This window comes from Panthera uncia, chromosome C2 (genome assembly GCF_023721935.1).
Source record: "Panthera uncia isolate 11264 chromosome C2, Puncia_PCG_1.0, whole genome shotgun sequence".
Classification (NCBI taxonomy): domain Eukaryota; kingdom Metazoa; phylum Chordata; class Mammalia; order Carnivora; family Felidae; genus Panthera; species Panthera uncia.
This window is the reverse complement of record NC_064810.1, coordinates 141,477,896-141,622,074: the sequence shown is the minus strand read 5'-3', so window position 1 is coordinate 141,622,074 and position 144,179 is coordinate 141,477,896. Positions and strand designations below refer to the sequence as shown.

Below are 144,179 nucleotides of genomic sequence, written 5' to 3'. Positions count from 1 at the left end.
CCTCAAGGATTTCCTTTCTTCTCTGCCTCTTGTTCCTTCACTAGAGGGACACACACCAGCGAAGCAACATGTGACATGTTGATATTGTCGCAGACAACAAATCCCCACAGAACTCAGGAACTGTGCCATCAATGAGCGGGTTTCTTTGAACCCCAAAATGGCCTAAAAGCTGACAGCAGAAGAAACATTGGACACGTGGCCGTCCCACACTCAGGCTGTCGCTCTCTGAGCTGAGAGCCTTTGTTGCCGCAGCAGGCAGGTAACATGGGCACGTTTCTGAGTGCAATGAGACCGGGAGGAGACAGTGGTGAAAGCAAGGAGTCCCCAGGGATTAAAACCCACCCGTCGGCCGACTTTCCCTGAGCCTTGCTCCCCAGACACCCGCCTCTCTGAGTTGCCTGAAGCTGTTGACAACACAGACACCAGGATTCCGTCCTTCACCTCAAGACCTTCCAGTGGTGAAAACTGAACCCTCCCTGATGCATAAGACTCCAAAATGAGCTCCAGTTCCTGTCTTTAGCTCAAACATAAAGAAATAAGAAGGGGATGACTAATGGGCAATTATGGTTGTCTTGGCTACAACTCTAACTTTTGGCAGATATATTAATTTTTCGGTACCTCTGTGTGTTTAATACTTGTTTAAATAGTACATAAAAATACCCAAAGGTGTCAGGATTATCGGCCTCACCATAGGCCTTTTTCTTTCTTGACGATTCTTCCGTGACTGCATTCTCACTCCCTGGTCCAGATTACCTGCCACAGCTGGGGTAGAGGAGAGCGTGGTCCCGTGGTCCCGTCTCTCACCATTTTCCATGCATTGCTACATTCTGAATGTGATGCCTAGGGGCCTCCCAGCTAACTGGATGTGTAAATAAAAGAGTTTTAAATCACTTCAAGGTGTCATTCAAATTTTCATCCTCGCTAACAGGGAGGAAATTCACCACACCCACCCTGGGGCCATTTTCCCATCTCTTTTCCTGCTGACACGCAAGTAATGTGCTAGACAAAGGCACAGCAAGTCCCATATTAGCATCTTTTAGGACTAACTCCCCAGTCCTTCCTCCAATCTTAACAAGATCACTTTTCTCACTCGTGAATGGAAAAAAAAAGAAATACAAAAGAGACCTAAAAACGTCGTTTTCATTATCAGACTTTTTTTTTCATATCCTCTCTTTTTCTTATTTATCCACACCTGAAACCCCTAGTAATCATAATGAACTTGGAATGATATTTAGTGAGATACAAAAAAAACGAAAAAAGAAATATAGGCCACCTTCAAAGGGTATGACTTTGTAACTTAGTACTCCTTATCCATTATATAATTAGAAAATTATTCCCTGCATTGTTGTTGCAAGCACAGGGGCTCTGTGATGATATCAGACTGGGGCTCTCAGCAAGACTCCTCTGCCTGTGGGTTCTGACAAGTGTCATTACAGTAATCCCTACAGTGAGAAGACAATCATTAGTAAATGGCAAAGAAGAGGTGTCAATGGTGCTTCAGCCACAGGTTCAACTACCCACTAATAAAGGCTTTGACCTTGGATAATAGAAAAGCCATCTCTTGGAACCACTTTACCAGCGACTGTTTTCTATAACAGCCAAGGACAAATACCAAGATTCAGTGGAACAACCTAAGTAAAAATAGCAACACCACTAGACAAAATTTTTGAATGAGATCTTCCTCCAGGCCGCCTCTACATACAACAGTGTAAGTAGTTCAAAGGCAATTAGTAAGTAAGTAATTCACCAAGAACCTAAACCAAACCTTAGGAACCTGTAAAATCTCCATCCTTGTCAAAGGATTGGTATCTCAAAGGGATTTCTGTCAACGATGGCTAGGGCAGGCCTGGAGAGGTGAAGTCACAGTCTGTGAGATGGTTACCCAATAAAACTTTCTGCAATGATAGAAAGTTGCCCAACAGGACGCCTTTAGACTTAGAACTTCTGAGCACCTAAAGTGTGGCTGGTACAAATGAAGAAGTGAATTTGTAATTTTACTTCCTTGTAATTCCATTTAACTCTAAATAGCCGTATGTGTCTACTGACTAGCATATTAGATAATGCAGGTTTGGAAACTGAGGAGGGGAGTGCTGAGGACTGAGCGTCCTGTGCAGGCAAGTGAGGAAGTACTGCCAGGAAAGCTGTAAGCCCAGGGCAGGCAGAGCCCCCTCCAACTGATTGTCAAAGAAAGTCTGCTTCCGAGGTTGAGGCTGAATTCATTAGGAAAGTGTGCTCTGGTGAACGAGAGATGTGGCACAAGAACACAGAAAGGGGAGTTGGTGGCACGTGTGTTGTGATTTCACAAAGCCAGTATGGGGAGAACACACCTGCTAGAAGAAGTAGAGAGAAGCAGAGCAGGTGACCAGGTTCTGAGGCCATTAGACAGACAGCAAATCTAGAAAACAGACTGGTTTGTAGTTATTTCTTTACCGCCCTAAGTGGATGCTAACCAGAAACATGGTTAGGCAGGGACTGTAAATATGCGCCTGTAGCCAGACAGCCGGGGGGCCACTGGTGTCATATTATTTATTTAGCTATTTATTTATGATCTGTCATATTTATTTAGTTTAGTTACTCGCTTAGTGTCTGTCTCTCCCAGCAGAATGTGTGCTGCATCAGAACATGGACCATTCTGGGCTAGAAACTAGGCATTAAATAAAAGATTGTCAGAAGGAGTTGTCAAAAATATATTTGCAGGTCCCCTACATGCAATGTACCGTGTTAGGCTTGGAGAAAGAGCCGTGAAAAAGACAAACCTGGTCCGTGTCCTCATGGCTTATATTCAATAGCTAATTATACAATTAAGAATGTATGATCCCATATTGACAGGGATCTCACACACGGTTGACAGGGGAAGGTGCAAACAGGGAAAAACTTCTTTGAAGTGTTGAACTGAACTTTGAAGGCTGAATTGGGACTAACTGGGTGAGAGGGAAGTGAAGGGGGCGGGGGAGAGAGTATTCCAGGCAAAGTAAATTGCTTCGGCAAAGGCTCTGGGTAGGACAGGGTGAACTCCAGACACTTAAATAAATGAAAACAAAAACACCAATATTACTGTCATCCAAAGAGCAAGCAAGGCAGAGTGGCAGGAGAGCTGACTGTCAGGGTCATTTGGTGATGTTCCCAAAGTACTGCAGCCAAAACTCAGCCCCTTGGACCTCTCAGGAGCCTGAACCCACCCAACATTACCTGAGGGCATCCTTCCCAGGAATGACCACATGGTCCTGTGGACCCTAGATTCAATCACCTTTAACTCTAATGAAATAATCTTGTTCAATTTCTTAAATAGGGTCACAGAAAACCACGTGGGGGGGGGCTCATTTATCTGACAAAATCGAAGAGACTTATGCACACACACTCAGAGTTTTCTAAGAGCTTATAAAACACTCTGCTCATGTACTACTGAATTTGTTTCCAATCTAGACAGTCCTTAGAAAGAGAAAAATACTATCCCCATTTCACTGTTGACAACCCTAAGTCTCAAAGAAAATGTGACTTGTCCAAGAGTTCAGTTAGAAAGGGCACAACCAGGATTCAAAGTCATAGCACCCAAGACCCATGATGATCTTCCCTACATGGGCGGCTTCCTTCCAACTGAGAGTCCCAGGGAAAATACTGAATCTGATCCTTAGTGACGCCAACTCCACCAACCATGCAATTTTTTTGACTCTTTTTAAGTTTTTAAATTCCAGTTAACATACTGTAATATTAATTTCAGGTGTAGCATATATAGTGATTCAACACTTCCAAAACATCTGGTGCTCATCACAATAAGGGCATCCCTGAATCCCTATCACCTATTTAACATTCCCCCACCCACTCCTACCTCCTCTGGTAACCATCAGTGTGTTCTCTATAGCTAAGAATTGTTTCTTGGTTTGCCTCTCTTTTTTTCCCTTTGCTCATTTGTTTAGTTTCTTAAATTCCACATATGAGCGAAATCATATGGCATCTGTCTTTCCCTGATTGACTTATTCCACTTAGCATAATACTGTCTGGCTCTATCCATGTCGTTGCAAATGGTGAAGATTTCATTCTTTTTCATGGCTGATGTGTGTGTGTGTGTGTGTGTGTGTGTGTGTGTGTGTGTACACACATATATACGAAATTACCACTTCTTTATCAACTCATCATTCAGCGGACACTTGGGTGGTTTCCATAATTTGTCTATTGTAGGTAATGCTACTATAAACATTAGGATGCATGTATTCCTTTCAATGAGTATTTTTTGTATTCCTTGGGTAAATACCTAGTTGTACAATTGTAGAATTGTAGTTCTTTTTAACAGTCTCCATGCTGTTTTCCAGAGCAGCTGTACCAGTTTGCATTCTGACCAACAGTGCAATAGGGTTCCCCTATCTCCACATTCTCACCAACACCTGTTGTGTCTTGTGTTTTCGATTTGGGCCATTTGCAGGTATAAGACGATATCTCGCTGTAGTTCTGATTTGCATTTCCCTCATGATAACTGATGTTGAGCATCTTTTCATGTGTCTATTAGCTATCTATGTCTTCTTTGGAAAAATGTCTATTCATGTTTTCTGCTCATTTTGTAATTGGATTATTCACTTTTGGGGTGTTGAGTTTTATACATTTTCTATATATTTTGGATCCTAACCTTTATGGAATATGTCATTTGCAAATATCTTCTCCCATTCTACAGGCTGCCTTTTAGACTTGTTGATTTGTTTCCTTTGCTGTGCACAAGCTTTTTATTTTGATGTAGTACCAGTAGTTTATTTTTGCTTTTGGTTCCCTTGCCTCAGGAGGCATATCTAGAAACAATTTGCTATGGCCAACGTCAAAGAAGTTACTGCTTGTGTTCTCCTCTAGAAGTTTCCAACCATGCATTTTTAAAAACAATTTTTATTGAGGTTTTTGTCCTGCTGGTGAAGCCCCCCCCCCCCAAAGAGCCTCTTCTTCTCTAGCAGGGAGACCTTCTCAGCAACTTCCTAAAACACACTTACTTCAGAGTGGGAGGCCATAAAGAGCTGCTTTGGAAAGTTCTATAGCCACTTATTCAGAAAAGTTATGACATCCGTCCAATTCAAATGCAGAGTCTTGTTTTCAACTATTTTTTAAGTCAATCTGGAGAACCTGGAATCATTCACGGGGCCTCATTAGTTCTGAAATAGAATGAGTCATTTTCAGACTTCATGGATTGAATGCCCCAAAGCACTTTCAACAGTGACAGCTCTCATATCCCGAGAGTGTGCAATGGTCCACCAACTCATACATGTGTCCTGTAATCAGAGTGACCAAGTGTCCTGGGAGCGAATGCGTGGTCACTCTCCAGGCAATTCAATCCTCATAACACTCAGATGTGGTAATAACTAGGGACTTACCAATCACCTTAACCGATAAGAGGATTCAAACCAGTGTTCATGTGGTTTGCCCCAAGTCCTCAGAGCTTGCAGGGTCAAAACTGGGGTCTGAGCGGGGATCTGACTCCCAGAGGTTAGTCCTACCCTAGCCCTGTGGGTAACCACAGCACCACAATTTAGCTGAGTGAGATGGACATCTTTGGGTACTAAAATGTAAATGCATACCTCAAACCTTCTACTTCTCTGGAGAATTCTCACCTTTCTACCTTATGAAGTGGATAGGGTTTTTTCAGGACTGAAATAAAACTGGGAGCACTCTTTTTGCCTTAAGCTCAATGTCCTGATTTGCATGTCAATGCCAGCAGTGTTATTTCACCTAAGGGCTGCTTTTAAAACACCCAGAGCAGAGAAAGCAGTCTGGGCTGGGAACCTAACCAGTAAATTGTGGAGAACAGGCCTGGAGTCACATCTGATGAAGTGGAAAGAGAAAGAGTCCGCCAGACTTAAATTTAAATTCTTCCTCTGCCATATACTAGCTGTGTGACCTCAGGACTAATAATAGTTATTTAACAGGATTACCGTGGAGCATAAAATGAGATCACCCAATGTGAATCTACCTCACTCCATGACTGGCACATGAAAAACACCCCATAAATGTTAGTTCGCCAAAAACCCCCAAGAAAGGAAACTCAAAATTTCCTTTCTTTGTAATCTCCTCAAACTTCCACCAGGGTTTCTGAACTCTAAACCTATGTGACAATAATAGGCTGTATCAATAATAAGAATACAACCAACCCAATTTTTTTTAAAACCCGTCAAAAATTTGAACAGACTTTTCCCCAAAGAAAAATACAGATGGATGGCAACAGGCACATAAGATGTTCAACATCACTTGTCATTAGGGAAGCACAAATTAAGGCCACAGCAAAGTATCATTACGTACCTACTAGAATGACTAAAATTAAAAATGTTGACAATACCAAGTGTTGACAATGTTAGGGAGCAACTGGAATTCTCAGGCACTGACAGCAGGAATGCACGCTGGATCGGTACATTTGCTATATTTGAAAACACGCTGGCAGCTTCTTATAAAACTGAATACACTTATCCTACAATCCAGCAGTCCCATTCCTAGGAGTTTGCCCAAGACAAATGAAAATGTATGTCCACAAAAAACTGTTTCTTAATAAAAGCCCGAAATCTGTAAACAACCCAAATATCCATCAACAGGTGAATGGATACACAATGTGTGGTGTTTCTACACAATGAAATGCTAGGCAGTGAGAAAAAGGAACCTACTGGTACAAAGGTCAAAGCGAGTGACTACCAAATACACTTTGTTAAGCAAAAGAAGTCTGGTGCAAAAGACTGTAGAATATTGGACTTTATGTATTTGAAATTTTGGAAAAGGCTAGGGTGGAGTGAGGGAACTGTCTGCAGGGGGACACAACAGAAGTCTCTGGAGGTGATGGAAAGGTTCCACATCCTGTTTGAAGTAGCCTTTACACAAGTATTCACAACTGTCAAAACTCACTGAACTGTACACTCAGAAAGGGTGAGTTTTGGGGCTCCTGGGTGGCTCGGTTGGTTAAGCGTCCGACTTCGGCTCAGGTCATGGTCTCACGGTTCATGGGTTCGAGCCCCGCGTCCGGCTCTGTGCTGACAGCTCAGAGCCTGGAGCCTGCTTCGGATTCTGTGTCCCCCTCTCTGCCCTCCCCCACCATGCTCTGTCTCTCCCTGTGTCTTAAAAATGAATAAATGTTACAAAAAAACAAAAGTTTTTTTAAAGGGTGAGTTTTACTACCTGCAAATTATGCCAGGAAATCTTACTTTTAAAAGCAAATAGATTGTAAAATACAAGGGGTCTAACCCGGGAAGGAGGATGCAATCCTGGGAAACGGATGGAGGACGAAGCATGGGAGGATGGACAGGGTCAACTCTGCCACTGGTTTTGCGAATGGGGCTTGACTTGAACTTTTGGTTATCGGGAGAGCAAACCAAGAATAGGGGATTCGTTTATTAGCTAGTATCTCCATATTGCCCGGTCTCATTTCATCTGGCTACTTCCAGTGCCTGTTAGACAGGTCAACACTTTGCTGCAAAAAAGTGTGTGAAGTGGCCCCACTTGTAAAGAATTTCCTTATGTTCTCATCTCTCTGATGGTCCTCATGTCCTACAGCATCATGATCTGTGCATAAGTGTGCTTCCTCCAAGACACTGTGGGTTTCTCTTTCAATTCTGTAATCCCAGCATCTAGGAGGTGTATAACGAGTGTTGACTGACACATCCAGGCACCATTCGATGTAAACTGCTATTTACTGAGGGCCCACTCACTAAGTGCCAGGCATGGTGCTGGAAGAGAGTGTGAGCAGGAATGAACAGCTCACCCCCAACATCAGCCATCCAAAAATGAGGAAAATGGTGCCTCCTCCTATAGGACTCCCTCTGTAGGAGGTCACGTCCAATGTAAAAACAGAAATATCCTGACATGTAGATTCCAAAGTCAAAGAAAATGCATTAGGGCTCGGAGCAGGAAACCAACTTGCTTTAATTTAGGGGCAGACACAAAAAATGTTAATGTATTTCATTCTAATGGACATGAGTTCCATGGAAGATCCATATTTTAAAACATCAGAGCCCCATCACATTCATCCTGAGATTATCTGTTCAGCAGATGTGAAATGTGTCACTAATTTCATTTTATAAGTGGGGAAACTAACCTATACACAAGCAATAGAATACCTAATTTTCCTCTGTATTCTCTGTTTTCAAATGGTAGGAAATAAATGCTAAAAAAAAAAAAATTCCAAGTTCTTGTGTATTTTTCTGCCTCTGTATCTGCCCATCTGGTTCTCATCTCTTCTCTTTGCCTCCATTTCTCTTTTTTCTTTTCTCTCCCTCCCTTAATACCTCCCCCTCTGTCCCCCTCTCCTCCCACTGCCTTCTTGTCCTCTCCAGGAGGGGAGTTATACCAGGTGTTTTGCCCCTGATATCCAGTCTCCCTGCGCTGGCAACAGCACCTTGATTCCCCACCCCCACCCCACCCTGAACTGTACCCCTTCCAAAGAATACAAACCGCAAGAACATGCAATGTAATGCCCACTACTTCCCTGACCAAGACGCAGCTACCTGGTCCAAGCAAGGTCAATTAGATAACCTTGCCATGGACTCTGGCTCTTGAGCAGAGTGACAGAAAGGCAAAAAGATGACTGGAATTTATTCCTCTTGTGTCAGTGCCCTTGAGAAACCGTTCATCACCTTCTACTACATAGATCTTCTGAGATTCCCTGGCTTTAGTGTTTCTCAAAACCAGGTGTATCATTTCTCCTTTGATTCTGCGATTACCTTACAACCTTACAATAAAATGTATTTTTGCTCAAATTAAAGTCAGTTTCTGTTGCTTGCAAACAGAGAGGCCTAAAAAATACAACTTTTTAGCTCAATCATTTTTTTAAGTCTTAAAATTTGCCACCTACTTCTCCTAAGAAGCCATAAATGTGTAAAAGCAGGGCAATTCATTTGCTTTATTATTGTCTTATTATTTATTAATTACTTATTTTTATTATTTTATTTTATTATTGCGTGTACCCCTGGGGCTTGGACTGGGATGTGGGGGCCTTCTATCCAGGTCCTCCCTCGCTTTCCTGATAAGTGAGGAGAGGTCCACTGACAAGTCAAGATTAAGGATAATTCTCTCCTAACCTCCTGCCCACCAGAAAAGGACCTCAAGGCTCCCCAGGGTAAAATCAGGTTAATGAGCACCAACTTGTTTTGATTCCAAAATAGTATACCTGTATCATTTCCAGCCCCACAACCCTCTACGAAACTGAAAATTCTAGTTGAACTTGGAGCCCCAACTCATTCTCCTTTTCAGAACCCTGGATCACAATACGAACAATAATAACAATAATAATCACAATAATAATCACAATTACCAAGCAGTCAGTACCTATGAAGCACTGAATTACAAACTGTATACAGCTTATCTCATTCAAGCCATACAAAATTAATTATGCCTATTTTACAGATGAACATACTGAGATTTGGAAAGGTCAGGATCTCACTGAGGTCAAGAGCAATAAAAAAGCCAAGAGCAAATGCAGGTCTTTCTGATTTCTCTCTTAATCAGAGAGCCAACACACTTGATCACAATGACATCCTTCCTAACGTGGGCAAGTTTCCGCTTCTGTGCTGGAAATCAGAGTTCACCCGGCTAATACAACACAAAAATGAAAGGGCTTCCATTATTTTTCACGCCAGAAACAAACACCCAAGGGGTTAGGCATCAAAGTGAACTGTCTTGATTTTATCAATTGCCTTTTCTCCTCTACTTGCCACTTGAGACTATGCTGTCCTCTGTGTACTGACAAACCCTATCTTACCTGGCACAGGAATGTTTTTCAGGATAAAATAAAAAAAGAAGACTCTCACTCCCCATAAGTTAACAGCACTCAAGAGCTTTGCCAAAGGTGTAACTCCCATAGGGCTCACTGCCTCAGAATGCACAGCTCGGGGGACCTCAACCTTTGTATTTTGCAAGCTGCTCCAGCCCACCAGAAGAAAAGGGAGGATAGTTAACCCCAATTAAACCTGGCTCTTAAATACTCTCTCAAACACCTTTCAGGTGTAAAGAAAATATTAAAAGGATAAAATGAAGAACATCAATATGCTGGCACGTTCACTCAACAAAAGTTGACTGGACAAGTTTAGCTTAAGTACTGTATCAATGTTAATTTCTTCATTGGGATACACAGAGCATGATTAAGAAGGAGGTTAACGTGAGGGGAAGCTGGGTAAGAGGTATATGGGAACTCTCTGTCTTATGTTTACAACTCTCCTATAAATCTGGTTATTTCAAAATTAAAGGCTTTAAAAAATGGGGCGCCTGGGTGGCTCAGTCGGTTGAGCATCTGACTTCGGCTCAGGTTATGACCTCGCGGTTCATGAGTTCGAGCCCCGCATCCAGCTCTGTGCTGACAGCTCAGAACCTGGAGCCTGCTTCAGATTCTGTCTGTCTGTCTGTCTGTCTGTCTCTCTCTCTCTGTCCCCTCCTCCACTCACACTCTGTCTCTCTCTCAAAAATAAATAAACATCACATCCTCTGTAAGACTGATGATTTAGACAGCATCACTGATGAAATGCAGTTGAAATGAGAATCTTGAGTCATGCTCATCAATGAAGTATCATTGGTGGCAGCAGCACAGAGTCTCTCTAGTCCAAAACCACAAGAATAAACATATTCTGCAAACCAAAGCTTTAATGAGAACTTAACAAAAAAGAGCGCTTGATCATGATACCTCGCATCTGGGCCATAAATATATGCTTCACGGTAAATGGTATGCGTGTCTGTGTGAGAGAACGGCGGGAAGACGAGGGGAGAAAAGCTGAGAATACATGAATGAGATGAAGCTAAAGCAGACAAGAAAGAATCATTTACATCACTCATCTGGGATCAGGCGAAGAATTCACACATCTGTACCAGTAACTACATAACACAAATGGAGTGAGTTACTAGGTGCTGGTCCTCAACACAAGGAACTTTTTCTTTTTTTAACTTTTCCAAAGAAAGTTTCAGAAATTCCTATCCAAGAGCCACTCGGCATAAGCAAAGCACTTCAGAGGGGTCTTAAAAGGCACATTTCTTAATGGGATATCTTAGGCCTACAGAGAACTCTGCAAGAAACTTTTGGGGATGATCAGATCCAGGGTCGGGAACTCTTTCGAGGATGGGAAGGTCTCTTACTCAAGGGCATGACCATTTCATCTTCATCTGCAAGACCAGAAAAAAAGAGGTTTGTACAGTTTACAGAAACTCTATTCTGACACGACGACTAAGTGCTTGAGATAACAGGTGAGAAAATACCTCACTAGGTCCCCAAAAGGGAGAGACCACATTGTCTTTGGATGTCATTGCAAGAAAAGGAAACTGTTTTGTAAAGGTTTAACATAAACCTGCGTGAAAGCACAGAGGAGAAATAAATGGTCGATTTAGGGTCTACTCCAATTCATGGAATCAAAGCATACATAGCATGCAGCTGCTTTAAAACATTTCTCCAAAGAGTAGTTGGTAGAGAGGGATCAGGCATTGTTATTCTAGGAACAGAGAGTGCCAGTCACATCATGAAACTCTGGTGTAAAAAATCCTTTGACTGATGCAGTTTTCTAACCTTTCCTCCTATTTCAGAGACTTTCTGAGGATGTATAAGCATAAACTCGCAATTCAGGAGACAAGCTGATCTGGCACTAAGCTCTGATTTCTTCTCCAATAAGACAACTGGGGTAAATTCATGAGAAAGTAAATCATGGCCCCAAATCAGAAACTGAAAAAAAGAAAAAAAATGCCATTACTCCCTGGACACTTCATTTGAGGGAGAGAGGAGTCATATCCACTGACATTCTATTTACAGTACCCTTGCTTAGAGGAGGATTTAAGATAAAGTAGAGTATTCAAAATTCATATTTTATCACTTTCACAAGTGAAAAAAACCACAATAGTTCACCGCATTATATTTGTACGTTACTGTGTTTAAATCCTATCACGCGAATATCCCCGCTTCACCCCAAGCAGCTTGGTAAAACCACATTCCATTTTATCCCACTTTGTCTTCCATTTATATTTTAGTAGAATAACTTGGTCAGACATCCAAAGGCCCTCCCACTAATGAAACCAGGATTTGCTAAGAAAAATCAGTTGATAACTTGCCTTAGCATCCATCAAAGACAAAAAGAGTTATTAAAGTCTGAAACACCTCAAACTCAGAAGAACCAGTGGGAGAGCGCCAGAGGCAAACGAAGGGTTAAAACAGCTGATTTCTGGCTTAAGAGGATGCAACACAATTTTTTTAAGGCAAACACCTGGAGGGAAAAAAGTAGTATCTTGTTTCCACCTCAAGAAATTGCAGACAAACCTAAAGCAAATCACATCAGTGGAATACTCAATTAACTGAACATGCTAATTAACGATATGTAATCAACCTGCTTTCAGGCCTGTCTTCACCTGCTGTAATTCTGTAGTGCGTTGCCTTCCTTATTCCTCACAAACGGTAGAACATTAGACAGTCTGCATGGTGCATCAAAGGGAAACAAATAAGCACAGATTTTTGCTGATGGCAGGAATTTCTCATGCTCAGGGCATATGAACCAACAATACGGAAACGGCAGCACCGGCTGTGTATTTTAATTATTCCCCACACCTATTCTGCAAAAGAGACTTTAAGTTTGACTCGATAATACAATGCTCGGTTATGGTTATTTCATAAAACTGAGCGCACACAGTCATTTAAAGTAGTAAATATGCAGTCATGACAGAATTAAATATTCATGAAATCAAGAGCCACTGGAAAGCAGAGGATAGTGGACTATTAAAATTCATCATAGTTTTTACAATGTAAATGCTGTATGCATTCGTAAGGCACTCCAATTGGGTCTGGTGTGCGCCCAGATTCCAAGTTCCACGGTCGACTGCCATTTAAATTACAATACTGATTTGGGCAGATAAACAACAATGTCAATCCTTACCTCAGTTTCAAAATGCAAGGCAATCTGGAACATTTGCAAATACCAACTTGTTAAGTGAGCTTGTCTCCAAATACAGAACAGCAACACTCCACATGATCCCAGTGTGTTTCGGGTATTTGTTTAATCCACTAGTACCTTCGGAAAGGTCCAACAGAAACCAAGGTAATCTTGTAGGAGGAGCACTCACGGAAGCACTCAACGCATGCAATTCTCTTCTAACCAGCCCAAGTAGCTATTTTGTTGTAGCTTCCTTAAGTGATGCAAAGTAAGAAAGTATTCGGACAGACCCTTCTTTGGTTCCACTATTCTCATTTGTTGCACCAACTCTTCCCCAACATTAGCAGGCAGTTTCCAAATGTATTCACAACCACACGTGTACGCTTGACACAGATACAACTAAACAACACTAGCTTCCATTGCACAAAACAGAACTCCAAGCGTGAATGGAAAAATAGGCTCAGAGACAAAGCTGTAATAAATACACTCCAATCATATTACCAGAGCGTTGTTTTCTATGCCGTTTCCTTCACTTTCCGATTTTCTCCAGAAGAAACATCAGCACCAGAGAATGATGGCATCTGAGCCATTTCTTACTGGAATCCAATTACTTGAAGAACTCCCCGGGCCACAGTAAGAAGTAGCTATCCCCTGGTCTACAATGACACAGCAGGGCTGCAAAAGATTTCCAGGGCTCCTCTGCTGCCAGGCACCTGGTCCCGGCCCTCCTAGCGAGGAGGGGGCCCGCGGAGGAGGAGGGCCTCGACTTTAGAGCTGGGTTAGGCAGTGCTCTCCATTCTGCAAAGGAGCCAAACTTTGCTCCCATTGTTGCCATCTTAAGCTTGATGTCACCTCCCTCCAAGGAGTCTCAGAAGCCACTTGGCAGCTCCTGAAGACACGCTTCCCCTTGACCTACATCATCTCAAGAAGCCTTGGTCAGACTGTGTGGGCAACCAGAGGTCTCCCCACACGGCTCTCCCCGAGTGCCCTGCTCTACCCCGGGCATCACACCGCAAGTACCAGAAGACTTTTCCCTGCACACACCTCTGAATACGGAAACCAGGACAGGCTCCGGCACACGCCTTCCAGTTCGGAAAGTCACTCTCTCCCGCCGACTCCCCTCGATCTCACGCCTTCCCCACCTCTGCAACCCCCACCGCCACACAAACGAGGGAAGGGGTGGGGGGAGCGGAGGGGTTAAAGTGACAGCCACTACGAGAGATCCTCGGTTTTGTCCAAAAGGTGTCACAGCTCCAACACTGTGGACCTACCTTGCTCTCTCCTTTCTCGCTGTTGGGTCTCGCCTCGGGATCGTCGCTGTCCTCCACGCCAGCACTCTCGCCGGGCACTTCATCCTGAGCCAGCTGCTGCTGCTGCTGCTGCTGCTGCTGTTGCTGCGGCGGCTGCGGCGGGGGCTGGGGCTGGGGCTGGGGCGGCTGTGGCGGCGCCTGGCAGGCTCCGCCAGCCCCCTGGGAGCGGGGGATGGGCTCCGGGCGCGGAGAAACTCCCTCAACATCCATCTCCATCTTCCCATTCACTGGAGGGCAAGACAAAAGCGGAGCGGGGACTTGGCAGCGGCGCCCGGCGGCTCCTCAGCTGCCCGTGGCACGCATGGCTCGCCGAGGAGGGGCCGCCTCCCGCGCGCCCTCCCTCCTGCCGCCCTTCGCCCGCGCTCCCCGCGGCTCCGCTCGCCCGCTCGGCTCCGGCGCTGGCGGCGTCTGGGCCGGGGCGCGCGGGGCGCGGGGGGCCGCGTGTCCTTGGAGCGGTGGCCTTCGGGCGCCCCCGGCAGCCCCGCTAAGCAGAGCGCATCCCGGCGGCGGCGGTGGCGGCGGCGGCGGCGGCGACGCCTCCCAGCCGCGCGCCCAGCCCCGGGGCCGCCCGGGGACTTGCTCTCCAGTCGGGCCTCCAGATTCGCGGTGCTTTGCAGCCTCTCCTGGGGCCCCTCGGCGTCTCCCCTCCCCTCCAACCTTCGGAACAAAGTTACTGGAAGAACGGCCGGGCGAAACGGAAGGAATGGGGACGGCCAGGTGCGCGCGAGCCCTACCATCCCCGCCCGCCGACCAAGCGCCGACCCCTCACCTTTGCCCTCGCCCCGGCGCCGAGGAGCCAAGGCAAGGAGGGGTTTCCGACCTGCGCCAGGTGGTGGCGGCGAGGACTGGCAGGAGGCGAGCACGCGGAGGGCCGGGGGCCGGCGCGCCCACCCCCAAGGCCCGGCGACCCCCACCTCCACGCCGGCCCGCTCTCCCCCGCCCCGCCCCGCCCCCCGCGCCGCGCCGCGCGCGTCTCCGGGGTCAGCCCTCCGGAGCGTGCGTGAGTGTGTCCCCGGGCTCCCGCGCCTCGGTCGGCTCCGCCGCCGCCGGCCCCGCGCCGCACAGCTCAGCGCCGGAGAACTGGAGTGAAGAAGCGGAGCCGGCGGCCGGCTCCGGGCAGGAGATCGACCTACCCTCGCCTCCGACCCGATCGCGGGCAGGAACCGGGAAGGGGTGGGGCCCCGCGTGGACGGCGAGGACGCGAGGCTCGCAGCGCGCCCGAGTTGGGCGTAAAGGTCGGCCAGAGAGGGTCGATGGGGGAGGCTGAGGGCGAAGCGAGAAGTCGCTGCCAGGCATTGACTGCAGTGTGTCCCGGGGTGGGCGCCAACTGGGCGCCGCCGCTCCCAAGTGGCGAGCCCTCCGGTGCTGGAAGGGCGTCCTCCGCAGGGCAGGTCTCCAGGAGGTTCGGGTGGCGGTGACCCCAGGCCGGGCGGCGAGCTGCGTCTGCAAATATAGACAGATAGAGGTGACAAGGGTAGACTTGGAATTTCTTAAATCGGGGCTCGCCGACAGTCAGGTGATCAGCATGACTTCTAAATTTAACGCCGCTTGGTCCTGGGGAGTAGCTTACAACTTCACGGGAACTGCTCCTGCAACTCTGCGCTTCCAGGAGGGGACCCTCCAGCAGCTGTGGAGAGAAATAGCAGGTTATTAAGAACCTGTTTAATATTAAATAGAGCCCATTGTTCTGGGCTTTGAGTTCCATAATGCCCCCAAATGGATCAGCAGATAAATGAACTATTCATGCATTTCTTAGCAGCGGGTGGCTTCCCCCCCGCCCCATAACATATAATGCATCGCAGGTAACGCTTACCTAATGAAACTAGAAAATTGCATTGTTCGTGACTGCTTTGCACTAACTTAAAGACTTTTCCATATCAAGACACACTGTCTCAATACATGCAGTTACACAAGGACACGTCATTAGGTCCTATCCTTCAATGCAATCTCTTAATCTCTGACTCTGCCTGTAAATGTGACCGAAATTAATTGCCACTTTAATTTAATCGGTGTAGACAGCCAATCTGGATATTGCAACGCGAGCATGCTTTTGGAAAGAAAAAGTTTGGGGACTGACTTACTGATTTGCTTTTCTTCAGAGTTTCTGAAAACTGGATTTCAAGCTCATTTTCGAATTTGGGAACTTGTGAAAAATAAAATGAGCCTGCATTGGTATGAAATCCACTGTACTTCTAAAGGACATATGACCCTTTAGGCAGTAATATATCAGCCAAAAATCTAGAGAGCTATGTGCCTCCAAAGAAGTCCGTACTCTCCATCTCCTCCCCAGAATATTGTTATAAATCAATTCTTCTAGTATTTTTACAACGGTAAATTAGATGATCTGTGTAAAGTCCTTAGCAGAGTGCCTTAGTGCACAGTGAGCACTCCACAATCATTACCTGTTATGCTGAAAATAGTAAGGTGATAGAAATTCACCGTGACACTCATCTGAGGACCTTGATTTAGGAAGAAGAAATCGTCAGTTTAATCTGTTTATATAAATTATTCTCAAAGGTATTTGGTATCTTCAAAGAATGAAGTCCCTTCTGAAGGCAGGAAGAAAGTCGGTGTGGTGTTCTGTGCAATAAAGTTTTGAATTTGTCAGATTTTCCTTCCAGTGTAGAAGTAAAAAGTACGTGTCAGGCCCAACAGGATCTGGAAGAGCCGACCAGTAAGTTATTATGCTTACATGCTTGTCACTTTCGAATGTATTTGTGAACTTCTTTCAAGGCTTAAATGAAGATTAAATCAAAATAAAGATACAATACTTCCACTAAATCTGTTCTAAATTTAGGTATGTGCTTGCAAAGAGTCCCACTGTTAAATGCAAATATTTTTCTTTCTCTGCCCTTCTATTTTTTGGGGGGACACATATTTTTTTTTGCATCTGTCATAAGTAAATATGGGCTCAGAAAATATATTACATTTCAAAACTGTTGATTGCACCTAATTATGCATGTAAATTGCTACTTCAAGCATGCAGACAGCTTGCAACATTTTGAAAATTTTGCCCTAGTAGTCATCTGAGGTATTTGTGGTACTATTTTGCTTTTGCCTTAAATGACTTCCTTCCCGATTAGCTTCCCGATAGTGATGGACCTATGAATAATTTTGACCTTTTGATGTCTCTCTTTTAGATGATTCAAATTAGCAAATCAGGACTGCCAACAAAATCACCCCTCTTACTGTTTATACCAGACCATTTGATGTTTTGAGGCATTGAAATGAGAGTTTACAAAAAGGTGTCCTGAAAGAACCATCTAATCGTCTGCTACTCAAAATGTGATCAGTGGCCCTGCAGCATCTCAACACCGGTATTGTTAGAAGTACAGTCTCAGGCCCCACCCCAGATCTGCTACATCATAGTCTGCATTTTGACAAGATCCCCACGGGATTCCTACCACATGCAATTGGAGAAGCTGTAATACATCACATAGTTGGCCCTTCTACATTATAATTCTCTTTGGCACTGTTCTCCTAAAATACTACTGGAAGAGACTTATTAGGAAAACACAATCATAGAAACTTTTTTTTTTTTTTTTTTTTTTTTTTTTTGTCAAAACATTTTTGTCCCTTCCTGCCCTCCCCTCCCAGGATCTTAGTGCTGCATAATGAGAAGATACACAAATTAAGAATGTAACAATGTTGTGTACTGGTAAGTGGATTAGAAGTATATAATTTTCTCACATCAGAAAACGCTAACCTGGGGTGCCTGGGTTGCTTAGTCTGTTAAGTGTCTGACTTCTGGTCAGGTCATGATCTCGCGATTCACGAGTTCAAGGCCTGCATCAGGCTCTGTGCTGACAGCTTGGAGCCTGGGGCCTGCTTTGGATTCTGTGTCTCCCTCTCTGCCCCTCCACCACTCATGCTCGCTCTCGCTCGCTCTCTCAAAAATAAACATTAAAAAAAATTTTTTAAAAACAACACTAACCTAAAAAGGGAATAGCATTTTATCTTGAATGACAAATTTTATGCAAACATGTAAAATTAGTTCCTTAAAAGCTTTGGTTATTTTTGACCTTCTGTTTGAGATTTGAAAGTCCACAGTTTCCCCTCCTCTGACAGGATTATTGATTTCCTTCTGTTACAGTGGAAGCGGAAACCACCACGTTTGAGCCTATAAAATGATCATTTAATAAAGCTTCAGTAATTTGGTATAACGGTAGACTAAATTATATGCCCCAGTATTTTTTAGGAACTAAAAGAACTTGTTACTTTAAAGAATTTCTTTAAAGAACATACATGTGGATCAATAAATTATTACTTTAAAAGGTTATCCAATACAGTAGTTCTCAGCTTTAAGGTACATGGTATCACCTGGGGAAAGCTGTGGAAAATGCAGGTTATGACTCAGCAGGACAGGATTTGGGCCAGAGAATCTGCATTTCTACAGACTTCCAGGTAAAGCCAATGCTTCAGGTCCTCAAATCTGACGGACTTGCTTTATCACCATCAATGGTTGTTAAATTTCAATCACTTGGAGAATCATCACTTGGGGATTTTTTAAATCTGTGATGCCCAGGCTACACACACACACACACACACACACCAGACAAATTCGACCTGAATCTTTGGGGGTGAGAGCTAGGCACCAGTAGTTTTTAAACCTACCCAGGTAATTATGATAGCTAGCCAAGACTGGAAATCAGTGCTATAAATCCGTGATTCTCCAAGCGCAATCCTCATACCAGCCGCAGCCAGATATAAATGCCCACTCTCTAGCCCCACCCCAGACCTACTCAGTATCTACACTTTAAGATCCCCGGGTGATAGGTTGCACATTTAAAGTTGAGATCCACAGCAGCAACCTGATCCCAACTCCTTTATTTGTCTCTTGGCTCTTTACGGATCTACACCCGTTGCAAGAAGTTTGTAGAACCCTTACAGATAAAGTTCCAACTGAGAGGAGGAATCCACAAGCATCCTGGCTCTGCTTTAATAACTTCTGTGATTAGCGGCACTGTCCAGTAGAACTTTTGTGAAGTGATGGAAATGTTTTGTATCTGGGCTCTTCGGTAAGTAGCCGCCAGCCACATGTGGCTAATCGAGCATATGAATTATGGATGGCTAAGACAGGGAAACTTTTCATTTTAATTTTATTTAATTTTAATTGATTTAAATGTAAATAGCGTCGTGCGGTTATTGGCTCCCCTGTTGAACAGAGCAGCTCTGGAGTAAGCATCCTTCCTGTTGCTCAACCCTTGTTCAAACTCCCAGGTTGAACACAGGCCCCCTCCTGCTCAGTTTTTGTATGTATTAATCCCCAGTGAGTACATCAGGAGGAAAAACATCTGCCTTGCCACCTCATTTACATAATAGGTAACATTATGCTTACTATTTTGAATGAGGGGAGTTTAACTTGAATTAAATGCCACCAAAAGTTGTCAAAACCTTTTTCATAGTATTTATAACTACGTAGCTTTAATTTTACAGCCTTTTCAAACACCAGCATACATGGGGTGCAATTGGAGCTGCCTTAAGAAAAAGAGACAAAAGAGTGCAAATAGATTCTGGGTAGAAGACCCATGAAGACACCCTTTCCCCCAGCATCTTATTGGTGCATAGTGGAAAGCTGCATAAATTAAGACTGGATCTCTGTTGGAAATAAATATAAGACTTGAAGATTCCTCTCGAAATGGAAGATGAGATACAAAACAAAGGAGGGGTCAAGGAGCTTAGGTGCCAGAAGATAGCAAATGAAATTCAAAGTAGAAATGTACTCAACAGTTACCCTGAATGTAAGTACCTAAGCTGTGGAATGGGACAGGACAGGAGGGCAGGGGTGAGGGGAGGGGGAGGGAGGAGAATATGAAATCAAAATGCTCAGGTTCTAAAGACCAGCACCAGCAGCCTGAGTGTTCCCTTCTCCGGGATGAAAATAACAAGCAGCAAACACCATCACGTTAGTGCTGCCTGGCGCTCCCTACGTCATGCCCCTGCAGCCTTCCCCACAAAACCCCCTGAGGAGCAGATGATCAGGAAAGAGATTATTCGGGGGACATCACTTTAACTGACACATCTCAGAATAGAAAAGCAAATCCCTACTTGAGAGGGAAGAGGACAGTGTTAAAGTCAGCCCTTGCCTTTGAAAAGGTCATGTGTCATTTCCAAGCTGAATTGGCCACAACCTATTTCATAAAAGGAGGCTAACACTAGGAAAAATATTTCATCATCGCCGTATTCATATTTCATCAGGGTCTCTGCCTTGCCCGGCTGCTGATTTGGTACTGTGTGACACAAGATTATGCCCACAAAGAAATGTGTAGCTAAGGGCAACAGCCTCACTTCTGAGGACGGTCACTTCATAGCAACTGAAACCAATAAATAGACTGCCCTTGTTGTCCTCAGAAAAGAAACTCCAAGGGACTTCAGACAATATGATTTCAGGAGGTTGGCCGCCAACTCAGAGGCCATTCGGAACTCGTTTTGACTCTCACACAGGCATCTTCAGATCCCCTCAACCAGACTCCTTTCCTTCAGAAAGTGAGGGCAAGTTCTTTAAAAGTCCACATCAGTCTACCTCAGAAGGGAGGGGGCAGAGTAACCATGAAAGAAAAAGAAAATGTTTACTCCCTTGCCCCTGATGGGCTACAAAGGCCAAACCCAGTTCTACGTTTGTACCACTTTGCTGATATCCCACGCCTAACAACGCAGCTGATTAAAGCCAACAACCTCTAACCATTGTTCTAGGCATCATTTGGAGGATTCCCCTACCCTTTGCTTATTCAAACGCACCCATGTTTCTTGGCTAAAGTTATAGGTGTAGTTTACAGATACAGGATTTCCAAGGATTCTGAACTTTCGTTTCTGGGTCACCTGAAAATATTCCAGAACATTGCAGTTTTAAGGGCAGTGCCATATCTGCTCTGGCAATATTGGAGCAGCTCTGCAAAGTGTGAGCGCCTGTGTGGCTTCCTACATCTAAGATAGAATGCCGGCTATGCTGAGTTCGTTCTAGACTCGACTGGTGCCAAAAGGTCACCTTTGTTACCGATAAAGAGCAGCTTGGAGTACGTAGCTTGCATCTGTAGGCAAATGGTCTTCCTATTTTTGAACTCCCGGATCAGGCAGACAGATCCACTCAGTCGCAGCCTTCTGGGGCTATTGCAAGCTTTCTTTGCATGCACCCTGCAGGCCGCTAGCTCCCAGAAGGTACAAGGAAGAGAGGCCTGTAAGCTCAGTTCATTTTTCCCAAATTCATTGGGCGGTTAAGACACCTAAGACAGAGACTAAAAGAGGACACACCAGGAGCGTCCTGGATTCCCTACATATGGAAAGAAACATCAAAAGTAGGGAAGAAGTGGTAAGCCCTCCCAAACAAATTCTGCGTCAATATTAGTCCCAAGTCCCAGGTTCCAACCCTCCTCACGGCATGGTGCCTCCTGTGGTGGGTGGGAATTCTGGGAGCCCACCCTGAACAGCTCCATTTCCTCCCATCGATCATATCCACTCATCGATCCCGTGTGGTCACCAGGCGATGACCAGCTCTACCAATCACACTCCCCTCAATTGTAGAACTGATTTGTTGGGTCTTAGATGTGGTTGGTCAGAATTAACATTCCTCGTACAAAACTGTCAAGAATTAAACTCCTGACCTGGCTCTCATTAGCATCATGCTAGAATCAACTGAGCAAACCAGACATTTTATAGAGGTGTAAAGCTTGCAGAGGTGGTGCTCTAGCAAGTGCCTTTTATCTTACAAGAGCCTAATAAATATTACATTTTCATGATGTGTCTTTTTAAACCATATATTATCTTTCATTCCCTTGTATAGTATATTTTAGAAGACCCGCCTCATGCAGTGCCTTGCACATGGTGGGACTAAATAAATGTTTGAGAATGAATATTAAAGACCTTTTATGCGAAGGCTTAGAAACGACTTTACATCTCATCTGGGAAAATTTAGTCTTCAAGAAAGTAAAACAAGAATAGGCCATTTGGAAAGTAGGTTTCCATCATGGACTTACTGTGGTCACGTGTTTCAAATTCACTGAATTACCACAGGAAAGTAAATAACCATTAACTTTGCAGTACGTTGTCTCAGCCTTCATTTCCTTTTTTATTAATTGAGGGACCTATCCTTCCTTTCAGCTCCAAGATCTGAGATAACAAGAGTAGATATTTTCTGACCAGTTAAGAGCACACAGAGAGCATCCAATAATCAAGTGAGAGTGGGAAACCCTCTGGCGTTTGTAACAATATGTTCTCATTTTCATCTATTAAATAGCAGATCTCCTATTTCTAGATATGGCCATTGGTCTCCCGGTCATTATGTCCTTATTTGCACACCGTGTTTTTCATTTTGGAAGCAGCGTAGAAGCAACACGTACAACTATAGTAAAAATTAGGCAAGACATTTTGGAAAGCCAAGAATCTAAACGTAAGCAGGAAACAGGAAACAAGCCACAGAGACAGCCATAAATATAATAAATGAGCTCCTAGGGAAAACCAACAGAGTGTGGTGATGAGTTCTAAGATTCACCTGAATGTATTTCTAGAGAAAAGGACCACTCTAGTGGGGAAATTGAAATTTGAATGGGTGTTATATGCCTTTTTCATAGAATAGTATTCTCGGGTTCTTTAAGAATATCATGTACATGCTTAGAAATTAAGGTGCAAGTGACTACCAACTTTTGCTTCCTCTTACTACTTCCTCGGCATGCAGGCTTCCAGGCTGTGCTCTGTCGACACGGCTGTGTTATGTGTCACTAGTCACCTCCCCACTGCTGAAATCAGTACCTTTCCAGCTGTTGATCTCAGCTGGCCTTCGGTCTCATATTTCACCCCAACCTTCTCAAAAAGCTACTGAGCCTCGATTGCCTCCTCACCCTCTGACTATTCCCTACTGTCTCTTTAACTTTTCTTTTCCTATCTGTTTCCAAATGACCTGTTCTACTCCACGAATACTCTTTCTTCACAGAACTTCAGCTTGCTCATCCCGGGGAACAGTGCTCACCGTCACCAGAGAGATGAAGCCCAACAATAGACGTTTACCTACGGCATCTCTTTAATGATCTTAACAGCTCTCTGGGGCAGCCATTACTAATCCTATCTGTTGCACAAAGAAACAGAGGTTCTGCCCATCTGGGTAACGTGCCTAAAGCCACAACCCTGGTGGTAGCAGAAGCAGAGATTTTAACGCAGGCATGGCTGACTCAAATTGCACGATCCTTTCACCACCGAAAGGTCAGCTGCGGGTGTGTAATGTACCTCCCCAGAACCCAAGGCCTGAAACAATCATCATCGTCTATGTGGCACACACATCTACAGTACAGATAGAGCTCGGTGGATATAGCATGCCTCTGCTCCGTGGGGCCCCAGCCGGGGCAGCTTAGCTGGGGTTGGAGGCTCCACTCACGGGGCTGGCAGGCTGGTGCTGGCCGTTGTCTGGGAGCTCAGGGCCTCCGTTCCCTCCACCTGGGCCTCACCAATGGCCACTTGGGCTTCTTCACAGCATGGTGGCTGTGAAGCTTTCCAAAAGCAAAGAACCTAATACAGGGAGGCAGAAGTGCAAGGCATTTTTATGACTTAGTCGCATAGTGTCATTTCTGCTATGCCATCCGTTGAGGCAAACACAGAGTCCATGTTCAAGGGGAGGTAACGTAGACTCCACCTCTCAATGGGGAAATAGGAAGGTACCAGAAGAGGATGGAGGCCAGGAGGAAACACTGTCGCAGCCATCTCTGGACAAAACAAGCTGCCACAGCGTGGTTCCTCTACTATAAAGATGACTTTCAATTCTTTTTTTTTTTTTTAATTTTTTTTTTTTAACGTTTATTTATTTTGGGGACGGAGAGAGACAGAGCATGAACGGGGGAGGGGCAGAGAGAGAGGGAGATACAGAATTGGAAGCAGGCTCCAGGCTCTGAGCCATCAGCCCAGAGCCCGACGCGGGGCTCGAACTCACGGATCGCGAGATCATGACCTGAGCTGAAGTCGGACGCTCAACCGACTGAGCCACCCAGGCGCCCCTATGACTCTCAATTCTTTACCTCCAAGTCCTGACATCTCTTCTGAAGCCAGCTCCACAGTTCTGATTGTCTATTCAAATTTTTCAAAAGCCTAATTCACTTTATTGAAGTCAAGCCTCGCTTGATTCTTCATACTTACATGATCAGCACCATCGACCCAGTCACCATCGCTGAACGGCTCACCTGCGGCTTTTACTCCTCCTGTTCCCGTGGCCCCACACCCATTTCTTCTAACCTGTCGGCTCTCTGTCATCAGGTAGCGGATTTATTCTTGCAAAAACATTTATCGAGTACCTACGATGTAACTGGTCCTGCATTGGTTGTTGTTAATTATTAGTGATACAGATACAATAGAACACACACGCAAAAATATGTATGAATAATATGTATACACATACACATATATGTCCACATATCTTCTGTCTTTGCTCTCAAGCAATGTATAGGTATTTGCAGAAATAGACAAATCAACAAAAAAATGTACAATTTACGATTGTTATCAGCATTATATTCCAAGTACACTGCCGGGTGTAGAAGTTGCAAGGAAATGGAACTCAATCCCACATTTGGGAGAGTGAAGGAAGAAGGCAGTGCATTTAAAGGGATAGTAGGAGTTTTATGCCATCAGCACTCACACATTACAGACATATATATGTGTCTGTGCGTATATATATACATATATATGTGTGCATATATATATATATATATATACACACACAATCTGTGTCATGTGTTTGTGAATGTTCATAGTTATATATTTATAAATTTTATAAATATATTTTAATATTTATTGCACAGAATGACATTTAGCTCAGGATGAGTTTCAGTTGGTCTGCCACAAGACAGTCTCTGAAGCAATGAATGATGCCCAAAGCCGAACCTCTGTTCAAATATATTTCTCCATAGACTCTTTTTGAATGTGTCTAACCTGTAGAAGGTAAATTAATTTAATTGGGATTAACCAGTATCACCGAGCATTGTAATGTTTGAAAGTCAATGTAGAGAGATTTTTTAAAGTCTTTACAGGAATTGGAGAGCTTTTTAAATGGCAAAGAAAGAAATCTTGCATGACCCCATGTGCTGGTGTTTTGCCAGCTTGCTCTCAAACCTGTTCCTCACTGCATTAGTTGCGTCTCCTGCTCTGCTCTGTGTCACGGGGAACTACACTTCTGGGCTCCCTTGCTAACTTGTCTCTGGTTGGTTTAAGTCCATGGGATGCACAGGTAGAAAACCAGAGGGTGCAAGGAGGGGAGACACTGGGGTATTTCGTCCATCTGTCTGCCTTGCCTGTGTCCAGCAACAGCCCAGCCGCCTGGTTGGGTACTAGTACCCTCTGTGGCTCCCATTCCCACTGTATAACCCCAGATTCTGGGATTAGGTAACACATCCTCCTTCCCCATGGGCTTCCAGCTCTAGGGATGGGACCAACCTCTTGCTCTGGCTAGCCTCTGGTGCCCTCAACATCCCCTGGCTGCCATATGTGACCAATTCCAGCACAATCCCTTCCATGTGAAAGAGTAGAATGGCATCTGGGTTGCTGATTGGACCTCAACTGATACATCCAGCTAGCTCAGTTTTTAAAGTTATTCTTAATTATTATATAATACTTCTAACCTGAAATTTACCATCATAATCGTATTGAGATGTGTAGTTCCGTGACACTAATACGTGTATGTTCCACAGCCATCACCAACCATCCATCTCCAGAACTCTGCTCATTTGCAAAACTGAAACTCTGTACCCATGAAACAACTCCTCATTCTCCCCACCCGTAGCCCCTGGCAACCACCATTCAACTGTCTATGAATCTGACTGCTCTAGGTACCTCGTGTTAAGTAGAATTATACAGTATTTGTCCTTTTATGCCTAGTTTATCTCACTTAACGTCCTCAAGGTTCATCCATGTTGCAGCATGTGTCAAATTTCCTTCCGTTTTAAGAATAAATAATATTCCATTGTATGTATGTACCAGATTTTGTTTATCCATTCATCTGCTGATGGGGCCTTAGCCATTGGGAATAATGCTGCTAGGGACATGGGTCCCTGATTTGAGTCCCTGATTTCAGTTCTTCTGGGCATATGCGTGGAACTGAAATTCTAGATCATACGGTAATTCTATTTTTAATTCTTTAAAGAACTACCAGCTTCTTTTCTCTGGTGGCTGCCCATATACATCCTCACCAACCACACAGGAGTGTTCTAATTTATCCATATCCTTGCCCACCCTTTGTATTTTCTGTCTTTTTGATAATAGTCACCCTAATGGGTATGCAGTGGTACCTCACGGTGGTTCTTAGCTCATTTTAATACCAGAACAGTTGGCTTTGGGTAGCAAAAATCATCGACTCAATCTCATCTTCTGGTCATTGGTAAGTAATAAGCAGGATTTCTGGCAGTAAGTTTATCGCTGCTCTATATTTTTGTGACGAGTTTAAGTGAGAGCCTTACCAGTGCCCAACAGTGGGGGCCCCGTGAAGATTTCTGAGTAAGACGGCACTTCTGTTCAAATCCCACCTCAGTTACTCTATGACCTTGGACAACTCAGCACACCTCTCTCTGATCTCAGTTTTTTCGTCATTACCTTGCAACTAATAACCTCTGTCTTGCACAGACAGAAGAATTATATTTTCTCTGCATATTTACTTATATTCCAGATTCTTAGTTTTAAATATTTGATGCTTCATATCTTGCTAGCTTGTTTATATAGTTAAAACCTCATATGCTTTTGTTGACACAGTATCAATAAAAAGAACTGAGAATGTGCACATGTTGCTTTCCCTGGTAGCTAAGCTTAAGAGAGGGGATTAATTAAAAGTACAAGTCCCTGATGTCTGATCATATCATTTCAAATCCTAACTCCACCACCAGTAAAGGTATGACTTTGGAAAGCTACCTAAATTATTAAATGTCTCTGGGCCTCAGCTTCCCAATCTGTAAAATAGGTATAATAATAGTTCCTATACCTTTGGGTCATGGGGTTAAGTTATAACATTACCTCAAGCTCTTATTTATCACACTTATTAATACACATTAAGGATTATTATTAGATTCCATTTCAACTGCAAATTTTATTTTTTTTATTTTTTTTTTAACATTTATTTATTTTTGAGACAGAGAGAGAGAGAGAGCATGAACAGGGGAGGGTCAGAGAAAGAGGGAGACACAGAATCTGAAACAGGCTCCAGGTTCTGAGCTGTCAGCACAGAGCCCAACGTGGGGCTCGAACCCACGGACCGTGAGATCATGACCTGAGCCGAAGTCGGACGCTTAACCGACTGAGCCACCCAGGCGCCCCTCAACTGCAAATTTTAAATGTTAGTGGATCCACTCTTGAAATACCCCTTCACTGAAACTTTTACATTTCACAGAGGAGATTCTAGTCGGGATACATTAGGACACATTGATCAAGAATGCTGCTGTCTGCATTTGCAGCCCTCACCTACCTTTCCCAGACTCTTGGGTGCGTAGGAACTTTGTATCAATCTAGGTACCCTTCTATATAGGTGGGACAAGCTCTGGGGCCCTGGTATTCTCTCTGTATGCCTAAATGGTAGAACTCATGGCATTGTGCTTTTTGTATAGTACAGTCTACATTTTTAATCAGCAAAACAAGGCCAACCATGGTCTTCTGAGGACAGCATTTTTGCTCAACCATAGTCCAAACTTCTCAGGACTATGTATAATGAGCGTGACTCATTGACTTCTTCCCTAAATGAAAATGCAAAGCACAATATCAACCTCATTCACTCATCCATTCATTTCGCAAACCTTTCTCAAGGACCTGTGCCAGGCACTAAGAAAAATATCAAGACACAGCTTTAGCCCTCCGGGAGATCTGGAGACTGACAATTAGCACAAGGTGCATCTAACTTACTCTGAGAGGTCTGGGAGGAGGCGATGGCTGGGCTGAATCTGGAAGGACGGGGAAATGTTAACAAGGAAGAATAAAAGGGAGGGAGCGTGCTGTTCCAGGTATCAAGAACAACAGGTACAGAAGCATGGAGGATGAGAGTAATGTGACACATTATGGGAACCTCAAGTGTGTGCAAGAGTTGCATCAGGTTGATGCAAAAGTTGGCTGGATCCAGATCATGAAGGCATTTCTGTGTCCTGGTAAGAAGTTCAGACATGAGACCATGCACACTACGGGGGAATGATTGTGGTATTTTAAGCTGGAAATAAGAAAACGGAGGGGATTTCTATGACAACTCTATGGACAAGAGTAAGACTAGAGGTCAAGGAAACCAAATAGGACACTACAGCAGTAACAGAAGCAAGAAGTAAGATTTCTAACAAGTCAGTGGACATAGAAAGAAGAGAAAGCACTGCATTCTAAACTGGAATCAGAAAGATAATCAACGAGACTGGGTAAGTCATTACATGTACCTGTTGCTTCTAAATGAAGAGTTCTAAGATTATTGAGCAAACCATAAATATCCTCTGACCACATGGGAGTACATCCAACAAGGTTTCAAAAAATGGTCAAAGTGAGAGCAAAATCTATGTGCCACGTAGCTGTCAGATTTCAACCAAAGCTGACCTATTTTAGCATCAGCTACACACCAGAATATCGGAGGCCAACAAGTTCTGTGGAATGATTGTTTAGGAGAAAAGAGGAAAAGCCCATACCTTCAAGATGGCGTGCATTTTTGCTTCTGCGTTTACAGTGTTACTCGTTCTGAAGGTTCACTTGAGTGTTTAGACATGAAACTAAGGATAGGCTTTTCTGTGTTAAACCTCAAAAATCCAAAGAGTCTATTTTCTAGTGTCTTTAAGCAACTCCCCAATTAACCATATCCAACCATTAAGAATCTGTTGATTCTATTTTTAAAGATGTGAGTGGATATGTTCCTCCACATCCTTGAGTAACCCAATCCACTTCTTAAGCCTCTTCCCAGGAAGAAAAGCTTCCTCATAACGACTGTAACTCTCTCATATGGCCCGGTGAAACTCTCTCCTCTCATGCTATTTGGAGAGCACTGGAGAATACCTGTTGTACCAAAGGCATTGCATTTGACTGCATCTTATAAGTGGAAATGACTTCTCCCTCAGAGATCAATACAAGGTGAAAGACACTAAATATAATTTGCTGAAAATTACACCTTTCAGGTTCCAGAGCTAATCACTCACCATTTATAAATACATGACTTTTGGCTTACAGTGGAAGGAATAACAACCCTGAACACCAATTCCAGAACTGGCCTTATCTTCAACATTTTCTTCCCTCAGAGTTTGCATATATATTTAGAACAAGGCAACCATTTTGGAGCATACAATTGAAAGACTCACTATTACAAGATAAAATTATCATATGTTGTATGGTAAATTCCTATGTCTAAGAAAGTCTTAGTCAACTAGATAACTGACTCCTTCCATTGGTCAAGCACTGGCCACATTTTGAGGAGGTCGGGCCATGCATGTTAGATGACTGGAATCCAGAGTTGGAATCCAATGAAACAGAAAAGGGGATTAGGAGTGAAATGTGGGTTCAATTCAAGGCTGCCACCAGAAAGGAAGTACAAGCTATCTGTTTCAGTAAAGATGGGTACATGGAAACTTGGTTTCACTACTGTTCTCTTCGATCTGTCTCTCTCTCTGCTGTATAATCTTTGTCCTCTGGCCAGCTCCACACTTATTTGGCTAAATTACATCGCACGCCCTCCCATGAACTAATCACCATGGCCAACATAATATGATAATTTAATTGATGTAAGCCAATCATGTCCTGTCCCTGAATCTGTGTGTGCGTGTATGTGTGTGTAGGGGGCGTGGTCAATGCCACGAAACCATATGTCTGCCACAACAGAAAAGGGATGGGGCAGATGCCAGCAAGGCGTTGGTGCCCACTGAACAGCCTGCTGAATCAGTTATCAATGAGAGCAGGGGGATAAAGCCGGAGAAAAAGGAAGCAAAAGAACTTGAGAACAAAACAGTCACAGCACAGCACCAGACTCAATTCCCTAGGCAAAAGACAACCTCGCACTGAAGCAAATGGCCTCAAATGGTAGGTTGATTATATTCTTCCTGCTGTAGTGGGTAACCAACAATAACTCCTAAGGAGGATTAAAGCCAAGTCTTACATTCATGGCAGTCACTTCCTGATTTTAATTATTAAGAAAAGAACAATGATGGTTATAATGCCAGATAGCTCATTGCAGTAAATCACTGGTCTAGAATAGAAAAAGAAGCATTCACTCTTTCAGGCAACTAATGGACTATTTAGTAAATGTCTGCTCTTAAGGACAAAGTAGAACTCTGAAACGCTAAACACTTCATTAAATAAAACAACTTGTTTCCTAAGAACTGCAGTACGTGCTGTGACAAGATGTTCTAGGACTGACTGAGTCTTTCGATAGGAACAAGGAGTTTACATGCCAATGTTGAAAAGGGAAGGGAGAAGGGTCACAGCCTCCAGGCAAGTGCATTTTACAATTACCAAAATCTGAGTGCAAATGCCACTTGTTTTATTTTATTTTATTTATACCAAGAAATTCTGCCTAAGAATAAATCAATTAGTAAATATCTTGTGCAGTACTTGCAAGTGGTAAGTACTCAATAAATGTTCATTGAATTAAAGTATTTATTGAGTGCCTCGTAAGGACTGTGACAGGCTCTGATGGTAGTTTAGAAGACACTGTGCATATCCCTGGGAACTCACTCTTCCGAACTACATGGATAGCTTCTTATCACAAGCATCTGAGGCTCTGCTTGAGGGAGACACGGAGTCATTACATGGGGTGGGCTGGGGGTACTGGGCAGTTACTGGGCCTGAGAGCAGCTCTCGGCCAAGGCCAGATAGCGATGGGTGAACAAATACCCAGCTTCTTGGCCGCTCGGGTGAGACCGCTCTGAGGCATGTTCTATGCTGGTGTCTCAGAGGTCTTGAGCAGGAATGAGTCCCAGTTGCCTACAGCACTCACCTTCTCATTAGTATACATTTAATTGGCTACCTTCCCTCCCTTTTCTTGTTTTCCCACTCCTTGCCAATGCTTCTGGGGATCACCTTCTAAATAAAACACCCCCTTTTCCTTGCAACCTTGTCTCATGATCAGCTTCTGGAGGAACACAGCCTATGGCAGCAGTCTTCCTAATATCCATTCTCCCTTTTTCCCTGGCTATCAGAACCCTAATATTTTGAGGAGAGGCAGTAAGCCCATCCCCCAGAAATAGATTATCTGGGGGATATGCCAAACAGGGCAATCCCATTTTCTGTTTTCCTAGCCAATGTTGTAACTACAAGAGGGTAGCATGATCAATTTAGGCAGTGAGAAATAAGCAAAAATCTACTGGAAATTTTCTGGAGAAGCTGTTGTTCTCTTGATAACAAGTTACAGATGCAACTTCCCACTTCCTGCCTTGAATGCAATCGTGGGGCCATTTGACATCTGCTCCAGCAAAGAGATCCATAGCAAAGATTTTGCTGGCCCCCAACATCACTGACCCACTGAACCGACAGGAGCAATGCCCATTTCTGAGACCTCTTGTTATGGGAGAAATTATAACCTTATATGTTTAAGTCATTGTCATTCAGTTTTCTGTTACATGCAGCCAAAAGCAATCCTAACAAATACTAACATCTAGCACTATGTTAACGGTTGAAAGATCAAGAAGGCACAACCCGTATCTCTTTCACTGAGGAGTAAAAACTACGTTACAAGATCATTAGAACCACTTTTATAAACTCTAAGAGGACTGATATCATATTTGGCTCAAGCACCTGTTGAACAATTAGTTGGCACAGATTCAAGCACTGTGGCATATTTGAGCTAGAGGGTCCTCTAGATCCCTTCCAATTTCAAGTTTCTGTCATTTCATCCTCTTACCACAGAGAAGGAAAAAATGAGAGTAATATTCCCAGAGAGGTCCACCGAAGAACAGAAGAAAGAAACGGACCCTGAAAGGTGGAAACGATGTGAATAAAGTGAAATAAAGAGCACCGCAATCAGAGCAAGGGCTTGGAAATATATGCTGTAGAAATAATGCTTACAACTTGAAAGTCTCATAGTAGGAAGCCCTAAACTCGGACAGCCCCCCCAATGAAAGGGAAATGCAGCAACTCTGATGAATTCCATTATAGACCTAGATGCAGCCTTGTTCGCTATTTCAGAAGAGCAGGTTTCTAAAGAGTATCTGCTATGACTGGATCCAGAGGCTCTTGCTTTTAAACCCTCTTAGGAATCTCAACATCAGCTCAATGGATAATGACAAAAGTGTTAACTTGTGTTACACCACTCTCCGAAGATGAGACCAGGATGTCATCAGGTGTGGCATTAAATGCCAGCAGAAAAGAAAGTGGAAGAGACTGCTGTGGTGGAATTCAATGACATTGAACCCTGGAGAGAGGCCTGTTGTCATTGCTTGGCATTTACGGCATCTGTAATTTATTAGCTATTCCTGAGCAAAAGCCCTGTGCACTAGAGTCTTTTTTTTTCTTTAATAAAGGAAGTGAAAGAGGGTCAGAGAATAAGTTCAAGGTAACCAAGAATCTTTTCAGCAGTAAGATAAACGAATGTTACCATGAGTCTGAAAGACAGAGTTCTGTAGTGGGAAGAAATACATGGTCCTTGCTAATTCTAACCAGAACCACTGACTTTGTATTACAGTGATAACTAAAATCACTATTGTCTACATTTTACAAAGTGCTGTCACATATGCTACCTTATTCATGCTTCACAAAACCCCAGGAGGTAGAGAAATCAAATATTAAATCCCTGTTTTACAGAGGAGGAAACTGAGGCTCCAGAGGTTGAGCAATCGAGGTCACCTTGCCGGGAAGGAGCTGGAATTCAAGCCTTCAAACGCAAACTCCCATTCTCTGTTCATTCCTCCACACTGCCATGTAACTCTCAGCTACATGAACCTGAGGGCCAATTCTGGTTAGTCTTGGAGTGCCCAAGATTCAGGCCAACACACGGATACATAACTTCTTACAATCTACAAAAGTAATTAATTCACTTACTCATTGAACAATTATTTCTTAAATGCTGACCATGCACCAAGCACCATGCTATGTGCTGTGGATCCTTAGGAAAGAAAAAGTCCTAGGGTGCCTGGGTGGCTCAGTCAGTTAAGCATCTGACTTCAGCCCGGTCATGATCTTGTGGTCTGTGGGCTTGAGTCCCGCATCGGGCTCTGTGCTGACAGCTCAGAGCCTGGAACCTGCTTCAGATTCTGTGTCTCCTTTTCTCTCTGCCCCTCCCCTGCTTGCACTCTGTCTCTCTCTCTCTCAAAAACAAATATTAGAAAAAATTAATTAAAATTAAAAAAGGAAAGAAAAGGTCCTTACAATTCCTTTCAAAGACCCTAAGCATCTTTAAATTACTGTCCTCATACGAAGCCAGAATGCCTTTCCTGGAGACAGATTTTTCAGCTGGCCCTGGTAATGGTGGCAAGACCTGCCTTGGTTTGCTAACTTGGATCATCATGAACACAGTGCTCTATAGAGTGAATAAAAAAGAGTGAAGAAAGAGGTCCAGGGACCCAGAAGAAAAGGATATACGTCAGAAGCTCTACAATAGCACCGTCCAATAGACCTTTCTGGGGTGATGGAAATGTTCCGTATTTGTGCCGTCCAATTTGGTAGCCACTCGAAATGTGGCTAGTGTGACTGAGGGCACAAATTTTTAACACTAATTTTAATGAATTCAAAACCACACGTATCAAGTGGCTATCATATTGGACAGCACAGCTCTAGAAACTAATCCGATAGCTGAGACACTGGAACATGTGTGGCATCGCAGGGTAGAGACAGCCATAGCTTCTGTTTATACAGAGTTGGAAATACAATTCCTTTCCCAAACACCTCATGGAGAGAGAAGTACCTTTCCTTGGAAAACTAGCTTGGTAAGCTAATTGGGGTCACAGAGAGGCTGTGAGAACACGGTTCTTGCACTAGTATGTGGTTTCTGAATCTTAGCATTTTTGACATTTTCCCCTGGACAAATGTTAGTTAGGGATAGGACCTTTCCTGTGCCTTGCGGGATGTTTAGCAGCAGCCCTGGCCTTTACCCAGCAGGTGCCAGTATCAGACGCGGTCGGGGCAACCATATATGTCCCCAGACATGGCCAAATGCCCCCTTGATGCTCCTGGTTGAGAACCACTACAATAGTCCAAGAAACAAGGCCAAGGCCAAGCTGGTCTGCAGGGCAAAATAAGAATAAGTAGGGTTTACTCTTGGGAAAGAGGAGGAGAAAACAGACCTGAGGATGAGAAGTGCAGAGAAAAAGGGGAACAGCCTGGAAGAGGCAAGCATTTTGGGTACATCAGGTAAAGAACCAGGGAGAGTTCCCAGTGTCAGCAGAAGAAAGTCAAGAATAAGAATAAGAAGTCTGGCTCTTCAACGTGGACTTGTTTTCAAAGCTACCACAGAAAATCCTCCTTCATATCCTCCTACACCTGTCGGTACAATTTACTACACTTTACAAATGTTTCTGTGGGTGGGTTTTTGTTGAAATTGAGAAAAAAAGCTAAGATGCATGCTTGCATTAAATTATAGACCTAAAGCAGGTACCTGGGCAGATGGGTGATGATGAGGAGGAGGAGGAGGAGGAGGAGGAGGACGAAAGTAAAGCCTGGATTCACTGGACCCTTTTTATGAAGCAGTCCAAGCACACCTTAGGACTCCATCAGGGAAGCGGAACCGCCATGACTATCGCGCAATAAAAAAAAAAAAATGTGTTAAAGCAATGAGACCTTACAGCACTGTGGGGAGGACTGGAGAAGTATGGGTCTGGAAAGGGGACATCAAAGGACCAGAGGAATGTCAGTAACAGGCACCATGGCACAGGCGGACGAGTGGAACTAGCAAGCACATCCCCCAGTGGGGCTGGGATCGCAATGGGGGTCAAGTATGTGGTGGCAGGCCTGTAGTCAGTGGCCTGTAGTCTGGGAATGGTATGTGGAGTAGGGAAAGGTGAGCATGCTGGAGTCCACTGCACGTTTGGGTCTATCTCTCACCACTGCTGTCTCCCTGACGGCTTTTATCTCTGCAATACAACTTTAGTTACAATCCTGTAATCAAATACCAAAAAAATCAACTGAAAGATACACATTTATATAAGTAGATATTCATTCAATATTATTCATGAGTGGGGCACCTAGGTGGCTCATTCGGTTGAATGTCTGACTCTTGATTTTGGCTCAGGTCATAATCCTAGGGTAGTGGGATCAAGCCCTGCAACAGGCTCCGCGCTAGGCATGGAGCCTGCTTGAGATTCTCCTTCCCTCTGCCTCTTTCTCTTTCTCTCCCTTTGCACCTCTTCTGCTCCCACATGCTCTCTTTCTCTCAAGAAAATTTAATTAAAAACATATTATTCATGAGCATAAAAACATGTTCCCTATTAAAAACCATGAAAAGAATAGAAAGTTATAGTATGGCCATCAAAATTATGTTGTGTTTAAGACTAATGATATGAGGGAAAGATTATCCTATAATCTTAAATGGAAAAGCATATGTGATGTGTATGTGTATACAATGATACAATTTTTATAAAATTATTCACACCCACCTAGAAAAATGGCCAGAAGGGAATATACCCACATCCAAGTGGGGGATGATGGATACTTTTTATTTTCCTTTTCCTAGGTTATATTTTCCTCTCAGTGATTATGTAACAATAATTTTAAATTGTTTGGTCTGCTGCATACATTCTTTTCCATAGGCTTTTTTGTTTGGCCGCTAATGTGTTCACTTTGCTTTATTACAGAAGATACCACAATAAAAATTCCTCACCAAAAAACCCACTTTCTAAGAAACCAACTATCTAAGAAACTCTATTATCATTAAGGGAGTGAGGGGAAAAAATTTTAAATTCTTGCTCATAAACGTCTCAAATGAGTCAAGGGAGCTCTAGAGGTCACAGCTGGTCCCTGTTGTTGCCCTCTGTAATTCGGGAAGAGGGGCCAGGTCAGTTCCCCCTCTGGAGTGCCGGTGCTCAGAGAGTCGAACTCAGGTAGGAAACATTACTGCCTTCTCTCCCCCTCTCCCCTGCCCTCCTTGCCCTACCCTTACATGCGAGACTGAGTTTTCTGAGCCAGTCTTCAGTTTCTGGAGCATTAAACAGCAGAGGCCCTTCACCTGCTATTGGGGTCATGTCTGCGTTGGCTTGGCACACTGCATTTTTAGGAAATAAAGGATGGTGAAATACTTCTGGCCAGTCTTTCACTCTTTCTCTCTCTCCTGGTGTCCTAAAACTCCATCTCATTTCACCAAAAAGGAATTCCTTATGATTCTGTAAGTCTGAGGCCCATTATGCCAGTGGTCATGGTAGAGAAGTTAGGTGTGGAGCAGGCAGACACAGGGCATCGCTGGTTCCACACGGGGAGGTTCATTGGAGGTTTGGTTCCACACTGGTTCATTGGAAACACTGACATGTGGAAGGTGCCCAGGAATGGGGAAAAGAAGAGCGGGAGATTTATGCAGTCAAACAGAGAAGCTTAGAGCCCTGGCCTCCCCTCCTTGCCCACTGACCCATGCGTGATAGGTAAGCATGAGGAAGCTGTGTGAAAGTGTTATGGGCGATCTCCCCTGTAGAAGTGTGATTCCGTTGACCTGGAAATACGATTTCCTATACGTTCTAGTTCTCCAGCAATGAGATCCTCATCTGGTTGCAGGGTCTCTGCACGATGCCAGCTCAGTTTCTCCCTGGGTGACTTGGAATACACATTTGGCACAACTGGCTCAATCATTTCATCCTCTTGCCAGCAGGTTCCAATCATGGCAACCCAATAAATCTTCTGGCCATCTCCATTAATCCCCAAAACGACCGGATAATCCAATTGGCTGCAGTGCTGCTTAGTCACAATGCACATCAGACCATCTGGTGACTCCGTCTCCTCCAAGGGTAGCCCACAAGGACCATCTGCTTCAATGCTCTGTACGTTCGGCTGAAGGAGGCAGAGGTTGAGGCTGACCACACACCAAACAAGTCATTCCCTCCTGCCTTTACACCAACCGAAGAAATCCTGAAATGCACTCGAATTTAGCAGCTCCCGTCCTGCAGAACCTGCTTTGCATTCTCAGTGAACACATCGTGATATTCAGAATGCAAATTAAACTTTATGGGTGTCATAACCTTGGCCATTTATTGCAGCAGATTCCGTAATTGCCTGATGCTGCTAATACAGCCAAGACTACGTTGGCGTTGTTTTTTTTTTAAACTTTTGCAGATAGAGCCGCCATGTTGATTAAGCAATCCTGGTGCTTCTTTGCACTATTTCTTAGGTTGAGGTATTAGCTAAGATCCTTTTGCATATAAGTAGCCAGAGTCAGTCTCAGCTAGAGATGGGCAGTAAAATTGACAACAAAATATATTAGTATGCTCAAGTCCAAGTAGCACTTATGAAATAAGTACAGTTAACATTCTAAAGGAAAATAGGTTTGCACAAAAATACAAGGAGAGTTAGGGGAAAAAAAAGTCAGTTTAAGACCAACTGGTGGTTGGGGTGCTGGGGTGGCTCGATTGGTTAGGCATCCGATTCTTGGTTTTGGTTCACGTCATGATCTCACAGTTCATGAGTTCGAGCCCCACATCAGGCTTGGTGTGGAGCCTGCTTGGGATTCCCTCTCTCCCTCTCTCTCTCTCTGCCCCTCTCTTGCTCACTTTCTCTGTCTCTCTCTCAAAAACAAATAAATAAACTTAAATTTTTTTTAAAGACAAACTGGTGGCTATAAATAATACCAGATGGTAAAAGTTGGTTCTTTGAATAATTTGAACCACAAGGCATCTACAGTTTGCACTAATTTGGAAGAAAAATCACCCAGCATTAGAATTATCACCAAAGAAGAATTAAGAAAGCCAGGGGTATTATGACTTAGGTGACACTTGTGTGTCAATCAGAAAAAGGTCTCCATTCCTCTAGACCGGTAAAGCTAGCCCTGTCCAGGCATATTCCATTGTCATCTTGAGCCCTGGGGGAGTCATCACCAAATAAAATGTCCCAGGACAACAAATCACTCCTTCTATTTTAATGACACAGTGATACAAGGAGGTGCCTGATTTGGGAATGGAAATACACAGTGTTACTGGAAGGTCCTGGGGGATGGACTTCCCCGAGGAAGGTCGCAGGCAGTGACTTGGATGGAGTTAAAGGAGGAGTTTGAGGATTTGACTAAAAACTGAACTCCATGTGTTTTGGGATGTTCTGGATTACAGGAGAACTGTTCGTCCTTCCCTGTCCCAGGGACTGCCAGTATAAATAAATCAGAGTTTGGTTCATGGTCTTTTGCCTCTTCCACCCGATGCCATGGATATGACAACTGGCTCTTAAGCCAGGACCACAGTGGGGCTCATTCCTTCGGCAGTGCTAAGGGGCAGCGGTCTCAGATGTGCTTCCTCCTTGTTACTCATGAGGCAGGGAAAAGAAGTGAACGTATTGAATAGATGTGGGAGGCTAAGCAATCAATACAACCAAGATGCCCCCAGAGCAGCATAGAGGACTGCATCAAAGGCCCCAGTGCTCACCTCTCCCTGTGGCATGAGCACTGGTCATTCCTCTCCCTGAAGACGCAGAGTCAATCCCCCTGCCTTTGTGACTGTGCTCAGCCACGTAAGTTGTTTTGGACAAATAGAATGAGATGGAAATCACAGTGTGCAAATTCCAAGCCTGCTCTTCAGAAAACCTTGCATGTTTCTGCTTGTTCTCTTGTGCTCCTGCTATGAGAAGAACATGCCTCAGCTAGGTCTCTGCCCCGTGAGTGGGTGACAGACATGGAATAGAGTTGTCCCAGTTAAAATCAGAGCCCCCAGCCAGTCCCATGGTGCATGACAGACAACTACTAAATGTGTGCATTATACTAATAAATGCTTGTTGGTGTGAGCCACAGAACTTTGGGGATATTTGCTACATAGCTAGAGCTAACTGATGTCACAGGAATTAGGCAGAGGCTGAGTCCCAGCATTCAAGTTGATAGACCTTTTCTACAAACACTTTCCCTTAACCAGCAGCAACTCCTCCTTTCTGCTTCTGTTTCCAGTTCTAAACTCCTGAGAGGGACAAATAGCTGGGGAGGATGGAGTACAACCTCAGGGAAGATAGTTTTCTTTGTGTTCAGGGGCCAGAAAACCTTTCCAAAATGTCTGCCACCGTGGGGCCATCTTCCCAGGCCAAACACTGTGAGTGTTTCCTTCAACCTGTATCTCCATGCACTGCAGACTGTTAAACATCTCACCCCATTCCAGATCCAAAGTCAGCAATCAAGAAGAGTAAATGGTAATAAGAACAAAGCACTATCGGGGCACCTGGGTGGCTCAGTCGGTTAAGCATCCGACTTCAGCTCAGGTCATAATCTCACGGTTCACGAGTTCTAACCCATGTCGGGCTCTGTGCTGACAGCTCAGAGCCTGGAGCCTGCTTCAGAATCTGTGTCTCCCTCTCTATCTGTCTCCCCCCCCCCCTCCCCCGCCACTTCAGGCTCTGTCTCTCAAAAATGAATAAAGTTTTTTTTTAATGAATAAAGTTTAAAAAAGCATTTAAAAGGTTGTTTCCCTGGACAAGCTGGGACTGGTCCTTTGTACCCCGAAAGGTAGCTGTTCTGTGTCCTTTGGATGCTCCACATGGCTTATGGAGACTTGAGCTTGTCACAGGCTTCATTTGAAAGCCTTATCATAGCCTTTAAAATCCAAGTAAACTACTTTCATAAGGTCCTGTGAAATAGGGATGCCATTTTTGTTTACTCTTTTCAAGAATTTAATAGCTAGAATGATTTTCCCTTCCAGAAAAGGTTGTGTTTACCTGTTTATTTTTTTCCCACATTGTAGTATGAGGTCTTGAAATAATATCTGAAAAACATCTTTTCTGGAGCTGAGGGGTAAAACTCACTATTCTATCATTTTGGGGACCACCTGATTCTCTTTTCAGAATACAGAATTAATTTTGGTCTCTTGGCCACTTTAAATAACCACATTTTCTTTTTTCTAAGGGTTTTTTAAAATGTTTATTTAATTTTGAGAGAGAGAGAGAGAGAGAATGAGAGGGGGAGAGGCAGAGAGGGGGGACAGAGTACCCAAAGCAGGCTCTGCACTGACAGCAGAGAGCCCAATGTGGGGCTCCAAGCTCACACAATATGAAATCATGATCTGAGCCACAGTCAGATTCTTAACCAACTGAGCCACCCAGGTGCCCCCCCCATTTTCTTTTTTTATGAGAATAAATGAGTATTTCCCACTTCGATTTCCCTGCATTCACATTTTAACTTTGTTTGTCTTAATAGATTTGAGACCAAAAGAAATTTTGACTGTTCATTTAAAAAAAATTAAGGACTTAACATTAAAAAAAAAACCAAATAATTGAAAAATGGACACAAAAAAGTGCACCATAAAAAAAGATGCATGATAAATGGAGGTTTCTTCATATCAGATTTTCATTTATTCTACTACAAACTGGAAAGCAAATACTTAGACTTACCTAACTTAAGCCATTCAGCCAGTAACTCTTGAAAAGCTGTGCTACTTTTCTCACAATGTCTTCTCTGTAACCCACCTCCTGTTTTGGGGACATATAGCAACTCTTCTAAAAACATATGAACTGGGGCGCCTGGGTGGCTCAGAAGGCTAGATGTAGACTTCAGCTCAGGTCATGATGTCACAGTTTGTGAGTTGGAGCCACATGTAGGGCTCAGCCCTGACAGCTCAGAGCCTGGAGCCTGCTTCAGATTCTGTGTCTCCCTCTCTCTCTCTCTGCCCCTCCCCTGCTTGTGTTCTCTCTCTCCCTTTCTCTCAGAAATAAATAAATAAACATTTGAAAAACCATGAATAAATATGCTATAAGGAGTGATAATGCAACTTTGTCATTAAAATCTTTTTTAATGTTTATTTTTGAGACAGAGACAGAGACAGAGAGACAGAGCAAGAGCGGGGAAGGGACAGAGAGAGAGGAGACACAGAATCCAAAGCAGGCTCCAGGCTCTGAGCAGTCAGCACAGAGCCCAATGGGGCTTGAACCCACAAACCATGAGATCATGACCTGAACCAAAGTCAGATGCTTAACCAACAGCCATCCAGGCACCCTATCAACTTGATCATTTTAGACAAAGACATGCCAACCAATTTGCTAAACAGTTTCAGCTCATAAAATATCATATGAAACAAATCTGAATTGTACACTGTGCGTAGATGAACCCAGGGTTTAGTTCTGTTCATATGCTAAGGGACAATGAAGAGGTGGCCTCATCTACAACTCTGCAATCTGTTGTGCAAGTATGCAATTTTGCATGTTTGGAAACACTCACATGTTCAGCCTTTACTTGGCTCCAAAGGTGTTTTTCTGTTTTGCAATTGTATTTATTTTTAAAGACTTTATTTTTAAGTAATCTCTACACCCAGGGTGGGGCTCGGACTTACAATCCCGAGATCAAGAGTCGCATGCTCTACCAACTGAGCCAGCCAGGTGCCTCTATAAATTTATTTTTAAGTTTAATTTGACTTCAAGATAACCATGAGTTCCTAAAAGCTTGAAAACTCAGTGAAAGCCAGGGCACAGAAAGAACACATGTTCCAAAAATAACTTCCTCATCGCATTCCTCCACCAAAATGAGTGGGAAAAGGCACCGATGTGCCATTTTAACCCAGGGACAGGCCCAGCAGTCACTGGGAAAGCTCATCAATAGATGACAAGTCAGCAGTGTTGGCACTTACGTTTTAGGCAACGGTTAGCCATGGACACCAATGAACTCTGCAAATGGCTGCAGAGCATGAAATTCAAACATGCACTTACGAAGCAGATAGGGCTGGGCACAGCTGTCCCGCATCTCTCTAGCCTCAGGCATTAGTATGGCTGGTAGTCACCATGACTTCAAAGAGTAAGAGAAGAAATGTAGATTGGTCAAATCACATACACTGGGCTATGGAGCAAGACAGTATGTGTCGTGTGGAAGGCCACAGTTCCGGAGCCTGGCTGAATCGGAACCCCTGCTTGGCTACCAGACTGGGCAAGTTACAGAAGGTTTTTGTGTGTCAGTTTTCTCATCTGTAGAACAGGAACAGTAGCAGTGCCCATCTCACTGAGTGGCTATGAGGATTAAATGTGTTATTTCAAGCCTCTGCACAGACCACGGTGCCAGGAACATAATAAGCATCGAGTGAAGTCAACTACCATCATTCACGTAAAGGAAAGTGGAGTGTCAAAGCAAATACACACCAAGTCTGATTTTTAAACTCTCGATAATTAAGGCCTTCAAAATGCCATTTACACCCATCACAAATTTTCTTTCTCTTGAAAAAAACATTCAATTGAAAAAAAAAAAACAAAAACACAAACTCAAGGGCGCCTGGGTAGCTCAGTCGGTTAAGCTCTCCATTTCAGTTCAGGTCACGATCTCATTGTTCATGAGTTTGAGCCCTACGTCGGGCTCTGAAATGAAAGTGTGGAGCCTGCTTGGGATTCTCTCTCTCTCCCTCTCTCTCTGCTCCTCCCCTACTCATGCTCTCTATAAATTAAAAATAAATTAATTAAAATAAATAAAATTAATTAATTAAAATAAATAAATTTTTTAAGAACTCACTTAGCTTTTCGTGATTCTCCACCATAAACTTCCCATGGTTGTTACTCTGAAATAAAACAGAATGTGTGTCAGACTAGTAGATGCTGTCTGCGTGTCTCCTATCACCTTGTTACCATCAGCCTGATCATCTCAGTCCATTCTAATGTGCACAGCAGGCCAGAGGCCTGGGGAATTACCATCCTTCAGAAGAAGCCCTTAACCAGTGGGAACGGGTGTATAAATACCCCGGGTTCCTCACCCCCTGGGTGGGATAGCTCTGAGGCATGTGCCCTATGCTGGCTCCCAGGGTTCCCCAGCAGGACTGAGCTCCAGTTGCCCGTGGGGGTAGCTTGCTGACAACACAGCTTCAGTGACCTCTTACCTTCCCTGTGTCACTTCCCCACCTTCCTACTATACTGTTTTGTCTGGCACAAATGATCTGTGTTGGCTATCCCAAATAAACCACTTGAGCCCAAGTCTTATCTGATTCTGGGGGAAACTCCAACTAAGACAGCCAGCAATACAAACACACAATCCACAAAAATGTGTTTTAAAACATATTTGTCCTGAAATAAAAAAAAAATTACTGGGGCACCTGGGTGGCTCAGTCAGCTGAGCACCAGACTCTTGATTTTGGCTCAGGTCATAATCTCATGGTTCATTAGATCAAGTCCCACGTTGGGCTCTGCGCTGAGTGTGGAGCCTGCTTAAGATTTTCTCTCTCTCTCTCCCTCTCCCTCTCTCTCTCTCTCTCTCTCTCTCCCCCTCTTCCCCTTTCCCCCGCATGCATGCACTCAATTTCTCTCTTTTTCTCAAAAAACAATATATATATTAACACACACCAAGCAAATTTCTCAAGAAATTCCAACTTATTTGTAGAATTTGTTTTGAGTCTTAGATATTTAATGGTTTCTGAAGAACTTTTTATTTCTTTTAAAAACCTTTGGCTCACAAATGCTATCACACAGTGAACATTTCTTTTCTTTATTTCAATCTCATTTGAGACTGAGAGAACAGCTTTGACCTTGTTTAGAGTCACTTGAACTCTGTGGGCTCCAAGCTAACTTTTTCTCTCACACCCCAAGCTCCATTTACTGCCAACAAAACATGACTTTCTGGTTCAAATAAAAATACCTTTGAAAAGCCTTATAAAAAGGTTCATAAGATGTGTTGGTGTTTCAAATGGATCTGAGGTGTATAAATGAATCAGGAACACACATTAAGTTTCCTTTGAAATATAGTTTCCAAAAGAAAGGAGTCCTTGGGAGAAAATATTTATGAGGATTTACTGCTTTGTTTTGTTTGTTTGCTTGTTGTTTTACTTAAAACAGTTACAGGAGTGCTGAAAATTTCTCTTCAGTAAAATTACCCTTGAATTATCTTTAAATTTCTTTTTTTAATGCTTATTTTTGAAAGAGAGACACAGTGTGAGCAGGGGATGGGCAGAGAGACAGAGAGAGGGAGACACAGAATCCGAAGCAGGCTCCAGGCTCTGAGCCGTCAGCACAGAGCCCAATGCAGGGCTCGAACCCACAGACCGTGAGATCATGACCTGAGCTGAAGTCAGACTCTCAACTGACTGAACCACCCAGGCGCCCCTGCTTTGAATTATCTTTAAATTGTTAGAGACAACCATTTCTCTGGAGAATAAATATTTAAAGTTCTTGCTACTTACAGAACCAAATTCTTGAGTTTCTGTCAATCCAAAAAAATTGTTTTAATGTTCTTAAATCAAATGTCTTTAAGGATTATGCATTTAACACAAACAGATTTCAGCATATGTTTACATTTATGCCAAATTTATAAGGTCACTGGTATTACAGTTCATAAAAAAATCATTTGAAAGAAAGATTGAACTTTCTTTACATTTAAAATTCATTTGCTTGCTTTCCATTGAAGTTAATGATTTTGGTAAATCATTATCATATTCAAGGGTCTCTATATTTTAAACACTTCATATTAATTAAATATGCACCAAAGAGAGATTTTTAAAAAATTTGTTTTTAATGTTTATTTATTTTTGAGAGAGAGACAGAGTGTGAGCAGGGGAGGGGCAGAGAGAGAGGGAGACAGAGAATCTGAAGCAGGCTCCAGGCTCTGAGCTGTCAGCACAGAGCCCATTGTGGGGCTCGAACCCACGAACCGTGAGATCACGATGTGAGACGAATTTGGACTTTTAACCGAGCCACCCAGGCACCCCACAGAGAGATTTTGTTAAAAATTCCTTTGCCTATGCACAACTAGGCTAATAAAAAAATTCTGTAGAGATTTAAAGAACTCGCTTTCATAACCTATGAGATACAGTAAACACATTTAGAACTGAGAAAAAATTCATTATAAATGATACTACATATGCCTGGTCCTCAAGTATTTTAAATTAATTTGCTTTGATAAAAATGTACAGCAGTAGGTTTCTGGGTAAAGTATTTATTAAGTGCATTGCCTTTTGGTTATTTGTAATATTTTGCCTCGTAATTTGAATAGCCTCTTATTTAAGAAGAAAAACACGTACAGTAATTTTTTTTCAGTACTAATCTTTTTTCTTTAAATAACATACTGTTATTCCTTCCCACAAACAAATCCTAGTCTTTAAATAGTTGTCTTTTCTCCTTTCTAGTTATATCTCAGTGGCAATCTCTCTATTCTCTTCCCCCTGCACGCGCGTGCGCACACACACACACACACACACACACACGTGCACATGCTCCAGTATTTCTGTCTTTGCATCTATTTCTGTGTCTCTTTCTGGCTTCCTTTCTGATTCTTTCCCTCTACCCTACTCCCTGCCTTCCCCTATGTCTCCCTCTCTATGAAATCTACTCTTCAGAATTAAAACACAAATGAAATAATTCATTAATTTGCCAAGATTATGTTTATAAAACAGAGCAAGCAAGAAAGAAAATCAGTCACCTTTGTATCAAGAGAACAGCAATTGCTGCCATAGGAGAACGTGCAGGAGCTCTTGTTTACGTGATAATTTAAAATGTTAAATGTGAGTTTAAGTTCTGCATTATGCCTCTCAGAGGGGTGTTTACCTATTAAAGATAAACTTGTTTATCTGAGGTGAAATGCAAGATTAAAAAATTCAGATGTCTATGAAATACAAACACAATTTCATTTATTTATGATCACGAACATGCTGTAATCAAAGCAGAACTCATTATTCAGTGATCATTCGATTCATTGTGACATGTGTTTCCTCCAGCAAGAGAGGGAAAGGAGGTGAAACTTGCAGCATAGAATGACAGAACATTTAGGAAACAGAGTTTTATTTGTTCTTCTGTTGGGAGAGCTAATTACTCATCGATTTGAGACCTAATGTCTTGATGAACATATATTGATTGAGCCTGATTATTTCCTGCAATGTCAGAAACATTCACACATATTTGTGTTACTACCAAAGCTATGTAATTTATTGGTGGGCACTAATGGCTTTAATGAAGTCAGAAAGCTTCAAGTGCAGAAGTAATGAAAGGAAGATTGCAATCAGTGAATTGTCTAATTCTTCATTCTGGCTACAAATATTAGCCTATTTTGACTCATTAGCTGTGTTCCTGTTTATATCATGATTCATTTACATAAAAAGGTCTGTTTAAATTACACCAGTATCTGGTGCCCTGTTCAAATTCAGAAAACCAAGGGAAAGTGGGGTCCGAGCCCCGAGACAGATTTAAATGTGTAGTTGGACTGGTGAGAAATACAACAAGCTAACTAGTGAAATCTGCAACAAATGGCGGCCTCAGCCTTGGCCGTGTTGGCCCTGTTGAATGTGCCACATTCTTCCAGTCTCATGGCCTTTGAACTGGCCATTTCCTCTGTCTGGGATGCTCCTTCACAGGTACATGCACAGTTCTCTGCTCAAATGTCTTGACAGACATTTGATATGACATTTGATATCAGACATCATGCCTTCCTGACACCCAATATCAAATATATAAAGTAGCATGCCCATCTTTTATTGTTGTTCTGAGCTTCATATCTTCACTGACCTGGTCCATATTTATATTTTCAATTATTATATGCCTTATCCACTAGCATTTACTTAGTTCTTTTTTGTTTACTGCTTTCCTAGAAGAGTGTCTGGTAGGCATTAAATATTTGTTGATTTGACTAGAAGGTAATTGTGAAGTATTAACATCATTTATTTTGGCTAATATCTCAATATCATGCAGGTTACTATGAGAAATGAAAGATATGATTCTTTTTTTAAAGATGCTTATAATCTATTTGTTGGTAAAAGCCTGTCACACATTATATTAGTTATCCGTTGCTGTGTAACAAATTACCCCAGAACATTAGTAACTTCAAACAATGAACATTTATTATCACACACAGTTTCTGTGCATCAGGAATTGAGGAGTGCTTAGCTGGGTGTTTCTGGCTCAGAGTGTCTCATGATACTGGCCTGGGCTGTAGTCATCTGAAGGCTTGACTGGTGCCGGAGCATCACTTCCAGAAGAGCTTAGTCAGGTGGCTGTCAAGTTAGTGCTAATGTTGGCAGAAGGCTTCAGTTCCACCACGTGGACCTCTTTTAAGGCTGCTTGAGTGTCCTCATGACGTGCAGTTGACTACTTCTGGATGAGTGATCCAAAAAGAGAATAAAGTGGAAGCCACAATGTCTTTTATGACCCAGCCTTGGAGGTCAGAGTCTGTCATGTTTGAGATATTTTGATGGTTACACAGGCGAACCCTGTTCAGTGTGGAAGGAGCCAAACAAGAGTGTGAACACCAGGTGAGAATCGTCTTAGAGACTGGCTACCACACATGAAATAAATAATGGCATATAAATGCCCATGTGTAATTAAGTGCTACATGGTAAAAACATTCAAGGTTCAATTAATTTTGAGAATCTAGACTTATATAATTAGAAAGGCTAAGTTGGATGGCAAATTTAACCCTCATTTGGGCAAGGGTGTTTAAACATTTATAAACAATATTTATTAAGGCCTTGTTTTCTGTGCTAGGACCACAGATTATGAATAAAGCCCAGACCCTGGGAAGGGAGTACTCATAGTCCATTGTGTGGAAGGTCATAATTTTGGAGCAATAATCATTTTGAATGAATTTAAATACATTTTGCAGGGCAAGAATTATCATCCAAAACCAGTTTTTCTCTGGGCACTAAAAATAAAAATTACAGATACACAAAAGCACATATGTGGATGGAAAATAAAAGTCTTCATGTTCTCATTATAAGCAATTTCAATTCAATACAAGAAAGGTGGGTTTTAGGAATCATCACCTAAGTTATCTAACATCAAAAACTCATCAATCGTGATTATAATACACCAGCAGAAGCCATGTGACTACCTTAATAGAAGTATTCAGTGAAAACTGGTCTATTCTCTCAAGCACCTCTATTTCCCTACTCCTCCCAAATTGGAATGTAACTTCCTAGATTTTTAATTGTATCAGCTGACCAAAACGTTTTCCAGACCAATGACTCTGCCCTAGTATTTGTCACAACAATGATTGACCAAAAGGACATCTAATGTCTAAATCAAGTGACCATTGTTTCTTTTCACATTTGCCCATTACCTGGTTTATTATTCTTATCTCAGTCACTTTTCAGCCTGAGTCTATGGCCTATGTTAATGCTAGTCTTCAGCCTTCTCTAAGGAATTAGAAAAAAAAAAAAAAAAAAAAAAAAAAAACCTACCATCTCATAGTCATTTAGTCGATGTTCTTTAAGACAGAGATTAACCCAACGCACTGTTTTAAGTAACATAAAATTCAAGTAGAAACCAAACCCCAGTCTAGCAGAGAAATAGACACACACCTCTGGTGGAAGATAATAGATGATAGCCACAAAAAGCCTTGCAACTGTGTAGACACTCTGACTTATTAATTCCTCTTCTAGAAAAGAGTTGAAAGAAAAGTAAGGTACACAAAGATAAAATGATAAGGATGTTCATGACAGAGTGGTTTACAATTGTATAATTAAAAATCTGGAGGGGCACCTGGATGGCTCAGTCAGTTAAGCGTCCGACTTTGGCTCAAGTCATGATCTTGAGGTTTGTGACTTTGAGCCCCATGTCGGGCTCTGTGCTGACTCTCAGAGCCTGGAGCCTGCTTCGGATTCTGCATCTCCCTCTCTCCCTGCACCTCCCCCACTCATGCTCATTCTCTCTCTCTCTCAAAATAATAAACATTTAAAAAAAATTTTAATTAGAAAAAAAAAGAAAAGAAAATGTGAAAACAAATTAAACATCCATCAAGAGAGTATTTTGTTGTATGGATAAAAATACAATGCAATCCTTAAAAATCATGTTGTAGAACAATATCTCATGGCATGGGACTACATTCACAATATATGGTTAAGAGAAAAAGGCTATGGAAATAACTATGTGGTTGTTGCTCCTTGTGCATTTAAGAGTACATATTTATTTGGAAATAAGATTGTAAGAAATTTTTAAATGTCACCAGTGATTTATCTGTAGTTGGTGGAATTGCAGGTGATTTGGATTTTCTTATTGGAATTTTCTCTTACTCTTGTTCCTCTGCTATCTCCAGGACAACATGCCTGGGCTAGTGTGTTGCAAGATGACAGGTGGTGCATAAAGCAGAGCTGAGTTGCCCCATTTCCCCATCTAAGACTGTTAGCTGGTCCTCGATAGGTAGGTGAGCCCACCTAGTATGAGCCACAGAAGAACCACACCTGAGTAGACCCACAGCTGCCCACAGACAGAGAAGTGAGATCACCTGAAAGTAGCCAAATTGGCTGAACTTTTCAGGCTCCCAAGCTAGGAGACATGCTTTGTTGTTTGCCATTGGCATTTTGTGGTCACCTGCTACCCTGCATCACTGTCGCGATAGATAACGGATAGAGCTATAGCTTGTCAGCGTTTGGGGAACTGGAATCAAAAAGCAACAACCACCTGAGATTCAGTCCAAAGGTGCTTGAGTATAGAGCTTGTTAGAAAACACTTTTGAACAGGCTAGACCGGCAGAAAGTTCAACATCAATCTAAAAATAGAACTGCTGTTCTCACATGTACAAGGCACTATGCTATGGTCTGGGTGGGTCACAAGTGGAAGGACATGTAGCCCCTACCTCCTGGAGCTCACAACCGCAGTAAGTGGGAATTTCCGGACCCAGATGCCGCTCTCAGAGAGTTAGCAGCAATTGTATTAGTACACTACAGCACCAAAGAGCTTCAATTTGCTGAAGTTGGTTAAAAATGCATTAGCTCTTCTCCAACATGATTCTGAAAGCACAGTAAAATCAAAAAGTCTGTTCAGCTGCCCGATGAACTTGAAGTAATGAGGTCTATAAGCTGACTTGAACAGAAGAAAATGATATTAAGCTTTCATGGAAGACAAATGAAAGTATCTACCTGTAACCTTGCTGACAGCCAGAGACCCTTTGCCATTTAAAACTCTGCTACTGTGGTGCATTATTCCCAGGCAGCTGAGAGTTTAATAAGACTTCGCAGAGACACCTAACCTTCCGGTCCCCGGCTGCCTGCTGGCAACCCTAAGGCACTCACTGTGGAAGCTGACAATCCGGGCTAACATCAGGGCACGGATTTCCTCAGACACAGGGGCACAGGTTGGCATAGCAATGTCTGCCTGCTGCCCCTCCGTGCATGCAAATTGCACAATGGTCTGGTTCCAAGCCGGTCATGGTGCCCAGCACCCTTGGGTGTTTGATCTTGGAGACTGTGGTGGTCACCGCTCTTCATCATTGCACTAACCTGGCTCCCCTGCTGAATGAAGAGCTGCCATTTAGTGTGATATACAAGGCTTTCCTTGAGCAAAGCCCAACCTGCCTGGTCCAGCCTTAACTCCCAATATTCTTCGTATCACACCCTCCACCCCCTGCACTCTAGTTACTCGGCTTAGGTATTTGCTGTTCCTGCTTTTCCCACCTTTGTGCTTTGTTCAGACTGTGACTTTCATCGTCTCCAGCCAGCCCACTCTTCCACCTTCCAATTCTGGCTTTGCTTCACAGGTCTCTCCCCAACTAGACTGTAAAAATAGTAGTGATACTTACATAAAATGCAATGTGCCAGGAACTTTGCTAGGCACCTTGCCCATCTTAACTCATTTTATTCTGTTCAACAACTCTAGGAGATGAGTGTTATTACTATTATTATCATCACCATCATCCCAATTCTCAGATGAAGAAAGTGAGGCTAAAGCAAACTGCTCAAGGTCAGAATCAACTCCACAGGTTTGGAGATCATGTGTGTCTTGTTCACTGTTGTATTACTAGCGCTTCGCATGAAACCTGGCCCATAGTATTGAGTGAAGGAACGAATAAAATGCCACCATGAAGCTGTGTCTGCAGTCAGAATTAATCTCCCTCTCCTCTCCTTTCACAGGTCTACTCCAGTACTTAACACGTAAGTACCTAACACATAACCTCGTAAGGTTGGACCCCCATTTCCAAATAATCTGCACTTTCACACTTCTCTGTACATCCACACCCTAACCCTCCTTTGCTTGGAAGAAGTCAGGCTTTCATAGATCAGGTAGTTTCCAGCTCTGGTGTTGCCTGAGAGCAGCTGCTGCTGAGAGATGAAATTAGGAGTCCATGGGGGAGGTGGAAGAAAGACCGTCGGCGGTAGTTGGAGGCTGTGTGGCCAGTCCTCTACCCTGAAGAAGCACAAGGCTGCTCCCCTCTGCAGTGAAAGGGCTCCAAGAGCTTGCTGGCACATTTAGAACTCCTATCCAAGAGGAGTGTCCCTTGCCAACCTCCCCTTCTGTGCCTCCCACACTTTGGCTTCATCACCGTAGCAGGGGAAGTTATGGAGGTCACGGAGGAACAGGGGGCGATGGATTGCAGCCAGGAGACTCAACAGGAAGTGGAGAGCATAAATGGTGGTGATCCCATAGAGGACCTGGGGTCTGATCCAACTGTATTGGTAAAAGCACTGAGTCCCCTTAGGTCAAGACCTTATGGGGTTTAAAGATCAGGTGTCACTGTCATTGGCCCTCTCCGCAATTCAAGAGGAACCAAAGCAGGGCTTGAGTGGGGAGCCCTAGTTCTGGCTTAACTCCCTCCATGAATAGCTGTTGGCAGCTGAGGGCTAAAGCTGTCTGTAGACGTCAGACTCCGTAGGGTGGTTTCTCACTTCTGGCAGGGGGCACCTGAGACTGAAGGAATTGTATTAAAGGATTTTGTAATTATTGACTCTCAGCTATCTAGAAAGAGAACTCCCTTCTGCTTTTAGACATCCCATCTTCAAATGCATTTTCTGCTTTGTGGACCACCTATATTTATTTACATTCTTCCATCACTAGATCGTAGGCTCCAGAAGAGAGGAGCATGACCATATTCATATTTCTCTTCTGCCTGCTCCTTTCCCTCTGCAAACTGCAAGAGGCTTGTTGTACAAAATTTTAAATCTATGTAATTTAATTGTATGTCATAATAAGCAAGTGTCATTGCCAAAACAGACTAACTCTGGCCATATATTTTGGTGAGCTTTCTGGCTTTCAAAAGGTCTTTGGAGCCAGGGCCTAAATTCCAACTTGCTGGAGGAGGGCATGCTGAAATACAACCCGTGCTCCCTGTGAAAGGCATCCATACGTTTATTGGAAAGCATCTAAAATGCCACAGAATCTGCCACTACTCATCAATACTGAGACTCCCCCCACCCCTTTTCTTTTTTAACGGAATGAAGAAAACAAGGTGACTTAAAGCCATAGGTAAAATTCAACAGTGAGGGGCGCCTGGGTGGCTCAGTCGATTAAGGGTCCGACTTCAGCTCAGGTCATGATCTTGCCCTGAGTTCCTGAGTTTAAGCCCTGTGTCGGGCTCTGTGCTGACAGCTCAGAGCCTGGAGCCTGCTTCGGATTCTGTGTCTCCCTCACTCTCTGCCCCTCCCCTGCTCACGCTCTGTCTCTCTCTCCTTCAAAAATAAATAAACATTAAAAAAAGTTAAATTTAACAGTAAGATAGATGTCCCTTAAAAGACAGACATTGCTGTTAACACACCCATCAGAGAGAGGGTCACATGCCGCCAGTGATGGTTTCCAAAACTTAATTTTAAAAAAGAGAAAAAAAAATTCTGATATTGATGACGGTAGATGGAGAGATACAAGAGTAAGACAAGTGATCATTTCAAATGCATAATTACATTTTATCTCAGTAATAATTAATTGCAGTGTACTTAAGCACATACTCAGTTTCCTTCAGAAAGAATATATAGAAGATAAAGTTGATTTACAGAGCATTTTCACATAAAATATCTCATTTATTTCTCACAACAATGCTTTTGTTTAGATAGTTCCATCCTCATTTTACATAGGAGGAAACTAGATGATCATTCCACCACCCACCTAGTAACCAGATCATTAAACAATATAGACAGTTATAAAGGGAATGGGATCTGAACAAACAGAAATGTACTCAAATTCTGGCCTTTCCATTTATTGGTCATGTGACTTAGGCAAGTTGGTAAAATCTGAACCCAAAACTAGATTTAGCAACTTAAAATCCTTTGATACAATACCAAAAGGGTAAGGAAGACTTGGAAGACTTGAGGAACAGAAAGGGGATGGAAATATATGCACACTTTTTTTTTTCTTTTTTGGCCAAATGAGACATTTCACCATTATGGGCCTATCTACCTTTTGTAATTATTATAGAGTCTAAAAATACTTAAAAAAGAAGTGACCCACGCTTATGAACCCTTAGTGATATTTTGGTGGTGCTGGTATCCTATTAACTTATAATATCTCTATATATGCTGCCTCCGTGATAAAGCAACCTGAGGCTGGGCAGGGAATGGGCTAAGCCCCATCAGTTGAAGAGCCCATCTGGGCCTGATCCAAAACAAAAAAGCTGGAAGGGTCACTGGGCAGGCGTTTGGCTAGCACGCTGGGTCCAGCCCAGGAGACAGGGCTATTTTGATAGAAGCTCCACCCTAAGGAGAAAACAACCCATGGGTCAGATACAGCTGGAAAGCTGCCACCACACCCGACCTGTGAAACTGTTGCTGGAACCAAGAAATCAAGTGTATCAGTTAACTACTGCTACAAAAATGCTGTGTAACAAACAACCCCAAAACTCAGTAGCTAAAAACAATAATACTGTATTCTATTCTGGACCTGCAGATCACCTGGGGCAGCTCTGCTGCATTCTGCAAGTCTCTGGGTCTAGGTCTTCTCCCAGGACTTTCATCCTCCCTGAATTAGAGGGCTTGTCGCAGCATGTTCTTTTCAAGACAATGGCAGAGGTACAAGAGGTAAAGAAGAAACACCAAAAGCTTCTTAAGGCCTTGACTATGAATTGGCCCCATCACTTCAGCTCTATTTCATTGATCAAAGCAGGAGGCCAAGTGCAAAGTCACAAGGCCCGGTAGTAGTACACTCTGTCTGTGATAGATCCATGATAATTATACAATGCAGGGAGATACAAAGAACTTGGATCAGGAACTCAATCAATGACTGTCCACCTGCTCGGCTACATTATTCACATCTCTCCAATATGAAAACAGCCCATCCCCATCAAAGGACACCACAAGTCTCACCCAATCATGCATCAGGCTCAACATTTAGGACTTCATGATTTACATCTGGTCCAGATATGAATTGGACCTATAAACTGAGAAGACAAATCACAGGCCCCATCCCCTTTCCACACCCACACAATATGCATTGGTATAACAGAGACAGGAAAATCACAGTAAACACCTCATTCAAAATGAAGAAACTTGTTCCTTAGTGATTCTGAAATCCTTCTAGGCAAATTAGCCAAGTTTCCCTGCCAAACGAGTAGGATATGTTTCTTCATCAGACCTTGGTCCTGCTCCCAGGGGAAGGGAAGGTGAGCTGGGGGTGGGGTGGAGTCTGGTAGTGTAGGAGGAAGATCTTTGGTCCATTGTTCTCTACAGCTCCTAGCTCTGTCCTCTGAGACCTCCTTTTCCACCATCTTCCTCATTTGCTTCTGAAGAGGACACTGAGACTTCTACTTCTTTTGGGTGGCTAAGTTTTCCTAGCCTAGTTCCTACATAGAAAACTGGGGGCTCAGGGGTCTTTTTTCCCCCTCTCAAACAGTTTCAGTCTCATTTAGTTCAGGCTATTAGTACTTAAGGTGGTGTCAGTTTTTCTACAACTTAGTGGGTTTTCTATGTATTTGATTCTAGTCCATTCTATGTGTCAAAACCACAGTTATTTTCAAGACAGGCTTTTCTCTCCAGATTTAATTACTAGCACTTTGGGCATGTCAGGTGGCTGCACTACTATACCTTTAAGCTTTGCAGGAGGTTTAAAAGTCATTTTGTAATAGTTTGTAATGTTATTAGCCACACCCCTGATTGGGTCCTTACCCTGAGGCCATGTTTTCCTGCAAGCCCCCTAGATTTGGTCTTTGTCTCTCTTGCTGTGATTCAACAACCAACCCCTGGACTTGATCACTGTCCCCAGGCTACATTTTAATTTGAGAATCTTTTTCTGGTTGGAGAGGCTGAAGATTAAAAAATAGTTTTATTTTTTAACCCAGCGACTTCTGGGCTGCTTGCAAACTGTGTTTTATTTTGTTTGGTTCTGAGCATACCTCCTTTCTCATAGTACTTTCCTATATGCATTTAAAAGAAAACAACTCATTCTTTCAGAATTTTTCTTGGAAACAAGTTTCTCCTCTCTCCCCTACCCTTTCATTTGCTGCTCACTACTCTGCATGCCTATACCATGCAACCACTCAGTGGGTGGGAAAATCCTAATATTTAGATTTGCGTACATAGAATATCCCACTTGGACCTTAACGTCAAATTTGTCTTTACTAAACAACTCTTTCAGAATTCTACTAAGTGACAGCAAGAGTTGGCTCAGCCCTAAAAAAGAACTCAGAATTTTTTAATTGCACTATGTTTAGACCTCTTCTTGGAACCATACAGAGGAAGAAATAATAGAGCAGGATTTGGATATTTCTATTTTGGATTTTCAAAATCTTACCTTTGTCCCTTGGAATGTCCACAGATGCAAATTCTACTGGTCTGGAAGTATCTGGAACAGAACTATACCAATTCTTAACCCCAATAAGTGGTGGAGTTATGGAATGCCAGCTATTTGGTAGAGGCATTAGGTTATAGAATGGTTTCGTTCCATGAAAAGCAATACACAGTTTACTTCAGTTTTCATGAATAAAAGTTTCCTCCAAAAAGAGCTAACTGCCAATTTTTTCCACAAAGCCTCTAGATAGTTTATGATAGTGTCAGGTCTGTTAGTGGACATATTAACTATCTGTGACTCATCACCCTCCACTGCAGAGCCAGGAAATTCAAGGCTGTAGACACTATAGACTTTTGCAAGTGCAAGGGTGCACTCCTCTCTTTATCCCACTGGTGGCAACAAGTCAAAATACGTAGCCTGTCTCCACTAAAGATAGAGCTAAGCTTCTTACCACTGGAAATACCTGCATAAATTCAGCTTCTGCATGAGGCAAATGGACCAGGACTTCCTAGAATATAGGGCAACAGAGTTGGCTTTGGTGCTTAACTTTCCACAGTCTGTAGATCTAAGTGGGGACTCAGCTTCTGGTGGACCCAGCCCTTCCATAGGTTCATGGAGGCTACAGACTAGCTGGTCAATTCACTGCAAAGAGGATTAGTCAGCCACTCCTCAAACTAGACAAAGAGGAGGTCTTATTCCAACCCAAAGGCTCAGGCAGAAGGTCCTAACATACTGCTTTATAGCTCCCATATCAAACTTGGTATAACTAGTGTGCTTAGAATTTAATCTCCCTTGATGAGCAGATACAATTTCCTTATAATGTCCTCCTCTGGGCCTAGCAGGAGGCCCTAGCTATAGAGGCAGGGTACTGTCCACCTCCAGGCCTGCCCTGGGAGTCAGCATAGTCAGAGAAGTCTTTGGCCCCAGTCCCCCAGAAGCAGGTGTATCACCTCAGGTTCTGCTGAAAGAAGCACATTTAGGCTTTAGGCTTCAGGCCTAGGATAACCAGGCAGAGGCAGTCAGAAGAGAAATGCTTTTGAGACAACAATCATGGTCATGACTTGCATAGTTTTCTGTGTTAAGATTGCTCTATGCTTTTTATGTCTATTCATACATTTCCTTTCAAAGCAACTTCTACTCTATAGATGGAAAAAAGCCCTGGCTCAGAGAAGTTAAGTAACTTGCCTCAGGTCTCCCAATGAGTCGGCGGCGGCACCAGGACGTGAAGGCAGGCATCGTGTTTCCATAGTCCCACTGCTATGCCCTGGTGTATGTTGAGCGGCCTGCCCTGAACATGGGGTCTTTACCAGCAGGTAGGGTTTGCCAGCCAGGCAGGATTCTCAGCCTTGAGGACAGAGATGTTAGTTGACTGCTCCTTCATCCGTTTTCCTGAGCACATTCTATCTGGAAATTTGAAAGGCTATATTCTCACATGGACAGAGGCTCCCCTCTGTCCTCTTCTTGGAAAAGGCCTTTTCCCTAAGAGCCTCTTCTTGGAAGGAGATTGAAGTTTCCTCTGCAGACAGAGCCAACCCAAATGTTTGTCCTCAGGACCAATTTGAACTGCCCAAGTGCACAAAGACTTCAGTGGAAATTCCGGACTTCTGCAGCTTAGAACATGGCAGAGATGAATTCAGTCTGGAAATTTCAGTGTCTTACCCATGGACTCTAACTTGGAAGAGCACTGGCTATTCCACCAACAGGAATTAGCTGCAAGTGATCTAATTAGTCTACCACCTGGGGGCTTAGATCAAACACTCGAATTGTGGGTCAAGTCTTTCAAATACAATTGTAGTCATTTTATTGTTGATTCTAAGAAGTAACAGGAAAATGGGATCGATTACTTCTTGAGACATTTTGTAGGCTGTGAATATAACATCATAGCGGCGAGAGAAAGAGGCGAAGTTTTTCTGAAAGGCTATGGAGTAAATTCTGTTAGAAGAAAAAGAGGAAGCCTTAGTTTCCACTGTTTGATACCATTTAGAAGTAAATATGATGCAGTGAGAGAGTAGTCATAGTCACTCTGGCTCATGGCGTGGTTCTGAAAGGCAGGCTCTGTCAAAGCACGAAGAGTTTCGAACCTTTGCTGAACTCACACAGTTTGGCCCCAAACGTGGTATCTGCCCCACACTTCTAATCTGCACCTATTCTGACCTTCAGTGAACAGCACTGTGAATACAAGAACCCTGAAGTCGACCCCACCTCCCCCCTACTGTCGCATGCCTATTTCCATTCTCAAAATCCTAATAATCCACTCATTGATGTTAATGCAGCTGGAAACCGTTCTGCTCTCTCCATATAGCACCACCATATTCAGGTTCTCCTAGTCCTGCAACTGGATTTCCCAAGCAGCCTCCTAACAAGGAGCCCCGTCTCCAGTGCTCTCTTGCTCACCCCATTCTTTGTGTTGCTGCTGGTGTGATCTTTCTGAAATGTAAAAGGGACTCCACGGTCTGAAACTCTTCACTTGGCCCCTACAGGTACAAGTCCCTTAGCCTGTGTGCACAGTGCTACGCATCTGCTGTGGCTACCTTCACACCAGCATGTGGTTACTCCAGCTAATTCAACTAGCAATAGGTCCAAGATGCTGAATTGCTTTCTCTTCTCTCCTCAAGCTTTGTTTTCGGTTTCGATGTGCTTGGAATGCCCTTTCCCTGATCCCATACTCCCCCAAGAGAGACATGGAGAGCGAGCGAGAGTGGGTACTAGAGATGGATGTGCGTTAGAACACTTATGTGGAAGGACACCCACTGAAACTGCTCATGGGAATCCCTATGGAATGGGGTTTCAGGGAGGCGTTAAGGGAGTGCTATTGTAGGATGCACTTTTTGCTTTCCTATAACGCTGAGAATTTTTTTATTGTGAGTATGCCTAACTTAATCTTATATTTTTCACCATGGTTTCCATCCTCACCTTCAGAGATACTGATTTAATAGGGAAGCATCCAGGATTCTGATCTTCCACAGCCTCCCACCTCCACTCAATCAGGTTTTGGAATCATGGTTGAAATGATTATTTCCAGTATAAGGCAACTGGCACCTTTGAGAAGAACCCCAACTCTAATACACAATAATTTTTTTTATTATTTCCTTTTATTTTATAGTAGCTTAATTCCACTACCAATACACATACTCAATCTCTACTACGCTTGAATTATATGGAAGAATTATAATAGCCTTGACAGCCATCTAAATAGCCACATTTGAATAAAGGGCCTAAATAATCATTGTAAAGCACGTGTTTGCACAGTAAGTTTCATAAACCATTTTAAAATTAAGGCAAACAAGAAAAAAAAATCTACAAATACAAATATCAGGGTTTCTTAAATGCTAAATTGTTTTTTTAAATCCTAAATCTTAACACTAACTTGAAGACCATTTGATTGGCTCTCAAAACAATGGATATTCTAAAAGCATAAAACAGGAAGTTGTTACAAATAGCAGCTTTGGTATAACATATACCTATCTCCCTCCATGTTTTCAAGTTTTTGACTTTGGAAAAATATAAACACGTAACTTTTTATAATTAACTTTTGAAAATATCAATAATACCTTAAAATTCAGACATTAGAGCATCTATTTCTTTAAACTTGTTAGTTATATTGTCAATACATTCTCCAGCTTTTAATTTTATCCCATCAATTACAAGACAGTCTTCTTCATAGTGGTTTTCAAATGGACCGCCTGCAGGAACTTCAGGGCTGCATTCAGATAACTGTAAAAATAACCATACAATTCATCAGAACGATATCAAATTTACTGGAACACCGGCTTAATTATTTGAACCAAATGTAAAGTAGTCAGTAACTCCACAAGCCACAGCAGTTACCCCAAGTGTTCTGTTATGCTGGTGGTCAAATAATGATCCCCATGTAGAGTATAATGTACAAGAAATGTGTTCATATAAGAATAACTTATTATTCAGGTCGTATTTCTTTCCCCCAACATTATACATTTTTAGGTTTAATATTACGTGTTGGAAAAACATGATCAGTTTCATTCTATGACTTTTCTATATTTATTTATTTTTATAATTATTATTATAGGGAATACAGCTTAAAACTGTTTGAGTCACACCTTCTATGCCTATCTTCTCATAAGCCTCTGCATGACTTACAAATAGCGATAGCTTGATCTAGCTCGGTGGGAAGAGACACAAGTAAAAACAGTGCAGATATACATAAACACATACAAGATTTATAACTTCAAGATTCATTAAAGGTAGAGATAACTTCCATGAAATTAAGAAAAAAAAATACATGTAATTTATACCAGTATTTTCATGTAACATCAAAAACTGTACCTTTTAATACAAATAATTATTCAGCAAACTCTGTTTTATTTGTATATGGCTTATCTAATTTGTGAATTATTCTGGAAGATTTTATAAAAATCTGATATTAATTTCCTCTTCTTGCTTACAAAGTTGGGGCATGAAAACCAGTGTTAATATGCTAAGGAAGAGCATAATTAGGAAGGTGACTCTACTGAGGAAAATATTCTCATAAAACATTTCAATGACAAATAGAAACGAATTTTGATTATCCATGTGTGTATGCTTTCTTTTTTATGTTGTCACTCTCTCTCATTGGTATAAATGCTTGAGAGTTATCAACCTCAAAACTGATACATGAAATGAAGAATGAAAACACCATCAAATTTACAACTTTGAAAATAGCTTAACCAAATCTGCTCAGAGAATAAACATGCTTTAGCACCTTAAAATTATCAGGTGGCTCTTTTTGGTGTGTTAGCTTATAAGAGGCCACTTTCTCCTACAAATAAAACGCAGCTCCAGCTTTAAGCAGTGTTAACTTTGGAAGCCATATTAATTTTCCCTATTAACTTGAATGAATGAATGAATGAATGAATGAAAGAAAGAAAGAAGAAAGAAAGAAAGAAAGAAAGAAAGAAGAAAAATAAGAAACCCTTGTGGTGATCATTTCTTTTCTTTTAAACTGAAAATTGTCCCAGCTTTGATAGTTGGTTTCATTGCTATTCTTCTCATTTAAAAGTGAACAAGGCCCTAAATATACAGAACCTGGTGTGAATGCCAGACTTACAAAGCTCAGTGTGGAGAATGGCTTATGAACCAGTCTGCAGGAGGCACTCACCTGCCTGCCAGCAAGTTAAGATGGTTAATTTTTACAATTCTTAAGTGGCTTTTGAAAGCATAAAATATTACAAGAATCTAAAACAAAAAGCAAGCTCCTGCCTGGTGATATATTAAAACGATGTATTTTACCTTAAGGAATAAAAATCCAAAGTAATTTTCTGTTCTATCAAGTTACTAGTTATAATGGTAAAATAGAAGCCAATTCTGTGGCTGTAAAAGCTCCAGGACATCTCTATAAAAAATCAACCTGGCTGTATTTTTGAGAAGAGAAACTGCAAACACTGAAAACACGTTGCACAAAACCATATGGTGCTCAAACAAAGCACACATTTGCTGGAAAAGACTAATTGTATATTAATTATATGTCTATAACATATGTGTTGCTAATCTACAGATCCTGTTTGACAAAAGGTAAGATCAATAGAAAGAAAAAAAATTGTTTTTTTCAAAAAGGAACTCTAATTGGAAAAATGCCATTCACAACGGTACAAATTCAGGCACAAGTTGATATGGCTGGTGCTACTTAAGAAAACTATGGTTTTCAATGTGGTAAGAGTTTTTAGCATTAATTTTATTTCCTTTTGGTGTATTGCTCTCTTTAACTGTAAATCTTGTATATTTTGATTTCCAACTCGGTAAAGGAGGTGTTTACGAATCATCTTTATTCTTGCTGAAGTTCTGAACGAAATCATGCAATTGGGCAGTCTGCCAAAGTGGGTAAACAACCTTGTCCACGTATAAATCCACCTTTTCCAGCATCTGAGAAGAGACAGACTCGGGAATGGGCAGTTGCTCAACAGGAGAATGTGGGAAAAGAGAGGAAGTAAGGAAGTCTCAGCACTTACTCTCTCCAGGGACTGCCATTGCCAATTCTCATCTGTAATAACAGCTAACCTTGGGTGTCAGTTACTATGCAAAGTACTTTTCCCGGTTTGCCTTATTTAACCCACAAAGAAATCCTCTTGGGCAAGTGATAAGCAACTGTGCCAAATCACACAAGTCCTCCCTGGCAGGACTGGGGTTAGGACATTGGTATTATATTCCGGAGTAAGAACTCCCAACTGTTGTGTTCTCTGGACTCCAGGCACAGCATATATCTAAATGAATGAATGAGAGAATGAATGAAACCTTAAGGATACATGACTTCTTGCTGCCATTTTTCTTCCTATCTGGAGAACAGCTGTACTGCCTTGAAGAAGTGTCTGCCTTATGACTTATTTTTCTCATACCTACCACACTGCTGCTCTGTATTAATGACCTAGGCTTGTACCCTCATTTTATTTGCACAAACACGGAGCTGATTTGCTGGGAAGTTTGATAATTTATGTTATCACACATAAGAACTGAATAAAGTAAGCATGCATGGCCTTTCTCAGTCCAACATAGCTAGCCAAAAGGAAAAAAAAAAAGACAAATCTAGTTATGAATGGTGAAAAGTATTCCAACGAAAAATTCTACCTCCAGTGTGTTAATAATGAGGTCTGTCCCTACAGAAGTTGTCTCTGTGCATGAACCAGGCAGGGCAGATTTCCTAGCAAGCTGCTCTTATCCAGCCTCCTCTCCTGACTGTGAAATTGGCAGCGGTAGGCAGTTCTCTCTACGGTGGCACCCGACCGACTACTGTGAGCTCCTTCCACTCTTTCTTCATCCCAACCTCAAAGATCCAAAAAACAAAGGGCTCCTCCACACTCACAGATTTTTTTCAAAAACTGATAGTTGTATTCTGACCTTTCAACAGGTTACTAGTTTATTCACTTCAGGATAATCAAGGGCTCAAATTTCAGAAGGGAAAAATGTTTTTCATATAATTAAAAGGTACAGCCAGGAACAATTTCTGCCATTGACAGAATCTGAACTTGCTATTTAGGCCTGATAATGATTACAGTGCTACCTTTTCTCCTGTATTCACTTCTTCTCCACGCTCCTCTTCAGACTCATCGGGTGCTCCTGTGGGCTCTAGTGCCTGCTGTAGCATTTGCTCCAGCTCTTTTAGTAAAACTTCTGTCTCAGAGACAACTAAAAATCATCATTAATATAACAGAAAAAGTGCTACATTTTAATTAATTCAATCTAATCCATAATCTTAGCCAACTCAAAAGAGAAAATCTAAATGTTACAAGATAAAAAACAAATATTTTGTATAGTTCTCACAGATGGCCTCTGCTTAATGCAAAATAATTAAGGATTTCCAGGTGAATATTTTCCAATTATTCCTGTCAAAATGTAGGTGATATTCTTGCTATGTGTACATCATGAAAAGCTCACTAGAAGTGTCTTGTTTTGCTTTTTTTTTTTAAATCAGGGCCAAACTAAATTGTTTTTTATAAACCAGAGGTCAGCAAACTTTTCCCATGAATGGACACAGAGTAAATATTGCAGGCTTTGTGGTCTCTGTCACAACGACTTCATTCTGCTGCTACAGTGCAGACCATACACGTGTACCTAAATAAATGAGAGTGACTATGTTCCGATAAAACCTTATTTACAAAAACTAGTGGCCTGTGGGCCAGTTTGCCATGCCTACAATAAACTATTAAAACTACTGTTTAAAAGGAGAGACGATGTAATTAAGCGGTCAGGCTAAACACAGGCTAGTCTACTCCTAATCCGAATAACAACACATCTTAATTGCCTAATATATGTATTATATATGTGTGTGTCTATATACATACATACATACACACACACACACACACACACACACACACATATATATTTAAATACCACACTTACAAAATTTGTGTGTGTGTGTACTACTGTGACATGAATTCACTGAATTTGCGGACATAAAATAATATCCCCACAAAAGAAATGAACTCCTATTAAATAACTCTATAGACTCAACTACTGATTAATAACATGCAGTTGGATTCCTGACTTAAATAAAATAAACATTTTTGTTTCATATAGACTTGTTGAAGTAAAAATCAAGGAAAGGAAGCCACATGTGGCCTGCTGTCCTGCACAACAGACAGAGGGAGCATCTGAGAAGTCGTTCCAAAGGCAACATGATTCAAAGCGAAAGGCCATGAATACACACCCCATTATTTTCCACTCGGGTGACAAAAACTGGACATAGTACCCTCTATTATCCACCATTCTTTGGCAGGACACCAAAAATCCCACTACGTAGAACATCTAAAAGTTCACGGAACACGAAAACAGACCCACACAGGACATATGCTTTGGAGCTAACCTATTATCAGTGAATATGCAAGCAGGGCATTCTCAGCATTAACATTCAGTTTTAATCTAATTGTTGGACATATTTAAAATTCTTCTAACTAATTATGTTTAGGAAGATTGCACATGCATATGCATCCCTTTATGTGTGTGTGTGTGAACACACACACACAGAAGTATCCTTGTAAACTAAGCATGTTTAAAGGTAAAAAACAGAAATTATCAATGTGAAAAGTCTCATGCACTGTTTCCTCCAGTTCAAAAGAATCCATGTTTTATTAGAATCTTCTTTGTTGGTAATTTCCTCTTATCTAGTACTCGTAAGAAAGAAAGTTTAAAATTCTGCTAGAACGTTATTAAATAATAGTGTCAAATAAAGTCATGGGAGGTTATGAAATAGAAAGTTTTCCCTCTCTTGGTTGTCACTACAGTATTAAAAAACAATTTTTAGTTAACATTTTTCACTTCACAGTTTTGTCTACAAAAATAATTTTTCTGTCAGTACTTATCACTTGCCCCAAGTACTTTTTTATTCAGTCAACAAATATCAATTATGTGCCTACAAAGGGCAAGGGACTCAAGAGTAGGCATTGACCAACGAGCCTTCCTGGCCATCATCTCTTCCTAGCCAATCTCAGGTTTTCTCTATGGAAGACTTCTTTCCAAACAGTTTGAAAGTAGCTTTCTGATAAGCCATTTGCACACCTTAGAATCAGTTCCTATGTTTAAAAACAAAACAAAAACTGTAGCTGACATGTTAGTTGTGTCCACATAGATATGTGTTCTGTGGTAATTGGTAAAGCGTAAGAACACAGAGTTTTAATTATTACATTCTAAAACAATGCTATTCAAAATTTGATGGGCATAAGAATCACTGGGAGAATTTACTAAAAAAATACATGAATGCAACCCATGTTTACCGCATCAGGATTTTCTAGAGGAATGTACATTTTTATTGAAGCTATTTTGTTTAACGAATTGACTTCTCTTTATGATAGATTTCTTACTAGTAACCTGAACAGACAACTACTTGTGGTTATCTTCAGACTGATTCTCCAGTCCCACTTACAGATGTTGTGTTTTCCTACTTTATATTCTGAGTCTATGGAAATTGATACTGACATTTAATGCACTGTTGAGAAGATGAATTTTGAGCTATGCTGTAAAGGAAAAATGGACACAAACATCTTTATATTTCTAAGGCTAGGCTAAAATACAATCAATTTATGATAATGAATGTCATTGCCAAATGGCATTGTAGGCTCTCTGTTTTCAAGTGATCTGGAAAAATATGTACATTGCCTTCTGCTCAAAGGGTAGACAAAGTAATGGATGACTTCATAAATCAACTAGGGTTCATAACACCAACTTGATTGATGTCAAATTCTGCTTCCAGAGCAATGGGAGGTTTGCTTTTCTAAATAGGTATTTCTATATTGTAAACTGACAGAATTCAAAAATAATTCTCAAGAAATAGCAGTTACCGTAATGTACAAACTAGGTTATCAAAATTGGCCAATGATATCCTCCAAAGATAGAGGCAGAATGAATGCCTTTGCTGATTGCATGACCAATCATCTTCTATCAATACTGATTATCCTGTGGTTTCCCTGACTTGTTTCAATTTGCTGTTTAGAGTAAAGTGGTAGCATTACAGTTATTCCATCACTCAGAAAAAGTTTTTTTAAAAAAGGTAAGAAAAATATATCTCTTATACTGAAGTCCATACCTGGATTTTAAAAATGAAATTTTATAAAATAATCTGTGTAGGGGCGCCTGGGTGGCGCAGTCGGTTGGGCGTCCGACTTCAGCCAGGTCACGATCTCGCAGTCCGTGAGTTCGAGCCCCGCGTCAGGCTCTGGGCTGATGGCTCAGAGCCTGGAGCCTGTTTCCGATTCTGTGTCTCCCTCTCTCTCTGCCCCTCCCCCGTTCATGCTCTGTCTCTCTCTGTCCCAAAAATAAATAAATGTTGAAAAAAAAAAATTAAAAAAAAAAATAATCTGTGTAGTTTTTCCATTCCTGATAAGAAATAGCTTACTGTTTGTCTCTTAAATAAATCAGTCACTATTTTAAAAGCCTTCAAGGTATACTTATGGGGTTTTATCCAATCTGTATTTTTTCTACTAAATGTTTAAAGAAGCTGTTTATTTCCTTATATACCCCAAAGCTGGTATGGAAAAATATCATCTGAAATAAATTTGCAGGGTCATTTCAATATTGAAATTTTGAAAGCATTCTTACAGAAGGAGGCTGAGGAGGAGGAAAAAGTACTTGGTTTTGTTTGGGTATTAACTAACCACAAACACTCCTCTTGTGTGCTTACAATTTAAATGTAGAGACGAGTACAATACAAGTTAGAATGTAATGAAGAAGAGAGCACCATTTCTGGAGACACAAACAGAAATAGGAGGCAAGGAGCTTTCTAGAAAAGGGGCATGTGGGCCAACCCCACCTTTTACCCTAGAGGCTAAAGCTGACTCCAAACCAAGAGCAGGTGGGCAAAGTTTGTCCTGAGCAGCAAAAAATCACCTGTCTCCCTGTCCCCCTTCTACCCCCCAGCCCCAGCCCCTAAGGTCTTCATGCTCCCCTGGGGCTCACCCCATGATCCAGACCTTTCCTGGATTAACCATTTTTTTCCATGTTTATCTATCTCAGGTGGCTGATGAACACATCCTTTGCTAATTTGATGAGTGTCATAGATTATCAGTTGGTCTGGGGTAATCTGCCAATCTCTTTTTAAACTTTTATAGACTGTTTACTACCCAAGAATAAAGGAGGTATTTTCTAACAAAAAACAATGATACAACAAAACAAATGACTAAAACCGAAAGACCAAAAGAAATCAAAACCAATTCATTAAGGGGGATACAAAGGGCAATAATGAGATTTTAAAAGTGCCTAGGTCAACTACCAGTACTGTGCCCAACCCCCCTGTATTTCGCTTTAAGTTTCCTGATACTCAAAGCAACCAAGGAAACAGCTGCACACTTTGATTAATTTTAAGAAGATATGTGACAAGAGCACCTGGGTGGCTCAGTTGGTTAAGCCTCCAACTTCCGCTCAGGTCATTATCTTACGGCTCCTGGATTCAAGCCCTGCACTGGGCTCTGTGCTGACAGCTCAGAGCCTGGAGCCTACTTCGGATTCTGTCTCCCTCTCTCTCTGTCCCTCCCTCACTCTTACTCTCTCTCTCAAAATAAATAAACATTAAAAAAAGGAAGATAGTGACTGAGAAAAACCATATAACCTCTTAAGTGCCTTAGTTTCCCCATTGATAAAATGGGGGATATAATAATATCTAACTGTTTATCTTATATAGCTCTTGTGAGGGCTAAATAAACTAATATATACACAGTGTTTAGAACAGTGAAGACACAGAGTAATTGGTACAGGTGTTGGTATTATTAGTTCATCATCATAGATGAATTTTCTTGTCCCTAAACACTGAAAAAAAAAGAGTTATAGGGACAATACAAATATAGTACATAATATTCCTGGTACTAATTTTCCCCAAAACATAGATATGCTCCACAAGTAGTTATTTCTTAGATTAAACCTATATAGCCATGGGCTACAGTTTAAAATATTTAATGATTTCTATTAATTTTCTATTAATTTCTATTCAATTTTTTCTATTAATTTCCAGAAATTCTCTCCTTGTTGGATAAGAGGGCTTCTACTGCATGTCTTTATTACAGATGAAGCAACTGATACTTGGACAGGTAAAGTAGCACTTAGTTAGCTCTCCTCCTGATCTCTAACTAAAGGACAGAGAAAAGAAATGGGTAGAGCTTAAAAACTAGAAAGGAACAGCAAATCTGGGTAGTAGGCTGCTGGGAGACTTTAGCACTTGGGAGTGTAAGGAAAGTGGCTCCAAAAAGTGGGGCAGACATTCAAGAAGATGACGGTAGAATTTTCACTTGATCAAGGACTGATCCTATCTCAGGCTAAGAAGAAAAGGAGTGATATCAGAGACTTAGATCACGGGATCCATGGAAATATGAGTAGGGGTAAAAAAACTGAGGAGGGTTAATTTACTGAAGAAGAACCACTCTTTCCAGAAGTAGTCAGCTCTTGAAAGAGCATAGTAAACTAGATATTTCTGTTTTTTAGTTGTTCAAAATGTGAAGAAGGAGTAAGACACAGATCAGGTTCACGGTCTGAACAATTAACTACTGAGACTTGAGAGCCATTCAGAATGTGAGACTCCTAAAAGGGTATCAGTGGATATCCATGGAGATGTATTCACCCATTTACACAGAAGAGTGATTTCCAGTCAATGGAGTCATGGCCGTGATGTCCTGGGGTTTCTTCCAAGGTAGCCCATTTGAGTCAGAGGGGGAAAGGATCCCAGCATTGGAGCCTTCAGCTGCAGTGCCAAGGTCTCCTAGTGGGAACTCAGTCCAGGGATGACTGATATTGCCTTTCCACAGCAATATCTGAACTAATCATGGGAGCCAAAGGGACAACTTGGCCAAGAAAAGGCACCTGAGTTAGCAGGAAAGCAGCAGTGGAATACATTTAAGAAGAGATAGAAACAACAGAATTTTGTGGTGGTTTAGGACAGGAACAAAAGGATTTAAAAAAAAATAAATAACCACTCTGTCCTTCTTCTGACTGCTTTCCTTTCTTTTGATAAGACTAAAAATGAATGGCTGATTTAGCCATTTGAAAGGCAGTGCCATAGGACCTGGGGGTGGCCACAAAGGAGAGGGAATATGGTGCGGGTAACTTCTTGGGGTTTAATGGGCTTTGAAACCTCTGCGTGGCTGCCAAAGTTCCATCTTGCAAATAAGCATTTGCCTACTTTTCAAGACTAACAAAAATGAAGGAAGAGTAAAGTGGTTTTGAAAACTTAAACTTTCTCCCCACATTCGCCCTACCGTGTTCTAATACCAATGGCAATTAATTCAGCTGGAAGCCCCAAGCTGCTGCTTTTCTTCTTTCTCTCCCATTGGCACCCCTAGGCCCCCAATAATTTTGGAATGGGGAGGTCTGGATTTTAATGTATTGATGTAGGTATTTCCTCCCACAACTGCTGGTGCTTTATTTTTAAAAGAAATTAAATACATGACAGAGCCGAATTTAATGCAAGAGAATAGAAACCCAAAGACAACCCAAATACCTAGTATGAAAATTAATACCAAAATGACTCACTAAGAGTTCTCTTATATGTATATATGTACAACATTTTTTTTCTTCAAAGAACGACAACCACATTCGGTAGAATTAGAGGTATATAAGAACCAGAAGCAGGACAGGCCTTCACATACCCACATTTTCCTTTGACATGGCGTCATCTGAACAAACATTTTCGAAAGAGTATTTTAAAATAGGTTTCCTAGAAAAAGGATTTGACAGAATTAGTTTCAAAAGATTAATCACGTATATTTAAATGGCCATTTATGTATATTCATTGATCACTGTAAATTATGAATATATTTCTTTATCTTGAGGTAATTTTCCTTGGTTTTTTAATACAGTAAGGCAGCATGATGCAGTGAAAAACCAAAGGGGAATAATATTGATCTGAGCCCTCACTAGGTGAAAAGCACTAATGATCTACCAAGTACCTTACATAGGCTTTTTTATGTAATTCTCGCCCCGAAAACCTACTAAGTAATTGCTGCTCTCATTTTATAAAGAAACTGAGGCTCTGCAAAATTGAGAAATTTGACGATGTAGGTAATGGTTGAACATGACAGGGCTAAATTCTTTCAGACTGCAAAATCCATGCTTTTTCCACTACCTGTGTCACTGATTTAGAGTTAGAAAACATTTGTTCAAATGTATTTTCTCTAACCATAAGATCTTGAGAAAGCCACTTAATTTCTCTAAGTCATAAAGTTTTCATCTTTTAAATAGAGATGATTATAACATACCCCCTACCTATTTGATGAGGTTACTGTGAAATATAACTAAGATAAGGCAGTAAGTCTTTTTTAAAAAAGGTAATTACTCATCCTCTGAAAAAGGACAAAGAAGAAGAGGAAGACTGTCATATCAGAGCCAGTATTTGTCTTTGAGCAGGACTACTCTTAATACAGCACTAATTATCATTCATCAAAAAAATAAACTGTATGGTTGGTTCAGTGATAAACACTAAAACTTGTCATTGGTGGCTTATCAATTCATTATAAAGACCTGTTTCTGGTTTGCACTATTTTAAACGAAACACCTGCTTCTCATATGGTTGCTCACATGATATTAATCTTATACTGTTCTGGTTCAACATATTTATATAAACATAAAGCTTTCTCCATACTTCTAAGACTATTACTTATCACCTTAATTCTTTTAGAAAATTTTAATGCTTCCCTAGAGAAAAAGAATCAAGAATCAGGGGTAAATGTCATAATAATTAAATTTCTTACACACACTTCAATTTCATCACAATACTTTTCAATTAAAAAAAAACCCATACCTTATCCTTCTTCTAAATTTTGGTTTAGTAGTGTTTCTGGAAACTTGCATCTATCAAATAACAACAAAAGGATGAATTAGTTCAAATGAGACTAGATGAGTTCAGTAAGATAATGAGTCCAAATGGCCCAAGTAATTTAGTCCAGAAGAAAAACTCTGACCTGTAGGTCTCAACCACACCTATAACTCTAAGTCAACCACCTCATTGTCACTACAATTACACCAATCTTCTCAACTTCCAGGAACGGTAGACTAATCCAATATGAATTCCCATCTCCCATATCTACTTCCCTTCCTCACTTCACAGACACATAATAATACAAAGTAAAACAATCTTTACATTTTTATACATGAACGACCTTTTAAAAAAAAAGAACTATTCAGATGCCAGAAACGTGGAATGCAAAACTATAGACAGGAACTGACATGGTGAAGGCCTACCAAAAGTGTATACCAGGATAGGGCCCAAAGGGCTTGGGATTTTAATGTCTAAGCAAAGATGAGATGAAGGATGTGGAGAAATTGGAACCTCCCTGCATTGTTGAAGGGAAGGTGAAATGGTGGAGCCACCCTGGAATATAACTTGATAGTTCTTCAAGATGCTAAATGTAGAATTGCTATGTGATTCAGCAATTCCATTCCTAGGTATGTACCCAAAAGAAACAAAACTATTATGTCCATACAAGAAAATGTATATAAATGTTCACAACATAATTATTCATAATAGTCAAAAAGTAGAAACAACCATCAATGGAGAGATGATATGTGATCTATCCATACGATGGAATATTATTTAACCTTTAAAAACAATGACTAATTATACTGAAAAATACTAAACATGGGTGAATCTTGAAACCATTTTGCTCAGCGAAAAGTGAAAAAGGTCAGACACAAAGACCACATGTTGTAGGATTCCATTTATCCAAAATGTCCATAAATAGGCAAATCCATAGAGACAGGGAAAGATTAGTAGTTTCCAGGGACTAGGAAAAGGTGGGAAATGGGCAGTGACTGCCAATGGGTATGAGGTTTTCTTTTAGGGTGATGAAAAAATGTTCTAAAATTATAAAGTGGTCTTGGTTGCAAAACTGTGATTATACTAAAAACCACTGAATTGTATACTTAAAAAGAGTGACTAAATTACATCTCAATAAAGGTATAATTTTTTCAAAAACTTGGTGACATGGAAAAATGGAAAGTAAAGAGATAGAATATATCAATGACTAGCAAAAGGAACCCAATGTAGCACTATTACTGTTACAAGAAAGCATAATCAGAGATAAAAAAAAGCTATTACCTAATGCAAAAAGAAACAATCCACCTAGAAAGTATAACAGCTCTGACCTGTCTATACATAAAATCTTAGCCTTAAAATATATAAAGCAAAACAGAAAAGAATTACAAGTAGAAACTGATAAATTTACAGTTAAAATGGGATATTGTTATTTACTTCCCATAAAAAACTTATAAAGCAAAAAAATTAGCAAAGAAACAGGAGAATTCAACAATACAAATAATAAGTTGAATCTAATAAACACATATAGAAACTGGCACTGAATAATTAAAGAATACATATTGTTTTCAAGCTTGAAACATTTACAAATTTGACCACCTCTTAGGTCACAAAGGAAGCCTCAAAAATAGTAACCGCTGTTTTAGAGCCATATTCACTGACTAAAATACATTAAGAAATCAAACCCCAAAAGATAAGTGAATAAAATTTGTAATCAATTCATAGATGTAGAAGAATTTATACTGTCCCATAAACCTTTCTGTGATAAGAGTTATGATCTATGTCATTTAGGTCAGAGTTCTTGTCTCATATTTTAGTTACTGGTATATGTGACTTAGCTTCTCACTAGGTAGTACATTTGTCTCCATGCCATACCCTGCATGCCATAGGTGCAGATAAAGTGTTCGTGGAACAAATGAATGAGTACGTGTTCAGACAGAGATACAATAAACACAAATATCACAAGGAGAATACAGTGTCAGTGTTCCCGTCCATTCTGAACTGTCCTGTTTGTCGATTTAGGCTTTTAACGAATTCGTACGATTCACCCTCATTTCCTAAGACAGAACCTCAATGCCACTTTCACCTCTATGTTTGTTACCTTCTTTTATTTGTCTTCTCACTTTTATCTGCTAAAGTGAGCAGTGTCTCAGCCCATTTTGTCTAAATCTTTCATAGTTACACTGATCTTAATTTTACTGATCTTGAATTAAGTATCCACACTGCAAGGGTGGGATTTTTTTTTTTTTTTAACATACTAAATGTTTAGCAGCTAGCAGAGTGCCATTCATATTGCTATGTTCAAACGCATTAACTATAATGAGATGAAGGTTGAATTTAATAACTCTCAAAACATTATTAAATAGCTTAAATACCTTAAGAAGCATTCAAGGGAAGTTTGTAAAAAAACACTCAGGGAATTCATATTATTATGATGCCAAAAAAATAGGTGTTTTTTTTGTGATCTTCAACCTCAAGTTAATATTCAAATATTTTTTCCACCATTTGTGTTATATATATATGAAAGTAAATAAGGTAAAAAGGTATATGGAACTAGATTGTCTAAATCATTGATCTACATCTCTATAAAGACAATGTACAGCTATTATTTTTAACTCATTATTAAGGATCAGCTTAAATTATGTGCATATTTGAGTTTAAAGTGAAAGCATTGCTACAAGGGGAAAAAAGATTAAGGTAACAAAGTACAAACTATTTCATAGGTATTAATAGAAAGAAATACTGTTAAATAGCTACCATAAATCAGGAAGATTTCTGTTAGAGATAATAAATTCCTTCCTACTTTGTTAAATATTCCACAGCAGCCAAAATGAACTAGTCAGTATCACCAAATGTCCTGTGCTTTCCTGCTCCAGGGCTTTGATAAAATATGACGTGATGGAGAAGAACACTAAATTTGGAATGACAGGATCATGATTTGAATTTAATCCCTGGTACTTATTACCTGTATCACTTTTGGTAAGTCACTGACCACTGGAATATCTAGCAAGAGCCTGGTATGAAGTCAACACTTAACAAATATTTTCCAACTAAATGGCTATTCTGCATTTCAGGATATTCTTTTACAACTACTGCTTAAATAAATAAATAAATAAATAAATAAATAAATAAATAAATAACTACCTCAGAGCATTTAGGGGTAAGATGAAATTAAATACCATGCCAGAAAGTATCTCACAGTACTCAACAATTAGTCTATGTTTGATCATTGTTTGTTTAACCTATTAGACTACTCCACTGGATTAGTGTCAGAATTCTATCCTTTTTCCTTAAAGCATATGACAAATGGAACTTATTAGCACTTTGGTATGGTTGGACTTATGGTCCATTCGTTTCCCAAGGTTGCCATAACAAATTACCATGAACTTGGTAAAGCATCAGAAATTGATTTTGTTATAGGGCTGTAGGATAGAAGTATGTCTCTTATGGACAGACTCTTTTGTGTGTGTGTGTTTGAAAAAAAAATGTTTATTTTGAGAGAGAGAGAGAGAGAGAGAGAGAGAGAGAGAGAGAATGAGGAGGGGAGGGGCAGAGAGAGAGAGATAGAGAATCCCAAGCAAGCTCCACAGTGTCAGCACAGAGCCCAATATGGAGTTCGATCCCACGAATCAGGAGATCATGACTTGAACTGAAATCAACAGTCAGATGCATAACTGACTGAGCCACCCAGGTGCCCCTGGACAGACCCTTAAGGACAATTTCCTTGGGTTAGGATCCACCTAATTCAGGATGATTTCATATAAAAATCCTTACCTTAATTACATCTGCAATGATCCTTATTCCAAATAAGGTCACATTCTGAGGTTCCTGGTACTTTTGGGGGCTGCTATTCACCCACAAGTAGATACTATAATCTTTATCTATTCCACCCCTTCCACTTCTCTTCCTGTGTTACACTGCTGATTCTCCTATGTCGTCGAGCCCCAGGCTATTCAGAGTCAGGACCACCATGTGAGAATCAGCAACAACTGAGAGTTTGTTAGACATACAAATTCTAATGTCCATCCTAGGCCTACTGTGGGGTCCAGAAATCCATATTTAAAGAAGCTATTCAGATGACTTGTATGCAAACTGGAGTTTTTCAGGCATTAGTCTATCTAGCCCACACCCATCCATACAAATATGTTATATATTGTCATTGATTATAAGGAAACTAAAGCAAGTATTAATTCTTTTCTTGTTAGATCTAAAAAAAACCAAGAGACATACATAAAGAGGGCAAATGCCATTTACTGTGAAAAAACGTGTGTGTGTGTGTGTGTGTGTGTGTGTGTGTGTGTGTGCATATATATAATGATAATTAGGATTACTGGCTTGAATTGCAAGTGATAGAAGTGCCTCTAATTGCCAAGATCAGATAATCCATAGGAATTGTGTTTACATCAGATTTATATAATCTTCATAAAGTGACTTGACATTGTCCATTTCCTTAAATCACTATTCATCTAAATGAAAATCATTTTATTTTTAAGAACAAGTTTGTTAGCTGTGTTAAATCCGAGAACATAAAATTTTGATTCAGCATTTTATGCTCATAGAAGACATAAATATGTTTTGTAACCTTCCATTGAGAGTAATTATCAGTCAATGATCACTAAAGAGATGCTTACTTTGACAGAATTTCCAAACACGAATCTGTGCCTTGAATAATGTACACAAACTCCTTGTCAAAAGTTATCATATAGAAGGAAATGCCAATATTCTCATTTCCCTTTGGAAAATCTACTGGGAAAGTATGCTTGGAATAAGGATGAAAACCAGTTTTATGCAGCATTGTAAGTGGTGGTTATTACTTAATCTGAGTATCTGGAGAGTACAAATAATAAAGTGAAGTCTTCGGACCTAGATAATGATTGTTTTTTTTAATCTTCTTTGAAGAGGGGGAAAGTTAAATAATCATTTTCTAGCTCTATTTTAAACACGATTTTAATAGAGAGAATACAAATCTAGTGCTTCTTACATAAATGTCAGTCAATTACCATATGCTCCAGTCCAGTCACTCTCACTAGAGTTCAGTATTCCTGCAAGATTTGGACAATATCAGAGATCAGTCCTTGGCAATATGACTTATAAATATCTTGCTGTCCCCTGCACTATCTTTAGCCATGTCTAAGTTCTCACTAAAGTACTGTGGATTTCTCTGCTTTGAGGGGCTTAGCAGAGAAAACACTGGAGTGTGTACTCAAGCAGTGAGCTGAGACACAGGAGAATATTTTCCCTAAAAATAGAAGTTGACCACTAGACCACCTTAAATAGAAGGCATGAAAGACTTTCTATTAACACCTCCCAATCCTGGCTGAGGATACAAGTAACAGCATACTTCAAGAAACTCTATGACTAGCTACTTCACGGACAATTTTTAGAGTCTTGGACTTAATTTTTTTAAATAGTTTTTGACTATCTATAGCAGGGATATAACACATAAATTCACTATGGTTTTTAAAAAAATAGGAAAGATTTCAATTATATCTATAAAGAGATTAAGAATACTAAAAGCCAATAAAAACAGGGTGTCTAGAGACTCAAAGACCCCCATGAAAAGCAGCACTTATGTCACAGTTGTTTATCTGATTAAATGGTACCAGTAAATTAGATTATTTCACCTCTATTTTGATATTCTAAGAATCCAAGTCAGTTGCAAACAATTCCTATTTGCACATAGTTTTTCCTAAAGCAAGAGGAATGTTAGGATAACATAGAGTCTCTAAGGAAGACTTCCCAGAATTGACATACAGGCCTACCTTGAAGATATTATAGGTTCAGTTTTAGACCACTGCAACAAAGTGAATATTGCAATAAAGTGAGTCAAATTAATTTTTTGGTTTCCCAGTGCATATAAAAATTATATTTACACCATACTGTAGTCTATTAAGCATACAAGAACATTATGCCTATGAAAACAATGTACATACCTTAATTAAAATACACTTTAGGGACACCTGGGTGTCTTTTAAGCACCCGACTTGGTTTTGGATAATGATCTGACAGTTCATGCGCGAGTCCCACATAGGGGTCTGCACTGATAGGGTGGAGACTTCTTGGGATTCTCTTTCTCCCTCTCTCTCTGCCCCTCTCCCACTTGCATGTGCACATGCATGCTACCCCTCTCAAAATAAATAAATAAACATTAAAAAAACACTTTATTGCTAAAAATGCTAATCATTATCTGACTTTTCAGTGAAACCTAATCTTTTTCCTGGTGGAGGGTCTTGCCTCAATGTTGACGGCTGCAGACTGATCACAGTAGTGACTGTTGAAGGCTGAGATGGCTGTGGCAATTTCTTAAAATAAGGCAACAATGCAGTTTGCCACATCAATTGACTCTTCCTTTCACAAACAATTTCTCTGTAGTATGTGATGCTGTTTGACAGCATTTTACCCATAACGGAACTTTCAAAATTGGAGTCAATCCTCTCAAACCCTGCCACTGCTTTATCAGCTACATTTATGTACTATTCTAAATCCTCTGTCATCATTTCAACAATCTTCACAGCATCTATGCCAGGAGTAGATTCCATCTCAAGAAACCAGTTTCTCTGCTCATCCATAACAAGCAACTCCTCAGTTGTTCAAGCTTTATCATGAGATTACAGCAATTCAGTCCCACCTTCAGGCTCCACTTCTAATTCTAGTTCTTTTGCTATTTCCACTATATCTGCAGTGACTTTCCCCAGTGAGGTCTTGAATAACTCAGTGTCACCCATGAGGATTATAATCAACTTCTTCCAAACTCCTGTTAATGTTGATATTTTGACCTCTTCCCATAAATCACAAATGTTCTTAATGACATTTAGAATAGTAAATCTTTCCCAAAAGGTTTTCAATTTACTTTGCCCAGATCCATCAGAGGAATCACCCTCTATGGCAACGATAGCCTTTTGAAATGTATATCTTAAATAATAAGACTTGAAAGTTGAAATTACTCCTTGACCCATGGGCTACAGAACGGATGTTGAATTAGCAGGCATGAAATCAACATTACTGTCATCGTACATCTCCATTATAGATCTTGGGTGACTATATGCATTGTCAATGAGCAGTAATATTTTAAAAGGAATCATTTTTTTCTGAGCAGTAGGTCTCAACAGTGGGCTTCAAATATTCAGTAAAACATATTGTAAATAGATGTGCTGTCATCCAGGCTTTGTTGTTCCATTTATAGAGCACAGGCAGAGCAGATAATTTAGCATAATTCTTAAGGGCCCTAGAATTTTTAGACTGGTAAGTGAACATAGGCTTCAACTGAAAGCCACCAGGTGCAATAGCCCCTAAGAAGAGAGTCAGCCTACCTTTGAAGGTTTGAAGCCAGGCACTGACCTCTCTCCAGCTATGAAAGTCCTAGATGGCATCTTCTTCCACTATATATAAGGCTATTTCATCTATAGCGAAAATCAGTTGCTTAATGGAGCCGCCTTCAAAAATTATGCTAGCTAGATCTTCTAGATAACTTGCTATGGCTTCTACATCAGCACTTACTGCTTTACCTTGCAATTTTATGTTATAAAGATACCTTCTTTCCTTCAACCTTATGAACCAATCTCTGCTAGTTTCAACTGTTTCCTCTATAGCTTCCTCACCTCTCCAGCCTTTGTAGAATTGAAGACAGGGCCTGGATTAGGCTTTGGCTTAAGGGAATGTTATGATTGGTTTGATCTTCTATCCAGAGCACTAAACTTTCTACGTATCAGCAATAAGACTGTTTTATTTTCTTATCATTCATGTGTTCACTAGAGTAGCATTTTTTATTTCCTTCAAAAACTCTTCCTTTGCATTCACAACTTGGCTGTTTGGTATAAGAGGCCAAACCTTCGGCCTGTCTCAGCTTTTGACAGGCCTTTCTCATTAAGCTGAATCATTTGTAGCTTTGGATTTAAGGTGAGAGACCTGTAATTCTACCTTTCACTTGAACACTGAGAGGCCACGATAGGGCTATTAACTGGCCTAATTTCAATACTGTGCGTTTCAGGGAACAGGGAGGCCCAAGGACAGGGATGGTAGACAAAAAGGGTAATGGATGGTCATTGGAGCAGTCAGAACACGTTTATCAATTAAGTTTACTGTCTTACCCAGGCATGATTTCTGACACCCCAAAACAATTACAATAGTAACATCAAAGGTCACTGAACACAGATCAGCGTCACAAATATAATAATAATGAAAAAGTTTAAATATTGCAAGGATTACCGAAATGTGACACAGAGATAGGTAGAGAACAAATGCTGTTGGCAAATTGGCGCCAACACACTTACTCAATGCAAGGTTGCCACAAATCTTCAATTTGTTAAAAAACACAACATCTGTGATGTGCAATAGAAAAAAGTGCAATGAAATGAGGTATGCCTGCATTTCAATTAAATGCTAAAAAAGCTGATGCGTGAGAGCATCCAATGTTATAGTACCCATATTACACCTTTGTTCTGGATAAAAGAATGAACATTGAGAGCTTCATTATCTGTTTCTTTGCTCCATCGGCTTGAGTGGTCAAGATAACCAGCCTGATTATTTGACCCACGGACACTGTCAAATCTTCTGAGCCTTTATCCTCAGCATTGCGCAAAAGAAGATGATCTCTCTTCTATGTTGGAATACATAGACTCTACACAAGAGCATAATTAAAAAAATATATTCTTTAAGAAATTTTGTCTAGATCCAAGTCTTTAAATCAACTCTCTGAGGATTTCAGAAGTTGAAATGGAAGACATTCTTGCACTTACATTCATGGGAGGGCATGGAGGATATATCTCCCTTTAATCTGTATGACTATGTATGTCCCCACTATGTAGGGGGCATACAGATTTAAGATGTGTGACTAATATATGTATTTCATGATACAGCAAATTATTTTGGGATCAAAGTGAAGGTATTAAATACACAAGCAAAAAGAAAGATAAATATCATTTCAAAGTCATTATAATTTTAAGGGATTAAAAGGTAATAATTTATAGGTCTTCAAGAAGGCAAGAGGGTTGCATTGTCTAATATAAATGAAAAGTTGGAAGGCTTGTTGGAAGAAGCCAAATGTTTATAAATTTGAAATTACAGATGAATTCTAATACGTTATGAGTCAATTCTCCTAATTTTCACTGACATTTTATTTTTTCCAATGATAACTCTTTCCCTTTGCAAATAGAAAAACAGTAGTTATTACTATTAGGCATAGAAAGATCATTTAATATCTAGTGCAATACCTACAGTCCATAAAATACAAACTCATTATTCAAATTCCTATTATACATTAAATCAATAACCACTCTCTATTTATTACTAACATTGTTTTTGGTTTTAATGGAATGGGATAAGGAAGGTGATGGCGGATGAGACATATTCCAAGCTTTAGAAGAAAAACAGATTCATCTTGTATATAGGTTGATGTTGGAGACATGACCGATGGGTCTCTGAATCAGAAAGAAAAGATAATACTTGTAATGAATATAATCAGCAAAATAAGTGGAAGAAAGCTGCATAACATAACCTTTAGTTCCAAATAACAAAAAGGACAATACCTAGAAACTTCATGTGATAACCAGGACTCAACATGAAGAGATTTTTGTTCTTAACAAAAGAGCAATCACATTTTGTAGAATTATCTCTATTGCCTTCTGGCTCAACATTAAAATATAGAGTAGAAAACAGAGTAATAGTTGAAAAGTTTCGAATTTTTTTAAGTATGTAAGAACTCAAATTCCAAGTGAATTAATATTTTGAGTGAATGTTTCAATGGGTATTATGTATACAGAAGCAAAAACTATTCTGTTCAACACTTCTATTATTTTAGTGTCAACATTCAAAAATGATACTTTTTGTTTGTTTTCAGTAATTGGGACAAAAACAATTCTTAAAAGAGAGAAAATTATTGATAAACATAAATTTCTGTTTACCAAGCACCACATCTGCGTAACAAACCTTGAATTTTCTCAGATAATCACTGCACTGGAAAAATTACTGGTTTAAGAAGGCATCACCAATATTCCTCTCCACTTGCACCTTCTACAGCACCCCTGAGAACTACAACCCCAACAACAACAGGCAGCCCAACAGCCCTGAGATGGTCAAGATGCCTTGAATAGCCAGCTGCTAGCCAACACATCTTCCACAGCAAGCAAGCCCCGTGAACTTGGAGAATAGCATGCATGACCTTCACACTAGGACACTGTTGCTTCATCTCCAGGGAAGATAAGGCTCATTTCCCCCCTACCCCCCAACTCCCACTGACCATCTTATTGGAATGACAAGGAGACAAATTTGGCTAAAGTCAGATCCATGGACTGAAAGTCAAAGCAAAGAAAGAGTTAGGCAACTGGCCTATCTATGGAAAGGTGAACGACACCCACAAAGAATCCAAAAGGAAACCAAATGAGTTTTGAATTCTGACTGTGACTCTTCCCAAGGGGTTCTTCTGCTTACTATTCTTTTCAGAGATTTCTCTCTGCCTGGGGCTAGAAGCCAGCAGTAAGGATCTATTATAATATTTATCTTTGGGGAAAGATGCATATAAAGCTAGTGAATCAAGTGAGTTGCAGTACATGAATTCCATATTAACAGCAAGCTTATTAATTAACACAAATATTTAGACATCTAGTCATAAAATATAAGCAACTTATACTGTAACTGGGCTAATGAAAATTTCCTGCTTTAGTATAAAGAATTTTTGCAATAATTTTAGGGGAAAATATTTTTTTCATCTGAAAATATAATAGCCTAATTTCCTCATACAGAAATGTATAAATCAAGAGAGTGATCATTAATTTTGTCTTTGAAAGTGTTACAAGTTAAAGTCTTGGCATTAATAAAAGCAAAGTGTTAGGACAAAAAGATACCTATACATGCACATTATAATCTCTGTATATAAGCCAAATTAGAAAGCCAAATGACAAAGAGATCCTTTTCCAATTAGTAACAATATCTGAGATAGCCTTAATTGGAAATATATAAAATTTTACACTAAAAAAAAACTAAAGAGAAATGAATAGACAGACAGTTATGTTTCTGCATGTGTTTATTTAGTATTATAAACATGTACTTTTTCCCTAAATTAATACAGAGATTTTCTACAATGCCAATCATCATCTCAACAGAATTCTTCTCGGGACTTCACTAAATAACTCTAAAGTTCATTTGTGTGTAGTTGAAGCTATTTAAATTGTGCCTTTATTGGGGCTGCTAAAGGAAAGGCAAGATAGAGTAGGGTGAACTGTTCAGGATTGGCTAGTTTGAATAATTCTGGAGGGCTCTGGCCTATGGGAATGGTCTCCAGTTGCCTGGTACTTGATTCTGGGATGATTTAGGGAAATGGAAATAATGGCTTCATGTTTCAGAGTTTGGTAAGAAGGTGGTTGAGGGATATGGGTTTGGGACTGGTTGGTTTGCCTATGAAAGATGTACCCTTTGCTACCTAAAAGGGGCAGTCCTTCGCCCACTAGAAAGGTTTTTTTAAATGGCAAAACATCATAATATACAGAAAACATGTACATACATACATACACACACGTATACACAGACACAATACAAACTGAAAAAGTAAACAGACAAAAACCAGGAAAACAATTTTTGAAAAATTACAGTCATGAAGGATCACGAATTCACACATTAAAGATAAACAATAATTAAAGCAATTTGAAATCTGTTTTAAGACCAGATAGATTGGGGCGCCTGGGTGGCTCAGTTGGTTGAGGATTTGACTCTTGATCATGGCTCAGGTCATGATCTCACGGCTGGTGATTTCAAACCCTGCCTTGAGCTGTGTGCTGACAATGCAGAGCCTGCTTGGGATGCTCTCTCTTCCTCTCTCTCTGCCCCTTCCCTGCCTGTGCTGGTGTGTGCATGTTCTCTCTCTCTTTCTCTCTCTCTCTCTCAAAACTAAATAAATAAACTTAAAATACAGAGACCAGATAGATGAATAGATATAGAAATAGGTATTTTGACATGTTAAATGTCATGTGTTACTTTATGAAGAAGATATATTATACATTATAAAGAAGATTCAAAACAGTAAAGAAGGGAAAGATTACTTGTTAGTCAATAAATGGTATCGGAGGGACACCTGGGTGGCTCAGGTTAAGCATCCGACTCCTGGTTTTGGCTCAGTACATGATCTCATGGTTTCGTGAGTTCAAGCCATGTGTCGGGCCCTGCGATGACATTATGGAGCCTTCTTGGGATTCTCTCTCTCCCTCTCTCTCTATCCCTTCCCCACTCATACTGTCTCTGTCTCCCTCAAAATAAATAAACTTAAAAAAATTCAATGAATGGTATTGGAATAACTAGCAGTATAGGGGAGGAAAAATGTCTTTTTCCTCTATCTTTCTAAGTTCTCAGTTGGGGCCCCTGTAACAAAAAAATAGATTAACAAGAGAAAAGCATACGGATTTATCTAATTTAAGTTTTATGTGACCTAGGAGCCTTCATTAAGAACATGAAGACCCAAAGAAGCAGTTAAACCTGAGAGTTTTTATGCTACACTTGAAGAGTGGAAGGTCGTGGGAATATGTGACAGGACAGGAAAGGGTAGGAGCTAATTGCAGTAAACTGTGGGAAGCAGTAAGGCTTATTCCCTCAGATTCCTCTTGGGCTCCCTTTGTCTTCAGAGGCAAGAATGCTCCTTTTCTTCCAGTCTAGGGATGACATCTCACATGAGGCTCTTATAACCTGCTCCAGGGAAAGTCAGAAAATCCTTCCCGCACCTGCCATTTCACAAATTCCTTCTGCTTGAAATACTCAATATACCAAGATGCCATATTTGGGGGTGGCATGTCCTGAACCCCAACATTAGCAAGTTGTGTAAAACTTTTACACCCTATTCTCATACCTCATATAAAAATAAATCCATATTCCCATAATAATAGGAAAATGCATAAAGCTATGAAATGCATAAAGGACATACCACTGTGCTTTGCGCTTTACACAAATTGTCAGAGCAGTCTTACTTTGCAATACTTCCATTCTTCCCACTTACCAGGAGGAGACTGAGAGCTTAGAGGTAAGCAGCTAACTTAAGACCACACTGCTAGAAGGTGACAGAGCCAGGATACCTTGACAGTCTACCTCTAGATGTCCTCTTCCTTACTCACTCTACTGCATTAGTATCTATGAAGTCTATGCTAAGTAATAAATAAAAAATCTCAGAAATGTAGATGTGAGCACACCACATACAAATACTTCTGTATTTCCAGGAAAAAAATGACAGAAAAGCAAGCATATATTGAAACTATGACAAAAAATTAATATTTTCATTACTAGTATATAAAATGTTCATCTAGGGGGGCCTGGGTGGCTCAGTCGGTTAAGTGTCTGACTTCAGCTCAGGTCATGATCTCACAGTCTGTGAGTTTGAGCCCCGCGTCAGGCTCTGTGCTGACAGCTCGGAGCCTGGAGCCTGCTTCAGATTCTGTGTCTCCCTCTCTCTCTTCCCCTCCCCTGCTCATGCTCTGTCTCTCTCTGTCTCAAAAATAAACAAAAACATTTTAAAAAATTAAAAAATAAAAAATAAATAAAATGTTCATATAAATTTGTAAGAAAATATTAAGAACTCAGACACAATTTACCTCAAGTCAAAGAAATGCAAATTAAAAGAATAAAGTATGATGTACCCTGGCAACAAAATCTTTATGTAATAACACCTGTCGATGACTGTGGCGTTTGCATGCACTGCTGGTGAGACTGAACAACCTGACATGTTCCTATTTATTGTCCTAGGGATCCTTCTACTGGGAATTATCAGAAGGAAACAAAACAGGTGGTGGGAAAGCAAGCAATATTCACAGAGATTTGCATCAAAGTGTGACCAACTGCAATAGGAGAAAGATGAAATGAATCATAACATATTTTAATAAAGGGCAGTCTTTTAAATCATGTCACAAAAGCTCTAAAGTCCTAAAAGAAAAAGTTTTACTATATATAAGCACAGCAAGAGAACTAGAAAAAAACTTAAAAGGAAAACTGAAAAAATGTTTGCAGCATATTAACAAAGTATTAAGGATCAATAACTAAAGAGAGCACCTACAAATCGAGAGAGAGAGAGAGAGAGAGAGAGAGAGAGAGAGAGAGAGAGAGGCCAGCCTATGGAAGAAACGGGTGGGAGTATAAATAGGCAGTTTTCAGAAGAAATATAATGTCCAATAAGTACATTAAACAATGCTCAACTTCATTAAAATAAAAAAAATAAGTAACAGCAAATGAAAGTAACAATGACATGTTTTTCACCTTTTAAATATTGGCAAATATGTAAAGATTGGTGATATCTAAAGCTGGCAAGAGAGTGAGAAAAGCATTGGTAAGAATATTCAGATATAGCTGTTTTGAAAAGAATTTGACAGTACTTTACTAGAATTTTTAACTTTTATTTGGAAATAATTTTAGAATTGCAGAAAATTGCATATTAGCTCAAAAGAGTTCCCATATATCCTTCACCCTGCTTCCCCTAATGTTGTTAACATTACACACATCATAGTACAATTATCAAAACAAAAAATTAACATTGCTATACAATTCTTAACTAAATAAAGATCTAATTCAAATTTCATCAGTTTTTCCATTGATGTCCTTTTTTTTGTTTCAGGATCCAACTAGGATCACACATTACGTTTGGTTGTTACGGCCTTTTGTTTCCTTCAATATGTAACAATATTTCAATCTTTCCTTATATATAACCAGATTTTAAACACCCACATCATTTGCCCGAGCAATTTCACTTATAGGAATTATTCTGTTGAAATTTGTGCACAAATGTGCAAAAATGGACAAGGATGCTTATTTCCAGATTTTGAAATCCTGAAATGTTAGAGGTGAAGTAACAATCGGGAAGAAAATGACTTATCCTTTCCACTTTAAACACTTTTGTATTCCTTGGTATTTTTTCCCTAGTATGTATTACGTAAATTTATAATAAAAATACAATAAAACAAATTATAAAGAAAAAAGACTGTTAATGGCTAGAGTTGGCATGTTAAAGCAGTCTCGATATTCTCTTACACTAATGACAGGACAGTAATTGGTAAAATAATGTTGGGGAATATTTTGGATGGGAGATGTTTAACAATTTGGCAAAATTTAAAATGTGCCTACTCTTTGAACCAGCAAGCCCTCTTCTAGAAATTTTTAGTGTAGAAATACTTACAGAAACATTTAAAGAGGTTTGTATATAATGATGTTGCTGCATTTTTATTTATAATTTTACTAATTGAGAATCAACCTAAATGTCCAAGAGAGTGTTCTACATGAAGACATTTCCATAAAATTATATGCTATGCTACTGGGTAAGACCTGGTAAATCTCTGACTTGAAAAGATGTCCAAAATATATTATTATTATTATTTTTTTTTAATATTTATTTATTTTTGAGACAGGGAGACAGAGTGTGAGCAGAGGAGGGGCAGAGAGAGAGGGAGACACAGAATCCAAAGCAGGCTCCAGGCTCTGAGATGTCAGCACAGAGCCCAAAGCAGAGCTCTAACCCATGAACTGTGAGATCCTGACCTGAGCCAAAGTTGGACACTTAACCGACGGAGCCCCCCAGGCGCCCCCACAATACATTATTGAATGAAAAAAGTTTAATTCATTTATGTTAATAAAGTACATATATGTATACATATACATATTTTATTTATTCATAAGCATTTATTTGTGCACATGATACATATATCTATACATGCATAAAGTATATAAAACTATTAACAGTTGCTTTTCTTTTAAAATTGAAATTATAGCTGGGAAAGGGTTTATACCTATTTTTTGTGTTTAAAAATTTTTTTTAAATACTTATTTATTTTTGAGGGAGAGACAGCGCTTGAGTGGGGGAGCGACATAGAGAAAGGGAGACACAGAATCTGAAGCAGGGCTTGAAACTATGAAACATAAGATCATGACCTGAGCTGAAGTCGGACGCTTAAGTGACTAAGCCACCCAGGTGCCCCTATTTTTTGTTTTTTTCACAATGCTATTTCTCTAATTAAAAACAAAACAAAACAAAACAAAACAAAACAAAAAACCTCTTAAAAGTAATAAGAATGGTAAAACAACATGAAAAAGATTTGTGATGTAATGCATAAGTGAAAACAATAATGGTACATTACTCAATGATTAAAGCCATGCAAATAAACATATGCATATAGAAATAACTGTAAACAAATGCATAAAATTAATTAAAAATTATAATTGAGGGGATGGATTTTGGATGATTTAAAAATTCTGTTCTCCAAATACAATGTTATTATATTACTTCGAAAAAAATTATATTATGATTAAAATGTTGGACTTCCTTTAAAAAAAGACTTTTACATAATCTTAACTATCTAATAGACTATGATGTTATTATAAGTCTGAAAATTTTAAATATTCTTAAATCCTTCCTATTTCTAAGAAGAAATTAGAGAAGTACTAGGCATTTATTAAACAAGTACCTACTAAAATGTAGTAAACTCTATGCTGTTTTAATTGCTTTTCATGTTAATCTTTATAACAACCATACAAGGTAATTCTTATTGTTCCCAAATCAGAGATTAATCCAATGAGGCACAAAGATGTTAACTTGCCTAAGGTCACACAACTAAGTAGCAGAACTAGCCCTTGAAAGCAGATCTGGTTCATTCATAAGTTCCTACTCCTTCTACCGCAATATACTGTTTCCTGAATCTTTGTTTTTTATATTCAAACATCTCGCAGAACTGTAACAGGCAACACCATCAGCTACTCCACCCATCTTCCCCATACACTACTGTTTTTATTCTTTTATTTCTTTATTTCTTGGGCCAAGTGACCCAGATATTTACTCTGGTCTGCACAAGTCCTTTGACATTCTGAAAGTATTTACTGAGCTGTTATAAATATTTCATGGAATATTAGAGCAGGAAGGGACTTAGGAGAAAATCCAAATCTTCCCCTTCTTTTTTTTTTTTTTTTTTTTTTTTGCAAGCGGAACTCAGAGGTAGGTGAGACTTACTCTAATTCTTTTTCATTCAGACTGCTGCCATTGGGCAGAGCAGTGGTCAGGTGAAAAGATGGGGCACCTTTACTACTCACCTCTATCTTAACATGTGGCTGAAGAGCTAAAAGAAGGGGCCTATGGGAATGGCAGAGGCTTGCAGATAGAGCTCTCATACTTACCCAAGAAGCACTTTCCTAATAGGCACTTAGGAACAGTATTCAAGGTGGGAACATTCTTATACCTTGGTTCAAACAGGTTGTAAAGACTGCCTCTACAACTCAGCACAGGCCAACACCTAACTTTGACAACTTATTCCTCAAGGTCATTTCATGATTCAAGGGAGGCAAGTGACACTGTGGTTAGCTTTAATCTATCAAGCCCATTTGGGGAATTTATCCTATAAAAATAATGGCATCAGTATTTTAAAATATATACATAAAGATGTTTATTAAAGCATTGCATGTAGCAGTATCAAACCACAACAGCAACTTGAAAAACTCCCAAACATTCATCAATATAGAGCTCACTGATTAAAACTGATATATCTGTTATGGTATGCTATGTAGAAGGCTAAAAACAGATCTGTATCTGCTTAAGTAGTTAAATCTGTAGAATAATATATATAATAAGATCTCATTGTTGTAAAAACAAGACAATCACAAAGCATTTATACATGTACATATATACCTCTGTTTATATAAATAAAGAAAATAGACTATTAAGACTTGCAACCCAGGGTAAGGGGCTGTACAGAAAACTACCTTACTTGTTTTTATCATTCATCTTTGTAATGTAGTTTTTGCAGTGGTGAACATCCCTATGCCTATTTTCTTTATTCATTAACCATAGACAACAATGATTACCTCACATAATTGTTGTTGAATCAAATGAATTAACGTATGTGTATCCCTGGCCTTTGTAGGCACTTAATACATCATATTGTTATTTTTTAAAATTTTTATTTATTTAATTTTGAGAGAAAAGACAGAGCACGAGCAGGGGAGGGGCAGAGAGAGAAGGAGATACAGAATCTGAAGCAGGCTCCAGGCTCTGAGCTGTCAGCACAGAGCCTGACGCAGGGCTCCAACCCACGAATTGCGAGATCATGACCTGAGCTGAAGTCAGTTGCTTAACCGACTGAGCCACCCAGGCGCCCCAAAACAGTTCTATCTTTAAAAAAAATACTGTCTTCGATATCCATAGATCCAAATGTATAAAAAAATAAAAGCTACCATATTAGTTGAAATTAACACTCAAACTCTAATAGGACTAGCTTGCTAAACTTTAATAAGAACTAAGAAAAACTAAGATTAAGTAAAATTATCTAAGGAGCACTGTGGGTGTATGGCAAATTCCTTAACTTCTCTAACTATAAATGATCTCCTTTGTAAGATGATGATGATAATGTCTGCTATGCCTTCTTCCCAAATAATCTCAATATGTAAATATTTAAACATAGATTTCTTATCACTATTGTAAAGTGTTTACAAATGGAAAGGGTAGCAATACTATGAAATATTTCTAAATGTTTATTTTTTTGAAATACGAACAGATCAATACATTTCATGTATCTGTGTTTAGTAATGTTTGATTTTAAGACTGCTAAAAATCATCTCAAATTTCCTATTACAGATTTATAAATGTTTTCCATGATTTCTCAGTAACTGCACTTCTATTCTTACAGCTAAATATATACTTAAATACATTACAATATGTTGAATAGAAAATAAGTAAATTATTCAATAATTTCAAGAACAATGTGTTTATTCCACTCCATAAAAAGCCTGCACTTGCATGCAGTTTCTTAACAATACAGTATTGTAAATGTAGATTCTCTTCCTTATGATTTTAACATTTTGTTTTCTCTAGCTTAATGTATTGTAAGAATATAGTATATATTACATATAACATACAGAAATCTGTATTAATCGATTATTTACGTTTTTAGTAAGGCCTTCAGTTGACAATAGCTATTAGTAGTTAAGTTTTGGGGGAGTCAGAAGTTATACATGGGTTTCTGACTATAGTGGTCAGTGCCCCAAACCTCTGTTGTTCAAGGGTCAATTGTATCTCTGTAGTTTGCTGAGTCTAGCAGCACATTCAAAAATCATGCCAAATGTTAGACAGTTTTTGTGAAATAGTTCTGTTCCATACATTGCAAGATATCTAGTTTCCTTAACCTTTGGCCAACAAAATGCCCTGTATTCCCCAAATTACTATAACCCAAGACACTTCTACAAATTCCTAACATATCTCATAGGGAGATGTCTCTCAAATTATCTGTGTTAAAGGACGTTTTGTCCCTAATTTGCCTAAGATCTATACTTCTATACAAAATTAAAAACAGAAACAAGTTACTAGGAAAAAAGTGAAATAGAAAACAAATATAAAATGTAAGTTCTATTTTATCATTACATTCAACAGAAAAAATGACCCTGTGGAATTAAATACAAGTTTCTAAATGGTTCCTCTCATTTTTGGCTTTTATCTCATTGTAGACCAATAATAAATAGTTTGCAGACCAGCTCTGGTCCATGGACCACACTTTAAATAGCACTGTCCTAAAGACAGTAGTATAGCTTTCACTGAGAATCACTGGTAAAAATAAAACAGTATATAAAAATGTTAGTTATTATCCTTATCATTTTTTATTCTAAATATCCTTTAGCTGAGACTAAAATAAACAATTCTACCCACATTAACAATCCTATCTCAAAAATTCCTGTCTAAATCTTCAGACATACACACAAGTCCTATTTCCTCGTTTGTTTTTAAACGCTTATGTATTTATTTTGAGAGAGAGAGAGAGAGAGAGAGAGAGAGAGAGCGCACTCCCGTGCAGGCAGGGGAGGGGCTGAGAGAAAGGGAGAGAGAGAATCCCAAGTAGACTCTGTGTTGTCAGCACAGAGCTCGACGTAGGGCTCAATTCCACAAACTGAGATCGTCCTGCGTCAAAATCAAGAGTTGGACGCTCAACCAACTGAGCCACCCAGGCACCCCTTCTTTCTTTTTTAAAAGGCAACCTTGTCTTCTATGATATTGACTTCCTCTCTGCAAAGGTGCAGCAACATTATTTAGCCAGTGAAAAGTACAGACTACTTTTACAAGTCAAAAAGCAGAAGAGTTGATTTTAAAAAGGCCCATGACCTATATACATACTCAGAATATAAAAACAACACTTACTTCCTTGCCTGTTCATCTATAGGTTTGTGTCCAACATCTTTTCTGTTCATCCAGGTTACACTCAACCTTTCCTGGGTCCACCCTGCACCAACACCACCATTCAACACAGGAAATACTACAGGGATAGGCTTTCCTTTCAATCACAGTTCTTTTTATGACACCAATATATTATTTGCCTAAGAGAATTTGTTTTAAGAATTGGCTCTTTCTCTTTTTTCAGTAGTGTCCTGTTAAGAATACTGTCACTTGAGGAGAATGTCAAAGGTTCATCCTATCCCAATCAAGTTTTGACAATAGGTAGAGTTAAACATCTCCCTGCATATACAAATTGATGTGTTAGAATTCTTTTAAAATGCTCTTGACTTCACAAACTTTAGGGGTGCCAGGGTGGTTCAGTTGGTTAAGCGTCCAACTTTGGCTCAGGTCATGATCTCACAGTTCGTGAGTTCCAGCCCTGCCTTGGGCTCTGTGCAGACAACTCAGAGCCTAGAGCCTGCTTCAGATTCTGTGTCTCTGTCTCTCTCTCTGCCCCTCCTCTGCTTGCACTCCATCTCTCTCTCTCCATCTCTCTCTCTCTCTCTCTCTCAAAAGTAAACATTAAAAAATAAAAAAAAAAAATTTATTCAAAGATTCTATGTTTAGATTTATACAAATGGCTGATACTGTTCTCAACTTCAAGGTAAAGTCCATATTAAGCTGTGAATTTTAATTATTTAAATCTTCCATGAGATTGCACACATTCCAATAACATGGTATACAAAAAATATTTTAGTGTAGGAGAGTATGTTTGTGAGATACAACTTTTAAAAACATTTTTTTAATGTTTATTTATTTTTGAAAGAGAGAGACAGAGCATGAGTGGGGGAGAAGCAGAAAGAAAGGGAGACACAGAACCCAAAGCAGGCTCCAGGCTGTGAGCTGTCAGCACAGAGCCTGACGTGGGGCGCAAACCCACAAACTGTGAGATCATGACCTGAGCTGAAGTCAGACACTTAACTGACTGAGCCACCCAGGCACCCCTGTATGTGAAATATAAATAAAAGCAATTACTTACTTGTTAACTTTAAATATTGCTATCATTCTAATTCCTCATAAGTCTGTAACACTGATGTAAGTAATCATAAAAATTAAATTTCTAGTGTTAACCTAAAAAAGGAAAAATGCACTCAACTAACATTTAGAAGAAAATACTGATTATATGTCATTTTGCTTTTAAATATTAATTCAATTTTCTTTTAAAAATAGCTTTAATCAAATGGAATTTGAAGTCTGCATATTTTATATAATGAAACATGATCTTACCCTTTTCTTGGCTACCACAGCAACTTTGCCATCTGCTTTGGATTTATCTGTAAGATAATAAAGTATGGCTGTTTCAAAAAAAGTGCCTACACTCCTGTTCAAATAAATGCAACATTATACAGTTAGAATTTTCTACTTTCTCATGCTGTGATATGTGTTTTCAATGATTTTTTAATCATAATGCTATTAAACTCAACTTCTCCAAGTTGAGTATAACAAAATAATCCAAAGGTAATAATATCAGGGATCCGCATAGTTATTTGACAAGCCTCCTCCCTTAAATCTAATTGGTTGGCTGGATGTTTCCAAGTTAGCAACGAGTGTATCTTATTCCAGGTTCTGGTCAGCTAATGTGCTCTGGAGTATACAGGACCTGGAATGAAATCCCAGCCATCTCCACTTGCACATCTACTCTATGCCAGACATGGATAAAGGCCTTACATAGACAATCTCTTATTTAAACCTCATGATAAACTTGCAAAAAAGTATGTAGTCCATTTCTCAGCTAAGAAAGTTAAGGCTAAGTACCCTGCCTGAGGCCATGCAGTGGGGCAAGACCCATCTGACTGCAAGTGTTTAATCTTTATGTCTGCAGCTTCCATGCAGGACCCTTAAGCAACACTCAGCAAGGAGGATGATAAACAAATAGCACGTAGAAAACTATGTTAAGATATAATTTTGATATATGTAAAACTGTGCGTGTGAATTAGTAAAACTTATTGGCAATAATAATTAAGAAATTGTATTTTTTATGGGTTCAATGTAGAATTCCAACGAAATGAGTTGTACATAAATTTTTATTCACACATATGTTTTATTAACCTTAATATTGTGGTAATGAAAAATGAAGAGAATTATGGACATTAATAATAAGGTTTTAGGGTTACATTTAACATTAAAAAATACCCAAAAATTTAATTTATCAATGTAGGACTATAATTCACAATGAAAACTTAAAACAAACAAAGAGAATAAATATCCATGGATGTGAGAGTAAATAAATGCTGCCTATCTAAAAGCAAATTTTGCAGTAAAAAATTATTAGCATAAAGCATACAAATCCAGAGAAGCAGGTTATTATATTTATGCCTATAATTAGTTGGCCACATGCAAACTGTCCTCTTTCCTATGTTCAGCTGTGTGCTTGAAATAATCCCTTCTTCTGGAATACCCTTTTTCTCCCCACTGATGAATGTATAAGACCATCCACTGTCACAGAAAATTCTTCCAACTAGGAGAAATAACCACCTTTGTTGCAAAACCACAGTCATGACAGGACACAGAACTTTCTTCCTTGTCTTATGGTTACTTCTATATACGGTCAAAGCACCCTACAAGACTAGAATGTGCCTTAAAGTCAGGGGCCAAGTTTTGTATGCAGTAGGTGCTCAATTTTTTTTATAATTAATAAATGTACATGTATCTTATTCAAAATCTCACATGGATCTGAAATACACATTTTACCTCAACAAATTAATATAACTTACGAGTTAAAATACATAGAACATTTACATGGTATAAGTGACTATACTAGACAATGTAAGATATAAAACACCATATATGTTCTCAGACCCTTAGTTTCTTTATTGATAAACCAGGAGTAATAATTATTACCTTATTGGTATATTGTGAGATTCAAGTAACAGAATTTATGTAAATAAAACTCCTAAAACAATGTGTGGTAGATAATAGATTATTAACAATGTTCTTTTACAATTAGCTAATAAAGACATTCTGGGGTATGGGTGCATGTGTGTGAGAGAGAGAGAGACAGAGACACATACAGAGAGATCTTAACCCTTGCAATACTAGGAAAAATAGGTTAGTGATTATACATGTCACTGTTGTATCATCTTGTTAAGTGATTCCATCATTCTACCATTTAAATAATTGTTCTAGTCTTTTTAACATAGTTGGGAATAAACTGATGAGTAATGATAAAATAGCAAAGATTAGTAAAATTCCATAACGCATTTCAGATTTACAAAAGAGCCCTGATGATAATTACAAGATAGAATAAATTTTGTTGTATTTAAAATTTTTTTTCTCTTTCTTCTTTTGAAGACCTCTAATAACAATGAAACTCATGATGAAATATCAATCTGTACATGCAGTTGAAAATGCACATAAAAGAAACTCAAAACTAAAATTGGATCCAATGGACCCTGGTCATATACTGGTCTTTTTTCCAGTTAGCGAAAAAAGAATACAATTTTGTTATTTTTCTCCTCAAAATATACATCATTCTTATGTAAAATTTCCAGTAGGGAGACACATTTGGAACAAAAATATCCAAACTGTTGTTCAAGGAACTTTTTATGTTGAAACGTTGCACAACCATCTCCCAGTGCAATATAGAAGTGTTTCGGGGGGTAACAACAGCCACTCTGATTTTCAAAGGGATTTGCCAAAGGGAAAGTCTGATGTAATGCCGAAAAACATTACAATCATTAGTAATTTTCCTATTAATAACAGTAGGTCCGTGTTCAACTTCAGCAACATTAAACACTTTCTAAGAGCTGAATTTTCCCTAGTGAGAAAGGTTTAATTTCCTCCCTTCAGAAATCTCTGCATGTAGGGACCCTCACACAGAGTGAAAAGCAGTTAACAGGAAATGTAGATTTGGATAATTAAAAGGGCCTTCACTCCTCTTCCGGGCTACATCCATATCATCATTTTAAAGTGCAAAAGAGGAGCTGCAGGTAGAAAATGAAAATGTTCCGAATCAGTAGAGGTGGTTATGCCTCATGACTCATAACAGATGTTAAAATTTTTTTATTTACAACCGTATTAGAAAGGAGTACAAATATTAACATAAATCAGTGGCTTCTTTTTTAAAAAAAATATTTTTTAAAGCTTATCCATTGATGGCCTCAGAAAATCTGTTAGTATATGCTTCTTTAAAGGTGACAGCTGAAAGCATGTTCTTAAAAAGGTAGAGGATATTCCAGTTTCCGATCTGGCATGTAAAGAGCTTAGAAGTCACACTCCATCCTCACAACAGGTAAAAAGCTGAACAAATTGAAAATCAATAACTCTTCTTAGATCCCTTAGAGAAATGAGGTCACAGGGCAAACCGCAGCCCCCAAATTTGGAGAGACAGGTGAATACAAAGAATCACAACTTAATGGAGCAGAAACCTCCACAGGAACTAGTGCTGGGGTAGGAACACATGAACTGTAATTGATGAATTGCTGGAGCCTCAATGTGAACAAGCCTGAGAGAGAAAAATTCTTGGGGGACCCAGTCATGCAGGAGGGAGGCACACTTTTATGCATTTACCTCCAGGAGCTATATCGGGCTCTCATAATAAAGACTGGAGAAAAACACCTTTGCGCTTTCTCAGTGGGAAGAAAAAAGTAACCATTTTGAAATATGCCAGAGCATTCAGTTCTTAGCCGTTTGCTTTGAAGAGAAACTATTTTACCAGAGCTTAACCTATTCTGGTTTTCTCTGAGCCTGACCAATTAGTGGGGGAGGGAAATACCCAAATCAAGCATTCTATGGTTTTCCACGCAAGGGAAGGGAAATACCAACTCGGGATCCCCTCTATCCATTATGTACCACGTAAGGGGGTGAAAAAAAATGGGAAGCACTTGTACAGTTCAAAGCCCAGGACTAAGACCTAATCATAGAACTATAGAATGCTTGGAGCATCTGGGTGACTCAGTTGGTTAGGATTCAACTCTTGATCTTGGCTCAGGTCATGGTCTAATGGTTCATGAGATTGAGCTCCGTGTCAAGCTCTGTACTGACAGTGCAGAGCCTGCTTGGGATTCTCTCTCTCCCTCTCTCTCTCTCTGCCCCCCCCCTCACACTAGCACTCTCTCTCTCTCAAAACAAACAAACAAACAAACAAACAAACAAACAAACAGTGTAGCCTTACCACTACACTGCTAAAGGTCTCGCTACCACAGTTTCCGTTACCTGGTACATCATGTTTGTCTTTCCACAAAAAATACAAAGCATACGAAAAGCAAAAAACAGTCTGAAGTGACAGAGCAAGTATCAAAAGCAGACCCATGTATGTCAGAGATGTTGGAATGATCAGATTGTGAATTTAAAACAAGTACGCTTAATACAGTAAGGGCTTTAGCGTTAGAAGTAGGCAACATTCAAGAACAAGTGGGTATTGTAAGTAGAGACATGGAAATTCTAAGACATAATAAAAAAGAGGTGCTGGGGATTAAAAATGCTGTAACAGAAATGAAGAATACCTTTGACAGGTTTTATCACTAGATTGGACACAGTTGAGGAAAGAATCTGTGAGCTTGAGGATATATTAATAGAAACTTCTAAAACTGAAAGCAAAGAGAAAAAAGATTGGAAAACAAAAGAACAGAATATCCAAGATCAATGGGAAAACCACAAAAGTATAATATATGTGTAATGGGAATACCAGACAGAAAAGAAAGAGAAAGGAACAGAAGAAATATTGGAAGCAATAATGACTGAGAATTTCCCCTGATTTAACGTCAGATACCGAATAATGATCCAGGAAGCTCAGAGAACAAGCAGTATAAATGCCAAAGGTAAGCGGTAAGCAAAGATAAAGGAAAATTATTGAAAGAAGCCTGGGGGAGGGTGGTGTGCCTTATCTGTAAAGGAGCAGATAGAATTTCATCCAATTCTCCTCAGAACCTGTGAGAACAAGAGGAGAATGAGTGAAATAATTAGTGTTGTGAGAGAAAAACCCACCAAATTAGAATTCAGTACCCTGTGAAATTATCCTTCAAAAATAAAGGCATATATATTTTGTCAGGCAAAGAAAAATTGAGGGAATTTGTTACCAGTAGATTTACCTTACAAGAAATGTTAAAAGAGAGAGGAAAATGATGTAGAGTAGAAACTTGTATCTACATAAAGAAAGGAACAGCATCAGGGAATGACTAAGTGAAGGTAAAATATAAACTTTTAATTTTCTTATTCTTTAACTGAAAACAATGTGTTCAAAATAGTAATAACGGCAACAATATGTTCGATTTAGGAAAACCATCTCCTTAAAAAGTTTTTTTTCTTAAAGAAACTTAAAAAGAAAGCATAATTGATATGCTAAGAAAGAAAACAGAATTATATAAAATGTTCAATTAAACTACAAAAGGCAGAAAAAGAGTGAAAGAAAAAATAGGAGCAAAGAAAAACAAATGGAAAACAGTAACACATATGGTAGCTATTAATTCAACTATATCAATAACTATTTTAAATTTCAGTGTCTAATTATACCAATTAAAAAACAAAGACTGTTAGAGTGGATCAACTATATGCTGTCTACAAAAAAACTCACTTTAACTACAAAGACACACAGAGGTTAAAAGTAGAAAAATAGAGATATAGCATGTTAACACTAATTAAAAGAAAGCTATATTAATTTCAGACAGAGAATGCTTCAGAGCAAGGAAAGTTATCAGGGATAAAGAGAATATTAATTAATAATACAGTGGTTACTACTCCAAGAAGACATAATGATTATTAATATAAATGTGGCTAACAACAGTGTCAAAGCATGTAACACAAAAATTGATAGAACTCAAGGAAAATACATAGACCCATTATGATAATTAGAGACTTTATCAGAAATGAGCAGGTCCAGAAGGCAGAAAATCAGTCAGGACATACAGTAGTTCCCCTTTATCTGTAGAGGGTATGTTCCAAGACCCCCAGTAGACACCTGAAACCATGGATAGTAGTAATAAAACCTATATATACTGATTTTTTCCTATATATACATAGTCCTGATACAGTTTAATTTATAAGTCAGGCAGGGTAAGAGATCTTAATACAATAGAATAATTATAACCATATGCTCTGATAAAAATTATGTGAATGTGGTCTCTCAAAATCTCTTATTGTAATGTACTCATCCTTCTTGTTATATGAGATAAAATGCCTGCATGATGAGATGAAGTGAGGTGAATGACAGAGGCACTGTGACATACTGTTACGCTACTACTGACCTTCCGATGAAACATCAAAGGAGGATCACCTGCTTCTAGGCCACAGCTGACCACGGATAACTAAAACTGTAGAAAGTGAAACTGCATATAAGAGCAAACTGTTGTACTTTGAACTCAACACCATCAATCGACTGAATATAATCTACACCTACAGACTACAACCTCAGTAGCAGAATGCACATTCTTCTCATGCTCACTTGGAACATTCACCAAGATTGACTATGTTTTGGGCCATAAAATACTCCCTAACTCACTTTTGAAAACAGATATCATACAATAGTCTGCTCTCAGACCACAGTGGAATTAAACTAGATAACAAAACAAAACAAAACAAACAAACAAAAAACCCCCAGAAAGATAACTATAAAACCCTCTAAATACTTGGAGATTAAACAACACATTTCTAAATAACATATGGGTCAAAAAACAAATCTTAAGAGAAATTTTAAAATACTTTGGACTAAATGAAAATGAAAATAAAGTTTATGAAAATTTGTAAGATGCAGTAAAAGCAGTATTTAGAGAGGAATTTACAGCATTAAAATGTGTATATTATGAAAAAACAAAGACCCAAAATCAATAAACTAAGCTTCCATCTTAGGAAACTAGAAAAAGAAAAGCAAGTTAAAATATGAAGTATGCACAAAAAATAAAAATTAGGGCAGAAACCAATGAGATTGAAAACAGGAAATCAATTGAGGAAATAAAACCAAAAGCTGTTTCTTTGAAAAGATCAATAAAAATAAGACACTAGCCAGGCTAACTAGAAAAAAAGGACAGAAAACATAAATTACTAACATCAAAAATTAAAGAGAGGGCATCATTACAGATGTGAAGATATTAAAAGGATAATAAAAGGAAATGCTGTTAATAACTCTATGCCCACAAATCTGATACCTAGATGAAATGGACCAATTCTTTAAAAGACGTAATCTGTCAAAAGTCACACAAGAATAAACAATCTAAGAAGCCTATATCTTTTTTTTTTTTTTTTAATTTTTTTTTCAACCTTTTTAATTTATTTTTGGGACAGAGAGAGACAGAGCATGAACGGGGGAGGGGCAGAGAGAGAGGGAGACACAGAATCGGAAACAGGCTCCAGGCTCCGAGCCATCAGCCCAGAGCCTGACGCGGGGCTCGAACTCACGGACCGTGAGATCGTGACCTGGCTGAAGTCGGACGCTTAACCGACTGCGCCACCCAGGCGCCCCGCCTATATCTTTTTATAACATTGAATCAATATAATAACCTTACAAAACAAAAACACCAAGCCCAGATGGGTTCACTGGTGATTTCTACCAAATATTTATGGAAGAAATTATAGCAATTCTCTATAAGCTCTTCCAGAAGATAGAAGCAGGGGGAATACTTCCTAATTCATTCACTGAGGCCAGTATAACAAAACCAAACAAAGACATTACAAGAAAACTACGGACCAATTTCTCTAATGAACATAGATGCAAAATTCTCAACATACTACAAATCAAATCTAACAATGTATAAAAACAATTATACACCATAAGCAAGTGAGATTTATCTGAGGTATACGAGGCTGCTTCAACAATCAAAATCAATTAACGTAATCAATGACATCAGTAGGTTAAAAAAGAAAAGTCAAATATGATCATATCAGTTGTGCAAATAAAGCACTTAACAAAATCCAACACACCCATGCATGATAAAAATTCCCAGCAAACTAGGAATAAAGGGAAACATCCTCAATTTGATAAGGAGAATCTATAAAAATCCTACAGCTGACATCATACTCAATAGTAAGAAGCTCAAAGCTTTTTCCCTAAGATTAGGAATAAGTCAGAGATGTTTCTGCCTCAGAACTCTTTTCAATATTGTACTGGAACTCCTAATTAATGCAATAAGGGGGAAAAAAGGAAGAAGAGTATAGATCGAGAAATAATAAAACTGCCTTTCTCAGTAGATGACATGAATATCTATGCAGAAAATCCAAAAAATCAAGAAAAATACTCCTGGAACAAATAAGTGATTATTGCAAGGTTGTAGGGCACAAGGTTAATACACAAAAGTCAATCACTTTCCTATTTACCAGCAATTAAAACGTAGGATTTGAAATTAAGAACACATTACCATTTACACTAACACCACCCAAATGAAATACTTAGGCATAAATTTAACAAAAGATGGACAAGATTATATGAGGAAAACTACAAAACTCTGATGAACAAAATGAAAGAACTAAATAATGTGGATATATTTCATATTTATGGATGGGGAGTCTCAATATTGTCAAGATGTCAGTTCTTCCCAACTTGATCTATAGATTCAGTACAATCTCAATGAAAATCCCAACAAGTTATTTTGTGGATATCAACAAACTGAATCTAAAGTTTATATGAATAGACAAAGATACAGAATAGCCATCACAATATTGAAGGACAGTCAGAGGACTTCATCCTACCTGACTTCAAAACTTACTCTAAAGCTACAATAATCAAGACAGTGTAATATTGGGAAAAGAATAACAAATAGATCAATGGAACAGAATAGACCGCCCAGAAACAAACTCTATAAATATAGTCAACTGATCTTTTACAAAAGAGCAAAGACAATATAATGAAGAAAAGTGTTTTCAATAAGTGGTGTTGAACAACTAGATGTCTATGTGCCAAAAATGGATCTAGATCTAGACCTTACACCTTTCATAAAAATTAACTCAAAATCACACATCTAAATGAAAAATGCAAAACCATAAAACTCCTAGAGGGTAACACAGGAGAAAATGTAGATGACCTAGGATATGCTGATGACTTTAGATATAACATCAAAGGCAAGGCCCATGAAAGAAATAATTAATAAGTTGGACTTCATTAAAATTAAAATGTATGCTCTGAAAAATGCACTGTCAAGAGAATGAGAAGATAATCCAGAGTGAGAAAAAAATATTTGCAAAATACATACCTGACAAAAGGACTGTTATTTGAAATATACAAAGAACTCTTAAAAGTCAACAAGATGAACAATTGAATTAAAAAGCAGGCAATGAAGAGACACCACAGCAAAGAAGATTTATAGATGGCAAATAAGCATATGAAAACATGTTCATCATCATTGTATGTCATTTTCTAATGACATTTAATTGCAAATTAAAACACCACTGCAGACCTATTAAAATGGCCAAAATCCAGAACACTGACAACACCAAATTCTGGCAAGTATGTGGGGCAACAGGAACAGTCATTCATTTCTGGTAGGAATGTAAAAATTATGCAGCCACTTTGGAAGATAGTTTGGCAGTTTCTTATAAAACTAAACATACCCTTACCATATGATTCAGCAATTGTGTTCCTTGGTAGTTACCCAAATGAGCTGAAAACTTATGTGCACAAAAAAACCTATGTTGCATGTTTATGGCAGCTTTATTCATAATTGTCAAAACCTAGAAACAACCAAGATGTCCTTCCGTTGGTGAACGGATACATAAACTGTATTACATACAAACAATGGACTATTTTCAGTGCTAAAGAATCTACAGACATGGAGAAACGTAAACACATATTACTAAGTAAAAGAAGTCAATCTGAAAAGGCTACATACTGTATGACTCCAACTATATGATGTTCTGGAGCCTAAAAAGATCAGTGGTTGTGAGGTGTTGGCAGAGGGGTAGGAGTGGGGGAGAAATGAACATGTGGAACACAAAATTTTTAGGCCAGTGAAACAATTCTGTATGATACTACAACGGTGAATACACATCATCATACATTCGTCAAAACCCGTAGAATGTACAACACAAAGAGTGAACCTTAATGTAAACTCTGAATTTTGGGTGATAATGATATGTCAGTGTTGGTTCATGCTTCTCTGGGGCCAGAAGTTGATAGTGAAGATACTGTATGGGTATAGGGCAGGGAATTATGGGAACTCTGTACTTACTGCTTAATTTTTCTGGGAACCCGAAATTTTGCTGCTCTAAAAAATAAAGTTTATTTAAAACAAAACAAAACAAAACAATTCTAGGAAAAAAAAGGTAGAAATAGGAACATCCACTCTAAGATGTAAAGCATGTAAGAAAATATTAATCCTACAAATAACACAAAATCCTAAAGCTAAATTATAAAGAGACTATATGGATAATACCCTACTCATTTTAAAAATACAATTATAATGAATGTTCCTACATAAGAAAACTCTTTCTATACTCAGAAAAAGAATCACTTACTCAGAGTAATAGTTAATATAACAAAAAACAGGGGAACTGAATTATGTGGACAGGACTTTGAAATCTCTTACAGTATGAGCAGGTCTGTATTTTTTACATATCATTTACTGACCCGGCAGATTTCAACACTGAAAGAGTTGCATCAAACATAATAGTATGTCAATGTCTGCAGTGTAGGGAGAATTCAGGCCAAGAAATTAGGAGTCATTATTTCTGGGTTGGAAAAATAAATTTTGGGGTGAAGAAATTCTCAAAGTTGTTGGGATGAAATAAGTTGTTTGCCTCTAAACTACTCACCTTTTGTAAAATATCTGAATAATGGCTATTTATGTCTCAAAACCACTTTTGAACAAAGTAAGAAGCTGGATACGTACGAGAATTCACCCTAGAAGCTAAGCAAGGACTATATTGTCTCTTTTGGAGACAGTAAAGAGTGAGTCTGAAGTGAGCGAGCCTCTTATGGCAAAGACTGAATTCCTGCCAAGTCTCTTCATGCCCCCCATCTACAAATGTAGATGACTTAGGTTGCTAATGACTTCAGATAGAACATCAAAAGCAAGGGCCACAAAAGAAATAATTAGTAAGTTGGACTTCATTAAAATTAAAATTTCTGCTCTGCAAAATACACTGTCAAGAGAATCAGAAGATAATCCAGAGTGAGAGAAGTATTTGCAAAATACATATCTGACAAAGGGCTGTTATCTGAAATACACAAAGAACTCTTAAAACTCAACAATAAGATGAACAAAATGAAAGTCTCTAGGCATGGATTCTCTACATTCAGACTGAATTACATCAATTTCTGCATGCAAAAATCATCAGTTTTTCAGCAAAAAAATGGTCTGCTACAAAACCAATGAGAAATAACCCCTCTCCATAGACTCTGGACAAGTAAGAATGCCAAAGGACCCAGACGTTAATACTCCAGCACCCACAACAATGACAAAGACACAGTTCCATATTTATTGAAAGAGTGTATCCATTGCTAGTGTGAAATGGCTGTAATATAATTTTAAAAAATAACTGACTATATTAGTTTACAGCATTTATATTAAAAAACCCTAAAACCCTAAATATTTCAAAGTTTATTTTGGTTACACAAGAAAAATGTATAATCCATGAAAAGAATAAAATTGCATTTGTGACAATACAGTGAGTTCAACCTTTACTGCTAATAAACAGAGACATTATATTTTCAGCACAAGGAATAAAAATCACATTCATGGTAATAAATGTCCCTTTTCCCAGTTTCAGAGTAAACCAGAGTAATGTGCTTGTCATTCTTTTCCACTGTTTTTAAATCTACTTATTTCCTTTAAAATCTAAACCTAGATAGCTGGGTTAATATTTAAATTTTTCTTAAATAAAATATTTTCACCTATAAGTTTTTTAAAATATATATTAAGCTTCTCCAAGGGAGGAAAAAAATACCACTCTTACTTTCAAATTCAGTCAGCACTAAAGGCCAGATCCTTCCATAATCTTTAGAACTGAAGGTGATAAGTTATTATCGCTAAGCAGCAAAATTTAAAAACATATTTAAATTTATTGAAAATCATCATTTTTATGTGAAATCACATTCAGAGTTAAAAATGTATCCTACCTACTATAATCATTATGATGAATTTATTTAAAAAGCTATCTATAAACCATAATATTGATGATTCAAAAGAACTTTCTTTGAAAATGACCTGAAATCTTACCATATTTTTTTACCTAATTAAAAAAAAAAAGTTGATGATGGTTTTTATCTCTGCCTTGAATGTGTTCACAAATAAAACATTTTGAAAAATACTTTGGTCTGAAATAAAACAGCACATGCAAATGAAAGTTTCATCCCAGAAATATATTTTAAAGACATAGCTTCTAATTGTGAAATATGATACTTTGAAACACATAAAAGAACTTACGTAGATAGTCTAAGAGTAAAGAAGATGATAGAAGCGTTAATTAAAACCCTTGCATTTAAATAGAGTGTATGCTTAGTTTCAGAGGGTGAAATACATACTATTAATCCATAGAAAACCAATTTTTCAGTGGACAAAGATATATCCTATCCCTATGAAAAGAATATTTTTTAAATGTGCAAATATATTTCAGAAAGCATGCATCTGAATAAATCCTCATTTGGGGGTGGTAAAGAATAAAAAAACTCAAATACCCTGTTTGGATAGGCGGCACACTTCCAGTCTTCGCTCGTGAGAATGTCCATAGAGAAGGTATGCTTCTTGTAGTGCACTTTTATACCATTTCTTTTTCTTCGTACATGTTCCTAGCTAAAGAAACACAGAAAAATAATGACTCATTTCTAAATGTATAATTTTGTTTTAATATCTACGTGATTTAGCTATTGAGCTGAAATTAACCCGATTTAAGCATTGTAACATACATTATGTAGACTTTGGTATATAATTATTATTTCATTATTAGAGTATAGCAAAGTTGTGGGAATGTTGTACATTAAAAGACAAAGGGTTAGATTCTTGATTCACTAAGATAATATTTTAATATAATTCCTCTCACATTTAAAAAGTTACAAAAAGTTATGACCACCAATGTAACAAAGTAGTCAGTATTAATATATTTTGTTAGCGTAATTTGATTCTCTTTTAAGTAACATAACAATGATACTGAAGTGGTATAAACTGAAAAGCCAAGTTTCTTATTGTAAGAAAATTAATTCCATTCACATCCAGTTTTGAGTTATGGCAGAAAAGTGACCTATTCATACAAGTTCCTTAAACTTTTGCCCCAATTTCTTCATCTCTAAAATGTGGATACTAATCATAAAGTTTCAGAAGTAATAAATGAAATAATAGATGACAGTTTTCTGGCATAGCAAGCACTCAATCAATGTTATTCTACTTGAATTCAGTACTTTTTCTACATGTAATTTATTTTTACAGAAATTTTTAAAGAGAAAAACAGTCAAAGAATCTCTAGGTTAAAAATGACTTTAAAAATTATCTGACTCACTAATTTTTCCATTGTTATTTTAGAACTTGACTAAAAAGTTTTTTTTTAAGATTTTGTCTTTAAGTAATCTCCACACCCAACGTGGGTCTTGAATTTACAGTCTTGAGATCAAGAGTTACGTACTCTACCGACTGAGCCAACTAAGCATCCAAGAATCTGCCTAAAAAACTTTTTACAATATTTTTAAATGTTACAAATTATAAAATTCATACCACCATTTTCTTTTTTGGAAGTTTACCATAAAAAAATACAGGCTTTTATTCTATTATTCCATATTTACCACTTGCATACAATAATCACATCTTTATCTCAGATACATAGTTTACTCCTTATACAGAAATGTAAATCTATATAACACCTATATTTAATTCATTTAGAGAATGAAACTATCCATATATTTAAAGCTCTTCTCAAACTCCACCTTATTCTTGGACTCCCCAAATTAATATCAACTATCTGTTCCTGTTACACTTAATATTTTCATTTAATCATTCACTACATTCTGAGTTGCATTATAGTTATTTGTATTCATGACTGCCCCTACCCATAAAATGAAAAGTCCCTGAAGACAGAGGCAATAAATAATATTTCATCTTTCTATCCTCCATAGTACCCACTTGCCTAATCTCACCGCATATTATGTAAGCATTCCGAAAGTGCTTGTTAAATTGCATGTTGTTCTAGACAATGATTTATTTTATAAAAAGGAGTCAAAGAATATAATGAAACAAAAACCTACTTTTTTTTTTCAAAAACCTACTTTTGTGCACAGAATATTTAAATTTCACTCATTAGTTTCACAGAAAAAGAGTTAGGCAGATACAATTTAATAGACATTAGAAAATTTAAACTAAGAATATCTAACTTAGTATCTGCATGTTTAAGATATTTCTGCAGCTCTAATGTTATGGTGCTAAATAAGAAATCAGTGAAAAATAGCTTAGAAGCTGATATGGCACTAAACAATTGATGTTAAGAAAATTTCTTGAGAAAAATCAATACTATAGATAGCTAAAGTAAACTTTGGTGAGTTTGGGGAACCAAAAAGCTTTTTTAAAAACTTGTGTCTGAGATTCTTTAAGAATTTATCAGTAAGTATGTGCCATCTAGTGGTAGTACAATCAAACATCTTCAAAGAAACAAAAAATTAAGACTATAATTTATAAAGAATTTTGAATTCCACAATTAGGCTCAACTATGCACTGTATTTTCCAACTAAAGTGGTGTGTACACACCCTGAAGGCTGGAATGTGCCGCCATATCCATCGCTGGTATTGTTTCTCCCAAAGGTACCCATTATTACCAGTTTCTTTCACAGTCTTTCACAGCTACTGTATGGATCTACAAACATTTATGTCATTTGTATGAATATATCTAATTTTACAGAGTGTTGTGAACAGTTACATATACTTTGAGTTTTTCAATTTGTCTTGCAGATTGCTTCGTTTATTGATTGATTTGACATATTCTAAACCCTTGGGATCTACCACTGAAGAAGGTAGATAAAGCTTACCTTCATTCTAGCTGGTGAAACAGACGATCTACAATAAGCATAACAAATAAATAAAACCTACAGTATGTTAATAGGAGGTTACAAGTTCTATGTAATAAAGAAAAGTTAAGGCAAAAAAGTAGGGTAACTCTCATTGAAAAGGTGACATCTGAGCAAAGACGTGAAAGAGGACAGGGAGTTAACCATGTAGATATTCCAAAAAAGAGAACTCCAAGCAGAGAAAAAAAAAATACTCTAAGGTGGGAGGATACAAGTATATTCAAGAAGCATCGAAGAAACCAAGGTGGCTGAGGCTAAATGAAGAAGGAGAGTAACAGGTAATGAGATCACAAAATTAACAGGGGCCAGATCATGAAGGTCCTTTCAGGCCATTGCAGGGATCTTGCCTTTTATTCTAAAATGGCACCCATTCCATAGTTCTGAGCAGAAAAATAACATTTGATTTGATTCAGTGTTTTAAAACATTCTGATTTTTTATACTATTTATTTATTTATTTATTTATTTAATATCCAAATTAGTTAGCATATAGTGCAACAATGATTTCAGGAATAGATTCCTTAATGCCCCTTACTCATTTAGCACATCCCCCCTCCCACAACCCCTCTAGCAACCCTCTGTTTGTTCTCCATATTGAAGAGTCTCTTATGTTTTGTCCCCCTCCCTGTTTTTATATTATTTTTGCTTCCCTTCCCTGATGTTCATCTGTTTTGTATCTTAACATCCTCATAGGAGTGAAGTCATATGATATTTGTCTTTTTCTGACTAATTTTGCTTAGCATAATACCCTCTAGTTCCATCCATGTAGTTGCAAATGGCAAGATTTCATTCTTTTTGATTGCTGAGTAATACCCCATTGTATGTATACCACATCTTCTTTACCCATTCATCCATCGATGGACATGTGGGCTCTTTCCATACTTTGGCTACTGTTGATAGTGCTGCTATAAACATTGGGGTGCATGTGCCCCTTTGAAACAGCATATCTGTATCCCTTGGATAAATACCTAGTAGTGCAATTGCTGGGTTGTAGGGTAGTTCTATTTTCAATTTTTTGAAGAAGCTCCAAACTGTTTTCCAGAGTGGCTGCACCAGCTTGGGTTCCCACCAGCAGTGCAAAAGAGATCCTCTGTCTCTGCATCCTTGCCAACATCTGTTGTTGTCTGGGTTGTTAATGTAAGTGTGAGGTGGTATCTCATTGTGGTTTTGATTTGTATTTCCCTGGTGATGAGTGATGTTGAGCATTTTTTCATGTGTCGGTTGGCCATCTGGATGTCTTCTTTGGAGAAGTGTCTATTCATGTCTTTTGCCCATTTCTTCACTGGATTATTTGTTTTTTGGGTGTTGAGTTTGATAAGTTCTTTATAGATTTTGGATACTAATCCTTTATCTGATATGTCATTTGCAAATATCTTCTCCCATTCCGTCAGTTGCCTTTGTTTTGCTCATTGTTTTCTTCGTTGTGCAGAAGCTTTTTATTTTGATGAGGGCCCAGTAGCTCATGTTTGCTTTTGTTTTCCTTGCCACTGGAGACCTGTTGAGTAACAAGTTGCTTCAGCCAAGGTCAAAGACTTTTTCCTGCTTTCTCCTTGAGGATTTTGATGGCTTCCTGTCTTATGTTTAGGTCTTTCATCCATTTTGAGTTTATTTTTGTGTAAGGTATAAGAAAGTGGTCCAGGTTCATTTTTCTGCATGTTGCTGTCCAGTTTTCCCAGCACCACTTGCTGAAGAGACTGTCTTTATTCCATTGGATTTTCTTTCCTGCTTTGTCAAAGATTAGTTGGCCATATGTTTGTGGGTCCATTTCTGGGTTCTCTATTGTTACATTGATCTGAGTGTCTGTTTTTGTGCCAGTACCATACTGTCTTGATGATTACAGCTTTGTAATACAGCTTGAAGTCCGGGATTGTGATGCCTCCTGCTTTGGTTTTCTTTTTCAAGATTGCTTTGGCTATTCGGGGTCTTTTCTGGTTCCATACACATTTTAGGATTGTTTGTTTTAGCTCTGTGAAGAATGCTGGTGTTATTTTTATAGGGATTGCATTGAAAATGCAGATTGCTTTCGGTAGTATTGATATTTTAACACTATTTGTTCTTCCTCTCCAGGAGCATAGGATATTTTCCCATTTTTTTGTGTCTTCTTTAATTTCTTTCATAAGCTTTCTATAGTTTTCAGTGTATAGATTTTTCACCTCTTTGGTTAGATTTATTCCTAGGTATTTTATGGTTTTTGGTGTCATTCTGATTGTTTTGACCAAAATAAACTATACAAAGGCATGTAAATATAAGATTACCAGTAATAACCTAGGCAAGAAATGATGGTGGTATAGACCAGGATAGTGGCAGCCAATGTGGTGAAAAGTGGTAGGATTCTGGACATAATTTGAAGTTACAGCAAAATAAATTTCTTGACCAACTGAAAATTGGGTGTGAGAGAAGCAGAAGATGACCCTAAGGCTTTTGGACTGAACTAGCAGAAGGATGAACTTTGCTGTCAAGTGAGAAGAAGGCTGTCAAGGAAGTGAGATTCTGAGGGGGAAGATCAAGAGTTCAGACCTGTTGGTACAAGATGTCTATTTTGACATCCAAGTGGAGATACCAAGTAAGAGTGTGGTAAGGAAATTCAGGAGAGAAATGAGAACAGCAGATAATATTTATGAATCATCCACACACACACACACACACACACACACACACACACACACACACACAATTTAAAGCCAAGAAACTGGATGACATAACCAAAGTAACGAGGAAACAGATGAAGGTATATCCACACACGTGCTTTGTATGTGCCATTATTTATTTGACAAATGCCCTAGCTATGAACATTTAAGCTATTTCTAATATTATGTAATTTGAAACAATGCTTTAATAAAAAAATTTGTGCATAAATCACTTTTCCCATGTGAAAGTGTAAGAAAAGTAAATTCCTAGATGTTGAATTACCAGGTTTGAAGGTGTATTTTAAATTTTGGAACTGTGAATTCACTCTTGAATGAGATGGTCACAATTTACAATGCCACAAACAGAATGTTTCCTCACACCCTGGAGAAGACTTCTGTGACCACACTTTCAGATCTCTGTCAATATTTTAAGAGAAATACAGTATTTTTTTATTATCATTTTCATTTCTTAAATTTAGTAATTATGAGAAACTTTTAATATTTTTCCAACTTTACTGAGGTACAATTGCCATATAACTATGCAAATTTAAGGAGCACAACATAATAATTGGATACCTGTGTATCTTGTAAAATTATTACCATAATAGAGTTAGTTAACACCTCCATCAACTCACACAATAACTCGTGTGTGTGTGTGTGTGTGTGGTGAGAACATTTAAGATCTGCTTTTTTTTTTCAACTTTCAAATACATAATACAGTATTTTTTTTTTAATTTTTTTTAACATTTATTTATTTTTGAGACAGAGAGAGACAGAGCATGAACGGGGGAGGGGCAGAGAGAGAGGGAGACACAGAATCGGAAGCAGGCTCCAGGCTCTGAGCCATCAGCCCAGAGCCTGACGCGGGGCTCGAACTCACGGACCACGAGATCTTGACCTGAGCCAAAGTCGGACGCTCAACCGACTGAGCCACCCAGGTGCCCCACATAATACAGTATTATTAACTTTAGTCACCATGTTGTACATTAGATCCCAGATCTTATTCATCAATTTTTCACATTTTTAAAAGCCATTTATGTTTTCTTTTCTACAAGTGACTGTTCAAGTCCTGTGTTAATATTTATATAGGTCTTTTTCTTATTGGTTTATAAGAGTCTTGTGTAAATTAAAAAAGTAATACACTGTTACATGTATTGCAAGTATCTTTTCCTGTTGACAGTTAATTTTTTAGATATATTTGTATTTTCATTTTGTTCATTTAAATCTTTCATCCTTCTAGCACTAATTTGTGTGTAAGTTATGAGGTATAGCTTCTACTTTGTGTTTTTCCCAAGTAGCCATTGGTACCCATACAATTTATTAATAATACAACTTTAATTATTTGAATATAATCTTAACCACTAACTATATTTCCAAGTACTTTGGAGTCTATTTTTGGACTTTATATTGTTCTATTTATCTGTCAAATCACTGTTAGTACGAAACTGCTTTATCTAATGGGGCTTTATTATAATTTTGTATTTTATAGGCCTACTTCCCTCTTCTATGTTTAATTTTCCTATACATTTTAGCATTCATCTTAAGCCCTTTTTTAAAATTGAGATTACATTAAAAATAATTTAGGGAGAATTGACATCTTTCCATATTAAATTTTCTAAACCAAAAAGAGGATTATATCTTTCCGTTTACTTAGGTTTTATTTTCTGTCTCTTAGTAGCATTTTGAAGTTGTATTCACATAGCTCTTACATATGCTTCTTAAGCTTATTCTAGTGTGTTATGTATGTTTTGTTGCTATTATAAATGGGAACTTTTATCCATTCATATTTTCACACTGGTTGCCTCTGTATACTAATTTTATAACTGCCATATAATTGAATTTTCTTATTGTTTAAAATAGTTTTTAGATTTGAGTTCCATGGGTTTTCCAAGTAAACAATTATCTACTAATAATGATAATCTTGCTTTTTTTCTTTCCTGTATATGTACTTTGGCTCCTTTCTTTGGCTAATTATATTAGCCAATTCTACCAGGACAATTACATAATTGTAGTAATCTTACATACTTTTAAAAACCCAAATTTCCTACCAGAACAACGAATGTCTTCTCTAATTAAAATAGAACTTTCAGTTGAATGAGTTCATGTATTTTTCAAGACATGCAGAAGTGATTCACGTTTATTTAAATAGACTTCTTCTGCAGAAGCTACCAAAAAGAAATGTTTATTTGTAATCACCTTCATATACTAAACTGTTTAATACATTATCATAATCTTTCAACCGGAATTTGCCAAGAAAGGGCTTCTGGATTGACGAGAAAGAAATAAAGACACAGCATTTCACCAAACATAATAGATTCATTCCATACACTAATTACCAGGGCAAAATTTGTAAAGGATGAATGAACATCATGCTTGAATGAATTATAGTAATAACACTGTGATTAGGTTCAATATTAAAATACTATAGTATTTAATGAGATAAATCTTCAACTTGAAGGTTTACATTTTAGACAAAATTCAGCAAAGGAAACAATTCTATTTTGAATAAGCCTAAACTAAGGCAAAAACTACCTTTTCCTGGTTTTTTTAAGAAAAAAAATTTTTTTTAAACAAAGATAATCTTTTAAAGGCATGAAAACATTTAAATTTACCATTGCAGCCAAAAGTCAAGTAAGATAATTAGATTAACAAAGATTTTTTCAAGACCAAGTGGTATTGAAAATAGGATTCAAACTCAAGCAGAAAGTAACTGCCATTCAAACTCACTCTATCAACTGCAACGTGGAGGTGTTTAACACTTGACTGAAATCTACAGCAACTCTTGTGACTTTCCTGATAACTCTCGGATAATAAAATGTCCCAGAGTTACTTATTTAGTTCCCTGAAATTCAAAAACTACAATGTCTACTTGCATGTAAGAAACAAAATTCCAAAACTGCATTTGAAGTTAAAGCTTCTGTTCCTCCTCAAGCTAGGGACATACTTAAGGCTGAAGTGGTCCTCCTTTTCCTCCATGTGTTTCTCTTTCTCTCCCCACATCTTCTGGCTTCTCTGGGATTGAAAAGATTTGGTGTGGAGAATGGAAGAGAAATTGCAATAAATATTTTTGACTGTTACATAGCAGTTTGGGGTTGGTGCTTTCTAGGCTTAAAGCATTTTTTTTATTGTGGGGTGCTTTGTGGGTTTTTGGAGAATGTTTTCTACCAACTAGGAACAACTTCCCTGACAGAGGAGATCTTTCTTGAGCTGGCTGCTTTCAATCAACCCCCTACCCCATTACCACTTTTCCTGTATTGCTCAGTCTAGATTTCACGGGAACAGGAAGCCATCTTTATTTTTTTTAATTTTTATTTTTTTTTCAGTATATGAAATTTATTGTCAAATTGGTTTCCATACGACACCCAGTGCTCATCCCAAAAGATGCCCTCTTCAATACCCATCACCCACCCTCCCCTCCCTCCCACCCCCCATCAACCCTCAGTTTGTTCTCAGTTTTATTTAAGAGTCTCTTATGCTTTGGCTCTCTCCCACTCTAACCTCTTTTTTTTTTTTTTTTCTTCCCCTCCCCCATGGGTTTCTGTTAAGTTTCTCAGGATCCACATAAAGTGAAAACATATGGTATCTTTCTCTGTATGGAGGAAGCCATTTCTAGAAGACCCTTCTAAAATGACTACTCGGGGTGCCTGGGTGGCTCAGTCGGTTAAGTGTCCGACTTCGGCTTAGATCATGGTCTTACAGTTTGTGGGTTCAAGCCCCGCGTCGGGCTCTGTGCTGACAGCTCAGAGCCTGGAGCCTGCTTCAGATTCTGTGTCTCCCTCCCTCTCTGCCCCTCCCCTGCTCACACTCTGTCTCTCTCAAAAATAAATAAACATTAAAAAAAATTAAAATGACTACGATTCTTTTTCCCATGTTGCCTGCATCCTCTCTCCCCCAAACCACGGGAATGCTGGCCATTCTCAGTGCCTCTAGATCTTTTCATTCTGTTGCTAGACCTGATAGCCAGGCACTCTCACTCAGATTTCTCAGAGGAAAGCACCAGTATGTTGTGTTGCTCAAGCTCAAGAGTACACACATCATGCTCTCAAAAAATCCCTCATACAGGAAAATGAACATCTTTCCTTTTCACAAGATGGGTAGTGAGGAGGTATAGGGAAAATGTCATAGAATATCATTACTTTCTCCAAAGAAACTCCTGTATGTTCAACCTCAAACCTTTTATATCCTTGCATAAATTAGGCAAAGGGCTGCCAAGCCAGTTTTAGCCCCTCCTTTGCAATGTGAAAGTCTTGTACCTTAGTTTGCAATGTGAAAACAGTTATTTTTGTCTTCATCTTTTGTAGTCTTAAAGACTTAATGTATTTCACTAAAACCTGAATATATTTTAATGTTAAAACTTCCAAATTTTCTCCCACCCCAAAACAAACAAAACACAGAAAAGTTTTCAAATATACTTGTTTAAGAAGGAAATTTTATTTTTTTTTTTAAGATTTTTTTTTTAACGTTTATTTATTTTTGAGACAGAGAGAGACAGAGCATGAACGGGGGAGGGTCAGAGAGAGAGGGAGACACAGAATCTGAAACAGGCTCCAGGCTCTGAGCCATCAGCCCAGAGCCTGACGCGGGGCTCGAACTCACGGACCGCGAGATCATGACCTGAGCCGAAGTCGGCCGCTTAACCGACCGAGCCACCCAGGTGCCCCTAAGAAAGAAATTTTAAATGCAGCTCTTTAGCAAACTTTCAAGGTGCTGCTAACAGCTTATAAAGTGAAGGATTAAGATCAATAACTTTACGTAAGATCATAGAAAGGACAGGACATCTTCAAATCCCAGTAAATTCTATGATGCAAAGACAGAATATCAATTCCTTTGTTACGTTTATATTACTGTGGCAACTTGAGGTTTATCAATCAATTTATTAAATTTAGGGTGAAGGGGAAAAATAAGTAATCATAGAGGAAAAGAAGTAATCATCATGGAAAGAAAAGGAAGACTCACAGTCTAAAAATTTGTGTGAATTTATGAATGTAAATAAGAGATTCTTGATAGATGTATTCTTGGTGGATGAATAAACATGTAAATATTTGGAGTAAGGATGAGGTTTGAGACTCTCACAGATGGTTAGACAAGGAAGACAGTACCTGTGTCTGGGAAAATTCCCAGCTATGTCCAAAACTGAAAAGGTTGTAAGGTACTGTTTTATATGATCTTGTTTCAATTGAGTGTTATTGGCTGACTGAAAGGACTTAATATCATTTTTACATTTCCCAGGATTTGAGGAAGAAATTGAATGTCCCTTTCATTGAATAAGGTTTGTGCTATCACCACATACTAGTATGGAGTGGCAGAGTCAAAGAAAATAATGTATTTGTGCCTGTTCACCCAGGAAGGCCAGAGGAGTGAAATCTGCAATCCAGCAGAAATTCGTATCTTTTGTCCCTTTGTATTTTAAGATTGCTTCCCCACCTATGAGTTATTCAAAGTATAAAAACCTGAAGCTCTAGCAGGATAAATCTTATGCTTCAAACTTGAATGTGTAAGCAGTGTTCCATTACCAATTTTTGCTAAATAAAAATCAATGTAATATCCCACATCCAACAAGGATAAGAAATTTGATCTCAGGCATTTGGGAGCCACCCCTTACTTTCCTTAGGTTCCTATAAATTGGAAAGAAATATATGATGCCTGAAGAGTGAAGACAGATCATTACTCTACAACCCATAGTGGTTTCAAGAATAACAACATTGTTGTTCCAGTCCCTTGAAGTCAGACAGTCTAACAGCTTCTTTGCCACGCTGAGGCAAAAGAAGCTTTTTGGAAGTTGGGAACCTTGATGGCATGAGTTCAGCATCCCTCTGGGTGACACAGTGCCATTTTCCTCTGAGGTACTGCCGCTGCCCAGGGCACTGACAGACTTTGTCCTCTTCCAAGTCGGAGAGGCTCTTCTCTGCACAGATGCCCCTGCCCGTCCCTCTCAGAGGCACTGACTTCTCTGTACCCAGTCCACCCTTCCCACCCTTGAGGGACTCAGGTCAGGAAGACAGGCAAGCTCTGCTTTTGATCTCTACAACAGAAAATTCCCCTGAGACAGGGGAGCACCAGGGGCCTGACTACCTTTTAGAATAAATGAAATGGGAAGACACAATCAAAACAAGTATTATCAACCACCCATTGGTGTTTGGTTGGCTGTGGGGAAGAATTTCTTCGCTAAGGGACTTCGAGTATTAGAATAGATAGGTCCTCCTCCCTCCTCTCCCCTTGGCACCCTGCTTCCTTATCCCCCCTATTACTTTCCCTTCACTTTCCCCCACAGCACTCATCAACAACTAACATACCTTCTTATCTTTCATTATTGTCATTTATTTGTTTACTATGGGTCTTACCCTATTAATTTAAGTCTCACGAGGGCATTTGAATTTTGTCTGTTTTATTTACATCTGAGCCTAGAAGAGTCACAAACAATAGGAGCTCAGTAAGTAATTGTTATTAAAAATAGATTTTTTTTTTTGTTCAGGGTGGCATTGATACAATCCAGTCAGAAAATTGGAGATGAAAATGAAAGGCTACTATATTTTAATCCTGAATTATGTGATTAACCCTAGAAAAGGAGAAGAAAAATTTATAAACATGATAACTATCAAAGACAATACAGAACTTCAGTTTTTATACAGAATTCAGATCTGTAAAATATTTCATGGGCCCATTGATTTAGCCCATGATATTAGTAGTATATTTTTTCTTAGGAAAAAGAGTGTGTCTAATTTCAAGTCCTTTAAATATGCAAAAACTCGTATCTAATTTTAAAACTAAAGTAATTCAATCAAATGACTTTTAATGTGACCTATGTTGGGGAGGGTAGAGTCTCACTACAATTCTGTAGATACAACAGTAACATCTATGATCCAAAATTATCATTCTGGTTATATCAATATTAAAGTTAACTGCAAAATAAGTACTTATAATTTAGAAATGTATTTTTTACACACAACGTTCAGCATATATTAAAGACCTGAAAAACTAGAATCATAGGTACTTAGCCTACTTTATTGAGCTTCATAAATTCACTGAAATGACTTCACATATTGACCATTACTTTAAGTTATGTCTTACATAATATGTCTTTAGAAACATAAGGATATAATTCATACATTTCATAATCTAAAAAAAATACGAAATGATTTTCCTTTGGGATGCATCTCCACTAAATGTTTGGGGATCAACACTACTGCCTATTCTAAGGTATTCTTCCTAGTGATTTACGTTAATTGCTGCTATTTATACATTCAAACTTGCAGTGCAGCTCGCTGACTCTAACCATGCGTTGCCCTGATGCATGGTTCTATTTACTATCTCACCAAAGCTATCGCTCTTCCCCTCTGTTGGGAAGATTGTTTTCACTTACAGCAATTCAGTAGAAAGTTAATCACAAGGATATCTTGTCCTCCTTAAATTGGATTTCTCCAAAAGCAACCAGTAATCCAGACAGTAAGAACATTCCTGTTCCTTGGATGCACACTAGAAGACGGTCAGTCACAGCACACCCACGTGCATCACACACTCCTTGGCTTCCTAATACCCTCCACTCTCATCTCTCATCTTTAACATAGGTTCACAGAATCTTCATATAATCAACTCTGGATTATTTAGACAGTTTATTCCAATTTTTGAACACCAGAAGCAAATACTGCTTTCGAGATCTTATTAATTTATTGTTTACTCTAAGTTTCCAAAGACATAAATAGGAATTTTGCTTACTCTAATTCAGCAGGGTTTTAAGATGAAAATAATTTATGTCCCCCACTCCCCACACTAACATTAAGTGTGAACTAGCTAGATTGACAAAAAAAAAAGTTCTAGTTCTGTTTAGTCTGATCCTTTACAGAGATCTGAGAGACTATGTATCACACCTGAGAGATAATACTGAGAATGCAAAGAATACTAGGGTAGAAATTAGGAAGAAAGAATAAGGAAATCTGAGAGTCCAATTAAAGTACGATTCCATTACTTGGCTTGAAATATTGGGAAATATTACCAAATATAACCAAAACAGGAACTGAGTATTCCTTGCAATGCTGGGTATAGAGGGAGGGGTAGGAAGCCAAGCAGTTTAAAATAGTCTGAATCGAAAATGAAAAAATTGCAGGCTATGATATAAACTTTTTATTAACATATATTTACTAACATAATGTCTACTTATTTAGATATTGAATATATAAGTTCTTTTCCTATTAGGATAGACAACTACTATATGCTGTGGTTATTATTTTTTTTAAGAAGTCTCAGTCTGACACTTTAGGCTGGTCTATTATTTACACTGACATCCTTCTGAAAACAATTTTTATACAAACAATACATCGGTCATTTAGTGTGATGGACCTGAAATCAGATTTTGAGAGGAGAGAAAAAGTCTTAAGAGGGCTCCAGCTGTCATTGCAGGGAGAAAATCAACCACCACCAAAGGAGAGAAACTATTTAAAAGGACAGGGGGGTCTAACATCACAATTTTGCTAAAGATTTGTCTGGCTTGTTTAGCACCACAAACTCATAAACACATTTACACATTTCACACACACACACACACACACACACACACACTAAAAATATACATTTTGGCGGTGCCTGGGTGGCTCAGTCAGTTAAATGTCTGACATCAGCTCAGGTCATGATCTAATGGTTTGTGAGAGTTCAAGCACCACAGTAGGCTGTCTGCTGTCAGCACAGAGCCTGCTTTGGATTCTCTGTCCCCCTCTCTGTCTGCCCCTCCCCCACTTGCTCTGTCTCTCTCTCTCTCTCTCTCCCTCTCTCTCAAAATAAACTTAAAAAAATAACATTTTCATAAACACCTTCTTTAGCTAATTCTAATAAAGATAGAAAGTAGGTATGATTTGGTATGCTACTGAAGATTAGAAGCAGATAGAAAGTAGGTAAGATAACCTGCTATATAGTGGTTCTTCAGATTCACCAAGGAACTATATAGATTCACAGAACACTCCCCAGTATGTAGGTTCAGGAATAGCTAGATAGATATGCACACACGTGTGTGTATTTTTTATCCTAGTTTTATTGAGAAATAATTAACACCCATCACTGCAGAAGTTTAAGGTACACTGCAGGATGTTTTGCTTTACATATATCGGGAAATGGTTACCGCAATAGGTTCGGCTAATATCCATCTTCTCATATAGATACAATAAAAAGAAAAGAAAGAAGAAAAAAATTGTTTTCCATATGATGAGAACTCTCAGGATTTACTCTCTTAACAACTTTCCTATAAACCACACAGCAGTGTTAGCTACAGTCATCATGGTGTACCTTATAACCCCTAGTACTTACTGATCTTCTAGCTGGAAGTGTGTACCCTTTGACTACCTTCTTCAGTTCCTTCCCCCCACCCTCCACTTCTGATAACCACAAATGTGATCCCTTTTTCTGAGTTTGTTGTTGTTTGGATTCTATATGTAGGTGAGGTCATATAGTATTTGTCTTTGTCTGACTTATTTCACTTAGCATAATTCTTTCAAAGTCTATTCATGTTGTCACAAATGGTAGAATTTCCTTATCTTTTTTAATGGCTCAATAACAAAGAACAGTAATGTTTTTAAAGAGCTCTATGGGATAATGTGATACTGAGCAATTTTGGGAACCAACAGTAGAGTATAAAACAAAAACAAAAACAAAAAAACAAAAACACAAATCCTGGCATCAAGTACCGATGTTTGTATTAAATGATAACCAATTACTTCTAAGGTTACAAGAGAATAAAATAAATACTAAGCTTTAATGACAGCCATGGAGATTCTAAATCTGTGGCCAGGAATCCATACACTAAACATGAAGAAAAAAGCTTTTACACCTTTGTCAAACTTTGTAAAGTTCTGGTTTATGGTTAAGTTAATTAATCAAGTAGGTTGAATTAACAGCATGATATCAGTAAGAAGGACTTTGGGATACTCCAGTTTACAGATGATAGCTTATTATAAATTTGGTATGCTACTGAAGATTAGAAGCAGATGGCTCAATATAAATGTCAAGAAGGTTGACATATAATGTAAAAACCTGGAGTTTGTAATCAGAAGACCTAGGCTTCAGTCCCAGTTCTGTTGCTGTGTGATCTCAGGCAAGTCACTTAACCTAAGCTTCAACTTTCTTAACAATGAATGAAGATCACATGCGATAGTGTATGTAAAAAGTACTTTATAAAATGTAAAGCATTTTTCGAATGTCCATTAGTAATGTCATAAGTGATGAGAACATAAATATTTATCATTTGGTCTATGCAATCCAAGAAAATGAGATAGGAACTCTATTCACAGTAGGGAGGAGTTGACTGAGTATATGTTTTATTTCCGTTGGAGTTCTATTAAAGAGTCTATTACTAATTAAAAAATTTTTTTGATGTTTTTATTTTTGAGAAGGAGAGAGACAGACAGACAGACAGGTAGAGAACACGTTGGGGAGGGCCAGAGACAGACAGAGGGAGACACAGAATCTGAAGCAGGCTCCAGGCTCTGAGCTGTCAGCACAGAGCCCGATGCATGGCTCGAACTCATGAACCATGAGATCATGACCTGAGCTGAAGTCGGACGCTTAACCAGCTAAGCCACCCAGGCACCTCTATTATTAATTTTTTCAGTTACTAATTTAATCAATGCTTCTGTAGTATTAGGTGTCAAGTACAGTTTTAAGCACTTTACAAACAACTCATTTTAACTTCTTAACAAGCTCAGGAGGTGGGTACTATTGTTATCTTCATTTTACAAAAGAGGAAACTGAGGCGCTGAGTTTAGAACTTGCCCAAGCTCATATAGCTAGTAAGTGACAGAGCTGGAATTCATACACATCAAGCTCCAGAATTCATGGGCTCTACCACTATAAAATTTTATTTCAATAAAAGGCAAGTCTGTTTCACAAATCTCAAAGACGGTGTTATGAAAAGGCTCATAGCCCATATCATAAGAAATACAGTGTACTGAAAATAACAGAAAACTGCCATCTGGATTTTCTGTATCAGGTCATATTTACACTACTTAGGAAAATTTTTTCTAGGATTATTATCAGTAGTTGAAAACTTAAATCACCATTGAACATATGGTTAAATATTTGATCCCAATTTTTAAAAAGAATCAAAAACTTAAATCAACTTTATTTATTATGTACAGTTTAAAGAATTTTACATATTCTGATTTCAAGTTGTAGACTTTTATTTTGCAAAACTAAGTATATCACTGAGTCTACAGCAAGAGAGTTGCTGTAAATACTGCTATGTAAAATGACAGTATTAGTAACAAATTGTTAGTAATGAAGTATTACTAATATATTGATGAAATAGAGCACAGGAAGCAAAGTGAGCACTGAGCCAATAGGTAATTTTTAAGGCCTCTGCTCATCTAAAGCACTGCTCTAGGGGCGCCTGGGTGGCTTGGTCGGTTAAGTGTCCGACTTCGGCTCAGGTCATGATCTCACGGTCCGTGAGTTCGAGCCCTGCGTCGGGCTCTGTGCTGACAGCTCAGAGCCTGGAGCCTGTTTCAGATTCTGTGTCTCCCTCTCTCTCTGCCCCTCCCCTGTTCATGCTCTGTCTCTCTCTGTCTCAAAAATAAATAAACGTTAAAAAAAATTTTTTTTTTAAAAATAAAGCACTGCTCTAGCTAGGCTGCCTGTTATAGCTAGGGACATTCAACAGAACTGGGAAAACAGGTTTAAATCAACCAGGAAAATAACATGTGCTTATTTATCCCGGGCTTAAAAATGCCAGGATTGGTCTAACAGATTTTAAGCAACAGTATGTATGGTTATCAAGACCTGGACCTAAAGGAAAGTTAGTTGGATGCTACTTTCTTTTCTTTTTCTTTTAAGTAGGCTTCACGCCCAGCACAGAGCCCAATGTGGGGCTTGAACTCATGACCCAGCGATCAAGAACTGAGCTGAGATCAAGAGTCGGATACTTAACCAACTGATCCACTCAGATGCACCATATCAGAAGGAATATTTTAGAAAATTATTCGTTAAATAGAAATCCACATTATTTCATGTGTTCCTTCAACCTTATGGGGATGGCCAGATCAAAATGATAGTAAAAGTCTGTTGGTTCAGACTGAGCCACCCAGGCATCCTGGTTGTGATTTTCTGCCCCACATTTGCTTGTTTATTTTTAATAGAATATGTTTATGGGAAAACAATAGTTGTATTTATTACAAACAGATGCCCAGATTCTGCTTCATGATAGAATCACAAAAGCAGGTGGGAGTTCTAGAAGAGGATGGCTAAATATGTGATGCAGAATCAGCACATATTCTGGGAGCTAAACAAATGGTAAGTAAGTGGTAATTCCGAAATTTATTTTCAAAGTTAGTTCAATCAGTATTGTTTAGGGTTTAGCAATAATGGGTTTTGTCTGAGTCATAGACTGGTCCTGGCTTTTGGCTAGAAGATGTGATACAATTAATCAATATGTGGGGGAATTTTTTAAAAACAATGAAAAAAGAAAGTTAATAGATCAATTGTAGACTTTCAGTTATATGATTATGAGTTTTGAACTTCACAATTCCCTAATGGAAGAATGTACCAAAAAGTTACTCCACTACTATTTACTAATTTAAGAACATCAACCTAAAAGACTGATTTTATTTATTTTACATTTTTTAATGTTTGTTTATTTTTTGAGAAAGAGACAGACAGAATGCAAGTGAGGGAGGGGCAGAGAGAGAGGGAGACACAGAATCTGAAGCAGGCTCCAGGCTCTGAGTTGTCAGCACAGAGACCGACACGGGGCTCAAACCCACAAACCATGAGATCATGACCTGAGCCAAAGTTAGACATTCAACCAAATGAGCCACCCAGGCACCCTAAAGACTCATTTTAAAGCAGGCTTACTAATAAGGGATATGACTCTGAAGGCAATTTAGTAAGCCTCATATTTTGGCTTATGAACAATGATCTGACTCTGATTTCTTTAACAGAAACTAAACACTTCTAGAAAATTGAGAAAGCTATATATTGGAATTTCCTAGAAAAGATTACTACTGTTCCAGTGAAGAGTCAATATGAGAAACCTAGGTGATACTTAATACATTTTTCATGCATTTGATGATGGGAAAGGTAGCCACTTGTTCTATCCTTTATAATCTGAGTATAAAGTTGGTCATATTATTTGAATTTGGACTTTTTAACTTCAGTAGAAGTTCACAGCTATCTAAATTCATAAGAGATGAAGTCGGAAGATGACAGAGGTGAATTCAAGAATTTATTTGGAGCAGCAAAGTCAGCATACATAAATGTGAGTGAATCAAAAAGCAGAATAGAGATAGGGAAAGAAACTGGTTTCATTCAGTTGCAAAGAACATGAAAGATAATATTTCCTATTCTCCTTCCAAATTCCATCAAACAAATCCAAAGTATTCTCAAGACATTGCTGATATTGGGGACTATTCACTCACCAAGGAGTCAGATTAAGAAGGCTCTAACTTATCTCCTGCTTTCAATATTTCAGAGCACTTCTGTTTATAGTCAACTAGAAAAGCATTGCAGCAATGGCCTCTTTCAGTCATGTGCTAAAGAATTAAAGGATAAGATGATCAATTAGCTTTATTTCCTCCCATTTCTGGGAGCATGTTAGTTGATAAAAAACACTAAAATTGTATCATTTTTCACATATGATCTTAATCAAAAGAAAAGATCTTTTCTCCTATCTTATTGTTCTTGGTATCTTTTTGGTACTCCTTTCTGTAGATGTGGGTTTCTAGGGAAAGGAAATAAATAATTTTAAATGTATACTTCACCTGTAGTTTCAGTGAAGAACATCAACTAATGTTTATTAAAAACCTCCTACAGAGACTACACTAATTGTGATGAGCATTAAGGGATGTATAGAATTGTCAAATCACTATACTGTACACCTGAAACTAATATAACTTTGTAAGTCAACTATGTTTCAATAATAATAATTTAAAAAGAACCTATTACATGACAAGCACTGTGACAAATGTTTTGCATGTATTATCTCAGCCTCTACAGTATCTTTAGGAGGCAGATACCATTATAACCTCCATTTTAAGATGAGGTATGTGGGATTTGTAAAGACTAAGTGACTCGCCTGTAGTCAATCATCTAGTAGGTAACACAGCCAACGTTCAAACCCAAAAAGCCTGGCTCTAGGGCTTGCCCTTTGAACTACTATGACAAGTTAATTTTTTCCCTAATATACATTACTACAAAAGTTTTCTTGGCATATTAGTCACAAATAAGGTCACAGTTATGGAAACATACTCTAATTTTCTTAACCTTTCTCCAGGCCAAGAACTAAAGAATGCTTAGAAAACAAGCACACAAATAAAAAATCTGAATCCAATAATACCAAATTTACAGCAAATTTTATATCAAATATGGAATTTATACAATAAAAACTTCTGAGAATTTGCTTGTTATGCAGATTATTTGCAAGCAGGAACACGGTGCAAAAACACATATAGAGAAACGATCCCCAACTTATGATGGCTCCACTTAGAATTTTTCAACTTTACGATGGTGCAAAATGATACACATTCAGTAGAAATCATACTCTAGGTTTTGAATTTGGACCTCTTCCCGGGCTAGCGATACGTGGTGGATACTTTCTCATGATGCCGGGCAGTGGCAGCAAGCCATAGCTCCTGGTCAGGCCACAATCACTACAGTAAACAACCGGTACATTGACAACCATTCCATACCCATACAACTATGCTTTTTTTCACTTTCAGTATAGTATTCAATTACATGTAATATTCAACACTTTATTATTCACTAGGCTTTGTATTAGATGATTTTGCCCAACTGTGGGCTAATGTAAGCGTTCTGAGCACATTTAAGGTAAGCCACACTAAGCTATGATGTTTGGTAGGCTAGAAATATTAAATACATTTTGGACTCATGATATCTTCAACTTATTATGGTTTTATCAGAATGTAACCACACTGTAAGATGAGAAATATGTGTTTTATACACACACACACACACACACACACACACATAATTGATATTACAAATGTAGTTTTCCATGGAGTTAGATCAACAGATTTGCATCCAGTCTTATTCCATTACTCTAAGAGCAAAACACTGCCTGATGATCTAGTTATACACTAATTTGCTAATCCTTATTACAAACTACACTCTTAGAATCTGGATCCTAATAAGCAAAAACACTTGCTCAAGTAGATGTTAATCCATATTTACTTGTTATGATGATTGCAAATGTAATTTGAAAATATCAAGAGTTCTGCTTGGTCACTAGTCCTCCAAAGGGGAACAACAAGGGGCAAACAAAGAGCAAGTCTACCAGAGACTTCCACGATTCAATCTTTTAGAATTAAAAGATGAGAATTTTCCTCATTTTGTAGGCAAATGTGGGGAAAACATTCATAATAAAGCAGGCCACTGCTGATGCATAAGTAAACTGGCATGGTATAGAAAGATAAATAATTTGGACTTTGGAGTTAGACATTGATTCTAATCATTATCTCATCTGTTGGTAGTTGAATGATGTTGGGCTAGACAAGTAGCCTGAATCTTGGTTTCTTTTATATGTCAAATAGTGACAATCTTCATGGGATTGCTATGAGACTTTAAAATTTATATGAAAAGGATCTACTCAACCCACGGCCTATGGCAGAGACTCATTGCATCTTTGCTGTCTGTGGGCTCTTTTAGTCATTGGAGTCATCACAGTGCATGTTGACATCTGAGCCCTTTGTTGGAGGATATTTATTAGACCCAATTTATATTCAATAAATTGATCATCAGTTGGTAAGTTCTACTCATATGTTTATCATTATACAGAAAAGAAATAAACTTACTTTATAAGTTACTACAGGGTGACAAGTTGTGTTATTTCTATTTACAGACTGGAAGATTTAGAGTACTATGATTTTAGTCATTTGGCCAAATTCTTCAGAGTACTGAAATTTCAAAATGGTCCATCTAAAGATACAAGTTACAAAGAACTGGGACATCCTTTGTGCCATCATTAGTGCATTTGTTGGAATAATCCCATGGGCTTAACTAAACAAGGCCTGTATCTTCCTCACTTTGCTTATCTGTTATCTGGTAGGGAGGGGGCAGTAGCAGTCATTCAGGGATCCAGGCTGAGAGAGTAGCAAATCGACATTTCAAACATTTTTGGTCACAGTGCCACGGGGAAAGTGAACTCTGGAGGATGTTGCCCTGCACACATTATGTGCTCAAAAAGGTGGCATTCATCAATTCCACACAACTCACTGGCCCCACCCCACCACAAGTATCAAATATGCAATTCTTTGTAATAGGAGGAGAGAAATCTGGAAATTTTTGGAGAGCACTATTAATGCTACTCCAATTAGGAAACAGAATTAGGAGTTGCAGAGCTCAACTTTAGCAATATGGCATTGCTCCTTGCTCATCTTCCTGGAAAATACAGGCAACTCCATAATATAATGGGTTAATACACAAATGATATCCAAAGACATAGTTGCATACCTACAGGTACACCCTACATACAGTAGTAAGCAGACCACTAAAATATAAAGCCAAAAAAATCCATTCACATCATCAACAAAATAAACCCTTAAATTTTGCATTGGAGCATCATAGCATCAGGGGTGAACTATCTATGTTTTCTTGGCAATATGAAAAACTAGAAAACTGCAGGCCAAGCAATCACTGGTTGGAGTGCATTATTTATGTCCTAGAAAAATTATAATGACTCTATACAACCAATAAGATGGATGATCAACTTAAACCTACTAAAAATTAAATTCAAATTATATATCAGCTTTATCAGCAATATCTATAAATTATGCAGAATGTTGAGTGACAGGAATGACCTTAAAGTCGTGTTCAATCAAACAGATTATTATGGGTTTGACATGTGAACATATGGCAGTAAGCATAATTACCAGGCAAACCAAAGTAAAAGACTAAGCAAAGAAATAGAAGGCAACAGGAAACAGTAAGCCATAACCAAAGTTATATTACTACACTAGTCAAGATAAAGCCGACAAAACTCTGATGGCTCAAGTTGAGAAAATTTAGTCTCTGGCCTACACATTAGATTCATCTGAGGAACTTGAAATTACTGAGGCCTGGCCCTACACCAAGAGATTCTGATCGAAACGCTCCAGAAGAGTAGAGCTCAGGCATTGCTACATTCTTGTTGCTGTTGTCATTTTCTTGTTATTTTGTAAAGCTTTCTAATGCACAGCCAGGCTTCAGAAATGCTAAACTAAGTCATATAGTCTGTCAAGCTAAAAAATAAACTTGCAAATAACGGGTTCTGCAGACATGTATCTACTAAATACAAAAGAACAACATTTGGGTTAATTGGGGAAAGAACTGTATTCCGTGTATCAACTCTTAAAGAAAATAGCCATCTGGCACATGTTCATATTTATTTTAAGTAAGGGGGAAGATGGGTTTCAGCTGTCTATAGAGCTGCTGATTTTATAGTAAATGAAAAAATAACTGTATGAATAAAATAATATAAATTACAAATATACAATCTAAATATTGCCTTCAACTGCTTTCTAATGTATATCCAGTGTATCTATGAGAAGTTTTATATGTTGGGGAAAAACTTATCCTCTATACCTATCAATAGGCAGTGACAGAGCTCTGTTGTGCTTTCAACGATAAAATTAGTAAGTCAGTGGTCCCATAAATATATCAACCAGGGGAAACTGACTATTCAAAAAAAAATTGACAAACATGAACTAAAAGAGTTAAATTTTTCATAATCTAAAATATAACAATATTTCATTTTCTCACAGGTGCATATAATGTCTTTGTAGGGTTACATATTTCTCTCCCACCTTAACATATACACTGCAATGTAGTCCATATTTAGTGACAACTCTTAAATATTTAATCACCTGTTAAACGAAGCTTATACAAATTAGGATAAAATGATGTTAAAATAATATATGAAATAAGACTTAGTTGGTTTAAGCAGTAAAAGTTATAAATCCTTTGCCAGTTTTAGAAAAAAAGATAAGACAACTTGTACAATGTGCATCCTCTTCCAATTCTAGAAAAATCTTTAAGAAAGTCCACATTGGCTACTATACAGTATCTTTCACGTGAGTGACCTTTTTTATGGAAGAAGGGGTGTGAACTTAATATCTGGATCAATGTGGTATAGTGTAGAGACAGAATATGATGCTATGGGAGCTCCAGTGAAGAAAGAACCATTAAAATATTAAATTTCTGGGAAGTCTAGACAAGAGAACTGTAGGTTGGGGCTAATACTATCTCCATCTCCCAGGGACAGGGAAATCTCAGCTATCCCTGGATAATACATAGATTGAAATTATTCTTTTTCAACCAATTTCTCATATGTAACATTTTTGTTTACCATTTTTCTACCTTGGTTGGCAGGGTTTCTGGAGTCAACCTCCTTCATTTCTGTTTCTTGAGTAGTTTGGGGCAATGAGGCTTCAATATGAGTCTTCCCATCCTGCTAAGTGGAGATCCTTAGATAGGCAGGAGTGGGGAATCAGAGCACAAAGGAATAATCTGACTTGTGCCAGCTGAATTAGGTAGAAGGGAATTAAAATTTTAGCCTTGAATGAAGAGACCCACAGAGAAAGTCACCCCTATTATTATCAGCTCCAAGGGAACAAGAAAAAGATACAGACAAAAAGAGTGAGACACACACACACACACAAGAGCATGTAGGAAAGGTACCCTGAGTGACAGTAGAGAAGAGAACTGCCCAAGCCTGTGGGCACCCAATGGGTTATCTACCTAGAGTACCTGGCTAGCTGGGAGACTGGGGGAAGGAAAAGGGGAAATGAATACTTTATTTTTCTCTGTTCTCATCCTTGTATTAGGGGTCTGCTTAATTTAAGGAGCCCTGAATTGATGGTCTTTGCCGAGAATTTCCAAGTTTGCTTTAATGCTTTCAGAAAGTTAAAAACTTCTGGCTCCCAATGCTTGAGTTTAGCTTTGTTTAGCATCAGGTTTTTTTCCTTGTCCCAGGGATTAATGGTATGCTCACTGGAATCAACTTAAATTAATCCTCACAGAATTCAAATCTTGAGAGAAATATTAGTTGAGACAATTTAAAAATTCACTTCTAGTTTTCACTTATATTTAAATATAATTTCTTAAGAATGCCTTGCTCTTTACCATATTGTCAAATGTCTAAGATTCTAAGGCCTGCTTCATGAGAGCTAGCAGGTTTTCCCGTCCTTTAGGAAAGGGGAGAAGGGCACAGAAGGGAGAACAATTCTTCCTGTCTTCTGTGGTTGCCAGGAGAAGTGGCTAGGAACACATCCAAAACGTCAAAGCAGAGAAGGTGCCTCACATTAAGATGACTGACTCACAACTACCATGGAATGAATGTATGTATCTTATTTCATGCTTAAATATTTTTATTAAAATGGCCTTCCATTCCAGTTTCTTTCAAGTTGCATGGAAAAAAGATAGTGCTTATGCCAAAGATATAGTAAAAGCCTGTTTTAAACTACCTCAAATTTACACAGATTTACTTACACTGTGGATTAAATGGTGTGGTTTAAATGTACATTCATCTATATGTGTATTGGAACATATATATGTTTCACCATAAAATAGAAACAAAGGAATCCACATTTCTGACATCTATTTTTAAATCAGATTTCTAATGAAAGCATGGTTTGCAGATGAAAAGTTTCAATATTATAAAACAGACACAGATAATTGAATTGATTTATAATAACTAAACCAAACCCACGGAAATAGATCCACGTCACCTACTCTCATTAACCTGAGAGTCCAGCCTATTCATTAATTGTAGTGTGTGATTTAAAGTTTAAAAAGATACTGAAGGAGTTAGTATAATGAAATATTCTGTTTGAAATTTGAAACTCTGGTTGCATTCCACAATTAATTTTCCCTATGAGCTAGGGCTACAACTTAGAGTCTTCTCAAGGGAAATTTTAAAAAATTACCAACTGATAATCTTAAAATTGTTTCAAAAGGCAATTATGTAAAGTCCTCCATTGATTCATACTATACTGCCATTAGGAAAATAAAATTTAAAACTGCTCTAGTTTTCACACTTCCTTCGAAAAAACTTCTTCAAAAATCCAAATATTTGGTTTAAACAAATAGTATACTATTTTGTTCATATAAGTATAAAACTAAATAATTATGTATCTTTTAGGTTCTGAGACAAAAATGGCCATAACTAAAAACAAGCACAAGAAGAATAAAACTTGGGATGTTACTGTACCTACCTTTAATGTGATACTATAATGTCCAACAAATGTTGCATTTATCCATGATCTTGAATGGGGATCACCCAGGAATTCTATGTGATACTGTTCAACATTTCCATCCAGGTCATAGGTCACATATTTCCCTTTAAAAGGATCTGGGCAAAGTATCCCTGGCCAGCTTTCAAAAGAAAGTAGTTTTAATTATTTTGATGCTTAAAAAAAAAAAAAAAGGCAGAAATCAATACATCTGTGACAATCATATATCAAACTTTCTCCTAGGAATTTTTAAAACTCCCCCAAATTAAACATATTCATACTTGTATCCTTTAAAAGTAGGATATTCACTTGATAGATGTAATCAGTTGTATCTTTGTAGATATAGAAAGCTTTGGAAAAGTCACATATTTAAGATAAACATAAGATACAAGGAAAAAGAATTATAAGACAGAAGGATGATCTCCAGGATCTGTAAGAGACATTTAGTCAGGGCTAATAGGAAATGTAAGATTCATGGCAGCTTTGAATCAACTCTAACCAATCAGAAGGCTTAATTACTAAAATGTCAACCCACTGACAGTTTCTGACAGGGTAGAAGAGAGCTGGCATTTCCTGAGCCAAAGGGCTCAGGGCTGCCAAAGGGGTACTGGCAGCTTAGGCTGCGATAACACTAAAAATTCTAACTACTGTGGGAAACGCAGAAACAGAGCTCAGCAGTTCTATATTGCCCCTTCCTTGCATCTGCTCCACTGGAAGACCAAATTTCTAAAAATTTTTAGTTCTAGAAATAAGATTTATCCTTTACTAAAAATAAATCTTTAGAGGTATGTTCTTTCGTGACATAAACCTCTAGAAATTCCTTGATAGGTTCATTTTTCCATTTGGCAAAAACATATATATATATATATATATGTATATATATATATATATACATATATATACATATATATATATCATATGTATATGTATGTTACATATATAAAGATATATATATCACACATATATATGTGATATATATAAAGATATATATATGTTATATATATAAAGATATATGTATCTGTATATGTATATAGGTGTTTTTAAGATATATATATATATACATCAACTAAGTTTTGACTGTTTTAGCAATCTTTTGAGACTCTGACCTACTGTTCGGAGACTAATGCAGGAAAGGAAGACAGTAAATAAGGTCAGGAAGCTGTGACTAAGGAATGCCAAGTTCTACTTCAGTTTGCAGCTCTCTTGTGAAAAAAGGTAGTCAGGTTCAAATCAGAAGATTCAGACTCTTGTTCTGCCTTCTACCAGACAAGAGGCCTCAAGCAGGTAACTAGGCCTTGCTATGACTCTGGTTCCTCACTGTCCTAGTTATAAAATTCAAACAAGTACATGCTTTATACATTTTTTGGGGTTTGGCAAATCGAAATATTGTAGAGTGCCACCATTATGAACCAAACTGGGTTCCCCTCACCACATTCACATGTTCAAGTCCTCATCTCCAGTATCTCAGAATGTGACTGTATTTGGAGATAGTGTCTTTAAGGAAATAACTAAGTTAAAAGGTGGGCCCTAATACAACATGACTAGTTTCCCTATAAAAAAGAATATTATGACACATACATGCACAAAGGGAAGACCATATGAAGAACACAAGGAGAAAACCATCTACAAACCAAGGTGAGAGTCTCAGAAGAAATCAACCCTGCTGACACAACTTGACCTGAGAATTTTAGCCTCAGAAGGGTAAGATAATAAATTTCTGTTATTTTTAAGCTACCTAGTCTTTGATACTTCGTTATGGCAGCCCTAGCAAACTAATACAATCATATACAGTAAGATTGTTGGTATAAATGAGAAGTAGGAAGAATGATACAAAGCATTATTTTGTCGCATTTATTTAGAAACTGGACAAATTAGACATTTAGATAATTTTAAAACCTAGAGAAAGCATACAAATCACGCTATAAAGAATCTGAAATCACAAAAATGCAAAATCTACAAATTTCTTGGGTTTGAGGACCATAGATGGTTGATCTTCTACTAAATTATCTATTGATATGAAAGTTACAAAGTCCTAAATATAGAAATACATCTACCATACCACTGTAAAAAAAAGTCTTTACAGATCACAAATAACACAATGTAAACTAACACAATATGTCATAGTTAGTATTAATGAAAAAAAATTGATTCCAGGAAGCTGACATATCCCAAGTATAGTTGCCAGGTGATGACTTGGGTGCACCAGTCACCAGGGATGGTGGAGTATGTGAATTGAACGGGATGCTGAGCAGAGTTCTTTGACTCTTGGGCCTTTCTGAGTTAGGAGAAGGGGCTGTCTGGCAGCCCTAGATCAGGGAAGAGGAAGGGCTGGAGGATCACAAATTGAGTCAGACTACAGAGAACCCAAAGAAGTCTAATACTTTGGAAAACTGGAAATGATAATGGAAAAGTCAAAGAGAGGTTCAGGACCTATCTAGTTATTATCAGGTTCACATCACAGTATCACTGCTATTTGGCAACCTTATTGGGCTCAAGAGTGCTTAAAAGAAACCTTGAGTGGAGTTTATCTTTTAAACCTACATTGGAAATCTACATTTCTGAAGGAACCCACTCAAAAGAAAAAGATTTCAATAGGCAAATAAATGATTAAGAATGAATGGCAGCTGCATTGGACACTTCTAACTTATCAGAAATCAAGAAACAGTAGGTCCTCCAACTGGATTAATAACTACTTTAAAAGAAGCCAAATTGTGATTGTTATATTTGTTGACTGCTCTGTAAAATGTAAGGGGTTCGTGTTTAATACTAGGTGATTTGCACCTCACAGCAATTTTAAAAAGGATTATTGCCAAGCAGTATCAAATTATAAGTAGCATCAACTCCATTCAGTGTAAAACAATCACAGGATTTATAACACTTGAGACATGAAAAGAAATTTTGCAGTTACTATGTTTAAGATAAGCTTTTCTGACACAAATTCTGATACAACTTCTTTTACACACAAACCTATTGGGCCCAAGGGTATTCAATTTAAATTATTACTTTAAAAAATATAAATAAAAATAGAGGTGACTCCTAAAAATAATTAGATGCCAATGAAAGAAAAAAGCTTCTATTCATTATTTAAAACATGTTATATTATGGAAAATTTTGCATACTGGTTTACAAATGAATTATGAAAAGTATCATCAAATGTCCAAATAACTGGGGCACTTTAGTATTTCTTCAGGCAGTGCAAAGGAATTGTCTGACTCCTAGTCAAGCAGGACTAGATAGAATGTACCAAATTGCAGGAGAAGGTGAGGAGAGGCAATGGCTGCAGAAAGCAAGATTACCTCTCTCCACATGCGACAGCCATCATTTTCTCTGACTCAGTGTGACTGAAGAAAGCTGATGTCCATTTTTTTGATCTCACTCTGAACTTGAGTTCTAAACTGTCAACAATGACACTGCATTGTGCACCTCCACCCCCCGATTTCTCACATCCATATTGATGAGAAATTCTTTTCTTTTTTTTTTAACGTTTACTTATTTTTGAGACAGAGAGAGACAGATCATGAATGGGGGAGGGGCAGAGAGAGAGGGAGACACAGAATCGGAAGCAGGCTCCAGGCTCTGAGCCATCAGCCCAGAGCCCGATGCGGGGCTCGAACTCACGGATTGCGAGATCGTGACCTGAGCTGAAGTCGGACGCTCAACCAACTGAGCCACCCAGACGCTTAACCGACTGAGCCACCCAGGCGCCCCATATTGATGAGAAATTCTAAAGTGTTGTCTGTGGGCTTAGAGGGAGAGAGGGAGAGTAAGAGATGGCAACCCGATGGGAAGGTATCAGAATTACAAGAAAAGTCGTGTGATAAATTTTAGAATCTGTGGGTGGTGGGAGGTAAAATACACAAATACAACACAAATAGATCCATGTATTGGAATCCACTTGGAGAAAAGGAGAAATTTGGATACAACAGGTAACTTCAAGTGCAAATATACCATGAAGAAACTGATGTCTTACACATTTCTCATCCAGTAGAAATGATCTTTTTTTTTTTTTAATGTTTATTTATTTTGAGAGAGAGAGGGAGCATGCATGAGCAGGAGAGGAGTAGAGAAGAGAGAGAGAATTCCAAGCAGGCTCCGTGTCATCATCACAGAGGCCAACATGGGGCTCGACCTCACAAACCATGATGTCATGGCCTGAGTTGAAACCAAGAGCCAGACACTTAACCGACTGAGCCACCGAGGTGCCCCAGAAATGATCTTTAATGAGATAGCTACTGCCTTCAATAGAAGTTGAAGCTTAAGCATGATTTCAGTTGCTGTGTATTTATACTCAGTGAGAAGTACATGACTGTTATTTTCAAACCATGGTTTGGATGTTTAAGAGGAGAGCAGATTTTACTTGGGCCTCCTTCTTTATCTGTGGGAAACAAAATGGATGAATTGGAATCATCACTAACTGAATGTTATACTTGCCACAAAATCTCTAGGCTGTACCCAACTACAGGGGGCTGATGGGAGGAGGAGATTCCCCATCCCCACCCCCCCCCTACATTATAAGTATATTAATCTATAGGCAAAATAATGCAAATAAGAAGTAATCAAATAATATTTTATAATAGTGAAAGGATCTAGTAGAAATCTCATTTTAGAAATTTAAATACTATATCTAAAATGTATCACTGGATTGGTTTGTTAATTTAAAGGCATATTTTACTATTAAATTTTACTACTACACTACGTTAGAATGCAAATATATTTTCTATAAACTTATTTTCATATTTATGAAAAACTTTGTAAAATGTCTGTGTAAATATGCCCAAGGTAGTTACCCTAAATAGAGCCTAGTTTCTGCTTGACAATGTATCTTCTGCTAAGGAAAATATGCACCATTATTTTTCACTTTTAACTTCTATGCCGTTTCTAGCTGAATACCATGCTATTTGATCGATTTTTAAAAATTAAGGGTGCTTAAACATTAGGAAGATAGTTTTTCTCTTCTTAGTACATGTAGGTATCCCCACCCTAAGCACAACAGACATGCATAGATCAAAGACAAGAAGCTACATATGTACTTTTGTAAGCATGTAAGTGTGGAGGTATCTCACAATGTGGAGGTAAATGTAACTATTATAAATTGATTTTCCATGGAGTTTGCCCATAGACAAAGTGCTTTCTCTTGACAATTATTTGTTTTTATTACATAAAGATTAAATAGGCCTTTCTAGATTCTGTATCAGTCTCTCTTTGGCTTTTTTAGCTTTATTAGAAAAGGTCAACTCTTTTGTAAAGACTAACTCTGAGATGTTGATAAGATTGAATTTCTGAGCCTTCAAAGCTCAGTGTAAGACCCATAGGCTAACAAGAACTGACCCAGATAATATTACTTCCTAAGTGTCTCCATAGCCACCTAGCTGGTCTTCCCACTTGAAACTTCAACGTCTTTAATGTTGCTTAACTAAGAACTGATGTTTGATTGTTTTTAGTGGGTTAATTCTACCTTTATATTCTGCTATTGCAATTTATCCTGTTATAATCTTTGTATGTATTTACAGTAACAAATAAAAAAATATAACTAGATTTGAGTTTTTATATTTTAAAGTTATATTTTAAGCCTGTATTCAACTATACTTATTTCATAAAGAGGAATACATCTGACTACTTAGCCAAATGCATTCTACTCTTTCCAGTAAGCAAGAAGGTAGATATAGCTGCATTTTGCAGGTATTCTGATGGTTCTAATCATAGATTAGACACATTTAGGGGCTGGAGTAAAACATGTTTCATGTGTATTTCAAGTTCTAACCCTCAGTTATAAGCACAAAACTGCAACAGAAATTCCTAATCAGATTTATAACATAATATTTCAGATATAGTGACAAGAAACAAATGCATTTCTTGAATTAGTTATTGAACCTTAAGAATTTCCATTAGAAAATAAAACCTCTATGCTTTCAAAATATTAATTTTAGATCTGAAAAATGGCATGGGACTACAAATACTGTCATAAGTAACATCATAAAATAAGCATTTATATTCATACCTTTTTTTAGAGAGCAAGAGCAAGTGAGTTGGGGAGAGGGGAAGGAGAGAGAGAGAGAGAGAGAGAGAGAATAAGAATCTTAAGCATGCTCCATGCTCAGGGTGCAGCTGGATGCGGGACTTGATCCCACGACTCTGAGATCATGACCTGAACTGCAATCAAGAGTTGGTCACTCAATCAACTGAGCCACTCAGGTGCTCCAATATTCATGTCTTTTAAAATATTTTTTTACATAGCTATCTAGCTCCTCTTCATGCCAATCCTAATTATTTTACAGAAGAAAATAATATTTTTATGATTTAAATAAATAATATGTATATATTTACAATATTTCATATTTGATCTCTAGAAAAGTACTCAGTAGCAAATGGTACATATCTCAGAGAGATTTCCATATTTGCAAAGACATTAAATGTATTAGTTTGCTAAAGCTGCCACAAAAAATACCATAGAGTGAGTGGCATAAACAACAGAAATTTATTTTCTCATAGGTTTGGAGGCTTTAAATCTAAGATTAATAGGTCAGCAGGGATAGCTTCTCTTGAAGCCTCTCCTTGGCTTGTAGATAGCTACCTTCCTACTGTATCTCTACATAGTTTTTCCTCTATGCATGTGCATCCCTGGTGTTTCCTTGTGTGTCCAAATTTCCTGTTCTTATAAGAATACTAGTGAGATTGGTGTGGGGCCCACCCTAATGGCTTATTTTCACTTAGTCACCTCTTTAAAGGCTCTGAATCCAAATACAGTCACTTCTGAGGTTTGAGCTTGAAAGTATGACTTTCTGGGGACCACAATTCAGCCCACAACAGTAAGTGACAGAGTAAGGACATAAATGTAGGTATTGAATTGAAGGCCTCTTATGTATGTGTTGTGTGTGTGTGTGTGTGTGTGTGTGTGTGTGTGTGTGTGTGTTGTGTGTGTGTGTGTGAATGTGTATATGTATGTTAACGTGAGTCCATCACAGTCTCTCTATGAAAGAAAACATCTTATATTCTTCATGAAGAATAGCTAACTGTGAATGAAAACAAGGTAATATGAGGCAGAGTATCCTAGCTTTGAGAATGTTAAGTATGAGAATGCAATGTAAAATAGCAAGGGATTCTGGGAAGATAGTGCCAATGTTATTGTAGTTTTAGAATCTCCTGAAATTTCCCCTTAAGTACAGGTAGAACAACTATAATAGCAAAGCCAAAACCTGACACACAACATCTATAACAAAACTAAGTGATAAGCTATCCACATAAACTACCAAAATAGGAGCAGGCAGGTTCAAACTACTGACAGTTACAAGACCCACATATTACTAGCATCTGTTTGAGGGGAAACGGTGGGAGGGGGAAGGCAACCAGAGGTCTGATGGGTTTGTGAAATAAGAGCCTCAAAACTGAAAGAAGTACTTATTGAAAAGTGCAGCAAGTCAACATGAGCACAGCAGCCAAACTACGAGGGGGATTACAACAAAACCTGAAGGTATTGGAGCAGTCTGGGCCCTATGAACACTTAAAACTAACCAACAAAAAACTCCTTTATCAGGACAAAAGCTTACACTGATGAGAAATTGCTGGAAGTATAATCCAAATCAAAGAAGAAAGGATCAATACAGATAAAGGAAAGAGAAGGTACAAATAAAAGTGGGGATACAACACCAAAAGCACCATCCATGAAAAAAAGATGGGTAAGTTGGACTTCATTACAATTAAAAGTATCTGCTCTGCAGAAGACATTGGCAAGAGAATGAGAAGATAAGCCACAGACTGGGAGAAAATATTTGCAAAAGACATATCTGATAAAGAAATGATATCCAAAATACACAAAGAACTCTTAAGCTCCCCAATAAGAAAATGAGCAACTGAATTAAAAGATTGGCGAAAGATCTGAGTAGACATCTCACCAAGTAAGATATACAAATGACAAATAGGCATATTAAAAAATGCTCCACATGACATGTCATCAGGGAAATACAAATGAAAACAACCATGTATGTCCATGAAAATACACAGGGGAAACTTAAATGCATATCACTAAGCGAAAGAAGCCAATCTGAAAAGGCAACATATCATGATTACAATAATACAGCAATCTGGAAAAGGCAAAACTATGGATACAGTAAAAAGATTTCCAGTTGCCAGGGGTAGTGGGATGGATGAATGGTGAAACAAAGGAGATTTTTAGGCCAGTGAAACGATTCTGTATGACACTGTGATGGTGAATACATGTCATTATACATTTGTCAAAACCTACAGAATACACAGTACAGAGATCAAACCCTAATGTAAACTGTGGATTTTGGTCACCAGTGATAGGTAAATGCCGGTTCACACACTGTAACAAATGTGCCACACTGTTTTGGGATATTGATGGTATGTGAGGTTGTGTGGAACAGGGGAGGAAATATGTGAAAAGAAAAATGCTAAGAAATTTCAGAAAACAAGTTCGTATTTTTGATACTTTGAGAAAATAATAGAATAAGGGGCTCTGGGTATACGATTTAGACAAAAAGGCTAAAGAAAATCTATTCTGCAGATTCCAGTTCTGGACAAGTTGAAATAGACTCAATTCTCTATATTCTTCCCACTAAGTACACCAAAAATTTCTGGGTATTATATTTCAAACAAACATAAGAAGATTCTAAAAGATGAAGAGAAAATAAGCCAGATAAGGACCTTGGGACCTGAAGAATGATATGACAGGGAGCTGCCTGAGTGTTCTTTTTGCCTCATTATCTCCTAGATTGGGTGCTAAAGAAGCCAGCAACTCAGAGACACCAACGGGTACAAAGGAACAAAAAGTCCATATGAAGCCTGCTTTCTCAAGTCAAAGGACCAGCATAGGGAAAGCCTAGCAAGACAGAAAACTTTTAAGCAATAGCTGGGAAAACAGCTAAATACCATGGAAAAATCTGCAGATCCCAACTCTATCCCCATCAACAAAGGTCAAGTGGTGAGCCTACACTTCAATACACCCAGCAGTAATAAAGCCCCATGTCCTTCCCACTCAGGTGGTGGCAGAAGAGGCCTACTGGGAAGATGGAATTGTTATCACCTTCCAGCATTAACATGGTTCTCCCCCCATGGTATCAGTGGAGGTGAGTAACAAGATACTCTACCTCTCTCAACCAAGTTGGTGACTTGGCTCAACTCTCATCCCTGCCTACCAGTAATGAAACACCCTTCCCTTCCAAGAGACTAAGTGAAAGCTGAGTAGAAAACCTAGGCTTCCAACTGCCACCTGGCAGTAACAAAGAGGTTCCCTCATATCCCTTCAGTGCAGTAGTAGGAGCAGCCTGCTAAAACAGATTTAAATAAAATCCAAAATGAAACTAAATAGAAGAAAGAGAGAACCAAATGTACATTTTACAACAGAAAATACAATAACCAAAACAAAAAAGCCAATGGATACTCTCAATAGCAGAATGAATAGGAAAGAGGCAAGAATCAGTGAACTTAAAGTAGAAATGATCCAATCTGAACAACAGAGAGAAAACAGACTGAAAAAAATCTCTTAAAGAACAGAACTCATGTCATATAAAATGAAAGAGACACAGCAAGAGTCCCTCCAAAGCAGCTCCTGCCCCAGTACAGCCTGCAAGCAACTCCAAGGGGAACTGGTACCACTCCAAAATGACTTCTGCCCCAGGGAGAGGGGAAGATAACCACACATATCAGTGCCCCCACAGTCCCAGTGGCCAAACCTTATAGCTGGCAGCACAGAGAGGGTGCCCTGTTGATCAGTCCAACTGTCGCCCCAGCAGGCAGACTGGGGACAGACATCTGGTCTGACTGCTGACACCACCCAACCACAAGCCCATGACAACCTAGACTGACCCCTTAATGGCACAAGGACCAAACGTTGCCTAGTGCACCCACAAGCAAAGTGGGCCACTGTAGCCAACTGGACTAAGGCAAATGCAACTCAGCCACATTAGTAGGGTGCAAGCAAATCACATAGGACACACCTCTGTTTCTGGTGAACAGGGAGCCTTGCATTATAGGCCACAACAGGACCTCCTCTTCATAAAGCCACCACTTTCAAGATCAGGAAACATAGCTGACTTCATTAATACATAGAGACAAACACAGAGAGTTAGACAAAATGAGGAAACAGAGGAATATGTCACAAATGAAAGAACAGTACAAAACCACAGCAATACAGGTAAATGGAACACAGATAAGTAATATGCATGATAAAGAATTCAGTAATGGTCATAAAAATACTCACTGGACTTGAGAAAAGAGTGAAGGATCTCAGTGAGACCTTCAAGAAAGAGCTAGAAAATACAAAACAGAACAAGTCAGAGATGAAGAACTCAGTAACTGAAATTAAAGAAAAAAACACACACACTGGAGGGAATCAATAGCATATTAGATGAGGCAGAAGAACAGATAACATCCGGAGGACAGGGTAATGGGAAGCAAACAAACTGAATAACAAAAAGAAAAAAAAGAATAATAAAAAATGATAACAGGTTAAGGGAACTCAGTAACATCATCAAGCATAATAAAATTTGCATTAAGGAGTCCCAGAAGGAGAAGACAGAGAAAAGGGGCAGAAATTTTATCTCAAGAAATAATAGCTGAAAACTTCCTTAATCTGGGGAAGGAAACAGACACCCAGATCCAGCAAGCATAGAGAATGCTCAAAAAAATCAACTCAAGGATGTCCACACCAAGACACATAATAATTAAAATGGCAAAAGATAGCAATAAAGAGAATTTTAAAAACAGCAAGAGAAAAAACAATTACATACAAGGGAAGAAGCCCCACGAAGCTATCAGCTGATTTTTCAGCAGAAACTTTGCAGGCCAGAAGGGAGTGGTCATGATATATTCAAAGTGCTGAAAGAAAAAAAACAAACAACAAAAAACAAAAAAACAAAAAAAGTCCCAAAACTTGCAACCAAGAATACTCCAGCAAGGCTATCATTCAGAATAGAAGGAGCGATAAACAGTTTCCCAAACGACAGTACATATTGCACACTTGGGAAAATCAGTCTAGTGTGGGAAACGCTGAGCTATACAATAGTAAATCTATAGAATCTAAAAGAAAAAAAATATTTTGGGCATCTAGTCAACAATTATAGAATATACATTCTTTTCAAGACAGACTATGCTGGGCCATAAAATAAGATTCAAAGAAACTGAGTACAATACATTTAAACTAGAGCTCAAGATCAATAAGATATTTAAAAATCCCCAAATATTACATAACTTAAAAATACACTTCTAACAGCTCATTTGAAAGAAGATCACCTAAAGTTTAGGTTACCTAAAGTTTCTAATTTAAAAAATTAGAAAAAGAAGAATCAGACCCTAAAGTATCAGGGAAATAATAGTGATGAGATCAGGAAACAGTAAATAAGAAATCAGACAAATAGTAGAAAAAAGTTGATTGTTTGAAAAGTTTAAAAAATTCATAAACTTAGCAAGACTGTAACTCAATGGTTTATTATAAAACAACAACAAAAACTTTACCTTGGCCAACTCTGTAATTTTACCAAAACCAGACTTCCAAGAGGGAGTTGTGAATAGACAATCTTAAATCCACTTTGATGAAGCTGAGACTCTTCAGGAAAGTCTTCTTCAGCAACAGAGCACTTATTGTATCTTGAATCAGTGTTCATGAAGCAGTACCATGGTTTATTGTGATCAACTCTGGCTGCATCCTCACTTGACAACAATCTCCACTTCAAACAGCTTTCATACTCACACTGAACCCACAATTTGTTTACGTACATACTGTTTTCAGCTGAGGAATCCATTGCAGCATTACAGTATTCTACTATTACGGTCCAATTTTTCTTTTTCCATAAATACATTTAATCTGGAAAACCAGAAGAAAAGAATAAATATTCAAGAATATGAGGAAAGAAAGTTCAAACTAAAATCAGAGAAACAGCCCTATTATACCTTCTTTGTCTACATCTTCTCTATCCCATAAAGACTATACATTTTGAACAATGTATGTTTCCACCTACCCAGAAAGAAAGGAACAAAATAGAAGCATCAATTGCTCTGGGCATAAAATGCTTCAAACTTAAAAATAATTTTTTAAGTAACAAATAAAAATAAAAATAAGTATGACCATTTTTACAGAGAAAACTGAAGCTAAGAAATTTGTTTGAGGTCCCAGAGCTAGGATATGGTAGAGTTGGGATTTAAATGCAGGCAGTTTGGCTCCAAATTCTGTGGTCTTACCTACTTAAGCTGTACTGCCTCTTGGGATGTATATGTATATGTATATGTATATGTATATGTATATGTATATGTATATGAAATTATGTGATAACCCTTTTCTAGTTCTGATGAAAATCAAGTGTAACAAAATATTTCACCATATCAAAGTTTTAAATCTCCTTTTAAAACTAAAGGAATCTTTTGCTTATACAGTTTTGCCTTTTATCCATTAATTCAAGTGGTTTGAAAACAACATTTCTCCGAGTATTTTATTATAAAAATTTTTAACATACAAAACATTAGAATTATATGATTAAGCCTCCAACTTCTAGGCTCAATAATTATGTGTGTACTAAAAATAATATAACTAAAATAAAGTAAAAATATTAGCAACTTATTTTGCAATAAAAACCTACTTTAAAGAATGATGTCAATATACCATATTCATGAGTTAGTAAAATACTATTCTCCAAATATAAGCACCATTTAAACAAGCTCTTATTTCATGAGTTAATCATATGTTTAGAAACTCAATTACATATCGTATTACAGGGTCACCACAAATTGCTTTAGAAATTTGCCAACATATGCCAATAGCCATGGCTCACATTTTTTTTTTACCTGTTAATACTGCTCGTGTGAATGTATCCACAGAAAATAAACTTACAAGAGACTATTCTACATATACGAAGACCCAAGAATATTTAGTGTGGCACTATTTATCATACGGGAAGAGTGGAAAAATCTGAAAACATGAAGACCAAATCTTCTGGAAGATAAATATAAAATTTTGCTAATAATATTAATTAGAATTATTATTTTTTAATTTTTTTAATGTTTACTTATTTTTGAGGGAGAGAGAGAGAGAAAGAGAGAGAGCATGAGCAGCGGAGGAGCAGAGAAGGAGACACAGAATCCCAAGCAGGCTCCAGACTCCTAGCTGTCAGCACAGAGCCTGGCTTGGGTCTCAAACTCACCAACAGAGAGATCATGACCTGAGCCTAAGTCGGACACTTAACCAACTGAGCCATCAAGGCACTCCGTTAATAATATTAATTTAAGATTTCTGGTTATTTAACTGGTGAGGAAATTTACAAGAAGCAAGACTGCAATTTAGATTGCAGTTGAAATGGCTAGTCTTCCCCATTCTCTGGGCCACTAGATGGTACAGCACAAGTTGCTGAGTTCAGACTTCAGAGGCAAATTATATGTGAACTCCTGGTTCAGCTACTCACCAGTTGTCCTTGGGCAATACATTATTTTGCATTTCACATCACATTATGTGTATTTTCCTCCTGTGTGTGTGTGTGTGTGTGTGTGTGTGAGAGAGAGAGAGAGAGAGAGAGAGAGAGAGACAGAGACAGAGAGAGAGAGAGAGTTTTGTTTATGTATTTTCAATCATTGTATCATCTTTGACTATACTAAGACAGGCATAATATTGAATAGAAGCCATGATGGTAGACACGTTTTTCTAATTTCAAAGAGAATGGTTCTATTTGACTATAAAATCAAATATGTATATATATATTTGTAGAGAACATTAAAAGATTACAAAAATTTTTTTTTCCTTTAATTACCAGTTTACGACAAGGATTTTTTTTTTTGCTAGTCATGAAGTACTGTTGGATTTTATCAACTGCTTTTCTGTATATATTTAGGTAAACAAAGACTTTGTTAAGCCTGTTAATTGGGTATGTTGTAATAATGAATTTATTAGTGATAAACATACTTGCATTCCAGGTAAACCCTACATTGTCAAGCGTTAGGAGAATTTTTCTTTAACATATATATTGCTGTATGAAGTTTATTAACAGCTATTTAAGATTTTATACAATTTATATATAAGATTTTATTTAAGATTTATATATATAAACATATGTATATGTTTATAGATGAGATTGGTCTAATAATTTCAATTCTCTTCTTTTTTGTCTTTGGTTTTGATATCAAGATGAAAATAGTCTCATAAAACGAAGTGCAGAATGTCTCCCCTTTTGGCAAAGTTTGCCCAAGGGAGGAATTCCCAATTCTGCCATACATCTAAGAATTCTGGTGTATCTACTATGTCTCTCATTATGTTTCTTTCACTCTGAAACTTGTTTATATCTTCTTTTTACTTCATTCATCTTGTCCATACTTTTTAAACAACCAGAGTTTGAGTCTCCCCATTTCTTCTTTTCAAGTTTTTATTTAAATTTTAATTAAGATATAGTGTAATAATGGTTTTAGGAGAATTTAGTGAATCATCACTTATATATAACACCCAGTGCTCATCACAATATGTGCCCTCCTTAATACTCATCACCCATTTAGCCCATTCCCAACTCACCTCCCCTCCAGCAACTCTGTTTGTTCTCTATACTTAAGAGTCTCTTATGGTTTGCCTCCCGCTCTCTTTTTTTTCTCCCTTCCCCTATGTTTATCTGTTTTGTTTCTTAAATTCTGCATAGTGAAATCATACGGTATTTGTCTTTCTCTTAGTTCGCCTAGCATAATAAACTCCAGCTGTTTATAAAATCTACATTGTTGCAAACGGCAAATATCCATTCTTTTCTATGGCTGAATAAGATTCCATTGTATATATACTACTTCCATTGTATATATGTATACTTCCATTGGACATTTGAACTTTTCCCATAGTTTGGCTATTGAAGATAATGCTGCTATAAACATGGGGGTGCATGTGCACTTTCAAATCTTATTTTTGTATCTTTTGGGTAAATACCTGGTAGTGCAATTTCTGGGTTGTAGGGTAGTTCTATTTTTAACTTTTTGAGGAAGATCTATACTGTTTTTCAGGGTGGCTGCACCAGTTTGCATTCCCACTAGCAGAGTAAGGGGGTTCC

At 38.5% G+C, this 144,179-nt stretch overlaps 2 protein-coding genes and 1 long non-coding RNA gene across 3 annotated transcripts; all 3 read right to left on the bottom strand.

The window, feature by feature from the left end:
* Positions 1-10,460: 10,460 nt before the first annotated feature.
* LOC125921663 (WAS/WASL-interacting protein family member 1-like) lies at positions 10,461-23,155 on the bottom strand. Its single transcript, XM_049629224.1, has 4 exons — positions 23,151-23,155; positions 15,720-15,776; positions 14,919-15,592; positions 10,461-14,376 (listed from the first exon to the last, which is right to left on the bottom strand). The coding sequence occupies exons 1-4, from the start codon at positions 23,153-23,155 to the stop codon at positions 13,967-13,969; spliced, it is 1,146 nt and encodes a 381-aa protein (XP_049485181.1). The 3' UTR covers positions 10,461-13,966.
* Positions 23,156-46,901: 23,746 nt separating this feature from the next.
* Positions 46,902-52,483, bottom strand: LOC125921385 (uncharacterized). Its single transcript, XR_007457401.1, has 4 exons — positions 50,092-52,483; positions 49,656-49,809; positions 48,382-48,458; positions 46,902-47,292 (listed from the first exon to the last, which is right to left on the bottom strand). It is a non-coding gene; the product is annotated as an uncharacterized LOC125921385 (long non-coding RNA).
* A 6,093-nt stretch (positions 52,484-58,576) lies between these two features.
* ZCWPW2 (zinc finger CW-type and PWWP domain containing 2) lies at positions 58,577-140,975 on the bottom strand. Its single transcript, XM_049628930.1, is given in 9 exon segments — positions 58,577-59,218; positions 62,511-62,635; positions 69,076-69,143; positions 70,227-70,276; positions 91,663-91,709; positions 103,973-104,087; positions 129,145-129,304; positions 140,632-140,945; positions 140,947-140,975. Coding segments are annotated over 9 exon segments (1,062 nt in total). The 5' UTR covers positions 140,968-140,975; the 3' UTR covers positions 58,577-59,056.
* Positions 140,976-144,179: the final 3,204 nt, after the last annotated feature.

Bases quoted from the DNA above. Each gene is read 5' to 3' on its own strand.
- LOC125921663 (XM_049629224.1), bottom strand. The intron at 15,593-15,719 runs GTAAGCTACTCC...CTATATTTGCAG, and splicing joins GGAGCAGTTCCCGTGAAGTT to ACGCAGCTCGCCGCCCGGCC. The intron at 14,377-14,918 runs GTGAGGGGTCGG...CTTGCCCTCCAG, and splicing joins GCGCCGGGGCGAGGGCAAAG to TGAATGGGAAGATGGAGATG.